General features: G+C 47.8%; 2 protein-coding genes across 2 annotated transcripts; one reads left to right on the top strand and one right to left on the bottom strand.

The window, feature by feature from the left end:
- The first annotated feature begins 3,477 nt into the window (after nucleotides 1-3,477).
- On the top strand, nucleotides 3,478-80,306 carry LOC125944745 (uncharacterized). The gene is made up of 2 exons (XM_049665880.1): nucleotides 3,478-3,526; nucleotides 79,005-80,306. The coding sequence occupies exon 2, from the start codon at nucleotides 79,347-79,349 to the stop codon at nucleotides 79,947-79,949; it is 603 nt and encodes a 200-aa protein (XP_049521837.1). The 5' UTR covers nucleotides 3,478-3,526; nucleotides 79,005-79,346; the 3' UTR covers nucleotides 79,950-80,306.
- A 38,659-nt stretch (nucleotides 80,307-118,965) lies between these two features.
- Nucleotides 118,966-123,713, bottom strand: LOC119448209 (uncharacterized). Its single transcript, XM_037711636.2, has 4 exons — nucleotides 123,585-123,713; nucleotides 121,485-121,595; nucleotides 120,840-121,016; nucleotides 118,966-119,172 (listed from the first exon to the last, which is right to left on the bottom strand). The coding sequence occupies exons 2-4, from the start codon at nucleotides 121,584-121,586 to the stop codon at nucleotides 119,053-119,055; spliced, it is 399 nt and encodes a 132-aa protein (XP_037567564.1). The 5' UTR covers nucleotides 121,587-121,595; nucleotides 123,585-123,713; the 3' UTR covers nucleotides 118,966-119,052.
- Between the last annotated feature and the right edge of the window lie 837 nt (nucleotides 123,714-124,550).

Below are 124,550 nucleotides of genomic sequence, written 5' to 3'. Positions count from 1 at the left end.
TGTCCGCCATATTCGCCACCCCCTCTCCCCTAGAGTCTCAGGTACGAGGCGAAGAAAAGTCAACGTCGAAGATGTAGAGTTTCAGTTGGCTAGCATGGGCGATGAAAAAACGGTTTCGTGTTCGGGAATAGCCTCCAGACGGAAGGTATAAGGGCCTATAGCCTTTCCTAGTTCGTCCCTTTCCAAGCGCACCACTTGACCCGCTACAATATGTTTATAACCACTTTGAATCATTGCATGTAAATTGAAGCGCACCCGGAGAAAGCGCATGTATATCGACACCCAGTGCGCTGTATTTGTTAAGGAACCATGGTAGAATTCTCACAAGCATTTGTAGTCCGTAATTTGTTCTCGCGATGGTACTTTCCACCGTTCGGGGTGACGAGTAACACGGCAAGGTACATGTTCGATTAAGTTAGCCACATCCTTGAGGATCGTGCCATTCTGTTTATTTTCAAAGTATACTTTACGCAGGTCTAGTTTTGTATATCTAATTGCATTGGTAATATTGAATTCAACAAGTTTAGTCTCATTTGTTGTACCCCACACTAAATAGCAATCATTAAGGTGAGAAGCAAACAAACCGTTATATATAGGCAGATTTACAGCTGTGCCGAGCGTGTGTCTATTACCATTTAGGGCGATAGTCACTTGGCACAATTTCCGAAGCACATTCGCCCTATGACTGCATGCGCCTTACGCATGGGCCTCTTGATTTTTTGTACTGTTGCGTATTGCTTGAATCGTGGCTTGAGCCAACGACCAAGAGGGTCCAGTCAGTACGTGTGGAAGAGTTTGGTGGTTTTCTCCACGACAGGTCACATGTTCGAGTGTGTGGATTGATTTTTGGCACTTCACAAATTACTTTTCTGGGTTCCTAGTTCGATAATGGCAACTAATTCTAAATACATAGGGAAAGTTCGGAAGGGCGCGAGGTAGAGACAAAAGCGCTATTATGAGTCAGGATAGATAACTACACTTTGTTTTACAATACTTAAACCATTTAGATATAATTAAATATTTAAATGTTATTATAGACAGTACTTATCCAACTTCAGCTACAACAATGAAATCTATTGAGTGTAACGTTGTATTTACACTGTTGGCGTTCGTGCGTGTATTATCGTTTTCCTCACACTTCCCAAGATTTACCGCTATTACGCAGGTTAGCTTTATTAGCTAGATGGCCTAAGATTTAGTTCTTATAATGGGGTTATCCAGCACGACAACCAATATATTCGGTACTTCTCAACAGGTATATAACAGAGTATTCATTCAGACCTTGGCGCAACCGCGAAACAAGTGTGAGCTGCTCCCCCCCCCCCCAACCCCCCTCCCAACTCGCCGCTTCCTGCCCTTGCAATGTTAACTTCGATTTTTGATCTATTTCTTATCATTCGCCTTGACAACAACCTGACCCCAGCAGTCTTGGAGACGCCACTTGCGGTCTGGCGATGATGAAACTGAAACGAACGCAGTGACAAAAAAAAAAATTACGTATAACCTCCTCAGAGAGTTATCTGAATGATGCCTAAGCATTCCGTAAAAACGACGTGGTGTTGAGTGCTCACACTCAACACTGCTGGTAATCCTAGCACTACTCAGCGGCTGCAGTCGTCTTGGCGCCATTACGTTAAATGCGACAGCACTGCGGCGACACGAACTGCAGCGGAAGGCGGCGCAACGTGAACTGATAAGGCAAGCAAACTACGGCGGGTGGCGGCGCCAGGTGCGCTGAAAGACGGTCCGATCCGAAGCTACGGCTGCTCCACAGTTGTGGCTTACTAAAGGTTTGCCTAGTGCGTGCCTGATTGCACACGTCACGTGGTCACAGAGACGTGCTTGTGCTACTGCTCGCGCGCTCGTCGTCCGTCTTCTTCCACATTTGGTGAAAACATTGGTGCTGGCTCTATCTTGAAAGTGATCGTCTTACGCGGCGGACGGATGGACGCACGGACAGTTTTCTCGTTGGGGAACCATATAAATGCTTACGCATTTAAAACAAGTAATAAGAAGTAACAACGCATTCAAATGAGAATGTCAAGTAATTTAATGAGTGTGTCTTGAGCACGCAGGCCTTCGGCCTTCACCCTCTTTAGCGTATGCTCAAGTGATTCTCCCTTTTTTTTTTCGCACTTTTAATATTTAGTTTGAGAAGATTTAACATAAAAGGCATGCGCTGCCGGTGTTTTGTTTCACGACATTTGTTTGTGTGCTGTCATACTAAGCAATCTGAGGAATAAGTTTGTAAATAATGCAAGACAAAGTGTGATCATTTTGTGGTAAAACATTGCTGCTAGCTCTATCTTGAAAGCTTGAAACCGATCTTCTTACGTGAACGACGGATGGATAGAATTCTCGTTGGGTAACCATAGAAATACTGACGGATTTAAACATGACTCATTGTGCACTGCATGCTCTCCCTGCTTACCAGCTGATGCGCTGATCGGAAAATATTATTTCTCAATTCCTGTCATTTCTGCAGGATTCCTAATTTTCAAAAATGTTATTTTTTCTATCTCCCATTCACATAAACAGACTTGGCCGAACACTGAACTCATCGTCGGCTTACTCTCTTGCGTCCTGCTGACGTTCCTACTGGCCGTCGGTATCGTCAAGATCGCGTTGTCCCCGTCACCCTCAGCCTCGAAGCTCTGCATGACGCACGCCTGCCGGGCCTACTCCGACCGACTCCTCGCGTCCATCAATCGGTCAGTGGACCCGTGCGTCCACTTCACGCGCTTCGTCTGCGACGGCTGGCAAGAACACCATAACCTGGACGTCTGGGAAAGGCGCTTTCAGCGGTCACAAACCAGCTGGACGCCACGCTCAAAAGCATCGACATCCCAGCAGCAGGACAGAACGACGAACAGCGGGCGGCCGCCGTCTACCGCAGCTGCGACGACGTGTTCCAGGGCAAGAGCGACGAGTTGGCCGCAGTCAAAGCGGGCACTGGCTCGTGCGGGCATCGTCTGGCCGCAGCCGTCCCGAGGAGCGGACGCTCTGTTCGCGTTGCTCTACAGTTCGCTCAAGCTGGGCTGGGACGCCGTCGCAGACTTCCGCGTCGCCCCACGCTCCGGCGAGACGGCGGACGAGCTGGTCGTCAGTCAAGGCAGATCTTTTGGCCTGTTGAGCGAATGGTTCGCGCTGGAAAGGGCGACGGACGTACAACGGGCCTACTTCGACTATATTAGGAACCAGTTTACCGGTGGCAGCGACACGCCAATCGACACCGCAGTGTCGTACGAGTTAATGTGGGAGATCGCAGCACCGGCGACAGACGCCCTCGTGCCTTTCCTCGGCTTTTCAGAAGTTGCGCCGCAACCCGCCGACTGGTTCGCGAATTCGTCCGGCGCGAATCTACGGAAGCTCGCTGGATAGAAGCCCTGCGCAGAGTCGACATCAGTCTGCCCGATGGCTTGCGAATATCGGCTGATAATCTTCATTTCCTCGCAACGCTACTCGACATGTGGAGTACTACGGTGAAGACAATTTCCACCTGTTCGTCTCGTGGTGCACAGTACAGGTAGCCGCCCTTTACGCGAACAGAGGCCTCATCATCACTACTACGGCGAGATTCCCGACAGGACAACACTCTACTACAGAGCCTTCTGCGTCAGCAGAGCCCTGTTTTTTTCACAAGCACTGATCGCGAGATACAATGGCGACGTCCTCCAGAGTAGCGCAACCGTGGCCGCAAAGAAATAGTGCAGTCCGTCCGTCTCGCCTTTTCGCATCGCCTTTCCAACTGGCCTTACTACAACGAAAACATAACGGTGGTCACAAACTGGAGGTCGTTGGAGTCTGCCTTCCGCAACATCGAATATGACAACCAAGGAAGAACTGACGGCGGAATGAGTGACGACATGCCAGACATGACCGACTCCTTTGTGGCCAACTGGCAGCACTCGGTGCGGTTGAATAAGACTCGGCAAGTTGTGCGACTGGCACACGCGATCAGACGTCTGTGGTTGCACTTATGGTCTTGGGGAGATAAGGATTTTCAATTGATGCCGTACACTCTGTCCTTCCCGTTTTTTGACCCGAATCTACCCACTCCCATCAACTTGGGAGGCTTCGGCAGCGAAGTAGTCGCAGTCCTGGGATCCATCGTTATTGGATCCTACCAGGCATACAGCAATGCGACCGATTATCTCGTAAGCTGCTTGAGGCGGGGAATCTCGGGAAGGGAAGAATTCCCCGAAGCCTCCGTGAACGGCGTATTCGGCTACAGGGCCCTCGTGGACGCTTACAGGCAAGCTCCTCCCACTACTTGGAACCTTGGGCAACTCGAGCAGTACAGCGACTTGCAGCTTCTCTTCATGTCGTCGTGTTTCGTCACGTGTCCGGGACATGGCAGAGGACAGCAAAACGAATGTGATATGCTCGCACTACACGTTCCCGAGTTTGCAGAAGCTTTTAAGTGCAGGCAGCGGACCATAGTAAACACGTCTGAGCACTGTCAACTGCTCTAGAGGACCTTTCGCACCATCATGTTTGATGTGCATGTTTTATTGCCATTATACTCTCGTGATGATTATTTAGTGTCGAACACTTTAGTCTTGTTAATTCTCCCTTCGTAACATGACCTCTATGTGAGCGCTTGGCACCAGAACCCCGTGCACTTTGTTAACAAGCATTCAGTGCGAAGTTGCAGTCTGGCCTGTTCGTGCTCTTGAGAAAATCGTATTTTTGTTTTTCCGTTCCGGTTCTTCAGGGAAACAGGAGTGATAATTGGAGATTGGGGACCTTTTTTTTGTTTTTCAGTGACATCAACAGCCAGCTTCGTTGAGAACAGCGGATTAACATTTGCAATTGCCATCATTTTTTGCTTAGCAATGCCTGCTTTATCTGTGTTTGTCTTAGTAGATTATTTCACCGTGCTGAAAGTACTTTTATGTTGGTGTTATGTAACTTAATCAGTAATATTCGTTTCTTTTTATGTTCCTAAGCGGGCTTCTTGTTCTTCGCCCGCAATGAGGCGCGGAGAGAAAATTAAAATAGGGTGAATCTATTTGGGGAGCACATTTCTTGAAGGCACTGTTAGTGCACGCACAACAGTAGAGTTAATGTCGATAAAGATAGAGCTCTTTGGGCTACTACTGCACAGCTACCATGATACTTCGTAGGGTATTTATGCGACTATAGCATTCTTCGGGAACTTATGGTTGTTCGCGTCACCGAGTAGTCCATGATACATTGGGTAGAGCATCGGGCGGCTATGCTGAGAGAACCTGTTTACAAACCATCCGTGAGACGACCAACTTGGGTAACTTATGGCATATTCTGGTGGTCGTTTGAGAGCGCTCTGGTTGTGCTACAAAAGCAGTGAAAAACAGCTTCATTGCTTTAGTACTAGAATAACCAGGTATGTGAGTGATGCTTGTGCATTATTTTCATCCGCAGACGCCTCTTATGGTAGTAGTAACGTTTATTAGCTTGTTTCCATGACCTTTGCAACACTTCCCTAGCGCTCCGGCACGACCACCCGAATATGTCATTAGTACGTGCCGCTCTTCGATTAGCCGCTTTGACGCAAACATGGGGCACTGGGTATGTATCACTTGGTGTGTGCCACTGATTTGTGTGCCTTTCTTGAATGACGAAAAAAGTTACAATGACGTTTCACGTCATGGACGCGCGGGTTACTCGCAAGCGTATGGACGCCGCCGACATGCACATGTGGCACCGCGGCGTCGAAGCACTTAAGGCCTCTTCACGCTCGAGCCGTCCATCGCCGCAAGCCGCACCGCACGCGGGCGGCCCGAGAGGCGGTCGTGAACGTTTGCCTGTGTCCGGCCGCTCAACCAAGGCGCTGGTTCGAAGCGAAGGGCGGGGCCTGGGCCCATAGGCTCCAGTGGCAGTTTGTGATCATCACAGGAATTATCCTGCACCCACAAATATATTTGTCGAACGGAGACAGCCACTGTGCCCTTCCCGACCTCTTCAGCGCATGCAGACGGATGTGTGTTGCGTTTACACGAGGGTGGGAAGGAATGAAATCGCCGATTTCATGTGGTTTGGGCCGTTTTTCGCGTGTGCATTACAAAGGCGAAGGCCATCCCATACACGTGCATTCTAAACATGACACATGTTCAGTAAGCGCTTAAATGAAAATAGTGTGATCGCCTACCTCCGCGTATCGTGTTCGTAGGTGTTATGTGTGCGCGCTTCATCGCTGCGAAGATAGTACGTGTATGAGCATTGTGCAGTGCTGGTTGGCGCTTAAGAAGGGATGATACGATCTGAAGCGGTGCGCTTTATTGTCGTGCCATCGCAGTCGCTCGTAATGTGCTGTTAAGGTCTTTCCTCATGTGGGCTGTTTTGCGGGTTGCGATACACCTTGGTGACCGCGAGAACTTGCAGAACGTTTGAGGGTTCTTACTGTTACGAAGTGTAAGTGTAGTGTGATGTATACGTGCAATGTTTCGCATTGATGCTAGGCGAATAAGTGTTCGTTTTATGCATTGTGCGTATGCTCTGAAGGGAACCGTGCACAAGCGTTGCTGGTCGAGTTTTGGTTCCGGCCCTTTCTGCCTCATTGACGTACTTTTTTTTTCAGAAGTTATTTCAGTACAATGAACCTATTTGTAATCTGTAAGGGGAACATGGGAAACAGCTTGAAAATCACATGCGTACATAAGAGCTGTCGTGAAATGTGGACACGCGTATAGCACTGTTGTCATTAACGCAACTTTGAGGCACTCCTCAGTTTTGTCGTGTGGACATAGGTGCGAAGAGCAGAAATCCGGAGGTTGATTTCTAGATTATGCGAAATATAATGTTTTTTACTAAGGGATGTGTGCGCCTTGCATAAGCGAGGACTTACACTGCTTGTTTCAGTGATGGTGTCCGACTACACACTCTGTTCGTGCCGGCACAAGTGGCACGGCATGATGAACACATGTGTGAGAACTAGGTGCTTTCTTTTGTTTCTTGACAAATTTGCTTTTAGCAGTGCAGCTCTTATAGCTAACCATAAAAGGTGGCGCCTGCTGTCGCAAAAACCTCCCGGAGCTATGACGTCACTGCGCTGCCTAGCAACCACCTCGCGGAGCGGCGTGTGCCTCGACTACTCTCCGTGCGCTGCACATGTTGCCTTGACATGGGACGTTAAGGAGAGGGAAGTAGTAGTAGTAAACGTTTATTCCATGAAGGGGATTGAAGGTTGAGTGGGTGGGGCCCTCAGTCCAGGGCTCCACTGGCCTTAGCGGCTCGCTGGGCTTGGTCGAGGAGAGCCAGTTGGCTCTCCCGTTCCGTGCTAGCAAGCCAGGTCTCCCACTGCCTGTTTCTGGGTATTTGCCCTAATTTGGGGGAATTGATATTTAGGGGCCGCGAATTGCACTCCCATGTAATGTGGGCAAGAGTGGGCCGCTCTCCGCACCATGGACAGATGTCCGCGTATTGTGTGGGACTTATATGGTGTTGTCGGTATAGATTTGTGTACGTGTTCGTTTGTAGTCGGCGCCAGTCACGAGCCTGTTCCCCGGTAAGGTCCGGGTGCGGATTACTAAATTTTTGGCGGTCACGTCGCTGGTTTTCCAAGATGTCACGTGAGCTTGTTAGAGGTTCGTCGATAGGACTCGTCGGCGCTCGGATGTGAAATACGCGAGCTAGCCGATCCGCCCTTTCGTTTCCCTCCAGTCCCGTGTGTGCTGGGCACCACACAATGGTATGATATTCTTGTAAGCCATGTCCCAAAATGTTTAAGGCCGCCTTGGGGATGTTTCCAGTTAAATAGAGGCGGCAGGCTACTTGGGAGTCTGTGAGTACCGAGGCTGACTCTCCTCTCCGGTCTTTATCCTTGATGGCTAGGGCGATTGCTACCGCCTCTGCCGTACTGGCTGAGTTTGCTTTGGTAGAGGCTGCTACGGTCGATCGTTGGCTTACAGCCGCTAGGCAGTATCTGTTATTTTGTATTTTAGCTACGTCCGTGTAGATCGTTCCGGGGTGCGAGCCGAAGCGCTTTTGTAGATTCTTAGCCCTTGCCTGCCTTCTAGGTTGATGATATTTAGGATTCATGTTTTTGGGTATTGGAGAAACTGTTATTCGATTCCGTATTTCTCGGGGCATTGGGGTGGTTTCCTCGTTTAGGTACTGGGGTCGTAGGGGATACCCTAAGCGCTCGAGCAGGGCCCTGCCTGTTGCGGTGATATTGAGCCTTTCCCTTTGAGATATTATTACCGCGGATGCGTGCTCTTCGTACGTGTTGTGCAAACCTAGGGCCTCCAGTCTATCTGTGGCGGTATTTTTAGGTAGCCCCAGGGCGGTTTTGTACGCCGTGCGTATCAGAATGTTGATGGCTCGTATTTCAGTGTTTGTAGGGTGCTGGTAAGGTAGGCTGTACGTCACCCTGCTGATTATGAAAGCTTGTATCAATCTGATTGTTTCGTCTTCTTTAAAGCCCTTCCTGTGGAAAGTTACCCTGTGTATCATTCGGGCCACCTGTTGTACTGTAGATTTAAGCAAGAGTAGGGTGTGATCTACTCTGCTGTTACTTTGTAACCAGAGGCCCAGAATTCGCAGTTTTTGCACTTGCCGTATTGGTTGGCCTTGGAGTGTTAGCCGGATCTCTGGTTCTGTGCGCGTGTATTTTGCTTTAATTCGAATAAATTCCGATTTCTCCGGCGCGCAGCACATGTCCGCCATGTCTGTGAAGGATTCTACTTTGTTTATTGCCTCCTGTAGGGTGTTTTCCTTATGCCCACTTGAGCCTGTCGAGGCCCATAAGGTAATATCGTCCGCGTACAGTGCGTGACCTAGATCTGGTATTGTCTCCAGGGACAGAGCGAGTCTGCGCATTCCGATGTTAAATAGCAGTGGTGACAAGATGGAACCCTGCGGTGTGCCTCTGCCTGGTACCTGTATTTCTTCCGATCGGAGTGAGTCGACACCTATGGTGGCCGTGCGATCTTGCAGAAAAGAGCGTATGTAGGCGTATGTTTTCGAGCCACAAGCTAATTCTTTCAGCTCTTCCAGTATGAGCTGGTGCGATATGGTATCGAACGCTTTCTTAAGGTCTAGCGCTACCACTATTCTATCGGAGCTGCCGGCTGAAGGGTTTAGGACTTCGTCTTTTAGCATGAGGAAAATGTCTTGGGCGGATAGATGGGGCCGAAATCCAAACATTGAAGTTGGGAAGAGTTGGTTGCTTTCTATGTGAGCGGTTAAGCGCGTTAGCACGACTTTCTCAAATAGTTTCCCTAGGCAGGATGTGAGGGAGATTGGTCGTAGGTTTTGAAAGTTTTTGGCCTTCGCGCGTTTGGGTATGAGAATTATTTTAGCCTCTTTCCACTCTCTCGGCACCAAGCCGGTGTCCCAAACCTCTGTGTTAAAGAAGTCTGTGATTTGATGAAGGGTTTCGTGACTAAGATTTCTTATCATAGCATTAGTGATTTGATCACTGCCTGGGGCTGTGTTTTTCTTTAGGGATTGCGCTGCTGCATGTACCTCCGCTACTGTTATTGGGGCATCGAGCTCATCGTTAGCTGCGCCGTCGTAGGCAGGGTAGTGCTGCTTTTGGGGAGGGTTTCCTATATAGGTTTCTCTAAGTTTCCGCAAAAGTTCCTCATCCGTACCTTCGAATTCGCTAGCTATTTGCCTTAGCGTTCTGGATGTGGCTGTTTTAGTGCCTGATGGGTCCATCATACTGCGGAGTATGGCCCAAGTTTTTTTTTGTGTGCAGGGTGCCCTGCATGGACGCACACAATTGTATCCAATTGTCATCATCCAAATGTTGGGCGTATTCATTCGCCTCTTGGGACAGTTTCGCTATTCTAAGTTTTAGTTTTCGATTATGCCTCTGTCGTTTCCATCGTTTTATGAGGCTACGCTTGGCTTCCCAGAGATGCAGTAGATGTGAGTCTACTGCCGGGACGTCGTCTGTTAGCGCCACCTTCTTGGTGGTCCGTCTATAGGCCGTCCGTATTTGTTCTGCCCAGGTCGCCGCATTGTTTAGCTGAGTGTTTGGTTGATTCTGCCGATACGCTTTCCAGTCAGTGATCGTTGCTTGGCCTCGTGGTCGTCTAATCTTGGGCGAGTTTACCGAAATGCTTATGATGCTGTGGTCGCTACCTAGGTTTTCCTCGAGGTTAGTCCAGCTGATTCGGTCTAAAGTATTTGCAAACGTGAGGTCTGGAAAAGTATCTCTCGTGACGCTATTTCCTGTTCGCGTAGGAGAGTCCAGGATGGTGACTAGCCTCATATTGTGGTCCTCCATCGCCTCCACGAGGTTGCGACCTTTAGGAGAGTCCCTCGGATACCCCCAGTCTGTGTGTGGCGAGTTGAAGTCCCCAAGTATTAATATTTTATCCTGATTTCGTGCTAGGGATTTTGCATGCCAAAACAGATCTTTGAAATTGGCGGATCGTTCCCTTGGGGGGCTATAGATGTTGATTATGATGGTTTTGGATTTGCTGCGTTTACAGGGCCAGATAGTTAGAATTTGGTGCTGAATATTTGTTTGGGACATGTAGCTTACACTCACTGCGATGTCTTTTCGAACCAGCGTTGCGATTTTTGGGTGGTCGGGGTGGGTGTAGTAAACATAGCCCAGTAGGGTGTGTATTTTATTTCCTAGTTCCTGAATACATATTATGTCTGGCTGGATTGGCGCCGTTTGCATGAAGTGGGATAATGCGGCTATCTTATTGTGGAGAGTGCGACAATTCCATTGCCAAATTTCCAGGGTTTCGTTTGAATTTGGACGTCGATTAGCCATGATTAGTACCTTCGCTGTCCGTCGTCTCTATAGCCTTCAGGCGCCGCGTTGGGGCTCCCGGGCTAACATTTGCTCGCTTGCGCATGGCGCCGCGTACGCTGTTGACGGATTCATCTACATAGGTTTTTAATTTTTGTAGCTCGCTGCACATTTGTTGTTGGAAATTCTGCATTTGCTGCGCTAAAATTGCGATCTGATTGGACAGCGTGTCCTGATTGATGGGTTTTGGCTTCGCAGATTCCTTAGCTATCACCAATTCCGTATTTTTGGGTATGGTTTGAGTTTGGGTGGAGCGGAGTGCGGCCAGCTCTTGTTTGATTTCGGCTAAGCTAGCTTTAAGGAGTTTGTTTTCGGCAAGAATGCGTTGGTATTCGGGACTTTCAGTTATGGCTTTGGCAGTGGATGACGCAACTTGCGCCCAGCTTACCTGTGGGTTGGTTTGTTGCTGGCCTTTCTGTACGGCAGCCCTGGACTTTGTAGAGGGTGTTTGGGAGAGATTTGTGGGTTTTGAGAAAGGGAAAGTTTCATGGCGGCTCGTGCTGCGATGTCTGGATCCCGATCGAGATCTTGAGCTGGATCTTGATTGGTGTCTCGCTCGCGGAGTGCGGCTGCCAGATCCGTGTCCGAGTCTCGGGAATTCTTGGTCTCTGTAGGCTGCTTCTTCCTCTTCCGAGCTGAACCATCGGGATGGATGTTTATGTTGCAGCTTGCTACTGGTATGTGGTACAGTTTTCGAGGATGGTTTGTTGCGCCGAGATGCGTTGGTGTGCTGCAGGCGACGGTTTGGCTTCAGTCTTTTTTTGCAGCTACGGTCTCCTGTGAGGTGTGGCTCCCCGCACATGGCACAGCGTGGGGTGCATTGGTGCCCTTCCGTGGGGTCCGATGTGCCACACGTGCGGCACACTTGGAGTTCTGGTTGTGGGCACACGTCTGTGCGGTGTCCCACTTGTTGGCACAGTTTGCAGACTTGCACCGTATTTTTGTAAGGGTAGCACGCTAGCTCTCCTCCTTGGTAGTAGACGTAGCGTGGTACAAACGTACCGTAGAATGTGATCACTGCAGTCTTTGAGTCTCCGAGCATGCGGGCTTGAATTATTTCCACACCTTGGGATCGGATACGTAAGTTGACCTTGAGGGTGTCAGATGGGGCGGTATGCCATGCACTACGCCGCGCACAGCCTCGTCTCCGGTGGCCACGTACGCGTTCACTGCATGCGGCCTGCCGTTGATGACGATGGAGGTAAGTTTGCGTACTCGTTCCGCCACTTCTTGCAAAGGGGTCGATACGATAAAAATATTTGAGCCCGGTTTAATACGGAGCATGAAGTGCTCACCTTGTACGTGGCCGTTGCATGCTTCGATGACCGCTTCGGCGAGCAACGGGCTGGTGAGGGATCGGATTGGAAGTCCTTGGTGGGGTCTTATGACGACCTTGAAATCGTCGCGTGGCAGTGGTGGAAGCTTGCGGTATTTTGGCCGTCGTCGGTTATTCCCGGAGGCGTTCTGGCCTTGAGCAATTTCGGAGCTGGGTCCGTTTCTCGATGCTTGTTGTTGGCGTTCCTTTGCTTGCGCTTTACGCTGTCGCAGGGTGAGTACCGTTTGCCAGTCCTCTTCTCCAGCGTTTAGTGTTCTCGTCGGACCGCCGCCGCTGTAGCTGCTGCTTGGTCCTGTGGTCATGGGCTTGGATGCTTGGGGTTCGGTGTCACGGCAATCCATGCCTTCAGTGTCTTCTTCGTGGCCTCCGCGGCTCCGATCTGGGGGATTCTTCGCGTCCTCTGCGCCAGACGCAGGTGTTTGCGCCGCCATCTAGGGCCGCGTTCCTCGGCGTTCCGCCGGGCGCTGCCGCTACCACCTACGCTCCGGTAGGCTTGGCGTGGCGCTCACGAGGTTGGTGACTTCTGAGGTCCGTGGTGGGATGAAAAACGGTCCCTGGTCCAGAAATTTGGTATCCACAGGTTCCGCTTGCATTCATGGATCGAATGGTGTCGGTCAATCCGGTGTTTTGAAGAAAAGTTAGCTGAAACGCATAGGTATTCCAAGAACGATGTGAGCGCGTCTGCCTCATGCGGGGCGCTGCGCGCGTCTCAAGGAGAGGGAAGGAGAGGACGCGCGCGGTGCGCGCAATGCTTTGGAGGGGAAAGAGAAAATTTTTGGAAGAAGCTTAAGCTTCGCTTTAAGAGTGGAACACGATGGGCCCCGTTTGCATCGCATTTTTCTTGCAGTGGGCTTCAATGCAACACAGAATGTGGGAACGCCAGCTTACAAAGACTAAGCTTCCACCGATCCCCTTAAAGTCGACTTCACCTTTAAACAGAAATGCATTCCTCTGAAGACGTTTTTCGAGGGCCAATATAAGTGGTCTTGTATTAAAATCTGAAGGCCCTAGCACCTTTTTTATTATTTTGTTAATTGTGCGCTGTTGTCCCGACGCGCGCGCGTGTCCAAAACGCATTAGGCAGGCCATGTCCCAATTTGACCTGCCGAGGATGCGAGCGCCATCTGGATAAGATTTTCGCAAGTAGCCTCCTACCCGAGCTCGCCTGTTGGTATGGTAGAAATGCTGGAAAAGGGGTTTGTGTTTGAGTTTCCTGGTAATAGAATTATGTTTTCTCGTAGATTCAAATTACAATCCGACGCCACCTTTTCTGTAGGTTGTGCTTAAGTCGTAGTTTACCATTTTTCTGGTGGATTTCACTGTGAGCAATTCTATTTTTGTTCACAATATCTTTGCACCACGTGGAGGGCCTGCGCGGTCGGGGTGGTTGGGGATGATTTTCTCCGCCACGGACGCCGACATCGCACGCCAACGCCGACACCGGATTTTCTGCGACACGGATTTTCTGCGACACAAATGAGACGGAGATAGAGAGAGGAAGAAATTGTAGAAGCACCAACGAGGCAACGCGCGCAGCTGCTGCCGACGCCGCCCGCGTTCCCCGTTTCCCGCGTTCGCGCCGGGGAGACGCGGGCTGCGTCGGCAGCAGCTCGGCAGCTTTCGACCAGCCACTCCCCGGCAAGTGTGGAGGCACATCTTGGCCGTGACGCCAATGGGTAGATAAAGCTCGGAGCCGCCGCGACTGCGGCACAACTCTTGTTGACTCTGTGGCGAGTACATGTAGCCTTGACATGGGACGACCAAACAAGATCCGGACACCCGAAGAAGAAGCCGCTCATCTTGAAGCAGGACCGAGTCCTGAGGTGGGCTGAGGAGGTAGCGGAGGCCTACCACGACTGGTAGGCGGACGTCTGGCAGCACAAGGTGCTAAGACTGGAGCACACAGGCCTCCCTCTCTCCCACCCGGCCCCTCCCCTTTCTTAAAAAGGGAAATAAAAGTTCATTCATTCATTCATCTTGAAGCGCGCCGCGCGGCCAAGCGAGAATCAGCGCGTCGGCGGCGAGCTGATTCGGAATACCGTGCCAAAGAGCACTTGGCATTTCCTAGCAAAACTTAGCCAAACCTAAGCTGGTCGATCACCAGCTCCGCTGTTTACTCCAGCCTTGCACCACTAGTGCAAGCTGCCCACTTTTTTTTTGATAAAAAGCCATATGCACGTAACAAAGTAGAAATGCTCACCAAAAACTGTTTTGGTCAATATATGATATTCCGTTTGCAGCCGGAGCACGTTGTGTGTAGGCAGGCGTTGAAACCAACATTTGAAGCTATCAATATTGTTACATAGGGAGGTGCGAATACTCAAGACTTTTGAATAATGAATCAAAAAGTGCCCTATTGGATTAGATCGTCAATATTTGTAAATGCGAATATTCTCTTAATACCTTTCGAATATTTCAAAACGTCCACTGTGCCCCCGTAAACGTAACAGTGCCGCAAAGGTACGGTTAGTTTTCATTACGCTGGGCATATTATAGACATAAGACATGAGAACTTGCGTAGCGGAGCAGGCTACGTCACTTAGGTTGCCATACTTTACAGACTGTACAGCGAGGATTTGCACTCTCTGAAGAGCTCTGTACATGCGAAGAAACTACTTGTTTGCTCCGAATGCTCCGTTCGTGATTTTAATACATAACGCTTCATAACGGACTACAATATGACATAAACTCGTCAACTTTCAGAATCCTGGGATGTGAATATAAATTTAAATTAATTGTGATAACGGCTATTCATTATTAGTAAACTATTCGCAAAGTGTTCAACTCAATTCCCTTCTGGCACTATTCGATTCGTCTTCAATTCGGTCTCAAAAATCACTATTCGCGCATTTCAAATATTTCATCTTTTTCATGCTGGCTTTCGCGTGTGCATTACTAACAAGAAGACCGACACGTAAACGTACACGCTAAGCATATTACATGTATATAGCTTCCTGACTTTGTGGTTCGTACAATTCCTAGAAATATGTATTACCTTAATTAAATTATTATTTAAAATTATTAGAAAATTAGGTTTGGGCCAATTCTTGAACACAAAGGAACGAACTCCACATTTTGGCTATGCTATGGACACGGTCTATCAGAAAACAATCCTAGAAATTTGCTTTACAGAATGGCACTAAGTGGTGCAATGCGGCGTCACTTAGGGATACCGCAACCTACGCCGACGCCGGATTTTCTGCGACACTATCGCGTTAAAAAGCAACACCAGACCCATGGGCCACGAAACGCTGAGCCACACGTTTTAGATACTGTTTTGGACCCAGGAATAAACACATCTTCATTCTTTTAACGCAATAGTGATAAGGGCCCCGTGTCGCAGAAAATCAGGCGTTGGTGTCGGTGTCGGCGTGGGTGCGCCGGCATCTTTGGCGAAAACAATCTTCCTGAACCACCCCGACCGCGGAGGCCCTCCGCATGGCGCACGATATTAGTGAACAAAATTGAATTTCTCATAGTAACAGCCGTCAGAAAAAGCGTAACGTACGACTTAACCACAACCTACAGACGTGATAACGTCGGATTGTAATTTGTATATACGAGAAAATATATTTCAGTTGCCGGGATGCCTGATAAGCAGCCAGGGATATTTGAATGCTATCGCGCTCCACTATTAGAGGCGAAGCTTAAGTGTGCTCCAAATTTTCCAACCAACTTTCTGTAGTAGCAATAATTCGTTCGTGGAACACACGAACAATATCGTTCGTGTGTTCCTGTTGAGTGACAAGAGAGAGAAGTAAATTCAGGTATTTATTTATACTACGTACGTTGCTGTAATATACAGCTAAATTGCCGACTGGTTTTGACGTACTATCGTTGGCGATGATGATATACGTCATACGTCAGTCATGCGTCAGAAACAGTAACATCATACTATTTTGGCTGGGTCTTCCTCACCGGGCACATGCTTTCCCCTCGCGTTTTCACTCTTCCGCATGAGTATATTGCCGTCAAATCCAGGCGAAACTCCATGTGTTTTCCTTCTCGTATAGCTTTCTTAAGTAGTATCTTATTTTCTCTGCAAAGGTGCTCGTTTACGAAAATGGGCGTGTTTTCCACAAAACCAAGCATGAAAGCGTTAAGCAGATTTTTTTTTTCGCTACCTGCAAAAACCTGTCACGTGAGGATCTGGACACAACTTTACTACAATATTTGCAAGTCCTCTTCCTTTCGTCGGTACGCGATGGACAACATCAATATCACTACTGGTGTGTTCTATTTGTAAGCACATGGCTATCGTTTGAATTGTTTTTTAACGGAGGTCCACTTTCTCTGCTGCAGGTTCACCTTTCAATTCAATGTTATTATTTCATCCATACTGCTTTAGTTCTATCAATTCCTTATTAAGTTCGGTCAGTTCTCTGTTCAGTTTCTGGTTTTCCTGTTGAAGGTACTGGTTGTGGATTTTTACTTGATTTACTTACGAGCGAACTGCCTTGATCTCCGACTTACACTCCTCAAAGCTGTCGTTTATCAATCTCATAGACTACCTCACAGATGTCAGCTCTGCTTTTACATCAAGTTCGACGAGCGAAGTGCCTTTATTTCACTCTTTACATCATGTACTACTGTTACGAACTTCGTAGTCATTTCAGTGAATACCTTTAGAACTTCCTTGGTGCTACTTGGCGCCTTTTTCTCCCAGTATTCTTTCGAAATCCAAGAGCGTTAGTGTTATGGTGCTCCATGCTATAACAGCAGTACCACAAACAATATTACAATGCAAGAAGGAAGACAGTGCGCAGTTGAGCAGACCAGAACCAGAGTTGCCCACCTGCAGCAATACAAGGGAGCGTTAACGCATGTAGAGTGCATGGCTGCTGGCTCTGCTCTGTGAACTTGGCCTGGTCGACCTTCTTCTTATACGACCGACGGGGGCGTTTCTCATGCGAAGAAACAGAACACGTGGTGAACTGCCCCGGGTTGTAAGGAACCACGATGTCATGTCAGATCCGAAAGCTGGCGGCCAACGATGGTATCTGCCTGATGATTACAGCATGGTTTTTGCCTGCAGCAATACAAGGGAGTGTGAGCACATGCAGAGTGCACGACTGCTGGCACTGCTCTGTGAACTTGGCCTGCTCGACCTTCTTCTTATACGACCGACGGGGGCGTTTCTCATGCGAAGAAACAGAACACGTGGTGAACTGCCCCGGGTTGTAAGGAACCACGATGTCATGTCAGATCCGATAGCTGGCGGCCAACGATGGTATCTGCCTGATGATTACAGCATGGTTTTTTCCTGCAACAATACAAGGGAGTGTGAGCACATGCAGAGTGCACGACTGCTGGCACTGCTCTGTGAACTTGGCCTGCTCGACCTTCTTCTTATACGACCGACGGGGGCGTTTCTCATGCTGAAGAAACAGAACACGTGGTGAACTGCCCCGGGTTGTAAGGAACCACGATGTCATGTCAGATCCGATAGCTGGCGGTCAACGATGTCATCTGCCTGATGATTACAGCATGGTTTTTTCCTGCAACAATACAAGGGAGTGTGAGCACATGCAGAGTGCACGACTGCTGGCACTGCTCTGTGAACTTGGCCTGCTCGACCTTCTTCTTATACGACCGACGGGGGCGTTTCTCATGCGAAGAAACAGAACACGTGGTGAACTGCCCCGGGTTGTAAGGAACCACGATGTCATGTCAGATCCGATAGCTGGCGGTCAACGATGTCATCTGCCTGATGATTACAGCATGGTTTTTTCCTGCAACAATACAAGGGAGTGTGAGCACATGCAGAGTGCACGACTGCTGGCACTGCTCTGTGAACTTGGCCCTGCTCGACCTTCTTCTTATACGACCGATGGGGGCGTTTCTCATGTGAAGAAACAGAACACGTGGTGAACTGCCCCGGGTTGTAAGGAACCACGATGTCATGTCAGATCCGATAGCTGGCGGTCAACGATGGTATCTGCCTGATGATTACAGCATGGTTTTTGCCTGCAGCAATACAAGGGAGTGTGACCACATGCAGAGTGCACGGCTGCTGGCACTGCTCTGTGAACTTGGCCCTGCTCGACCTTCTTCTTATACGACCGACGGGGGCGTTTCTCATGTGAAGAAACAGAACACGTGGTGAACTGCCCCGGGTTGTAAGGAACCACGATGTCATGTCAGATCCGATAGCTGGCTGTCAACGACGTCATCTGCCTGATGATTACAGCATGGTTTTTTCCTGCAACAATACAAGGGAGTGTGACCACATGCAGAGTGCACGACTGCTGGCACTGCTCTGTGAACTTGGCCCGGTCGACCTTCTTCTTATACGACCGACGGGGGCGTTTCTCATGTGAAGAAACAGAACACGTGGTGAACTGCCCCGGGTTGTAAGGAACCACGATGTCATGTCAGATCCGATAGCTGGCGGTCAACGATGTCATCTGCCTGATGATTACAGCATGGTTTTTTCCTGCAACAATACAAGGGAGTGTGAGCACATGCAGAGTGCACGACTGCTGGCACTGCTCTGTGAACTTGGCCTGCTCGACCTTCTTCTTATACGACCGACGGGGGCGTTTCTCATGCGAAGAAACAGAACACGTGGTGAACTGCCCCGGGTTGTAAGGAACCACGATGTCATGTCAGATCCGATAGCTGGCGGTCAACGATGTCATCTGCCTGATGATTACAGCATGGTTTTTTCCTGCAACAATACAAGGGAGTGTGAGCACATGCAGAGTGCACGACTGCTGGCACTGCTCTGTGAACTTGGCCTGCTCGACCTTCTTCTTATACGACCGACGGGGGCGTTTCTCATGCGAAGAAACAGAACACGTGGTGAACTGCCCCGGGTTGTAAGGAACCACGATGTCATGTCAGATCCGATAGCTGGCGGTCCAACGATGTCATCTGCCTGATGATTACAGCATGGTTTTTTCCTGCAACAATACAAGGGAGTGTGAGCACATGCAGAGTGCACGACTGCTGGCACTGCTCTGTGAACTTGGCCTGCTCGACCTTCTTCTTATACGACCGACGGGGGCGTTTCTCATGCGAAGAAACAGAACACGTGGTGAACTGCCCCGGGTTGTAAGGAACCACGATGTCATGTCAGATCCGATAGCTGGCGGTCAACGATGTCATCTGCCTGATGATTACAGCATGGTTTTTTCCTGCAACAATACAAGGGAGTGTGAGCACATGCAGAGTGCACGACTGCTGGCACTGCTCTGTGAACTTGGCCTGCTCGACCTTCTTCTTATACGACCGACGGGGGCGTTTCTCATGCGAAGAAACAGAACACGTGGTGAACTGCCCCGGGTTGTAAGGAACCACGATGTCATGTCAGATCCGATAGCTGGCGGTCAACGATGTCATCTGCCTGATGATTACAGCATGGTTTTTTCCTGCAACAATACAAGGGAGTGTGAGCACATGCAGAGTGCACGACTGCTGGCACTGCTCTGTGAACTTGGCCTGCTCGACCTTCTTCTTATACGACCGACGGGGGCGTTTCTCATGCGAAGAAACAGAACACGTGGTGAACTGCCCCGGGTTGTAAGGAACCACGATGTCATGTCAGATCCGATAGCTGGCGGTCAACGATGTCATCTGCCTGATGATTACAGCATGGTTTTTTCCTGCAACAATACAAGGGAGTGTGAGCACATGCAGAGTGCACGACTGCTGGCACTGCTCTGTGAACTTGGCCTGCTCGACCTTCTTCTTATACGACCGACGGGGGCGTTTCTCATGCGAAGAAACAGAACACGTGGTGAACTGCCCCGGGTTGTAAGGAACCACGATGTCATGTCAGATCCGATAGCTGGCGGTCAACGATGTCATCTGCCTGATGATTACAGCATGGTTTTTTCCTGCAACAATACAAGGGAGTGTGAGCACATGCAGAGTGCACGACTGCTGGCACTGCTCTGTGAACTTGGCCTGCTCGACCTTCTTCTTATACGACCGATGGGGGCGTTTCTCATGTGAAGAAACAGAACACGTGGTGAACTGCCCCGGGTTGTAAGGAACCACGATGTCATGTCAGATCCGATAGCTGGCGGTCAACGATGTCATCTGCCTGATGATTACAGCATGGTTTTTTCCTGCAACAATACAAGGGAGTGTGACCACATGCAGAGTGCACGGCTGCTGGCACTGCTCTGTGAACTTGGCCCGGTCGACCTTCTTCTTATACGACCGACGGGGGCGTTTCTCATGTGAAGAAACAGAACACGTGGTGAACTGCCCCGGGTTGTAAGGAACCACGATGTCATGTCAGATCCGATAGCTGGCGGTCAACGATGTCATCTGCCTGATGATTACAGCATGGTTTTTTCCTGCAACAATACAAGGGAGTGTGAGCACATGCAGAGTGCACGACTGCTGGCACTGCTCTGTGAACTTGGCCTGCTCGACCTTCTTCTTATACGACCGACGGGGGCGTTTCTCATGCGAAGAAACAGAACACGTGGTGAACTGCCCCGGGTTGTAAGGAACCACGATGTCATGTCAGATCCGATAGCTGGCGGTCAACGATGTCATCTGCCTGATGATTACAGCATGGTTTTTTCCTGCAACAATACAAGGGAGTGTGAGCACATGCAGAGTGCACGACTGCTGGCACTGCTCTGTGAACTTGGCCTGCTCGACCTTCTTCTTATACGACCGACTGGGGGCGTTTCTCATGCGAAGAAACAGAACACGTGGTGAACTGCCCCGGGTTGTAAGGAACCACGATGTCATGTCAGATCCGATAGCTGGCGGTCAACGACGTCATCTGCCTGATGATTACAGCATGGTTTTTTCCTGCAACAATACAAGGGAGTGTGAGCACATGCAGAGTGCACGACTGCTGGCACTGCTCTGTGAACTTGGCCTGGTCGACCTTCTTCTTATACGACCGACGGGGGCGTTTCTCATGCGAAGAAACAGAACACGTGGTGAACTGCCCCGGGTTGTAAGGAACCACGATGTCATGTCAGATCCGAAAGCTGGCGGCCAACGATGGAATCTGCCTGGTGATTACAGGATGATTTTTGGCTGCAGCAATACAAGGACCTAATAAAGAAACGGCAAAACATGAAAGTGTCAAACTCGAGAGATCAGATAGAATTCGCTGAACTCTCGAAACTGATCAATAAAAATAAAATCATTGATATCCGAAATTATAACGTGGAAAAGATTTAAGAAGCAGTAAAATATGGACGCAGCATGAAATCATAGAAAAGAAAACTTGGCATAGGGCAAGGCAAAATGTAAGCTCTGAAAGATAAGCAGGGTAATATTATCAGCAATTTCTATGGCATAGTAAAAACAGCGGCAGAATTCTATACCGACCTATACCGTACCCAGACCAGCCAAGGTACTTTCATTCGACGTAGTAGTGAACAGAATACCGAGGCTCCTTCTATAACTAGCGATGAAGTTAAAAGGGCCTTGTAAGACATGACCAGGGAAAAAGTTGTTGGAGAAGATGGAATAACAGTCGATTTAATAAAATATGAAGGAGATATCATGCTTGAAAAGCTTGCGGCCCTTTCTACGCAATGCCTTACGACTTCAAATGTACCAGAAAGCTGGAAGGACGCCAAAACTATTCTCATTCATAAGAAGGAAGACGTTAAAGAAGTGAATAATTATAGGCCCGTTAGCTTGCTTTCAGTATTGTATAAAATATTCACCAAGATAATTTCGAATACAATCAGGGCAACAGCTGACTTCATCCAAGCAAGAGAATAGGCTGGCTTCAGGAAAAGATATTCTACGATGGATCATATTCATGTCATCAATGAGGCAATCAAGAAATCTGCGCAGTACAATCAACCTCTCTATATGGCTTTCATAGATTATGAAAAAGCATTTGATTCAGTAAAGATACCAGCAGTCATGGAGGCATTGCGTAATCAAGGAGTACAGGAGGCATACGTGAATATCTTGGCAAATATCTACAAGGATTACACAGCAGCTTTGGTTCTCCACAAGAAAAGTAGACAGATACCTATCAAGAAAGGGGTCAGACAAGGAGACACAATCTCTTCAATGCTATTCACTGCATGCTTAGAAGTATTCAAGCTCTTAAGCTGGGAAGGCTTAGGAGTGAGGATCAATGGCGAATACCTCAGCAACCTCCGATTTGCAGGTGACATTGTCTATTCAGCAATAACGGGGACGAATTACAGCAAATGATTGAGGACCCTAACCGAGAAAGTGGAAGAGTGGGGTTGAAGATTAATATGCAGAAGACAAAAATAATGTTCAATAGCCTCGCAAGGGAACGAGAATTCAGGATCGCCAGTCAGGATCTATCGTCTGTAAAGGAGCACGTTTATCTAGGTCAATTACTCACAGGGGACCCTGATCATGGGAAATAAATTTACAGAAGAATAAAGTTGGGTTGGAGTGCATACGGCAGGCATTACCAAATCCTGACTGGGAGCTTACCACTGTCGTTGAAAAGAAAAGTGTACAATCATTGCATTGTACCGGTGCTAACATATGGGGCAGAAACTTGGAGGTTAACAAAGAAGCTCGAGAACAAGTGAAGGACCCCACAAAGAACGATGGAACGAAAACTCTTAGGACTAACGTTAAGAGACAGGAAGAGGGCAGTGTGGATCAGAGAACAAACGGGGATAGTCGATATTCTAGTTAACATTAAGCGGAAGAAATGGAGCTGGGCAGGCCATGTAATGCGTAGGATGGATAACCGGTGGACCATTAGAATCACAAAATAGATACCAAGAGAAGGGACGCGCAGTGGAGGACGGCAGAAAACTAGGGGAGGTGATGAAGTTAGGAAATTTGCAGGTGCTACTTGGAATCATCTAGCGCAAGTCAGAGGTAAGTGGTGATCACAGGGAGAGGCCTTCGTCCTGCAGTGGATATGAATAGGCTGGTGATGATGATGATGATGATGATGATGATGATGATGATGATGAATACAAGGAAGTTGAAGAGTTCATGGCTGCTGGTCTGCTCTGTGAAGTTCGCCGGGTCGATCTTTTAGCCAGCTGTGAAAGCAGACGACGAATGCGCGAGCTGTGCCACGAGCGCGACGGAAGCGCGAGGCGCGAGGTGAGCTCGCTCACTTTTTTGTACCTCACAGCGACCTGGAAACGAGTATATGAGTTTTCGCATTTAAACGTTTCAAGTTCCAAAGGCCCATAAAGGGTATGGTAAACTGAAAATCTAAAGTGTTGGAGTAGCGGAGCGGAAAGCTCTGCCCACGGAAGTTAAACACGCAGCTAATCTTAAGAAATAATTAAAACTGTATTTTCAACATCTCCTTTGTTATGTTTATTACATTCACCGCTTTCTTTGTTTTTCTTTTTCTCCGGTGCATTTTCCTTTACGTCTAAATGTTCAGTTATACCGCTTGCATTTTCAAGATTTTTTGAAGATTCCTTAGTTTGTTAAGTACATGTGTCTATGCTATCTTAATTGTTTGACTTCCTCTACATAGCTTTGTTATGCATTCCAAGTATCCTCGTGCTTGGCATCCAAATGCATTTGTTCACATGTTTTACTATGTATTGTACGCGAGAAATTAATTTCAAGGAAACATTCTTCTCATAGGGCCCTCTGGCACTCAGGGTCCTGGAGCTGCAGCCCCTTAGCCCACAGGTTGTCGCCCCCTGACCTCCGATAGTAACTAGTATCACGACTGGAAGTTTTGGCTCACCGTCCCTTTTATCATGTTGAGATTGATCTAAATAGCACAAATCCTAAAATTCAGTGCATGCAGAAAACAGTATTAAATCAGAGGATGCAAGTAAACTGTCTTCTCAAGACCCTAAACCTTGCTTGGGCTTTGCTGGAATGAAAGCAGTTTAGGTACCTTAGTCTCAAACTCTATTTTGCTGACTGAAGCATTTATCATCGACGTGAAGTGTGTGTTGTGACAGAACTCTGGTGCACACGTACAAGGAAAAGTACTACGATTCCGATCAGAAGTCTGTATCCACAAATCCACAATCATGTACAGGAATGGCATGAAACTGTTCATGCCAGACGGGGACGCACCCTCGAATCGAACGCGCTGGGAGACTACGATACTCAGCGCCGCCTTGGAAGAGCAACTCTGGGACGCCCAGCTGGCCGACGAAGCCGCCAGAGCTCAACGGCTCGTGGCCGAGGCCTAGGCAGGGATATTCGCCCAAATCCCCGAATTACTCGCGGGACTTTCAATAAAGTTACTGTTCTTCTTCTTCATCTCCAAGATACGGCAAACAACATTACCTTGGTTTTGTTCAGCTATGTATCATTTGCATATTTTTAAAGTTTGGCCCAAGTTAAGTGAAACACCGTGTAGATACCAACGGCGCGCGCAAGCCCAAATAAACGTCTTCCAAACCTGACTATGAAAAGGAGGTTGGACGGTACGTTGGGGGAGGATGAGCGCAAAGCTCATTCAGCCACAAGAGAGGTACATTAACTTCTTCTCTATCAGATGCACTGACCAAGGTAAGTACACCTAGTAACGAAGCTTCCATAGAAATCCATACGTAACATGGCGGTTCATCGGCGGTTCATGGGGCTTAGCGCCATCTGTGTGAGGATGGAACACTTCCGGCGGAATAAAAAATAATGTGACGCCATATCCGTTAAAAACAGAAGTGACGTCATTTTGTTCTCAAAGGCGCGAAATATGTTTTCACGCGCACGCCTTTAGAGCTGTATATTCAAATGCCCCGCCATTCGACGTGATGGGCGTTTGGAGCTTTCAGCGCGGAAACCGATGCAGGAAAAGTTCAGCTATACGGGTGTCGAAACCGCACCCTTGCGCAGAACATACTTTGTTTGGAGGCCGACGAACGCGTTGGGCGTAGTGTGCTCGTCCTTTCGTCGGACGCCAAGCCCGTCTGCCAGCGCTATCCCACAAAAACAACTTAAGTGAACAATTATCTGGCGGTCGCAACTCACTACTTTTGACTGAACAGGTTAAGAAACAATGAAACTACACGCGTCACCAAATTCAGACAAACGTCGACAAGCAAAGCAACACAACATGTGAGGGGGGCGTATTGTAACAGGTAAACTTTACGAGTGCCCCTTTCTGCCCACTTCAAGAGCTGCATTGCATTGCAAGTGATAGCGGCGTCAACGCCCGCCGCTATCGGTGGGCGCTCTTACGGTGGGCACTGAAAAAAGGTATTTATTGATAATTATCAAGTAAAATAGATTTGTTCTTTTCTCCCCATGGGCATATAAAATTGATTAGGAATGTTATTTTCGTTGAATGAGTCTAACTGTGTCTCGCTTTATTTTTAAAAAATTACTCCATCTCCCGCTAAAGGTAACCGTGTGTCAATGCGAAGCAGCGGGGAGATGGTTAGCTTGAGCGGGAGATGGTTTCGCGGCAGCGGCCCGAGCGCTCATCGCGGCGCTGCGCAGGAGAGAGAATTAAAACCCCTTGATGTTAGAAAGTAGCGACACGCTTTGATCTACAGCCGCAACACCCTCGCCGGCGCGGTCAACCACCTCTTTTTCTCCCCCTCTTTCGCGGAGGCAGCGCATCCGCCACGCTGAGCCGTGCTCCCTCAAGGGCTGCAGAAGATAGCGCCAACCTTTCCCTTTCCCTCAAGAACCACTTATCACGCTGAATGGCTGCGGCGCTCGAGACTACCCCGTCAGGTGACCCTGACGTCACGAAAACGGCGCGAAACTTGCTTTCGCGCGCCTTTAGTTTCTCCCGCTCGCCATGAGCAGTCCAAGTGGTGGTCGCCCTGCCGCTCCGAACGTGTGTTTCCCAAGTTTTTCCATCCTTTCGTGGGAATGTGAAACTCGTTCTCCGTGAAAATGCCTTGCCGCTGCGCGTTTCAATGCAGCAGCAGGCCAGAAAAAGGGCAAGCCTTATTTTATATCCCCCGAGATGAACGGAATGTCGTGCGTCGGAAGCAGTGGCTCCATAACATTGGGAGAAGGGATTTCGCCCCTTCCAAGCACGCCGTTCTTTGTGAGGTGAATGTTGCAGCTTTCCTCATATTTGTGGATGAAGTTGCATGGAGATTTTAATGCTCTTCGCATAGCCGGACTCTTCGTTCAGTTTAATACAGAGCACCGATAACTGTGCATATACTTTTTTTTAAGTCAGTCGGCTGAAATTTTCGTTGACTCTTCGAGCCGTGACAAAGCTTTTTGTGTTTTCGCGCGTGCATTAGTTTTCAAATGTATGTAATTTGTGAGTTAATGCCTGTAACTCATATTTTGTAGTTGTGTGCGTGTGTGTGTGTGCGTGTTTGTGTATGTGCGTGCGTGTGTGCGTGTATGTGTGTGCATATATGTGTGTGCGCGTGTGTGTGTGCGTGTGATCCTTGCGCCTGATACTTGTGAAGCCAAGGAACTATTTTACTCTTATTGCGTGCTTACTGTATCTTTGCAAAGTTTCAATACTGCGAGCATTTTTTTTCTTTATGTACTTTATGTTGCGAAGGCATGAACCGCAATATATAGGTAGATAAGTGGTATTATGTATTATGTATTATTCGCGCATGCTCATTAAGTACAAGCCACGCGCTTCTGATAATCTCCCTCAATTCTGATAAACCTGACATCCTGAAGTCTGTAAGTTAATTATCAAGTGCCAGTCTTAGCAGTTTCCGTGTAAGCAATCAGCATTTTTTTTAGAGAGAGACTTAGGTTACTCCCAGAGGTGATGGAATGTAATTTCTCGTCGTTTCATAGTGACGGAATACACGCGCGTGTGTAAAGTTCTATGTTGGCTGTTTCGCAAACACAGCACGTATTTCGCACAGGGGAATTGGTACAAAGGCTTTTGGCCCACTCATTTTGGCGAATTCACTTTAAGTAAACTATCACATTTCTTCTTGGTCACCTTCTCTGAGCCTTTTAAGAGCGAAGATTGTGAACCAAATTCTCGTTTATACTATACGCTGCTTATATTGTATGCACCCAATACACCTCCGCGTTACGGACAACCCAAGTGGCAACGTAGAGGTAAACAGCTCAGCCACTGCTTGGTACTCATTTTTTTCGGAGCGCATCCGCTAGTATTTATCGAAGCGTCCTAAAAAAATGGCACGACGTTCTATCGGAAGCGTACTTTCGTCATGACAGTTTCACAAGGGATAAATTCCCATACAACGCTTCAAAGGGCCGAATAAACAAGCGCATTTAAAAACACTTTTTTCTTTCGCAATGTTTGTTCCCTCCAAACATAGTCTCGCTTCAATCGCTGCTCCCATAACCACCCTTGCTGATGTCGGTGACCATTCGTTCTGAACCGCTTTTCGCCCGAAGCTTCGCGACCATTTGGATCGACCGTGCACTGACTGCGCATTCGTACCTGTCCTACCTATACGATCTACTGCTTGGGCATATTGGCTCGTATTTGCAAAGAGCTCTTATGCTAGAAATTGTTCACGAGTGCAAATACCAACCAATCCTGATGTTGCACATATTATTCGCGCAAGCGGCCGGCCGACAGCAACGAACACTTAGGAATGAAAAACATTTGTGAATGCGGCCTCTTCTTTCTGCGTGGTTTTTACGTTTATTTTCTATGTAAATTGTGAGAACCTATTTAGTATTTCTTAATAATACCCCACACTTTTCGAGATATCCTCCTCATAAGTCCTTCAAAGGTGGGGAGGCCGCAGACCTCCGAAAAAATTCAAACAAACGATTATCCAAATTTATTAGGACTAAACAAAATTTATCCGGCGCTCTACCAGGATACTTGTTCGTGGCGTGGCGCTAGACCGACATTATACCACATCTCATGGAGGTGCACTAAAACATTCAGAGCCCTTCTCCTGTCGAGGAAAGGGGGGTAAGTGAAGCTTGTGGCAAGACGACGCTGTCACAGGCGTTCCGCTTCGTTAGCCATAAACTCAGGGTAGGCTGCTCTTCGCGGACGTTTGGCCTCGACATCGCATTCCCGCAACTCGGGGTCCGCAGCTCTTCGCTGACCTTTCGCCTGGGCTTTGGAAGCCCTCACGATAGAATCGGTAAGTTGACAACGAGCCCTTTCCCGAGCGAGTTTGCGGCGCCGTTACTGAAACGCAGCCTGCTCATCGGCGAAACGCGCCACGCGGTGCCTTCCCATCCGGGCGCTCAAACTGATATGAGGCGAGGTAATTCCGGAGGAGCACGCGTAAACCCCTTTCCTTCCCTTCCCCTCCCCGCGACACAGAAAACGACCCTGATTGGTCGCGCACGTCACGTGATCCGGCGCTGGCACACTTTCTCCTCACCTGCTCTTTATTTATTTCTTCCTTTCTTTGCCTTTCGTTCCTTCTTTGTGTCTTTCTTTCCTTCCTTCTGCCTTTCTTTATTTCTTGTCCCTGGCTCACACCCGCATTGCATAGTAGTTTTAGCATTACATCGCCGGCGCAGGCTACCGTATACAAGCTTCGCTTGAAAAACAGAAAATCTAGCGTACTTCCTTGGAATAAGATAAATTGTAACACCGAGCAGTTGGAGGCACAACTTACAAGCTCGGACCCAGAGGATCAGCTAGCACTCCTCGATCAAGTTCGGCAGGCGGTGAAGGCCAGTGAGGCCTAGGACATACTGCCTCACCCATTTTGTTCCACGCCCCGTTCACCACCTCCCAATCCTTTTTATTAAAGTTTTGTTCTTCTTCTTTTCCTTATTTGATAAATGCCAGTTCTAGAGGACGGCATCAGTGGCGCCAGCAGCAGCTCCCTTTTCTCGCGCTTGGCCCGCACGCACCCGAAAGGCACGTTCATAGCGCGTTCCAAGAAGGATGTGACATTCGCCACTGAAGGCCATTTCTGGATCGCTCTGCTCCTGAAGACGCGTATATCTGTCGCTTTTACTGCCTTCCCCGGTGTCGAGTTGGCATGGAGCAACTGAACGACCCTCTTGCCTCGCCACCGTCACCCACAGCAGCGCAGCAGCTGGAGACGGCTGGAGGACCTCTCGGCAAAGCGAAAAGCGGGAGGACCGCTGGTCAGCATTCGCCGCTCTCGCCGGAGCACAGGCTCGAACGCGGACCCCGAAGCCCTTCCGCAGGCGCTTCGCCTGCCAGATCCCGAAAGCGTTCATCTCGCCACAGAAGTCCCAGCAGGAGTGCCTGTGGCAGTCCCAACCAAGCGTCACCGTTGCCCAGTCCCAAGTTCAATGAGGCCCGGACCGGGCAGGAACGCACGGCAAGGCCTTCGCTTGGCAGGACCCGCAGCCGCACGGCGACAGTTGGCCAAAGCAGCGGGTCTCCTTCTTCCACCGAGAAGATGCCCCACACGCTGCAGCCGTTGCCTCACCATATTACGACAGGTATTAAATGACACATTTCCGTGGAATGTATGCGGATCGCGTTATTGAGCATCTAAGCATCCTTTATTCGAATTTCTTTCCGACTCTAAATTCTAATGTTCCGCATTAAAAAAAAGAAAACACACTACTGTGTCGCAAAAGCTATTTTCTAAAGGGGTAATGGAAAGTGGCCTTCGTTTCTTCTATAGTCGGTGACAACCTAAGAATTGTAAGGTTACATGTTCAGCGTCCATCTTAAACACAATTTGCATAAGTGCGCCACTTAATTAGGTTTGTTCATTTACCTGACTTCAAGCGGTTTAACTTATCAGAAAAAGCTGTTGTCTCCGTACAGACCGGTCTTTCCGTCACTGATTTCAGAAATAAACCTAAAGGTCGTTCGAAATGTTATGGATGATTCTGATATCACTGCTCATCCAAAGTTAACATGCTAGCTTGAAACACACAACTTTTATTTTCCAATCAGCCTAACATTCACATTAGTGAATAAAGCTATTAAGCTTTGGGTGGACTCTAGCTGGCTCGGCTTGAGGTGTAGACAATCTGCTGTACGTTTTTGTGGCTGCAGCATGTAATTTTTACGGGCATGTGTGGATCTGTCAAATGGCTGAAATTGTTTGTCTTCGCACCGGGAAGTCGCGAAGAGAATCGCCGCCTTCGTGCCGTTTCCGTTTGTGCTTCGACGCCACGGTGCTCGCTTTGTATGCTCGCGGCCGCCATACGCTTGCGCGCAACTCGCGTTCACGAAGCGAAACGTCACTAACTTTTTTGTGGTTATCCCCGACTATACTTTCGTTGTTTTAAGATCTCTAGCATCGGGTTCACTGCTCATAAATGCGTCCCAATATCGGCGCCACTCGTGGTCTCCACAAGCTTTCTTGTAGAAGCAAGACTGCAATACAGTAATAGACCATCTGCCATGGCGATTTCGTTCATCACGACGGATCTTGTCTAATTCTCGTTTCAGTAAGTGTTTCTCTACTCGACACACAACTTCAACTCCAGAAAATAGACGATAGCGTCAATCCAGGAGTCAGTGTCACTGATTCTCGGTAAGGCTAGTCAGTGCATTTTACAGCGACATTTAAACTTGAAATTTTCGGATAATTCTTTGAAGCGCTCCTGAGTAGTGGCGCGTTTGCCAAGCAACATCTCACAACGAATCACCGCCAACCGTTCCAGAAACCAGTATATCTACGTCGCCTGAGAAACGGCTTATGTCCTATCTCGATAGGTTCGTAGAATAGCGTTGAGTCTAAGCCACTCTTATGAATGCAGGTGTGGCTGGTCAAGCATTGTCACAGTTCGTTTTGCTTTTTCTTTCTTTTAATTCCGCGATGTTAACGTTTTGAACCAATCAGAGAGGGCGTACGTGCCCGACGAACGACTAGAATTTGACAGTAATGCATGTCGTCAAGCGTTGCTCGTGTTTCACTATGACTAGCAGATATTCGCGCAAAAACACATTTTCTGAACGTGGCACCGCCATCTGCGTTCACTGTCATCAGGCGCCAGTGGCCACCTCATGAGTGCGCCGACCGACCGCAACGCGGCACCCACAGCCGAAGACGCGGACCACGGAGGCGTCCTGCCAACGGGCACATTGGGATCTCCGGCTGCCGGGACAACAGCAGTAGCAGTCGTTGGACACGACCAAGCTGCCCAAGGAAGGGACGCGGCAAACATTCTCCCTGTCCTCCAAACGGGATTCTCTACTCCGACCGGGCCGCTCAGCTTAGGATTGGTTACCGGGAAAGAGTCTGCAGCCCCAGTTCGGAGTCAAAGCACTGGGATTTCTCCCTTTCAATCTGACCAGCCTAGAAGCCCATCCATAAAGGCACTGGCTAGCATGGTCACCAACAGAAACCACGTAAGCGCCAACTACTCCATTTCCCGCGTAATTTCTTATAATGATACCTATACCTAAACTAATACTTATACATTTCCGGTAAACGTGCTTATAACGAATCTCCATATAACGAATTCCTGGATATAAGTGAAGTTTTTTTTCTATTCCCCGCCGTTACTCCATAGAAGCACATGTATTTGAGACCTCTACGTAACGAAGTGGCAGCGGGAGACCCCCTCGAAATAACGAATTTTCCCCGCCGACAACCTAGACATTGCGCCCAAAATTTTGTCATTTTTACGCGAGCAGCAACCGGAAGCACCTTCTCCGCCGCGACGGAATACGAAGCGAGCGCAAGTGTGCGTGCGTGCGAGCGTGTGCGAGGTGGGCCTGAATCCTTCGACCCGGCGATCTTGCCGCCGCGGGCGTGACCTTTCCCCCTCCCTTCATTCAAACCTGATCCTGCCGCTTGCTGCAGCTGGCCTAGCCCGCCAAGCCGGCACTCTCCTTTTCCTGTTGATGTTGCCGACGCGCTGGCAGACAATGTGACACATCACACTCGATGAGCGCGGACACGCGCTGTCAAACGCTGAGGGCGTGTGGAAGCGCCGCTGCAGAAGCGAGTGAAGTCACCTTCGTGCTGTTGTCTATCGCTTCAATGCAAACTGAGCGCCGAGAATACACAGCATACCCAAAGCTACGAGCCGCCGACGCACCTACACTGCCTAGACTCCCAACACAGATCACTTGCAAGATACGACCCGCGCCACCGCGCGCCGCCGCGCAGTACGCAGTTGATGCCAGAGTACAGTACAACGCCGCCCGCTATCCCTCCCCTCTCGCTCCCTCGCCGGTGCCTCGAGCGCAACGGAAGAAGGCACGCTTCCTCCCTGCTTTTCCTTCTTGCGTGCGCGATTTAGAAGCGGTCGTCGGCTCCCCTCGCACGTTTTCACTCACACATACAGTAATATGGCGCGCGGCTGACTGCGTTATCGCCCTTGGACTTTATACGGAACATCTATGAGCCAAAACCAATTTTAAGGCCACAACGGAGCATAGACACCATCTTTAGATAGCAAATACGGATATCAAGGCCCATACTTTTGCTTGCGGAAACCGAAAATACGTCATAGTTATCACCCCCGGGAATTTGGGCGGCCAATGCCATCGTCAAGCCACCAAGCCAAGCGTCAAAATGGCCGCTTGGGCGGGTGCGGGTGGCAGTTCACAACGTATGATGCGGGAACAGTCCCACAGTTGCGACGCAACAGCGGGGTTACCAATGCATTCGGTTCTAAGGGAGCTGTGCCGGGACCAGCCGAAAACGACGTAACAGCCGGGAAAACGCAGCACCCGGGAACGTAACAGCGGGGTTCTACTGTAACACTATACGACGCTACGACGCCATCGTGACGCTCGCTCTTCCTTTCCGATGCCTGGCGCTTGTGCGAAACGACACGCGTCCACACATCCAGTACCTGGTGTGACATTCCAAGGATGAGTGCTTCGTAGAAAACGGAAAAATGGGTGCGCGTTACAATCGAGGGGGCGTTACAATCGAGTAAATACTGTAAGGGTTTCTTTTTCGAATTTTTGTGCCGAACCAGCATATAACTAAATCCTCTTTATAACGAAGTTTTTCGGGAATTTGTCAATTTTGTTAGATCCAGGTTTAACTGTAGTAATCTTTATAATAAGGGTTGATACACTGGGGGTATTTCTTCGTTTGCCTATTGCGAATCAACACAAGTCTCCACTTTCCAGTGAGTCATTTGTCTTGCAAGCGTATAGGTTTCAGGGAGATCTTCTCAGAGAAAATCAGCAATGAACGTCGCTGAACACAATGGAGAAAAAAAATTACGTTCCCGCTTTTCCATCTGTACACATCCTAAACTTAGCTGCCCGTTGTAAGATTTAGCTTTACACATAAAGGAACCATAACAGTTCATTGCAAAAATTGTCAATCTATCATTACTAAGCTTAAATATGATTGTCAGGATTCAACATATCAAAGCTGTGCACTCTTTGAGAGACTACTTTAATTTTCGTGAAATACCGCTTGATAAAAAACCTTGGTTCCATATTTAAACGAGTTCGCTTCAGAATATCTTCAGCAGAAAGTTGAAAACACTTTCCTACTTGACGACTGGCGACAGTGTTCGCCGCAGTCGAGTTCAAAGGAACCATTTCGCCGGGTCAGGAGTTTTCCTCGTATATCGATGCGATTATTCGCGTCTACTCGCCTGCTTGCACTGACTTGAATGCGGCCGTCTGTTGCAATGAACTTATTGCTATGGGAGGCCTCCCGTAAACTTCATAGCACAGCACTTGGTTCTGCGTTTAATTTAACGCAGTGATTCATCTTAAACTCCCCCCCCCCCCAAAAAAAAAGAAAAAAGCTTTCAATCGAAAACTATCTGTTAACATACTGAGCTTCTTAGTACCAAATTGGAATCCTTGCATTACCTCCTTTTTAAGGTTAACTCAGCAGCAAACGGGTCTCATATTCATCCCGTATATAAAGCAAATAAAGTAGTGTGCCTTCGACACCGTATGGAAGTGGTTTAAGGTCAATATTGCCGTCAGCTTTTGTCGAAACTACCACCAATTTGGGTCCTGACCGCCGTATTGTCAAAGACGAAGAGCCGCCATCAAATATCTTTTGTATACAGCGAGTTGCCACGATTATCCAAGATTTATCCGCAACATGCGAACCTACCTCGCAATGTTGCATCTTCATCTTGTTGCAGTCAATAAAAACTTTTTTTTTCGGCAGCTAGGGATCCTGACGAGATGGTTGCTTATTTCGTTTACATTGGTGCCATCAGTATCTAACCGGATAATGTTTGTAATACCTTTTTTCGCTTTTGTAACATAGCAGCCAATAATAAAAACCGACTTGAAGAGCAATTATGTCTTCCAGAGGGTTCTGGGTCTGCACGTATGTCATGACATTCACATCTTGAGTCCTCAGAAGTCCCTTTAGCACCGCCTAGGAGACCTTAAGGCGAAGGCCTTAGTCATGCTCATGACTATGGCTTCAACCATTGACCGTTAGCCTTTTCCTTCACTTAGTACCACATCCGAACCCATTCGATTAGTTTTTGAGTCTTTTTTCGGTAAGTCATTGTCATTTTCGCTGAGTGATGCTCATGACTAAGACTTCTACCACCATCCTTTAGTGTTTCTTTCACTTAGTACCGACGTCAGAACACATTTCAGCGGTTTCTGAGTGTTAATACTTTTTCACTGAGTCATTTTCATTTTTGCCGAGTCATGCACATGACTATTATTTCTACCAGCATCCTTTATTGTTTCCTTCACTTTGTACCCACGTCCGAACTCATTTCAGTGATTTTTGTGTTAATCTTTTTTGCTGGGTCATTGTCATGACATTTATGTCATGACCTATCACTTATGTTCGTCATACACTCTTGTCATACTATGCCAATTTTGGTATCTACCAAGTTAACGAAACGACCATGAGAGCACCAAGACGTAGGCAGCTGTTTCATGACCTACATGACACACATGTCATGATATTCATGTCATCACCTATCATTTATGTTCGTCATACACTCTTGTCATAGTATACCAATTTTGGTAAATATCAAGTTAACGATACGACCACGAGAGCACCAAGACGTAGGCGGTAGATAGATAGATAGATAGATAGATAGATAGATAGATAGATAGATAGATAGATAGATAGATAGATAGATAGATAGATAGATAGATAGATAGATAGATAGATAGATAGATAGATAGATAGATAGATAGATAGATAGATAGATAGATAGATAGATAGATAGATAGATAGATAGATAGATATAGATAATGTCAAAGTGGCACACGTTCGCCAAGAAATGCTTCGCATTTAAAACCGACAGGAGTGGCTTGAAGGAACTCTAACCACGGACAATATGGAGTTGACAACAATGAAGCCAGTCGGACTCTTGGTACAGAAAAACTTCGCCACTAAGGTGTCACATTATCAGATACAAGCAAAACCAAGGCATTATTTGCAGCATTTTTTTTTTATATTTGCTTGACAGAAATACATCGTAAACATGGAATCAACAAAGAATAAAGGAACACACTCGGGAATCTTTGTACACAAGTCAACACACTTCTCTAGGACGCGCGAACCACGTTCTCAGGACAGCGCCTGCGATATTTGAAGATGACATGTGGTACAAAATCGGCTGTAGCTGAGGTTGCGTGACTACCTTTACAGTTTCCATTGATTTCTCTGGAACTGGTGGTCAGCTTGAGCTATCGTAGATGATTTGGCTATGTTCTGGACAAATGTGTTCAACTCTTCGCAATGTGCAACAAATTAGAACTACATGAAACTGCAAAACTACCATCCAAGTAGGGACAACAACTATACATAATATCAAACTCAACTGGAACAAAACAAATAAAGCAATAAGTATATCAAAGCAACACATGCAATATGTATACAATGAACTTAAATCACTGCATATAGATTTAAGCTCACGCGGAGAAAGCCGATGTATATCGATACCTGGTGCGCTGTATTTGTTAAGAAACCTTAGTAGAGTGCTCTCAATCATTTGTAGACCGTAATTCGTTCTCGACAAGATACCATCTAACTTTCGGGGTGACGGGTAACACGGGAAGGTACAGTGGTCGCAGCAATGATTAAGGTGAGAAGCAAACAAACCGTTTTATATAATCAAATTTACAGCTGTGGGTAGCGTATGTCTATTATGGTTTAACGCGCCAGAAACCTAGCACAAATTAGGAAGAAGCACGCTCACCCTATGACTGCATGCGCCTTACCCTTCGACTATTGCGTTTTGCTACTGTTGCGTTATGCTTGAGCTGTGGCTCGAACCAATCGAGAGGGTCCAGTCAGTACATGTAAGGGTTCAGTGGCTTTTTGCACGACAAGGCACAAGTGCGTGTCGGTGGCTAAATTTTTCGTGCTTCACACGTTACTTCTTTCTTGCACTTCCTAGTTCGATAGCGGCAACTAATTTCAAGCATATAGGGAAAGTTTGGAAGGGCGTGGTGTAGAGACTAAAGTGCTCTTATGAAGCATGTCAAATTACTAGACTTTTTTATACGATAATTAAACCATTTCGGAATAATTCAATATTTTAATATATTATTTACAGTAATTAACCAACTGCAACTACAACAATCAAATCTATTGAGTGCAACGTTTTATTTACACTTGATGGTGTGCCTGCGTGAATTGTAGCTTTTCTCACAGTTCTAAGATTTACAGTTGTTAAGCAGGCTAGCATTATTAGCTAGATGGTCGAAGAGTTAGTTCTTTATAATGGGGTTTTCCTGCACGAGAACAGCAGTATTCCTACTTGTCAAAAGGAGTATGCCGGTGTTTTAATCCACACCTTGGCAAAACCACCGAAACAAGTGCGAGCAGCCCCCCCCCCCCTCCGCCTCCCCCCCCCCCCCCCCCCGCCGCCTTCGCCACCTCCATCGCTTACAATGGCAACTTCATTTTTATACATTTCGTATCATTCAGTCTCGTCAACAACCTGGTCCCAGCAATTTCGGAGGCGCCGCTTGAGGTCCGGCGATGACGCAGGGTACAAGGAATGTTAGATGAAACGAACGCAATAAACAAATTTACGACTCTTTGAGCACTGAAAACTGTCCCAGCTTACTAGCTGACGCGCACGAGTAGATATGAAATATTTATTTCACAATTCCTGTCATTTTTTCAGGGTTTCTAATCATCAAAAATTGTATTTTTTTCTTCCTCCCACTCATCTACACAGACAAGGCCAAAGACTAAACTCATCGGCTTACTGTGTTGCGTCCTGCTTGCATTCGTGCTGGCCGTCGCTATCATCAAGATCGCGTTGTCAGAGTCGCCCGCAGTCTCGAAGCTCTGCATGACGCACGCCTGCCGGGCCTACTCCGACCGACTCCTCGCGTCCATCAACCGGTCAGTGGACCCGTGCGTCCACTTCACGCGCTTCGTCTGCGACGGCTGGCAGGAGCACCATAACCTGGACGTCTGGGAAAAGCGCTTTCAGCGGTTCACAAACCGGCTGGACGCCACGCTAAAAAGCGTCGATATCCCAGCAGCAGGACAGAACGACGAACAGCGGGCGGCCGCCGTGTACCGCAGTTGCGACGACGTGTTCCAGGGCAAGAGCGACGAGTTGGCCGCAGTCAAAGCGGCACTGGCTCGTGCGGGCATCGTCTGGCCGCAGCCGTCCCGAGGAGCGGACGCTCTGTTCGCGTTGCTCTACAGTTCGCTCAAGCTGGGCTGGGACGCCATCGCAGACTTCCGCGTCGCCCCACGTTACGGCGAGACGGCGGACGAGCTGGTCGTCAGTCAAGGCAGATCTTTTGTCTTGTTGCTCGAATGGTTCCGGCAAAAAAGGCTGACGGTCGTACAAAGGGCCTACTTCGAATACATTAGAAACGCGTTTACCGGTGGCAGCGGCACAACAGTCGACGCCGCAGTGTCGTACGAGTTAATGTGGGAGATTGCAGCACCGGCGACGGAAGCCCTCGTGTCTTTCTTTGGCTTGTCAGAAGTTCCGCCACAACCTGCCGACTGGTTCGCGAATTCACCCAGCGCGAATCTCACGGAAGCTCGCTGGATAGAAGCCCTGCGCAGAGTCGACATCAGTCTGCCCGACGGCTTGCGAATATCGGCTAGTAATCGTCGTTTCCTCGAAACGCTACTCCGCATGTGGGAGTACTACGGCGAAGACAATTTCCACCTGTTCGTCTCCTGGTGCACGGTACAGGTGGCCGCCCTTTATGCTAACAGAGGCCTTATCCTCAATTACTACGGCCAGATTCCCGACAGGACATCCCTCTACTACAGAGCCTTCTGCGTCAGCAGAGCCGTGTTGTTTTCGCAAGCACTCATCGCGAGATACAATGGCGACGTCCTCAAGAGTAGCGCAGCTGTCGTCGCAAAAGAAATAGTGCTGTCCGTACGTCTCGCCTTTTTGCATCGTCTTTCCAACTGGCCTTACTACAACGAAAACATAACGCTGGTCGCAAACTGGAGCTCCTTGGAGCCTGCCTTCCGCAACATCGAATATGACAACCAAGGAAGAACTTACGGCGGAGCAACTGACGACATGCCGGACATGACCGAATCTTTTGTGGCCAACTGGCAGCATTCGGTGCGCTTGAATAAGACTCAGGAAGTGATGCAACTGACACACGCGATCAGGAACCTGTGGTTGTACTTATGGTCTTGGAGAGACAGGGATTTTCAAGTGATGCCGTACGCTCTGTCCTTCCCATTTTTTGACCCGAATCTACCCACCGCCATCAATTTCGGAGGCTTCGGAAGCGAAGTGGTCACCGTCCTGGGAATGGTCTTAATCGGATCCTACCAGGCATATAGCAACGCGACTGATTACCTATTCAGCTGCTTGATGCGGAGACAGTCGGGCACGGAAGAATTCCTCGAAGCATCTATGAAGCGCGTATTTGGCTACAGGGCCCTCGTGGACGCTTACAGACAAGCTCCTCCCACTACTTGGGACCTTGGACAACTCGAGCAGTACAGCGACATGCAGCTTCTGTTCATTTCGTCATGTTTTGTTTTGTGTACGGGACGTGGCAGAGGACATCAATACGACTGTGACATGCTCGCACAGCACGTTCCCGAGTTTGCAGAGGCTTTTAAGTGCGGGCAGGGGACCATAGTAAACACGTCTGAGCACTGTCAACTCCTCTAGAGGACCATTCGCAACAATATAAGTTTGATGGACGTGTTTTATTGCTTTCCTAGTCTCATGACGATACATTTTGCGTGTACAACTTTAGTCTTGTCAATTCTTCCTTTTTAACATGACCTCTGTATGAGCGCTTGGCACCACAACCACGTGCACGTTGCGAACATGCATTCAGTACGAAGCTGCAGTCTTTCCTGTTCGCGTTCCTGGGAAAGTTTATTTTGGTTCTGCAAGTTCTCTTTCTTCTGTGAAGCAGGAGGGAAAATGGGAGATCGAGGGCCACTAACTTTTTCATTTTTCAGTGACATCAATAGCCAGCTTCGTTGAGAACAGCGGATTAACACATCTCATCGTGCGGTTTACTTAGCAATGCCTCCTTTCTCTTTATTTCTTTTAGTAGATTATTTCAGCGGCGTGCTTGAGCTTGCTCTCGTCCCGGTGTTGTCCAACATCATTGGTAATATTCGCTGAATTTTTTTTATGTGTGCCTAAGCATATTTCTTGTTCTTCGCCCACTATGAGACGCTGCGAGAAAACTAAAATAGGGTCCACTGTTTAGTGAGCATATTTATACAAGCCACTGTTACGGGCATGCACAATAATATGGTCAATGTCTATTAAGTTCGAGCTCCTTGTGGTACTACAGCACAGCTACCATGTTATTTCGTAGGTTTTTATTGCGACAAGCATTCTTCGGAAACTTCATGCACTTGATGGTATATGTTTGTCGTTATATGTCCCTTGAATCGCTGAGTAGTCCATGATACATTATGTAGAGCAAATGCTATGCTGAGAGAACCTGTTTAGAAACCAACCGTGGGACCAACTTGGGTCACTTAGTATGTGCCGCTCTTCGATTAGCCGCGTTGACGCAAACTTGTGGTACTGGGTATGTGTGACTTGGTGCGTGCGACTGGATGTGTGCCTCTGTTGAATGACCAAAAAGTTACAATGGCGTTTCACTTCGTGAACGCGGTTACGCGCAACCGTATGAACGCCGCGAACATGTACATCGAGCACCGCGGCGTCGAAGCCCTTAAGGCCTCTTCACGCTCAAGCCGCCCATCGGCGCAAGCAGCACCGCGCGCAGGCAGCGCACCATTCATGGCCGTGGTGACGTCACGAGAGGCGGACGTGAACGTTTGCGTTTGTCCGGCCGCACAAACATGGCGCTGGTTCGAAGCGAAGCGTGAGGCCTAGGGACCTAGGCTGCTGCAGCGGCAGTGTTTTTTTGTGGCTTTTAGGTTCATTACAAGCATTATCCAGCACCCGCAAAGATATTTGTCGAACGCGGACAGCCGCTGTACCCTTCCTGACCTCTTCAGCGCATGCGATCGCCAACGGAAACAGACGAATGTGTGTTGCGTTTACGCCAGGGTCGCAAGGAATGAAACCGCCGATTTTTGTGGTTTAGGCCGTTTCCCGCGTGTGCATTACAAAGGTGAATGCTATCCCACACACTTGCATTCTAAACATGACACATGTTCAGTAAGCGCCAAAATAAAAAAAAGTTCGATCGCATACTTCAGCGTATCGTGTGTTCCTAGGTGTTGTGTGTGCGCGCTTCATCGCTGCGAATATCGTACGTGTATGTGCATTGTGCGATGCTGGTTGGTGCTTAAGAAGTGATGATACGATATGTAGCGGTTAGCTTTATTTTAGTGTCATCGCAGTCATTCGTAATGTGCTGTTTGTGCCTTGCGGGTTACGATGCGCCTTGGTGACCGCGAACACGTACAGTACCTTTGAGAGCTCTTACTCTTACGAAGTGTAAGCGTACTGTGATGGATACGTGAAATGCGAGCCAGAAGGCGCTGGTCGACCGAGCACGATCCCCGGCGGTCGCCAATGGGCTCCTGTATTGAGGAGCACACCCAGGAGTGTGAGAAGTGGCCCCCTCCGGATTCCTCAAACTTCCTTCGTATACTCGAAAAAAAAGGCGAAAGCTTGCACTCGGCCGCGCAAGGCTTAAGACACAGCGAAGCTGGCTTATTTGATGAACTTTTCTTTGCTCTAGCAAGGTTGAACTTGGCGGAACTTGGCGAAAACTTAGTTGTTTTTCCTTTCCCTGGCCGCGTATTCTGGATCTACTCGTCGCTGTCGTTGCCGCTCTCGTACAGCGGCAAGCCTTGCTTCTCCAATCGCCGCTTCTTTTCCAGGACTACTGTTGCGTCGTTAGTTTTGGTTTCGGTATCCCGTCTGGAAACCCTGTGAACGTCTGGGGTGCTGTTGTTCCTATGTATATATTTGGGTGTCAAAAAATAAATGTACGTCATTCGTTGGGTTATGGCTGGTTGGATTTCTTCTTGGTCGGCCCGTAGGCCGCAACCCCACATTGGCGACGAGAGTTCTAGATTGTTCTAATTTTTTTTTCCTGAAGCCGTTACCTCCCCTCTAGCGCCGCCAGCCACGTCATGAGTTTCTCCGGCCTCGCTCCATCGCCACCATTTTTGCCTGCGCCGGGCCGCCCACCGTTTCCGTGGCTGCAATGATTTTGCATGTTTGAGACCTTTCTTTTGGCATCCGGAGCAGCTGACTTCCCGCCAGAACGACGCAAAGCCCTCCTGTTACACACCCTGGCAATTGAAGGTCAGCGTATATTTTCTTCGCTCTGCCATCCCGCGTCTCCGAACCCACCTCGTCGGCTGCCACCGCGACAACTTCCGATGAGGCCAAACAGTCACCCACTGCCCCATCGTCATACGATCAAGCCGTCGCTGCGTTAACGCAGCATTTTGCCTCGGCAAGCAATGTTGTCGTGGAATGCCATCGCTTCCGCCGCCGCACCCAGCAACCAGGCGAGTCCATACAAGAGTACGTCGGCGCTTTACGAGAGCTTGCTGCTTCGTGTTCTTTCGTCGCCCTTGACGACTCCCTCCGCGACCAGTTCTTACAAGGCATCAAGTCACAAAACGTTCGTGAACGGCTGCTTCTAGAAGGTTCATCGCTTCCCTTTTCGCGCGCCGTGCTTCTAAGAGCACAGCAACTGGAACAGGCCGCTCAGCCAGTTCGCGAGCTTGCTCCCGGGCACGTCCAGCAGGTAACTTCACGAGGCGTTTGGCGTTCATGGGATACAACGTGGCCGCGCTCGTCTCCCCGTCGGTCTGCTTCCTCCCGGCTCTCCCACGACTCGAACAAGGCGTCATCGCAATGTTTTAGGGGCGAAGCTCCTTAGGGTGTGGGTCTGTCCCTCCTCTGTAGTATGTAGTAGTAGTCGTCGTAGTAGGTAGCCACGTCTACTTTTATGAGAAAAAAAATTTCGAAAGTTGTGTCCGTAGCGCGGAATCGAACCAGGGACCCCTCGCTTCCGAACGCGCGGCGCTAACCACTACGCCACGAAGTGCACATGGACACACGCACCACGATGACAATAAATACCCAACATTAACGAAATACTGCGCGTTTCTAACGTGTTTGTGCTAGCGCGTTACGGCCCGTGTAAGAAGCTGGTGTAAGACGCTGTGGCCTCTCCGCCTTACCCCCGTATTCATAAACGCTCCTCGACTTGAACTTGACTTGCCACCGCCTTCAACGCGTTTCGAACGCGCTGCCCAAGGCGGTGGCAAGTCAAGTTCAAGTCGAGGAGCGTTTATGAATACGGGGGTTATACTCTCTCAGCAGTCATGTGATGGCGTCGGCAAACGCGGTGCACATACCGGCATGTGTAAACGGCTGCGTAAGATGCTGTGGCCTCTCCCCCTTACTAGAGAGTACTGCACGTTTCTAACGCGTTTGTGCTAGCGTCCCCTTAAGCGGGAGATGGTGCAATTATAATGAAGGGCGCTGTTATAAAATAGGAATGACGTCACATATGGCGCGTGTCATTGGTGGAAGTCAATCGTTCGATTTAGTGCGGCGAGACTGGGCGAATTACACGGAAGATTCACGGTTTACCGATGATTCCCTCCGGAGCTTCGCCCACTCATCATCATTCACCCCGTGGATATGCGGTGTTTTTTTTTCCCTTGGTGCTCCCTTACTGAAGAAGGATTCTCCACGTTCCTCCAACATTTGATCCGACCTATTCGAAAAGCAATTGGTTACCTTGTCTGGCAGGCTCGCCGAAATTGTCACCGCCGTACACACTTGGCCTAAAGGGCCTTCCGTTTCTGAAGCAGGAAAAGCGCCGTTATCTTCACTTTGTGTGCGCGTCACTTGCATCACGCCGTTTTGAAAGCTGTTTAAACTAGCCATTTCAATGCTAGCATTACCTTCGACAGGGTCGGATTTTTCTCGCTGATTTTGGCCTTCGAAGTCGGCCTGCAATGCCGCACCAAATTGTCTGAATAAAGCCCTCTTAGGCCTGTCGTAGTCTCGCACTTTCTCATCAGACGAGCAAGTCATGCAACACGTAGCTACACTAAACAGGAGCAGCGCTCCTGATCGCTCGGTTCACGACAACCGGCTGACACCCTCTTTCTCACACCCTCGTTCAAAACCGGCGAGGAAATTAACTATGCACTCGTCTGTTTTGAAAGTGCTGGCGTCGTGCTGACCGCCATCTAAGCATGTGCCATTCCGGTTCAAGCTCTTGCTTCCTAAGAGCGTGCTGTCGAGCTGCCTCCTGCTTGTGCATTTGTTTCACGCTCGCGCCTCTTACGCATTCCTGCTTCTTGCTTCCTCTCAATAATGAATTCCCAAGCCTTATCAGCTTCCTCCACCGTCACATCCTCCTTAATGATGTCGAGAACTGCTTCTTTCGTTTTTGCGGAACCGGCGGAAACGTCCAACTCATCACAAATTAGGAGGTCCTGCACTTTGAATTTCTCCACAGCGGTTTCGTTTGCCTTCACAATTCACCCTTCCTTAAAGCTGAAATGTGCTGTTTAAAGCAGGTAAATTTCCAAAGCAGCGCTTGCCATAGAACACAGAATTACTCTCCTAGCAACTTCGTATACTTGTACTGGATTGTTCTGGCGACATGAAGAGCAAACTCAGGCACTACCTAGCCCGTCCTTATCGCTACTATCACGAGATTGCAGAATTCCTCTCTTCGCTCCTTTCTTAGGAAACAATTTTCCTGGCCTCACCGGCCTTTTCCCAACTCACCTTCTCATTCTGTAAAAGCTCTAATTGTTTCCTATCGCGGGCCGACCGAATGCCCATCTGCTCCCAACCTTCAATGAGTTCTTGGATTTAACGTTATCCATGTTTACAATGCATCCCGTGTTACTTCCCCACTAGTTATTCAGCCCACGAGACACTAAATTCTTGGTCTGCCAGACCAAATCACTAACACCAAACACCATTACCGACTGGCTCCGCTAATATTCTGGCGAAAAGAGAAGCAAACACGTAGCACTCACAACACCGATGTAGCCAACGCCTACCGACCCCATAAGCTGCCAGCCACAGCTGTGAAGTCGAGGTGCGAGCGATCACGAAGGTTCCATGGATGTTGCCGTGCCAGGTACCGGGAGAAGAGGAGGTCCAGAGAGATCAGAAAAGGGTTTTATGTACAAATGTGCGAGGTATTTTACAAGACTGGCTCCATCATACTCGGACCCGTCCACATGCTAACATCATTGCATGTCCGAGCGTTTACATCTCCGAGCATCCACACAACACTCAGGCCCCGCTATGCATCCCCCTTTCACTCATCGATGACTGAGTTCTTCTCGACCAATCACAGCCGACAACCGTTAGAAAAATCCCGCCTATGATGTGGCACCGTTCCGCCGGGCTCCGCCTCCAATGTTGCTCGATCGCCCCCGTTAACCAGGCAACGGGTGGTAAATTGGGAACCTATGTTCGATGCAGTTGACACGTAAATCCTTGATGTTGACCCCTTGCAAGAATTTATAGGCTCTCCATGACGGTCAGCTTGTCAGGTGGTCAAGAGACTGGAGGACGGGGGTGGTTGTCTCGCCCGTCAGCTCTAGGTGATCGAACAGTCGAAGATAGAAACATAATTGCTTCACCTTTAGTCCCAGGTGACGCTGAATTAGTCACCAGCTCCTCGGCATCGAGAGAATGACATAGCGTGAACCGCACTCCACAGCTGCACGTGTGCCCGTGAAGAATCCTTTGTCCCGAGGGATCGCCAGGCACAACAATGTATACTTCTATTTGACAAGACCACTCTGTGTCATATCTGTGCAATGTGCAATTTACAATGTTAATCGTTGGTTATTTGCGGCTAGTATTCGTGTATAGTAAGAGCCAAAGTGGTGGTGGTTAAGAGACGGTAAAGATATACGCCACGACTAACAAATTTAGCTGCGCTTTCTAAGATTTAGCTTTAAACATAAAGTAACTGTAACAGTTAATTCCTAAGTTCTTAATCTATAATTAATAAGCCTAATTATGATTTTCACGATTGAACACATCAACGCTGTCAACTCTTAGAGAGACCTCTTTAGTCTTTAGTTTTCGTGAAATAGCCTTTGATAAAAAATTGCTTGCTTTTATACTTGAACAAGTTCGCTTCAGAATATCTTCCACAAAAAATTCGAAATCACTACCCTACTTGGCGACTGTCGGTCGTTCTAGCCGCAGTCACCGCATTCAAAAGAGCCATTTCACCAAGTAAGGAGTTTACCGCCTATATCGTATGCGATTATTCGTGTATACTCACCTGCATGCACTGATTGCAATGTGGCAGCATGTTTCAATGAATTTATTGCTATTCGAGGCCTCCCGTAAATTTCAAGAACATAGCATTCAGTTCCGCGTTCAATCTAACGTACTTTTAAATTTTAGCCTCCACCTCCCCTCCCCCCCCTCCAAAAAAAAAAAAAAGCTTGACCTACGCATTCAATCGAAAAACATCTGTTAACCTACCGAGCTCCTTGGTACCAAATTGCACACCTTGCCTTTATACCTGTTTAAGGTTAACTCAGAAGCAAGTGCATAGCATATTCATCCCGGATAAAAAGCAAATAAAGTAGCGTGCCTTCGACACTGTGGAAGTGGTTTAAACTCAATAATACCGTCAGCTTTCGTCGAAATTGCCACCAGTTTGGGTCTACACCGCTCTGTTGTCAAACACGACGAAGCGGACACGTGAAATACCTTTCGAATACAGCGAGTTGGCACGATTATCTAAGATTTACCCTCAACATGTCAACGTACTCATGATGTTGCATCTTCCCATCTTGTTTAAGTTAATAAACACTTTTTTAGGAAAGGATCATGGAGAGATGGTTACTTTTTGCGCTTACAAAAATGCCATCGATATCTAACAGGATAATGTTTTAATAGTTTTTTTTTGTGTTTGTAACATAGATGCCCGCAATAAGAACCGACTTGAAGAGCAATTATGTCTTCCAGAGGTCTTCGGGTCAGAGGAGGTTAATGTTCTCCCAAACCATGCAGCCATGAAAGCGACAGAGAACAGCCGGCAGATCCCACGCCATGTGGGAATCGATGTTATGCGAAACAGTGTGCGGGGAACCTACCAAGTTAACGAAACCACCATGAGAGCACCAACACGTAGGTGCCTGTTACAGGACCTACATGACACGCATGTCATGGCATTCATGTCATTAGTCCTGAGGAGTCCCTTTAGCTAGAAACAGGCGCCTGTTTCGGTGTTAATCTTTTTTCGCAAAGTCATCGTCCTTTTAAGCGCCTGTTTCATGACCTCCATGACACGCATGTCATTACATTCATGTCATGACCTATACGTCTAAGAGACCTTAAGGCGAAAGCCTTAGTCATATTCATGACTATGACTTCGACCATCAACATTTAGCCTTTTCCTTCACTTAGTATCAAATCCGAACCCATTCTGTTGGTTGTTGAGTGATTCTTTTTTCACTGAGCTATTGTCATTTTTGCTGACTCATGCCCATGATTATAACTTATACCATCATACTTTAGTGTTTCCTTCACTTAGTTCTCATGACCGAACGCATTCGATTGGTTTTTCGGTGTTAATCTTTTTTCGCAAAGTCATCGTCCTTTTAAGCGCCTGTTTCATGACCTCCATGACACGCATGTCATTACATTCATGTCATGACCTATAATTCACGCTTATTATTTACGTTTAGTATTTACTTGATGCACTCTTCTCATACTATGCCAATTTTGCTACATACCAGGTTAACGAAACGACCATGACAGCACCAATACGTAGTCGGCTAGATAGATAGAAAATTTGCCTCAAAGTAGCGAATGTTCGCCAAGAAATGCTTCGCACTTAAAATATAAACGACAATCGTCGAGTGTACCTTTCAGGTAAGAGGTGTGTTTTGTAAGCACTGCCTTCTTTCTCGTAAAGCAATTTATTGCTCGAAAAACTTTCGTTCGGTCTTTCTTTCTTTACGTATTTATTTATTTATTTTATTTATTTATTTATTTATTTATTCATTCCCTTCTTTCTTTCTTTCATTTTCTTCCCTTTTTTTTCTTCCTTCCTTTCTTTCTTCCTTTCTTTCTTTCTTTCTTTCTTTCTTACATGAGAAATGCGGGAGGTTTAAGGGGTGAAAACCCACAAGAGCGGCGTGAGGGAACCCTAACCACAGACAATATGCAGTTGACAGCAATACAGTGAATCGCACTCTTGTTACACACAAAATTTACAACTTAGGTGTCACATTACGAGATAAAAGCAATACCAAAGGCAGTACTTTCAGCATCTTTAAGTGTACCTAACAGAAATGCACCGTAAACATAGAATAAACAAAGAATAAAGGAAAACACTTGTGATTCTTTGTACATTGTGCAACAAATTGGAGCCAAAAACAAGAAACTCTGCAAAACTACCATCCAAGTGGGTATATACCATCCAAGTGGGTATCCAAATGAGTATACCAAAGCAATAAATACATGTACAATTACTGTGTGTAGATTTAAGCTTGCCCGGAGAAAGCCCTGGTATGTCAGAAGTGGTTTTATTTGGGCATTTAATGAATTACAAAATTTGTGTATACAAAAGTTAATGTAGCAAAATTAAATAAAGCAGCAAACAGCAGTAGCGAAAACAAAAATAATATAGATCGCAGACAAAACAAAGAATTTGAGAAAGAAAAAGAACCAAAAAAGAACAGCAAAAAAAGAAAACAGCAATAATTAGACAGGATAAGAAACAAAACGTAATTCAACACATCTAAGCAGTTCTCGGAAGATTACTGGGTGAAAAGTAGTGAAAATAAAAAAAGAAAACAAAAAAGCTGCATCTATTATCAACAATGTAAAACAACCCCTGATGAGATGTTTCATGGACAAAAGTTTGTTAACAGCTTGGTATGATAGGGAGCGGGACAACAAAAGGAAGTAAAAAGAAGTAACCACAATTACGCAGAATATGACATGGATGTGAGGAAAGTTGTCAGTTCTTTTTTTGAATTTGCCAATTGATTGTGAGGTTTTGATTGCCGGTGGTATGGTATTCCAGAGACGTATTCCGGTGAAATAGGGCGTTTTTTTGCCATAGTTGGTATGAACTGAAGGTAAAATAAAATTCTGATTACGTGCAAGCCTAGTCAAGTTAGTATTCGCTAGGCTGGATCGAGGGATGATGAACAGAGGAAGCTGATTGTTAATTTGCTTGAACAACAATATACCTAGCTTGTGTTTGAAAGTGTTATCGACCGTTAGGATGTTTTTGGCATGTAGGAGTGCTTTCGCGTTACTGCGATAAGGACTGCGGGTAAGTATTCTAATGAATTGATTTTGTATAGTTTGAAGGGAGACAAGGTGGCTGCTGTAGGTATTGCCCCAAGAAGTGATACAGTAATTAATATGAGAATGAATAAAAGCGTAATATAACGAAAGTAATGTGGCCTGGCAAAATATACCACGGGATTGAATTAAAACACGTATGCCGTAAGCCATTTTTTTCGCAGGTAAGCAACATGCGAGTGAAATTTCAAGTGACGATCCAGTTTAATTCCCAAAAAAGTACCCTCTTCATCTGCTTCAATCTCAAATTGATCTAGAAATACTGGCGGGATATAATTATGTACACGTTGGTGAGAATGAAAGACAACAAACTTCGTTTTAGTAGGATTAATTTCCAATTTATTATGGAAGCACCAAGCTGCCAAGCTTGTCAGGTCATTGTTTAGTTTATATGTCAAAGATTGGAGGCATTTATCAGTGTTAACAATTGTTGTGTCATCAGCATATAGCAAGCATTCTGAAGTAGTAAGACAAGATGGCAGATCATTTATATAAATTATGAAGAGAAGTGGGCCGAGAATAGAACCTTGGGGTACTCCTACATTAGTTACTTTAGGTCTAGATTTATAAGCTAACAGACTAACAACCTGACTTCCGTTGAGTAAGTAATTCTTTAATAATGAAAGTGCGAGACCAGTCATGCCTATTGCGTCAAGCTTCATAAAACGAATGTGGTGGTTGATAGTGTCGAATGCTTTGGTGAAATCTATAAATACAGAACCTGCGTAGTAGCCCCCATCGATTGCTTTCTTCAGCTTTTCGGTTAAAGATAACAAAGCGAGGTCAGTGGAATATGCTTCACGAAAACCAAATTGGGAAGGTGGTAGAACCTGGAATTAATTGAGGTATTTCGTAATGCGAATTTCAAGTAGTTTTTCAAATATTTTACTGAAAAAAGGTAGTATGCAAATGGGTCGATAATTGGCTATTAGCATGCGGTCACCTTTTTTAAGAACGGGAACGCATTTCCCACTTTTCAGTTCTACAGGGAAGACGCCAGATTTGAAAGCTAGGTTAATAGTTGACAGAATATCAGAAACAGCAAGCGCAATCATTTTTATGTGGGTGGGGTGAATACCATCAAGACCAGCACTTGTGGTTTTCAGGTTTCGAATGACATCATGAACTTCATGAGACGTGGTCGGAAATAAGAAGAAAGATTGTGGCACACGAGAAAGGGGAAGATGATAGTCAACACATGGGGAGGACATCAGTGTGAAAAAAGTAATTACTGAAGGCCTCAGCAATCTCTAACGGGCTGTCATACGTATCGTTGTTATACTTAATAGTAGTTATGCTAGACTGCCTTTCATTCCTATTCAGGAATGAGTTAACGATATCCCATTTTTTCTTAACATTTGAGCCAGCATCTTCAATTATTCGTTCATAATAAATTCTTTTTGCATTTTTCAGTCGTAAGGTTAAAGCGTTACAATCTTTTTTTTTTTTTGTAACGCGCCAGTAGCTTTAAAATAAAAGGCTTCCGTTTTGTTTTTCTATAAAGGTTCTCTTTGGCTCTCAGCTCTTTCAATAATTTTCCAGTGATCCAAGGGTTGTGAGGATTAGCGTATACTTTTTTACATTTACGAACCTGCGTATGACATTGAATGTGAGACATCAAAATGGATGAAAACTCCGAAAAGGCAGTTTGGGGATCATCTAATGGTATTGTCGAGGACCAATCAGTGCGCATAACAGCATCAATGAATGATTCCTTGTCTAAAACATGCCTGGTGAAGGATTTACAGGTTGGAGTAGCGTTACAGTTGAAGCGCAGAAAAATCGGGTAATGATCAGTGATCTCGACATTAAGAACCCCAGCATCCGGTGCTGGTGATAGATTATAAAGTGCATGATCAATTAGGGTGCTTCCACCATTAATGCAGCGAGTGGGAAGGGTGATTAAACATTCGTATCCAAAACTTTGAAAAACACTGGAGTAATTCAAAGAATTAGGGGAAGAGAGGTCAAGCAAATTTATGTTGAAATCACCCATAATCACTACATTTGCGGGATCAAGAGCTAATGTATGTAATACTTTGTGGTCGATACCCATGTGCGCTGTATTTGTTAAGAAACATTGCTAGAGTGTTGTCAAACAGCACTCCGTAATTTCTTCTCTAGAGTGTTGTCAAACAGTAGTCCGTAATTTCTTCTCTAGAAACGTACCTTGCAGCTTTCGGGATGACTGGTAACAAGGGAAGGAACATTTTATTGCGATAGCAATTATATGGACACTTCCACCGGATTTCTGGCGTCGCCGTCGCCGTTGTCGTCGCCGTCGCCGTGAGGTTCCGTATAGATAAAAAATGTCACAGTTTCGCCTTAAGGGCGAAGCAATGAATGCGATAGCAACACAGCGATGTCATACGATGTAAGGTGAGCGGCTTTGGTAGCAATATAAATTGTAGTAAACATGAGCTGATTAAGTAAGCAGGTGTGCTGCGGCGTAAGTAGACCGACATGAAGAGAGACTCGATGACCACGAGAAGGCGCGTGTGAAACGGTGGTGTTGATGAGAAGCGCTTCCCGGGGGCAGTGCGTGCGAAGGGGCACACCTGTAGCGCTGCACTGCCGATCCGGGCAGCATTGCATGTGTAGCGTGCGTTGGAAAATGTGGCCCGACTATTACTAACTGTGGTGTGAGCGCGCACAAACAAACATGAATAGATCACACTGAACGACTGCAGACAACGACTGTCAAAACGCTGGCAGCAAGCGCATATACGCCGCAGCGGGCGAAGGTACGTGCGGTCTATCGCTTCAATGGAAACTGAGCGGCGAATGCACAGTGCATAAAGGTCAGAGCCATGTGGAGGTAAGAGACTGTGCGGACGAGCGACGAGCGCGGTTGTTGGCAGAGAAGTGCCCCCCCCCCCCCCTGCTCCCTCCGGCGGGCTTTCCGCTTCCTTGCTTGCGCGTGGGAGATTGAGTGCGTTCTCTCTCCGTGATAGCGCGCGTCCCCGCACGCTTCCGCTGGGGCATACGGCGCGCGGCGAAGATTTTATCTATACGGAACCTCACAGCGACGGCGACGGCGACGCCGACGGCAGAAATCTGGTTGAAGTGTCCATATAATTGCTATCGCAATAAAATCTTCGCCGCACGCCGTATACCCGAGCGGAAGCGTGCGGGGTCGCACGCTGTCACGGAGAGCGAACGCACTCAATCTTCCACGCGCAAGCAAGGAAGCGGGAAGCGAGCGCCGGAGGGAGCGGGGGGGGGGGGGGGGGGGGGGCATTTCTACTCTGCCAACAACCGCGCTCGTCGCTCGCTCGCACCGTCTCTTATCTCCCCACGGCTCTCACCTTTATGCACTGTGCATTCGCCGCTCAGTTTCCGTTGAAGCGATAGACCGCACGTACCTTCGCCCGCTGCGGCGTATATGCGCTTGCTGCCAGCGTTTTGACAGTCGTTGTCTGCAGTCATTCAGTGTGATCTATTCATGTTTATTTGTGCGCGCTCACACCACAGTTAGTAATAGTCGGGCGACATTTTCCAACGCACGCTACACATGCAATGCTGCCCGGATCGGCAGTGCAGCGCTACAGGTGTGTCCCTTCGCACGCGCTGCCCACGGGCAGCGCTTCTCATCAACACCACCGTTTCACACGTGCCTTCTCGTGGTCATCGAGTCTCTCTTCATGTCGGTCTACTTACGCCGCAGCACACCTGCTTACTTAATCAGCTCATGTTTACTACAATTCATATTGCTACCAAAGCCGCTCACCTTACTTCATATGACATTGCTGTGTTGCTATCGCATTCATTGCTTCGCCCTTAGGGCGAAACTGTGACATTTTTTATTACGTTAGCCATATCCTTGTGTATCGTACAATTCTGTTTATTTTCGAAGAATACTTTACAAATGTCAAGTTTTGTATATCTAAATTTTAGGAACATAGAATTTAACAAATACCCTGTCAGTATGCACAGTGCACGAGAGATAAGCGATTGCGCGTAACATTCTTTTCTGTATGAATAACAATTTCTTTAAGTTTGTCTAATTTGTTAAACACCATGCTAAATAGCAATATTTAAGGTGAGCAGCAAACAAACCCTTATATATAGTCAACGTTACAGCTGTAGGGAGCATGTGTCTCTTTTGATTTAAGGCGCCAGTCACCTGGCACAATTTACGAAGCACATTCGCCCTATGACTGCATGCGCACTCCGCATGCACCTCTTGCTTTGCGATACTGTTGCGTAATCCTTGTACCAACAAACAAGAGGGTCCTGCAGTCAGTAGGTCTGTGAAGGTTTAGTCGTTTTCTCCAGGACACGGTGCATGTGCGTGGGTGTGGATCGAGTTTTGGTGCTTCACAAGTTACTTGTTTTTTCTTCCGGTTCCTAGTTCGATAGTGGCAACTAATTCAAAGTATATAGGGAAAGTTTGGAAGGCCGCGGGGCAGAGAAAAAAGCGCTATTATGGAGCACGTTAATTTACTACAGTTAGGATACTTAAACCATTTCGGAATAATTCAATATTTCAATAATATTAGAGTAATTAACCAACTTCAACTACAACAATGAAATCTATTGAGTGTAACATTTTATTTACACTTATTGGCGTTCCTGCGTGCACTCTCGCTCACAGTTCATAAGATTTGCAGCTGTTAAAGAGGCTAATGTTATTAGCTCGATAGCCTGAGAGTTCTTTATATTGGAGTTTTCCAGCATGAATACAGGAATCCTCCGTACTTCTCAAGCGGCATATTCCAGAGTATTCATTCAGACCTTGGCAAATCGACTAAAACAAGTGCGACCTGCACCCCCGCCCCCTTCCTCGCTTACGGCCCTCGCAATTTTACACATTTCCTATCATTCGTCTTGCCTGATCCCAGCAATCTTGCAAGCGCGCATGCAGTCCGGCGATGACACAAAGTAAAAGGAATGAAAAATGAAACAAACGCAATAAAAAAATGTTGCAGTGGCTTAGCTCGGCTATGCCAGGATATACGTAGCGTTAGCAAAGGTTCAGCTGATTATTCTTAGCTTTCCTGGTTGTCTAGATTGTCAAGGATTAGCTTGATTGTCATGCTTACTGCTGCTCCAATGACACACACAAACGCCAGTCAGAAGCGCAGCGGCTCCAGCGCAGTGTCAGACGGCGACTGCACAGCGAGCGCGCGCCGGCGCCAGTGCGTCTACCACGGCTACGACGTCACTCCTCTGGAATGCGCAGACCGGCGGCGGTGAGTCGCGCGTGGCGGCGGCGGAGTGCGCGAGAGGTGCCGGCTCCGGTGGCTCCGGTGCGCAAGCCGTGTGACATCACTGATCATTGCGCATGCGCAGCACGGCTCTTGATGTGCCGCGCGAAACGGGCTTGGCTAGGCCAGTGTAGCTAACGCTACAAAATATATTACTCTTTGTACACTGCAGGCTGCCCCTGCTTACCAGCTGATGCGTTGATCCGAAATATTTATTACTCAATTCCTGTCATTTTTGCAGGGTTTCCAATTTCAAGAAATGTTATTTTTTTCTTCCTCCCACTCATTTACAGGCAAGGCCGAAGACAAAACTCATTGGCTTAATCTCTTGCGTCCTGCTGGTGTTCGTGCTGGCCATCGCGATCGTCAAGATCGCGTTCTCCCCGTCGCCCTCAGCCTCGAAGCTCTGCACGACGCACGCCTGCCGCGCCTACTCCGACCGACTCATCGCGTCCATCAACCGGTCAGTGGATCCGTGCGTCCACTTCACGCGCTTCGTCTGCGACGGCTGGCAGGAGCACCATAACCTGGACGTCTGGGAAAAGCGCTTTCAGCGGTTCACAAACCAGCTGGACACCACGCTGAAAAGCGTCGATATCCCAGCAGCAGGACAGAACGACGAACAGTGGGTGGCCGCCGTGTACCGCAGCTGCGACGACGTGTTCCAGGGCAAGAGCGACGAGTTGGCCGCAGTCAAAGCGGCACTGGCTCGTGCGGGCATCGTCTGGCCGCAGCCGTCCCGAGGAGCGGACGCTTTGTTCGCGTTGCTCTACAGTTCGCTCAAGCTGGGCTGGGACGCCGTCGCAGACTTCCGTGTCGCCCCACGTTCCGGCGAGACGGTGGACGAGCTGGTCGTCAGTCAAGGCAGATCTTTTGGCTTGTTGCGCGAATGGTACCGGCCAAAAAAGGTCGACGGTCGTACAAAAGGACTATACTTCTAATATATCAGGAAGAAGTTTGCCGGCGGCAGCGGTACGACTATCGACGCGGCTGTGTCGTTCGAGTTAATGTGGGACATCGCAGTACCGGTGATGGACGCCCTCGTGCCTTTCTTTGGCTTGTCAGAAGTTGAGCCGCAACCTGCCGACTGGTTCGCGAATTCATCCGGCGCGAATCTCACGGAAGCTCGCTGGATAGAAGTCCTGCGCAGAGTCGACATCAGTCTGCCCGACGGCTTGCGAATATCAGCTGATAACCATCGTTTCCTCGAAACGCTACACGGCATGTGGGAAAAATACAAGGAAGACTATTTCCCTCTGTTCGTCTCCTGGTGCACGGTACAAGTGGCCGCCCTTTATGCGAACAGAGGCCTCATCGTCAACTACTACGGCCAGATTCCCTACAGGACAACACTCTACTACAGAGCCTTCTGCATCAGCAGAGCCGTGTTGTTTTCGCAAGTACTCCTCGCGAGATACAATGGCGACGTCCTCAAGAGTAACGCAGCCGTCGTCGCAAAAGAAATAGTGCTGTCCGTTCGTCTCGCCTTTTCGCATCGTCTTTCCAACTGGCCTTACTACAACGAAAACATAACGCTGGTCGCAAACTGGAGCTCGTTGGAGCCTGCCTTCCGCAACATTGAATATGACGATGAAGGAAGAACTGACGGCGGAGCCAGGGACGACATGCCGGGCATGACCGAATCTTTTGTGGCCAACTGGCAGCATTCGGTGCGCTTGAATAAGACTAGGGAATTGGCGCAACTGGCATACGCGATCAGGCGCCTGTGGTTGTACTTATGGTCTTGGAAAGATAGGGATTTTCAAGTGATGCCGTGCACTCTGTCCTTCCCCTTTTTCGACGCGAATCTACCCACCGCGATCAATTTCGGAGGCTTCGGAAGCGAAGTGGTCACCGTCCTGGGAACCATTTTTATCGGATCCTACCACGCATACAGCAACGCGACTGATTATCTGTTCAGCTGTTTGAGGCAGTCGGGCAAGGGAAAATACTCCGAATTATCCAGGAACCGTGTATTCGGCTACAGGGCCCTCGTGGACGCTTACAGACAAGCTCCTCCCACTACTTGGGCTCTCGGGCCACTGGAGCAATACAGCGACATGCAGCTTCTCTTCATCTCGTCGTGTTTCGTTTTGTGTACGGGACGTGGCAGAGGACATCGAAACGACTGTGATATGCTCGCACAGCACGTTCCCGAGCTTGCTGAGGCTTTTAAGTGCAGGCAGGCGACCATATTGAACACATCTGAGCGCTGTCAACTGCTCTAGAGGACCGTTCCCAACAATATATGCTTGATGGACGTGTTTTATCGCTTTGATACTGTCGGGACGATAAATTTTGCGTCGGACACTGAAGTCTTGTCAATTCTCCCTCTGTAACATGACCTCTATGTGAGCGCTTGGCACCAGAACCACGTGCACTTTGTGAACATGCATTCAGTGCGAAGTTGCCTGTTCGCGCTCCTGAAATTTGTATTTTTGTTCTTTCAGTTCCCGGGCTTCTTTGAAGCAGCAGTGAAAATTGGACAATTAGAACCCTTACTTTTTCCGTTTTCTGTGACATCAAAAGCCAGCTTCGTTGCTTTGCTTTGCTGTCGTGCTTTTCGGTTAGCAATCGCTGATTTCTCCAGCCATTAAAGCGATTCAAGCAGCTTCCTCAAGAGCATGCTATCGTCTTGGTGTTGAGTAACGTAATCGGTAATATTCCTTTAATTTGTTGATGTGCGTAAGCGTATTTCTTGTTAGTGGGCGAAGAACAAGAAATAAGCTTACGCACATCAACAAATTAAAGGAATATTACCGATTACTTTACTCAACACAAAGACGATAGCACGCTCTTCGGGAACTTTTTCAGGAACTTTATCCACCTGCCGGTACATGTTTGTCGGTATATGTCCCTTGAATCGCTGAGTAGTCCATGATACATTATGTAGAGCATCGAGCACCGCACGCGGGCGGCGCAGCATTCATGGCTGTGCTGACGTCACGAGAGGCAGTCGTGAACGTTTGCCGGTGTTCGGACGCACGAACACGATGCTGGTTCGAAGCGAAACGATGCGCGATGCCTAGGCCCCTACCCCTAAGATGCAACGGTAGTTTGTTTTTGTGAGTTTTGTGATCATTACAAGAATTGTCTAGCACCCGCAAATATATTTTTCGAACACAGGCAGCCACTGTACCCTTCCTGACCGCTTCAGTGCATGCGATCACCAACGGAAACACAAAGTTGTCTGTTGCGTTTACGCGAACGTCGGAAGAAATGAAGCCGCCGATTTCCTGTAACTTGGGCCGTTTTTCGCGAGTGCATTACAAAGGTGAAGGCCATCACAACCTGGCCATCACATACACGTACATTCTAAACATGACAATTTCAGTACACGGTAAAACGAAAAGAGTGCGATCGCCTACCTCAGCGTATTGTGTTCGAAGGTGTTGTGTGTGCACTCTTCTTCGCTGTGATCGTACTTGTCTGTGCATTGTGCAGTGATGGTTTGTGTTTAAAAAGTGATAATGCGATCTGTAGCTATGAGCTTTATTGTCGTGTCATCGCAGTCATTCATAATGTGGTGTTTGTGCCTTGCTTTGTGGGAGCTGTTTTGAGGGCTGCGATTGCGCGTTGGTGACCGCGAACACGTACAGAACGTTGGAGTGTTCTTCCTTTTACGAAATGTAAGCGTACTGTGATGTACACGTGCAATGTGTTCCAGTGGTGCCGGGCGTATAAGTTTTTGTTTTCTGCAATAGTATGCTCGGAAGTGAATCGTGCATAAGTTGCCGGTCGAGTTTTGGTTCCGGCCCTTTCAGCCTCATTCACGTATTTTTTTTTCAGAAGTTATTTCTGTACTGCCAAGATATTTCTAATCGATGAGGGGAATATAGGAAACAGCGTAAAAGTCGCATGCGTAAATAAGCGTTGTCGTGAAATGTGGACACGCGTATAGCACTGTTGTCATGAACGCAAATTTCGCTCACTCTTCATTTTTGTCATGTAATCATTCATGTAAAGAGCAGAATTCCTGGGGCGCTATAACGTAAAATGATTCCAAACTGTTTTGATTCCAAACTCCTGACGTCAAATTTACGCAACCACCGAGGCAAGCATCGGGCGGTGACCCGCAGTGTTTTCTGAACAACCCAATCAAGCACTCTCCTCGTTTATAGGAGGTCACCTTTGTTCGCTTTCAAAACCAATAACATTGTCTTCACTCAGCGGTTTTTCTTATCTAATTGGCTGACAAGAGGTAAGGAGCAGGCTCTAGTGGAGATGGTTTTGATGGGGCCCAGCCAGCGCAGTGAAAATAGATAACCGCATGAAGAGGGTGCATGGTGCCGGCTTCTCCGATTGGTCCGCTTCGCCTTACTTAGCTTGCGGTGGGTGGTTGAAAATCGCGGCGGCGTGCAACGGAAGGATAAGAATGCCGCTAAAACGAATCTTCAGCAAGGAAGAGTTGGCAGAGCGATGTCGTTTGCATGCCGAAAGGGCTCGATAACGTTTTACTGCCACGCAAAAATGTTTATCATGCGCAAATAAATACATGCTCACCGGCAGGTGCGAGTAGCGAGGGCCTGAGCGATCGGCGGGCAGCCATCTTCTATTCCTTTCATAACGGGGTTCATGCGGCTGTTCGGAAAAATTTTCAGTTTTGTTCGGCATATTTATGCATTTTTTTTTTTGCGTTCACGTCACTTTTACGTGGTGAGTTTTCGCAGTTTTGTGAGGTCGCGTGACAGACAGGTGAAGTAGGCGCAGCCCGAAAACATTGGACCAATAGCAGATAGCTAATGGTGAAAAGGCGTCGAATCAGGAATGATTATTTTTCTTTTGTGCGGTTTAATCATGCATAATCAGTGTGTTCACGTTATATCTGATGGGGATCTATCGCGGTTTTCGTGACCTCGCGTGACAGACAGGCGAAGTTGGGAGTGGCCCAAAAATGTTTTGACCAATCGTGGAGGCTGATTGCAGAAATTGGAATCAAAGCAGATTGGAATCATTTTACGTTAGAGCACCCCTGACGTGGGTTTCTAGATTACGCAAAGTATACAGTTTTATACTAGGGGATGTGTGCGCCTTGCATGCGCAAGGACTTGCGCATGCAAGGCGCTTGTTTCTTGCTTGTGTCCGGTGCACACGGACACAAGCAAGAAACTGCTTGTTTCTTGCTGGTGTCCGTGTGCACACACTCTTCGTGCCGGCACGAGTGGCATGGCATGATGAAGACATGTGTGAGAACTAGATGCTTCCTTTTGGTGCTTGACAAATTTGCCTTTTCTGATAAAAATCCATTTGCACATAAGTATACAGACTCGCCAAAAACTTTTATGGGCAATATATGATATTAGGTTGGCAGCCGGAGCATGTTGTGCGTATACAAGCGTCGAAACCAACATTTGAAGCTGCTAATATTGCATAGAGATATGCGAATATTCTAAACTTTCGAATAATGAATTGAAAAGTGCCCTAATAGATTTGGTCGCCACTGTTTGGAAATCCGAATGTATTTCGAATATTTTAAAACGTAGACTGCACCCACCAAACGTATCATTGTAGCAAAGGTACGGTAAATTTTCACCACGGCGGGTAATATAGAGACATAAAACATAAGAACTTGCGTAGTGGAGCAGGCTACATCACTTAGGTTTCCATAGGATAGGATAGGAATAAACTTTATATGTCCAACGATTATGGCGGTTGGACATATATGTTGGGCTTAGGTTTCCATACTTTACTGGCTATACAGCGATCATTTACATACATTGAAGAGCGCGGCGCATGCGAATAAACTACTTGTTTGCTCCTAATGCGCCGTTTGTGCTTTTAATACACAACGCTTCATAACGCACTATATTACGACAGAAACTCGCTAAGTTTACGAATTCTCGTCTGTGAACATCAATTAATAATAATTGTGACAACGGCTATTCACTATTAGTTAACTATTCGAAAAGTATTCGACTCAATTTGCGTCTGCCACTATTCGATTCATATTCCATTCGGTCTGAAAATTCACACTTCGCACACCTCCAATATGCATGGCAGCTTTATCGTGCAGGCTTTCGCATGTGCATTGCTAACACGAAAAACGCCACATAAGAGAGAGAGAGAGCAAGTAGAGCAACGGCAGGGAGGCCAACCAGACGAGCGTTAGGTTTCGAGCGTCATGTCAATGTAAGCATGAGGCCACATTACAATTGTTCTACAATGATATCCTGTCTCATAAAATGGTGACAATCAAATCACATGTTGATCGGCGATTCGGACCTTAATATAATGTCGGAAGCAACCTATCAACACACACAAAAAAATGATGAAAGTGTCTTGCCTATGCTCCTTCATTTCATTTGTATTGGGTATTTCTTATTTTTCATTTTACGTGATCCCGAGCCTTCGCCAATATGATGGCGCCATCTAGTTAAGGCGCCTGCAAACATAGAGCTACGTGCGCGGCTACAACAAGGCATCATCGAGCTCAGCAGATTACTTTGCAGAGGGCAATACAAGCTGTAGCTCGCCGTCGACGCCGAGCGAACAGCTCGTTCTCGTCAAAACGAGGTGAAGAGACTTTGCCGCGGAGACCCTGTTGTGCATGGTGCCGTAATTGGAGCTACTCTTGAGCCGCTCCACCAGCTTATGCAGTGACTGTGCTGCGTGTGCCGCGCAGGCCTGTGACTTTTTTTTTTCTTTATGAGTAGGCTTCACTGCAAAATACAATGTGGGAAAGCCAGCTTACAAAGACCAAGCTTACACTGATCCCCTTAACGTCGGCTTCACTTTTAAATACAAATGCATTGCTGGGAAGACAATTATACAGGAGCAATTTAAGCCGTCTTATATGAAAATGTGAAGGCCCTAGGACCTTTTTTTATTATTTTAATAATTGTTTGCTGTTGCCCCGATGCGCGCGCGTGTCCACAATATAGAAAGGCTCGGTTGTCAACATTCCCCTCAATGTTGCCTAGAAACAAAGTACAGCAAAACACCATCAGAATTGGAGGACGCTTAAGCTTCGCCTTCAAGAGTGGAACGCGATAGCATTCAAAGATCCCTGGCTGCTTATCAGGCTTTTTTCTCGTATATACAAATTACAGACCGATGCTTTCACATCTATAGGTTGTGGTTAAGTCGTATTTTACGATTTTTACGACGAATATTTACTCTGCAAAATTCAATTCTTGTTCACGCGGAGGGCCTGTGTTGTCGGGATGATGTGTTTCGGCATGATTATTTGCGCCACATGCAGATGCTCAACGCCGATGCCGAAGCCGGATTTTCTGCGACATGGGGCCCTTAAGTATAAGTCACGTGCGCAGTAATCTAAATCAGTAGTGCAGAATTGCGCCACAAGTGCGTTCTTCTTTTGCGAACTGTTTCGTTAGATATATCCAAAGTACTTCGCGTCACATAGACAACGTACTGTGATCAGCTTTTACAGCGTAAGCTGTTATGGCCTCATTCTAATAGCCGTTACTGGTCGCGATGAGGCCGCCGCCCCGTAGCCGCTATCGCGGGAAATGCGAGAAAAAGTACCCGCTCTCCGCCGGGATCGAGCCCACGCCCGCTGCGTGGGAGTCGGATACTTTACCACTGATCCACGCAAGCGCTTGCTATCAGGAAGAATAAATATTCCCTTTATACGCGCCCTGCGCCTCTGCGCCTACGCGCAGGCGCAGACGACCCGAGCCTCCGACAGTGTGGTGGCGCCATCTAGTTAACGTGCCTCCAACCGCCGCGTGCGACGAGGTGCGATTCAGACGCGATGCGATTCAGACGAGGTGCGCAATCAACGCTATCCCGATGTTAGATGTGCGCCACGTATTCTGGGTACCTCTTCGGTACACGTTATGGCGTCTCCTCGCAAGGTTCGAACCGCTGCTCAAGAAGCGAATCGTAGAGCTACGTGCGCGGCTACAACCAGGCATCATCGGGCTCAGCAGACTCCTGTGCAAAGCGCATTACAATCGCAGCTCGCCGTCGCCGGGCGGACAGTTCAGATCGTTCTCGTCAAAACAAGGCGAAGACACTTTGCCGAGAAGACCTTGTTGTGCGTGGTGCCGAAATTGGAGCTACTCTTGCACCGCTCAACCAGCTTACGCTGTGACTGTGCTGTGTGTGCCGCGCAGGCCTGTAACTTTTTTGTGTCCATTCGAAACACCATGGCACTCGTCTCGTGTCATCACGTAGCTTATGTCTCCCTCAGTATGTGCACTCTGTCCCACGATTATGTGCTGTTGCTGTAAGCTTTTTCTTATCAAGCTGTTTATGCACCTGTTTTTATAATGCTGTTCTCGTCAAATTTGTTTTCCCCATAACAATTGTTCTAGATTTTTTTACATATTTCAACCTTTCCCGTATTTTTGTTTATTGGTGCACCTGTACTCAGACCTCAGTAATGTTCCTGAGCACATGAAATTAATTATTGGTTATTATTCTTGCAAAGGGGAACACACAAGAGCTGCGGAAAAAAAGACCATACAGGTGAGACGCTAACTCGCAAAAGAATTTATTGCAAAACTCTTCCCGCGCGAGCACCAATGCGCATGTGCACACATTGGTACGCCTCACCAAAGCAAAATAGGCTATCACGTAATACACGAGGCAGTGGCACCAGGCACCTGCCACCTTTAATAATGAGGAGGAGGAGGAGGAGGAGGGGCGCAAAGTTCATTCAGCCACAAGAGAGTTGCATTAACTCCTTGGATGCACTAACGGTGCACTGATACCTGCCCTACCTAGGCTCGGCTACTTGGGCTTTTTGGCTCGTATTTACGGAGAGATCTTACATTTTTCGTGAGTGCAAATACCAACCAATCCCGATGTTGCACATATTATTCGCGCAGGCGGCCGGCCGGCGGTAAAGGACATTTATGAAAGAAAAAGCTTTGGAACTCTACTCCTTTCTCCGTGGTTATTACATTTATTATCTACGTACATTTTAAGAGCACTTGTTTGGTATTCCTCTATAATACCCAGCACTTTTCGAGATATCTTCCTTGTCTGGCTAATGCCATTTTCAGAGGACGGCAGCAGTGGCACCAGCAGCTCCCTTTTCTCGCGCTTGGGCTGCGCGCGCCCGGAGGGCACGTTCATCGCGCGTTCCAAGAAGGATTTGACGTGCGCCACTGAAGGCCATTTCTGGATCGTTCTGCTCCTGAAGACGCGTATAGCTGTCGCTTTTACTGCCTTCCCCGGTGTCGAGTTGGCATGGAGCAACAGAACGACGCTCTTGCCTCGCCACCGTCACCCACAGCAGCGCAGCAGCCGGAGACGGCTGGAGGACCACTCGGCAAGGCGAAAAGCGGGACGACCGCTGGTCAGCATTCGCCGCTCCCGCCGGAGCGCAGGCTCGAGCGCGGACCCCGAAGCCCTGCCGCAGGCGCTTCGCCAGCCAGATCCCGAAAGCGTTCATCTCGCCGCAGAAGTCCCAGCAGGAGTGCCCGCGGCAGTCCCAGCCAAGCTTCACCGCTTTCCAGTCCCAAGTTCAATGACGCCCGGGCCAGGCAGGAACGCATGGCAAGGCCTTCGCCTGGCAGGACCCACAGCCGCACGGCGACAGTTGGCCAAAGCAGCGGGTCTCCTTCTTCCACCGAGAAGATGCCCCGAACGCTGCAGCCATCTCCACGCCCTATTACAACAGGTATTGAATGAAACATTCCAGTGGGATGTATGCGGATCACGTTATTGATCATCTAGGCAACCGTTATTTGAATTTCTTTCCGAATTTTTTTTTCTAACGTCTGCATGAAAAAAAAGAAAACATAATACTGTGGCGCAAAAATTTTTCGTAAAGGGGTAATGGAAAGTTACCTTTTCGTTTATATAGTCTGTGAAAACCTAAGAACTATAAGGTTATATGTTCTCTGCCAAACTTAAACACAATTTGCATAAGTGCGCCACTTAAGCTTGCTCATTTACCTAAAGTGAAGTGGTTTCTCCTGTTAGAAACAACTGTTTTCTCCCTACTGGCTGGTCTTTGTCCCTGATTTCAGGATTAAACCTAAAGTCTAGGCAAATTTCATGGGTGATCCTGATATCACTGCTCATGCAAAGACAGAATTATAGCTTTAAACACCCAGCTTTTATTTTCCAATTACCCTAACATTTCCATTAGTGAGTAAAGCTATTAAGCTGCAGGCGGAGCCTAGCTGCCTGGGCTTGAGGTGTTGAGAATATACAGTACGTTTTTGTTGGTGGAGCATGTAATTTTTACGCGCAAGCGTAGACGTCTGTCAAATCGGCGACACTACGTTTGTCGCCGCGAGGGAAGCGAGCACCGGAGGAGGAAGACGCCGGGAAGTCGCGAAGAGAATCAGCCGCGTTCGCGCCCTTTCCGTTCGTGCTTCGACGCCGCGGCGCTCGCTGTGCATGTTCGCGGCGTCCGTACACTTGCGCGTAACTCGCGATCACGAAGCGAACCTTCAGTGTCTTTTTTTAGGGGCGAAGCACCTTAGGAGCCGAGCCTTGTCCCTCGTAGTCCGTAACTCTGGTTGGCATGGAGACCGCTATGTGTGTATTTATATGCATATATACATATATATACATGTGTATATGTATAGTATATGTACGCTTCCGGAAGCCGGAACCGGAAGCGGACTTCCGCTTCCGGTTCAGCTTCCACTTCCGATTTCGCTTCCGGTTCCGGAAGCCAGCTTCCGGATTCCGGAGAACGCTTCCGGCGTTTTGCCCGAATGATCCCCCGGTGCTTCGCCCACTCATCATTCACTTCGTGGATATGCGGTGTGTTTTTTTTTTGTTTTTTTTTTTCTGTTTTCACTGACTATACTTTCGTTTTAAGCTCTCTAGCATTCGGTTCCCTGCTCATAAATGCGTTCCAATAACGGCGCCGCTCGTGGTCTCCACAAGCTTTCTTGTAGAAGCAAGCCTGCAATGCAGAAATAGACGATCTGCCATGATCCTTTCATTCATCATGACGGAACTTGTCTAGTTCTCGTTTCAGTAAGCGTTTCTCCTCTTAACACACAACTTGAACTCCAGAGAATAAACGGCAACGTCAATTCAGGCGTCATTGCCACTGATTTTCAGTAACGCTAGTCAGTGCATTTTACAGCGAAATTTAACTTTGAAATTTTCAGGTAGTTCTTTGAAGCTCTCCCGAGTAGTGACTGCATTTCCTAAGAAACTTCTCGCTATAAATAACCGCCAACCGTTACAGAAACACAGTATATTACTCAATCTGAAAAGCGGCTCTGCCCTCTCTCGAAAGGTTCGGAGAATGGCGTTGAGTCTAAGCCACTTTATGAATGCAGGTGTGCCTGGTCAAGCACTGTTTTTCTTTCTTTTCTTTCTTTTAATTTCGTGATGTTTACGTTTTGAACCAATCAGTGGGCGTGCATGCCCGACGAACGAATAAGATTTGACAGGAAGGCAGAATTTGCTGAGCACCACTGTGGCGATGGGCTACAGCACATCGTCCTGCCCATATATGTGCACATCGTCAAGCGTTGCTCATGTTTCTTCACGACTAGCAGATGTTGGCGCAAGAACACATTTTCTGAAAGTGGCACCACTATCTGCGTTCACTGGCAGCAGGCACCACCGGCCGCCTTATGAGTGCACCGACTGACCGCAACGCGGCGCTCACAGCCTCAGGCTCCTTCCTATTAGGCAGCAGAGGTACACCGCAAATTTCGGTTCTCTCTCCCTTACTGTTTAAGATTACTCTAATACCGATGGCTAAGGCACTGGCACAGATACCGAACTTGTCCCACGCAATCTATGGCGCTGACATTACTCTGTGGACCACCATAGCTAATGCAGGGGAAATGGAGGAAACTTTCTTGCAGGAGCTAATATAGTGGCGGAACAAGCTGAAGCGGTAGGCCTAGCTTGCTCTCCAACCGAATCTGAACTTCTAGTTCTACATCCTCACAAATGTCGCACACACACGAGTCGTCTCCCCTTCCCCCCCCCCCCCCCTCCGAAAAATCAAGTCTTCCTCTACAACCACTTCATCTCGGAACTGGACAAGGGGGGCATTCTGGGACTCGTAATCCAAAACAATGGTAAGAACGCGTCCACCATAATGAAGCTCTGCAACAAGTTACATCAAACCATGTTCTTGATCAGACGCATCACCAATCGGCGCAGAGGCATGCGAGAACATGACCTTCCCAGGCTGGTTCAGGCGTTCGTCATTAGTCGCTTGGTGTCCTCGCTTCCCTACCTCTAGCTCACGAATACAGAGGAGGAAATGGTTAACGCCTTAATCAGGCAAGCATACAAGACAGCACTCAACCTACCGCGCCATACGTCCAATGCACGCTTACTCGTCATATGAGAGTGCCCGATACACTGGACGAACTTGTGGAAACTGCCAAGGGTCACAGGTTGAACGCCTCTCCTCCACTGGCACAGGCCGGCACATTCTCACAACCTTGGGGCTCAACACCTCGACATCAGTACGCCACACGGATCCCACCCCCAGAGAAGTGCAGCATCATCTACTCACGATTCATCCGCTACCTAAGAATGTTCACCTGCTCCATCACCAAGCTTGGAGAGAAGCCCGAGCAAAAGCCCTACACAAGCACTATTTGCACAATACCGGAGCGGTATATTTAGATGCCGCCCAATACACTCAGCACACAGCCTTCGCGCTAAGTGTTGTCTCTAGCATGCGAACTTCAATAGCAGCAGGCACAACGCAAGCTCACTCCTCATTGGAAGCAGAAGCTGCCATCGCCCTCACTATCTCCTCAACAACTGCCACACTAACCTTTAGTGATTCGAAAACAGCGATTCGGAACTTCTCAAAGGGCAGGCTACATAAGCCACCTCCCTGAATTCTCAATTCTTCCGAGGCAAGATCTTCCTACAACAATTCAACTCCTCTGAGTGCCAGCGCACGTGGGCAACCCTGCAGGAACGAAGCGGCCTATAACTATGATCGCGCGCACGTCAACCAGGCAGGGCCAGCTACAGACCCAGATAGCACGGGAGACCACCTGGCCACATATAATGAAATTACCCTACACTATCGGCAGCAGAGCCTCCAATATCCTTCTCCCCATAAGTCGCTCACACATTCCTACCCCCAGCTCACTAAGCTCTGATACACCCAGGCCTATATTCACCTGAATGCACGCTATGCGGTGCCCCCAGAGCAGACTTCCATCATATTCTCTACATTTGCTCTGAGTTCCAAGCACCATCCGATTGGCACTTAACAGGCCTAGAGAGAAGGGAGATGGCGGCGTCCAGCTCTGTCCCGGCTGCGCAAAATCAGATGGTGGGCTGGGCTTTAAGAGTCGCCGAGGGTCACAAGCTCTACGGCCTCCCTACCAGATCTAGAGCCGACCCTTTCGTAGGTTGTATATAAAGCTCAAGTATTCAATAAATGTTTCCACCCCCCCCCCCCCTTCCACAGCCGAAGACGCCGACCACGGAGGTGTCCTGCCGACGGGCACTTTGGAATCTCCGGCTGCCGGCACAGCAGTAGCTGGGCACGACCAAGCTGCACAAGGAAGGGGCGCGGCAAACATTCTCCCTCTCCTCCAAAAGAGATTCTCCACCGCGACCGTTCCGTTCCGCTTAGGCTCGGCTACCACGAAAGAGTCTGCAGCGCCAGGTCACAGTCCAAGCACCGGGCATTCTCCCTTTCAGCCTTATGACACTAGAAGCCGATCCCCAACGGCACTGGCTAGCACGGTCACCGGCAGAAACCATGTAAGCACCAACTACTCTGTTTCCCGCGTAATTTCTTATAGTAATACCTATGCCTAAAGTAATACTTATAATTTTAGTAATTTCTCATAGTAGGGGTTGATGCACTGTGGGTTTATCTTCGTTTGCCTGCTGTTGATGAACACAAGTCTCCATCTTCAAGTGATTCATTTATCTTGTAAACATTTAGGTTTCAGGGAGATCTTGTCATAGAAATTCAGCAAAGCAAGTCCCTGAATGCAATGGAGAAAAATAAAATATGTTCCCGCTTTTGCATCTGTACACATCCTAGACATTATTTTACTAGCATAGTGTCCAAAATGGTAACTTACGGGCCTTAATGTATACGTCGATCTGACAAGGCCACGTTATGTCATATCTGCGTAATGTAAAATTTAAAATGTTAATCACTGGTTTTCTACGGCTAGTATTGGTGTATAGCAAGAGCCAAAGTGTCGGCAGTTTATGCGGCGTGAACGATATATGCCACTATTAACAAATTTAGCTGACCTTTCTAAGATTTAGCTTTAAACATAAAGTAACTTTAACGGTTCATTGCAAACGTGGCCACTCTATAATTATTAAGCTTAATCATGATTGTCCGTATTCAACATATTAAAGCAGTCAACTCTTTCGTGACATAGGGTTTGATAAGAAAAAGCTTGCTTCCATTTTTGAATGAGCTCGCTTCAGAATATCTTCGGTAAAAAATTCGAAAACATTGTCCTGCTTGGCGACTGGCGACCGTTCTCATGCTGTTACGCCGAGAACCATTATGCCGAGTCAGCAGTTTACCTCCTATATCGTATGCTATTATTCGTGTATACCCACCTGCGTGCACTTATTTCAATGTGACAGTTTGGTGCAATGAAGTTATTTCTATGCGAGGCCTCCAGTAAACTTCAAGAACACCGCATTCGATTCCAACGCAGTGAGACTTCTAAGCCTCCCCCCCCCCTCATTCCCCCCCCCCCCCCCAAAAAAAAGAAGCTTGACCCACACATTTAATCGAACAATATCTGTTAACCTACTGAGATCCTTATTGCGAAATTGGATTCCTTGCCTTTAATCCTTTTCAAAGTTAACTCAGAAGCAAGTACGTAACATATTCATCCCGGATATAAAGCAAACAATGTAACGTGCCTTCGACACAGTGGGGAAGTGGTTTAAGCTCAATACCACCGTCAGCTTTTGTCGAAATTACCACCAATTAAGGTCTAGACCGCTATGTCGTCAAAGACGACGAAGGCACCCGTCAAATATTGTCACGGTACTATTCTCCGAGAGGAGCGTCGATGAAGACGCTGATGATCTGGCGCGCGCTCTCGGCCATATGGTTAAACGCTTGATCGCCTTGTAAATATACTGTAAATACGTTTTCCTGTTGTGTTTGCCTCCCCGTAATATCTTGGTGGAAGTGCTGCGGGTATAACGCAAGACGGAGCTCCGCAGTGGCTGCCAAGTCCCCACTCTAGGCATGTCTACCAGCGGTGAAACTGCGTCAGCGGCGGTGGCTATGCCAACCGTCATCCTGGCCCCCGTGACCCTGGGACCTATTCCGGCACTGCTGGCGACGACGTCGACAACTGGATTCGACTCTATGAATGCATAAGCGCACATTACAGGTGGGACCCGACCATGATGCTGGCGAATGTGATATTTTGTCTAAAGGTAGCGGCGAAGACCTGGTTCGACAACAATGAAGAGGAGCTCACAAGCTGCAGCGTATGTAAGACTACACTTCGTGAGTTGTTTGGCCAACCTGCAGGCTGCCAGCGTGCCGCCAAGCAAGAACTTCCCTCGCGTGTGCAGACGTCCACCGAGTCGTACTTGATGTACATTCAGGTTGTGCTGGCCCTTTGCCGGAAGCTTGACGCAAAGATGACAGAAGCCTGATAAGGTCGCGCATGTACTGAAAGGGATCGCGACGATGCGTTTAACCTGATAGTGTTTAAAAACTCTTCGACAGTCAACGAGATTATTACTGAATGCCGACGCTTCGAAGGTGCTAAAAGCCGACGTATCGCCCACCAATCCGCCCGCCTTCCGAACACGGCAGCGACATCAATGTGTGAGGATGTTCGTATGCCGACTCAGCCTTCAACATGGGAGAGTATAACCCGAATCGTTCGACACGAAATAGAAGCCGCATCGCCCGCACATTTAATGCGGGGAGAGCCCATTGATGCCCAACCTACAATATCTCTTATACAATCCATTGTTCGTCAAGAACTGGCAAACGAGGGCCTTCAAAGCATCTGCTCTGTGAACCACCCTGACATTTACCTTTCGGCCACCTTCAACCCTCTCCAACGCCACTATCTCACTCCGAATTATCGCGATCCGAATGCGTGGCGGATGCCTGACGACAAGCCAATTTGCTTTCGATGTGGACGTGTTGGACACATTTCACGATATTGCCGAAGTCCTTGGCCCTCGTCTTCTCGACCCAGCTTCTCCAGCTTTCGCTATCCACCCCGATGTCAGCACCAGTTACCAAACCAACCTGACCAAGAAACATCTGCCGAGACCACTACTAACACCGCCCATTACAGCCGCTCGCCCTCATCATGACGCCGACCTTCTCGGTCACCTCCACCGCGCCGTTCCCCGTCCCCGTCTTACTCCCGACGTTTTCCTTCGGGAAACTGACGGCTGCAGCTCCTGGAGGTGACGCTGCTATTCCGACCTGTCCCTCCAATTCCTCTGTTGACGCTCCCTATCAATCAAAACCTGATCGACGTTGAAGTGTATGACCTACCTGTTACAGGTTTGATTGACACCGGCGCCCATATTTCTGTTATCTTCTCTCACCTCCGCCAGCAGTTGAAGAAAGTTATGAACCCTGCCCCATCACGTGTTGTACGTGTGGCCGACGGTGGTACGTCTCCCGTATATATAGCTGGCTTTTGTACCGCACGTGTCAGTGTTTCCGGCCGTCAAACTTCTGTTTTATTCACCGTCCTCGTCTGCTGTTCCATTGATGTCAACCTCGGTCTTGACTTTTTGTACGCCCACTCCGCGCTCTCGATTGTTCCGCTGGTACTGTACAGCTTGACCTACCAAGTGTAATTGATCAAACCAGACCAATCAAAAGTCGGCTCTGTTCTGCTGAGCAGCGTCCGTTTGCCGCCCCAGGCTGTGACTTGTGTTGCTGTGACGCCCTCTCCACCAGTACCCGACGGTGACTATGTGCTAGCTCCCATCACCGCCGCTCTGTTGACGCACAGTGTTGGTTTGCCTCACACTGTTATAACTATACGGGACAATCTTACTTGTCTTCCTGTGATCAATTTCGGACTGTGTTCACAAGTGCTCCCACAGGGCATTTTACTCGCTATGCTGACCCCCTCCTACGACTACGTTATCTCGACCTTGTCTCCTCCTGATGCTGGTCGCTCCCACACCACCGATATCCCGTCTTCTTCACCAGATCTGCCTCCTTCCGACCTGAACAAAATAATCGCTCCAGACCTTTCGCCCCATCATGCTGACGATCTCCTTCGCCCCCTCTTCTCTTACAGGGACGTAATTGACCTTTGTGACCGTCCTCTGGATAAACCTGTGCGGCCAAGCATCGCATAAACACTGGTGATGCCCATCCGATCCACCGACGGCCATACCGCGTCTCTCCAGCTGAGCGCCGCATGATTCAAAAGGAGGTCGACAAGATGCTCGTCAAAGATATAATCGAGCCGTCCTGTATCCCTTGGGTTCTTGTTAAAAAAAAGATGACAGTTGGAGATTCTGCATGGACTGCCGGCATCTCAACAAGATCACAAAACAGACGTGTACCCGCTCCCACGCATAGACGACGCCCTGGATTGCCTTCACGGCGCCAAGTATTTTTCTTCAAACGACCTTCCGGTCAGGGTACTGGCAGATCGCCGTTGATGACATTTACCGTGAGAAGACCGCTTTTGTTACCCCTGACGGTCTTTATCAGTTTAAAGGCATGCCTTTCGGCTTATGCAACGCCCCGGCCACTTCCGAACGCACGATGGACACGCTCTTGCACGGTTTTAAATGATCCATTTCCTTGCGTTATCCTGATGACCTCATTGTATTTTCATCGACATTTGAAACGCATCTCGACCGACTTTCTTCGATCCTTACTGTTTTTCGCGAAGCCGGCCTGCAACTTCATTCATCTAAGTGCCACTTCGGACATCAGCAACTTATCATGCTCGGTCATCTCGTCGACTCAACCGGTGTTCGCCCCGACCGTCACAAAGTTCGAGCTGTGCAGCAGTTCCCCGTCCCGACTTGCACAAAGGAAGTTCGTAGCTTTCTGGGACTGTGATCCTACATCCGTCGTTTTGTGAAGAATTTCACGGAAATCGCACGCCCTCTCACAAACTTACTGAAGAAAGGCTGCACAGGCCTTCGCTACCCTGCCTTCGCTACTCTAATCACGTTGCTCACTACACCACCTGTTCTGGCTCATTTCGACAGCTCCGCTCCAACAGAACTCCGCACTGATGCCAGCGGCTACGGAATCGGCGCTGTTTTAGTCCAGCATTAGAATGGGCATGCCCATGTTATCGCCTATGCCAGCCGTCTCCTTTCCCTAGCCGAACAGAACTACTCTATTACGGAATGGGAGTGTCTTGCTCTCGTTTGGGCGGTGGGCAAAGTCCGCCCCTACTTGCATGGCCAGCATTTCACCGTCACTACCGATCACCACGCACTTTGCTGGCTTGGTCGCTGGGCGCTCCTGCTCCAAGAATACACTTGCTCTGTGTCTTATGAATCTGGCCGATTGCACCGGGACGCTGACTGTTTGTCCCGCCATCCCGTGGATCCGCCTGAAGCCTCCGATGACGCGCCTGCATGTGTATCCTCGCTCTCCGCTTTAAGCCACATCCGTGATGAACAGCGCCAGTGATCTCATTTTAAGTGAGCTTATTCAGAAGCTGGACTCCGCAGCGCCCGATCCTTCCCTTCGCCTCTTCGTGCTTAAAGATGGCACATATATCGCTACAACGTCCACCCGGACGGACGCGAACTGTTGCTCGTCGTTCCTACGCATCTGCGCTTGAGCGTTCTCGGCCAGCTACATGACGCTCCGACCGCTGGTAACCTTGGAGTTCCCCGGACCTACGATCGCGTTCGGCGTCGCTTCTTGTGGCCCGGTCTTCACCACTCCGTTCGAAGCTACGTAGCTGCTTATGAACCCTGCCAACGCCTAAAGAAACCACCTAAGCCTCCTGCTGGCCTCCTTCAGCCCCTTGACGTCCCATCTGACTCCTTCTTTCGAGTTGGCCTTGACCTCCTTGGTTTATTCCCAGCATATACTTCTGGAAACAAATGGATTGTAGTTGTATACGGACCACACCACCCAATACGCCATTACGCACGCTCTCCCTACCAGTTGTGCTACGGACGTCGCTGATTTCCCGCTACATTATGTCATCTTACATCACGGAGCCCCTTTTCAACTCCTCACTGACCGCGGCCGCCACTTCCTCTCCAGAGTTATCGATGACCTGCTTCGATCCTGCGCGACAAAACACAAATTTACGACGGCTTACCACTCGCAAACCAACGGCTTGACTGAGCGCTTCAACCGGACGCTAACTAACATGCTTTCTATGTATGTCTCCTCTGACCATCAAGACAGGGATGTTGCATTGCCCTTCGTTACATTCGCCTACAATTCCTCCCGTCATGATACTGCTGGTTTTTCACCCTTTTATCTTCTCTTTGGCCGCGACCCAACGTTACCTTTTGACACTATCATCCCCGATGCCGTCCATTTGCCAACTGAGTACGCTCGCGATGCTATTTCCCGAGCTGATGAGGCACGCCAAATTGCTCGCCATCGCCTTACTACATCGCAAGGCCACCAGAAGCTCCCCTGTGACTCCCGTCATCGCGACGGTATTTATACTCCGGGTAGCCCTTGTGCTTCTATGGACTTCGACTCGGCGCGTTGGACTCTCCGAAAAATTGCTTTCGCGCTACTCCGGACCTTACCGTGTCTTACGCCGTGTAACAGACGTCACGTATGAGATTGGCCCACTCGAGTCTTCTTCTCCAACCGTTTCACTCCCTACTGACGTTGTTCACGTATCCCGCCTTAAACCTTACCACTCGCCCGCGTCATAGCAAGCACCGTGACGGTGCTTGAGCAGCCGGGGGTCATGTCACGGTACTATTCTCCAAGAGGAGCGTCGATGAAGACGCTGATGATCTGGCGCGCGCTCTCGGCCATATGGCTGAACGCTTGATCGCCTTGTAAATATACTGTAAATACGTTTCTGTTGTTTGCCTCGCCATAACAATATGTTTTGAATACAGCGAGGTGACACGATTACCTGAAATTTAACCTCAACATGCCAACCTACCTCGCGATGTTGTATCTTCATCTTGGTTAAGCCACTTAAAACTGGTTTTGTTTTTCTACGGCAAGGATCATGGCGAGATAGTTACTTTTTCTGCTTGCATAGATGCCATCAGTATCTAACCGGACAATGTTAATAGTTTTTTCACGTTTGTAACATAGCAGCCTGTAATACGAACAGACATGAAGAGCAATTATGCCTTCCAGAGGTCTTTAAGTCTGAGGAGGTTGATCTTCTTCCAAATTATGCTGCCATGATAGCGACAGAGAAACATAGGGGGCAATTGTCAAGTGTTGCTTTTCAGGTCAGAGGTGTGTTTCGTAAACACTGCCTTCTGTGTCGTAAACCCCTTTATTCGTCGGAAAACTTTCTTTCTTCCTTTCTTTCTTTCTTGCTTCCATAAGAAATGCAGTAGGCTTAAGGGGGGGGGGGGGGGGGGGGGAGAGAACACAGGAGCGGCTTGAAGGAACCCTAACTATGGACAATATGGAGTTGAAAACGATGCAGCGAGTCGCACTCTTGTTAGAGACTAAATTTACAACTTAAGTGTCAGGGTATCAGATAAAAGCAATGCCAAATGCAGTACTTTTAGTAGCTTTAAATTTACCTAACAGAAATGCACCGTAAACATACAATCAGCAAAGAATAAAGGAAACAAACTGTGGCTCCAATCCACGTTGCGAATGTGGACAGCGAAGCTGTAAACGACAACTACAACGATTACCCATTGGGACGTCACTTGAGCTCACACAGGTAGCTCTACAAAGAGTGAAACCAGAGACAAGTGAAATGTACTTAACCACACCCTTTATTACTTCACAACGACATTATATACGTGCTGTTCTTCGGGTGTTTTTACTTTCCGTGGTCTATCCATGGTAGCCTTGAATGAACTGAACGAGATGCTAGACTGTGGTGACGTCACTACGTGATTTCTATGCTGTTGGGTACCTTTGCACTCGGAGTAACTTGCGCAACTATAATCTTTACCGGGAAACACACGCAGCAGAAGGCACGTGCTTCGAATTATTCTCACACGTCATTAGCATACATAATACGGTTTGCACTTAACACATGGGTTTTGAATGGCGTCAGCCCCTTTCGAAGCAGCTGCAAACCTAATTTTTACCGGAGCGCGTCGGAGGGTGTTCCCATTGTTCACACGCGCCTTATCATCCATTATGTGGTTTTGATGCTCGTTTTGTGGTTTTTCTTTTGAAAACGAGTGCTGGGCTGTATGCTATATGCCTAATTTCTAAATCAGGCATACAGGAAAACGAGTGATATGCTGTATGCTTGAATAGGAAGAGTACCCCTGGAGCAGATGGAATAACGTACGCTATGTTGAGAAAGTTACCCGGTATTTATCAAGAGGATATGCTGTAATATATAAACGAAGCATGGGAAAAAGGAGTAATTCCAAAACAATGGAAGGAGGCAGTAGTAATACCAATTCCTAAGCCAGGAAAACGATTTGACAAACTATCCCATTTCAGGCCCATATCATTACCCTCCTGTGTAGGAAATTTAATGGAAAAGATGGTTTTAGAATGTCTAGAGTGGCACTTCGAAGGCCTTTATCTTTTACCCGATGCAATGATAGGCGTCAGAAAGCATGTTAGTACTCAGGACGCTATCCTGAGGATCACAAACTCACCAGCCCTTCCCCTGTCGAGAAAATGGGCGTTTGCGAAGCTTGTCGTGTGTGTACTTTCCCGTAGTTACGAGGCGTGCACCACCGTTGTCGGGTTCCTGGAGGGAAAGACAACGCTGTCGCAGGCGTTCCGCTTCGTTTGCCCTAAACTCAGGGTCGGCGGCTCCTCGCTGACGTTCGGCCTCAAACATCGCGCTCCCGCAACTCGTGGTCCGCGGCTCTTAGCTGACGTTTCGCCTGGGCTTCGGAAGCCCTCGTGCTAGAATCGGCACGTCAGCGACGAGCCCTTTCCCGAGAGAGATTGCGGTGCCATTGCTCAAACGCAGCCAGCTCCTCGGCGGAACGCACCACCCGCGGCCTGCCCATCTGGTCGCCGAAACTGATCTGAGGCGAGGGAAGCCCGGCGGAGCACGCGCCAGCCCCCTTTCCGTCCCTTTCCCTCCCCGCGACACACCAAACGACCCTAATTGGTCCCGCGCGTCACGTGATCCGGCGCCGGCGCAGCGTTTCCCACACCTGCTCTATACTCTGGGAGCAGCCGAGTTTTTTAGCGTGAAACCACCACTACCACCGACACTTGTGAGGCAATACAAGCTTCGCTTGAAAACCAGTTGTTTGGTTTACCAAGTACAGTTCAGCCAAGAACAGTCGTAGGGGTCGATATGCAACTAGCTTTTGAAAGTGTCACCAACCGCGCAATTTTAGGTAGCCTCAAGACAACTAAACCGGGGCCTAGAGTATACAACTATGTTGAAGACTACCTAAGTGAACAGACGGTTAAAGTGAAACTTGCGGAATATGTGTCACCTAGCCCAGCAATCACGCGTGGAACACCTGATGGTTCTATTATCTCACCGACTTTATTTAACATTGCGATGATGAAGCTACCCACATTACTAGAACAAATACCAGACCTGTAACATAATCTGTACGCCGATGACATAACTATTTGGTGCAGTCGAGGATCACCAGGATGGCAAGAACGCATTATTCAAAGTGGACAAGATACCATACGTGAATACGCGGAAACGCAAGGGCCAAAATGTTTCCCTGAGAAATCCGAATATGTTGTCATTAGTGAAGACGTTAGCAAGTCAGCCGAAGAATATAAGAACTTAATAAAACTTCGAATGAAAGACGTAGTCTTACCCCGCAAGAATACCATAAGAACACAACCTACGCAAGGTTATAGAAGCCCTGATTTTTTCCTGGATAATGTACTATCTACCATACCATAAGATAACCAACACGCAACGCAAAAAGATAGACATTACAGTTAGAAAGTATGCTAGACTTGCCCTGGGAGTTCCTAAGTTCGCATCCAACCATAAAATTGAAGCAATCGGGCTCTCTGACTAGAAGCTAGATTAGGCATCCATAATCAGGCGCAAAGACTTAAATCATCTTTTCAGGATCGACGAATACTGAACACACTGACATACGAAACCGCTAACTTACCCCCAATTCCGCCGAAATTACCACCATGGGATGATTTGCCAAGGATAACAGTAGACTCCATTCCAAAAAAAAAAAATATGCACCCAGAAAGGAATCGAAAACGGCGGTCAACAAGAAAAATATAATACAGACGATTTAAGCACATACTATAAAGATGCCAGTCATGAATGCGAAAGCAGCAAAGAAGTGGTCATGGACCATGACTCGACGCTTGTGGAAAGTTACTTGAGAGTCCCAGCGCCTGAAGACGCGAAATTTCTGGGGATAAAATGCTTACCATAAATAAATGACATACATCTGAGACCATTACAACACGAACGGACAGTCAAGGCGCTTGCAGATAAAATCAAAATCATGACCTTCCTTTTCACATACGCACACAGCTCCACATGTACGTGCATGCTCACCCCCTTGTACACGTACGTATACAATGGGTTGCAGGCCGTCAAGGATTGCGAGGAAACTTAAAATGTACATCAGCTCTCCCTCGCAAAACATCCGGGATCTCCTATCCTTTGGCCTGTCGAAGACACTTACAACCACAGAAAAGAGAGGAAGATGCAGTGTAACGAAAGGCTACATATTTTGAAGTCTCGCAGAGAAGCACCAACACTTCTCAGCACACCATCCTACACGCATTCGAGAGAGGACGCCTCAATCATACGAAAAGCAGAAACACACACATTACTCACACCACACTATACGCATTATATTAACAGGAACCCAGGCTCGCCCATTTGCAAACACTGCGGGGTCCATCCATCAAATAAACACATCTTGTGGGAGTGCCCTGCAAACGCCATCTTCAAAACAACAATACTTTCTAAATTACAGCACAACCAGCCTCCGGGCAGCTGGGAGGAGTGAACCACTCCCGACGAAAAATTGACGAACTATGGTGGCTGCTTCTCGTGAAGCACGTCAAGAACGCGCTGGGCCAGGAGGCATGAGCCTGCCAGGAGGCCCGGACGAGTTTTAGTTCCTTTGGTACTAATAAATGTTATTTCTCTCTCTTGCTTATGGCTACTGTAGCGTAATGCTTGAACCAACGCGCAAGAGAGTTAGGAATAGAAAATTAACAAAGCTGATGCGTGGATCGAAAATATTTATTTCTCAATTCCTGTCATTTTTCTACGTTTTCTAATTTTCAATAATGTTATTTTTTTCTTCCTCCCACTCATCTACACAGACACGGCCGAAGGTTGAACTCATCGTCGGCTTGCTCTCTTGCGTCCTGCTGGCGTTCGTGCTGGCCGTCGGTATCGTCAAGATCGCGTTCTCCCCGCCGCCCTCAGCCTCGAAGCTCTGCACGACGCACGCCTGCCTCGCCTACTCCGCACAACTCACCGCGTCCATCAACCGATCAGTGGACCCGTGCGTCCACTTCACGCGCTTCGTCTGCGACGGCTGGCAGGAGCAGCAGAACCTGGACGTCTGGGAAAGCCGCTTTCTGGGCTTCACGAACCGGCTGGACGCCACGCTGAAAAGCGTCAATATCCCAGCAGCAGGACAGAACGACGAACAGCGGGCGGCCGCCGTCTACCGCAGCTGCGACGACGTGTTCCAGGGCAAGAGGGACGAGTTGGCCGCAGTCAAAGCGGCACTGGCTCGTGCGGGCATCGTCTGGCCGCAGCCGTCCCGAGGAGCGGACGCTCTGTTCGCGTTGCTCTACAGTTCGCTCAAGCTGGGCTGGGACGCCATCGCAGACTTCCGCGTCGCCCCACGTTACGGCGAGACGGCGAACGAGCTGGTCGTCAGTCAAGGCAGATCTTTTGGGCTGTTGAGCGAATGGTTGACGCTGGAAAGGGCGACCGACGTACAACGGGTCTACTTTGAATATATTAGGAGCCAGTTTATCGGCGGCAGCGGCAAGACAATCGACGCGGCTGTGTCGTTCGAGTTAATGTGGGACATCGCAGTACCGGCAACGGACGCCCTCGTGCCTTTCTTTGGTTTGTCAGAAGTTGAGCCGCAACCCGCCGACTGGTTCGCGAATTCGTCCGCACCGAATCTCACGAAAGCTCGTTGGATAAAAGCCCTGCGCAGAGTCGACATCAGTCTGCCTGACGGCTTGCGAATATTGGCTGATAATCGTCCTTTTCTCGAAACGTTACTCGGCTTGTGGGAGTACTACGGCGAAGACTATTTCCACCTGTTCGTCTCCTGGTGCACGGTACAGGTGGCCGCCCTTTATGCGAACAGAGGCCTCATCATCAACTACTACGGCGAGATTCCCGACAGGACAACACTCTACTACAGAGCCTTCTGCGTCAGCAGAGCCCTGTTGTTTTCGCAAGCACTCATCGCGAGATACAATGGCGACGTCCTCAAGAGTAGCGCAGCCGTCGTCGCAAAAGAAATAGTGCTGTCCGTGCGTCTCGCCTTTTCGCATCGTCTATCCAACTGGCCTTACTACAACGAAAACATAACGGTGGTCGCAAACTGGAGTTCATTGGAGTCTGCCTTCCGCAACATCGAATATGGCAACCAAGGAAGAACTGACGGCGGAGCGATTCACGACATGCCGGACATGACAGAATCTTTTGTGGCGAACTGGCAGCACTCGGTGCGGTTGAATAAGACACGGGAACTGGGGCAACTGGCGTACGCGATCCGGCGCCTGTGGTTCTTCTTATGGCTTTGGGGAGAGAAAGATTTTCAGATGATGCCGTACACTCTGTCCTTCCCGTTTTTCGACCCGAATCTACCCAACCCCATCAACTTCGGAGGCTTCGGAAGCGAAGTGGTCGCCGCCCTGGGATCCACCTTTATCGGATCCTACCAGGCATACAGCAGCGCGACCGATTATCTGATCAGCTGCTTGAAGCGTGGGCAGTCGGGCAGGGAAGAATACTCCGAAACATCCGTGAACCGCGTATTGGGCTACAGGGCCCTCGTGGACGCTTACAGGCAAGCTCCTAACACTACTTGGGCCCTTCGGCAACTCGAGCAGTACAGTGACTTGCAGCTTCTCTTCATGTCGTCGTGTTTCGTTATGTGTTCGGGACGTTATAGAGGACAGCAAAACGAATGCGATATGCTCGCGCAGTATGTTCCCGAGTTTGCAGAGGTTTTTAAGTGCAGCCAGGGATTAAACACATCTGAGCACTGTCAACTGCTATAGAGGGCCATTCGCACCATCGTATGTTTAATGTGTATGTTTTATTGCTATAACGCTATTGCTATGTGCATGTTTTATTGTCGTGATGATAAATTTAGTGTCGAACGCTGTAGTATTGTCAATTATCCTTTTATAAAACGACCTCTTTGTGAGCGCTTGGCACCAGTACCTCGTGCACTTTGTGAACATGCATTCAGTGCCAAGTTGTACTCTTGCCTGTTCGCACTCCTGGGAAAATTATATTTTTGTTCTCTCAGTTCCTGCTGTTCTTTTGGGAAGCAAGAGTGAAAGTGGGAGATTGAGAACCCTTACTTTCTCCGTTTTCAGTGACATCAGCGTCGTTGAGAATAATGGAGTGACACGTGCATTGCCGTCTTGCTTTTTGGTTAGCAATCCCTGCTTCCTCTGTATTCGTTTGAGTAGATTATGTCACCTTGCGTGAGCGTGCTATCGTCTTAGTGTTAACTTAATCGGTAAGTGTTCGTTTTTTTTTTCTTTTTTTTTGTATCTGCGTAAGTGTATTTCTTGTTCTCCACCCACTGTGTGGCGCGGTGAGAAAATTAAAATGAGCTGGATCGATTTGGTGAGCACATTTATCGAAGGCACTGTTCCGGGTATGCACAACAATATGCTCAATGTCGATTAGGATAGAGCTCTTTGTCGTACTACCACACAGCTACCATAATATTTCGTAGGGTATTAAGCTTTCTTCGGGAACTTGATTCCATTGTCGGTATTTGTTTGGTCGTGTCTAGCCTCCTTATCTCTAACTTGAATCTCTGAGTAGTCCATGATATATTGCTTAGAACATCGCGCTGCTATGCTGAGAAAACTGGTTTCGAAACCAACCGTTGGACCAACATGGGTTACTGGGTATGTACCACCCCAAATGACCCTGAAAAAAACGCGTCGTCCCACCCAGTGATACAAAAAGATAGAAAATTGTTGTGTGAGTGTTGCTTGCTTGAGCCGCGCACCATCAGAATTGGAGTACGCTTAAGCTTCGCCTTTAAGAGTGGAAAGCGATAGCATTCAAATATCCCTGGCTGCTCGAGGCTTTTTTCTCGTATATCCAAATTACAATCCGACGGTATCATGTCTGTAGGTTGTAGTTAAGTCGTGCTTTACGATTTTTCTGACGGATCTTCCTTTGAAAAATTCAATTTTTATTCACTAACTCCTTGCGCCATGCGGAGGGCCTGTGTGGTTGGGGTGGTTCGGCATGAATTTCTCCGCCACGGTTGCCACGGACGCCGACGCTTACACCGAAGCCGACGGCGACGCCGATGCCGGATTTACTGCGACATGGGGCCCTTAACGCTACCGCGTTAAAAAAACGCATCCCGCTGTCCAGTGGTACAGAAATTATCACCATCAGCAATGGTTCATCCCTCTCGTAACACAAAGGGCACAAGCACTCGGCAAAGTGAAGCGAACAATGCATACATTCATTAAAATCGTGCATAAAACGTACAGAAACGTGGCGTCTAGTCGAATGGTACAAAACGTCACAGGCATGCGTTGCGCACGCAGCACAATCACAACGTAAGCTGGTGGAGCGGCGGCTCAAGAGTAGCTCCAATTTCGGCACCACGAACAACAGGGTCTTCGCGGCAAAGTCTCTTCGCCTTGTTTTGACGAGAACGATCTGAACTGTCCGCCCGGTGTCGACGACGAGCTGCGGCTTGTAATGCTCTCATCACAGCAGTCTGCTGAGCCCGATGCTGCCTGGTTGTAGCCGCGCACGTAGCTCTACGATTCGCTTCTTCAGCAGCGGTTCGTACCTTGCGAGGAGACGCCATGACGTGTACCTAAGAGGTGTCCAGAATACATGGCGCACATTTCATATTCCTTGACCCGTGGCACGGCACGTTGTTGTTGATGATGATGAAGATCATGATTGTTTATTGGAATCTTCAAACAGGCTGGTGACAATAGGCACCTAGCCTGCTTGAGTTAACCAGGTCCAGTTACATGCAGCATGCAACTGCTATATGTAACTTACATGTCGGGCACGCTGTGTTTGCAGGCACCTTAACTAGATGGCGCCACCATACTGGCGGAGGCTAGGGTAGGTCACTCTAGCTCGGAATCGCGTTGATTGCGCGTCCTCTTCTGAGTCGTATCTCGACCATGAGAGCGTGTTGACAACCTGGGACAATTTCGTCGACGAATTTAAGAAGTGCTTTGGTGACTCGATGTCTAAAAGAAGAAGGCTGAGCAGTCGCTTTCACGCAGGGCTCAATTACCTGGCGAGACATGCACAACTTACATTGAGGCTGTTTTAACATTATGCGGAATAGTGAGTGCGACAATGTCTGATGAGGATAAAGTGGGGCATCTCCTGAAAGGAATCGTAGATGTTTATAATTTTCTGATAACGAAAGAAGACCTCAGAACCCCTTCCGACCTAAGGCAGCACTGTCGGACGTTTGAAGCCCTTAAAATACGGAGAACTTTACCAAAATTTGGGCGCTTAGGCAATGTCACCACCGTTGCAAGTTTGACAGTCCCATCTGATGACGACATCTCCTCGGTAATGCGGCAAGTAGTCAAAGAAGAGCTTGCTCTGCTTCGAGTTGCCGACCCAGCTCATGAGTGTCATCAATGCGCCTTTGACCAGCGCTCTCATGCACCACAGACATCTTGGTCTCCCCAGAGTTATCCGGAACCTCGTGTGACCTATACCGAGCGGTTTGAAAGCAGGAGCATGTGCCCTCTCGGAAATCAGGGACGTAGGCCACTTCCACCCTAAAGATTTCCTACTCGGGCTCCTTCTCCCGTCTACAACCAACCAGCCAGCCCGTTCTCACCGGGAACGACAAATCGCTGACTCCCGCACTTGCTACCTGTCGTCTGCCTGGACACATCGCTAGGTAGTGCCCTCACCACCAGCAGCGAGCTCCGCTATTTAATGCCTACACCCCTCCTACGTCCGCAGTCAAGCTGTGGTCGTTCTCCAGTTCCTTTCAACGACAGCAACAGGAACGGTCGACACGAGCTGACTCCCCGATGTCCGACCGCAGCCTTACCCCGCCACCGATGCGACAATGGTGATCCCTGTCACCGCGTCATTGCTCTCGGTCACCGCCACCGCTGGGAAACTAGCTGGTGCGACCGATGGGGGCGAGGCCGCAGTACGATCACCTTCATCAAGACCCCCTTGTGCAGTGATGTTAAAGAACAAAGTGTGTTTTTATTTAGACAATGTGAGTACGGTAGCATTAGTTGATACCGGGGCTGCAGTCTCGATAATAAATCTGGCTTACAAAGAACGTCTTGGACAAACAGTATTGTTTGCTTGGGACCGGAACGCTACCTTTCGCGGTGCTAGTGGAGAACTGTTGCGCCCAATTGGTGTTTGTTGTGTGTCGATCACCATAGGTAGTCAAAAATTTAGGGCGGAACTTACGGTGCTCGCACGCGCTACCCATGACGTTATCTTAGGTATTCATTTCTTGCGTGAATGTGGGGCGACTTTGGATTGTGGTAGTGGTGCCATTTCTCTGCGCAGCGCCTTGCGTACTCCCGTGACCGAATTCATTAATGATACCTCGGACGTTTTCTCGGTGTCGCAAGATGTTTGTGTGCCCCCACGGACAGAATGTTCGTACCCGTACACTCTTCTCGCCCTCGTAAGGAATCCTGCTATGGTTTAGTCGAGCCTAATTTCAACAACGCGCTCAAGAAAAATGTGATAGTGCCTCGTTGCCTCGTGCTCGCCGATCGACGGCTCTACCCACTTGTGGATAGTAAATGTCTCAACCGATATCTCTGCCTGCAGGACTTATACTGGCAAGCTTTGACGAAGAAACTACGATGACTGTCCAAACCGTGGAACTGTCATCTGCCGGAGCGAAATCCCATCCTGATTCCTACCCTGATTATTCCCTTGACGTTGAGCGCATGATCAACAAGTTGCTGCCTTCTGCTGAGCGGAGTCTCCTTCAAGAGGTGCTGGCAAGTTACGCTTCAGTGTTTGATTTTGCGCAAGACCAAAAATCAACCAATACGCTGCCGCCGTCTCGTACACAACATCGAATCAATACCGGGCAAGCGTCGCCAAGTCGTCAGAAGCCTTACCGCGTTTCGCCTTCTGAGAGGAAAATCATCGCCGAGCAGGTGCAAGAAATGTTATGAAAAGGAGTCATACAAGAATCATGCAGTCCGTGGGCAGCTCCGGTGATTCCCGTCAAAAAGAAGGACAACTCGTGGTGGTTTTGCGTGGACTACCGCCGTCTCAACGCAGTCACAAAAAAAGACGTGTACCCACTGCCACGTATAGATGACGCCGTCGACTGTCTGCACTCCGCGTCATATTTTTCTTCCGTTGACTTGCGGTCAGGATACTGGCAAATTCCTATGCACCCCTTGGACAATGAGAAGACAGCCTTCGTAATACCCGATGGCCTCTTTGAGTTCAACATTATGCCTTTCGGCTTATGCAACGCTCCGGCGACATTCGAGAGGTTTATGCATACAGTGCTCCGCGGACTCAAATGGTAAATTTGTATGTGCTATCTAGATGACGTGATTATTTATGGCACGACGTTTCAAAAGCATAAGCACCGCTTATCGATCGTGCTTGACTGCATACGGCGAGCCGGCCTTATTTTAAATTCCAAAAAGTGTCACTTCGGTGAGCGTGAAGCTCTTGTACTAGGCTTTCTGGTCGACAACCAGGGAATACGACCAGATCCACAAGAGATTGCGGTGGTTCGTAACTTTCAGCAACCAAAGACGGTGAAAGACCTCCGAAGTTTTTTGGGCCTTTACTCATATTTCCGCCGATTTATCAAGAATTTCGCACAGCTTGCGTCTCCTCTGACGTCCCTTCTTCACAAGGACACGCCATACGTGTGGACGGATTCCTGTGAGGCTGCATTTCAGCAACTGAAGTTTTTACTGACTTCCGGACCGGTCCTGATGCACTTCGGTCCCGCTGCCTTCACTGAACTGCATACCGATGCTATAGTGGTGTTGGTGTTGGTGCTGTGCTCGTTCAGGTCTGCAACAGTTGGCAGCATGTCGTCGCTTATGCTAGTCGGACACTTACCAAAGCGAAGAACTACGCCGTCACCGAACTGGAGTGCCTAGCAGTTGTATTCGCCATTCAGAAGTTCCGGCCGTATTTTCACGGCCGCGAGTTCACTATGGTGACTGACCACCATTCACTGTGCTGGCTTGCTGGGCTCCGCGACCCGTGTGGCCGATTAGCCCGTTGGGCGTGGCGCCTTCAAGAGTACAACTTTTAAATTACCTACAAGAGCGGACGATGCCACACGGATGCCGACTGCCTCTCGCGCCTCCCGTCACCGTACGCAAACACTGAGGACGATGACTTCGACGACTATTTAGTTTCTATTTCATCCGACTTCCCAGACCTCAGTAGCTTCAAGAGCGAGCAACATCGTGGCCCTGCCTTGAAACATTTATTGGAATCTGCGCATGATTCACCAGGGCAGCCATTTACTATTGCTAATGATTTGCTGTACAAGAAGAATTACTCAGCTGACGGCCCTCCATTGCTCTTATAGTAGTGCCAGAAAACCTGCGCCCTGCGGTTCTTCGTTCGATGCACGATGACATTACGTCCGGCCACCTTGGCTTCGCACGCACACTACACCGGCTCCGCCAGAGGTTTCACTGGCCGAAACTCTGGAAAACAACGAACCAGTACGTCACCAGCTGTGCTGTTTGTCAGTGCCACAAGCAAACAACGACTGGCCTTGCAGGTTATTTGCAACTTGTCACGCCACCGACGTCGCCTTTTCAAAAAGTTGGCACTGAATTGCTCGGACCGCTCCCGAAGACATCATCTGGCCACCGGTGGATAATAGTGTGCGTGGATTGCTTAACTCGTTACACGGAGACAGCGGCACTTACATCTGCAGAGGATGTATCTTCCTACTGCACCGCGTCAGCTTACGTCACTGCACTCCACGGGTTATCAGTGATCGTGGACGGCAATTTACTGCCGACGTTGTTGAAGGACTTCTGCGGCTTTGGGGTTCTTCTTATCGGCATTCCTCTCCTTACCACCCGCAAACTAATGGTCTCACTGAGCGGACGAATCGCACCCTTACCAACATGCTGGCCATGTATGTCGACGCTGACCACAGAAACTAGGACGCCGTCTTGCCTTTCGTTACGTACGCGTACAACACTGCCAAGCATGAAGTTACTGGATATGCGCCGTTCTTTTTGCTTTACGTACGCAATCCACGGAGCTTTCTGGACACTCTCCTACCCTTCCAGCATCACGAAGACCTGTCCATCGCTCAGACTTTGTGTCGTGCAGAAGAAGCACGGCGACTCGCACGTCTGCGGACATTGTCCTCACAAGGCCGCAGCAAGAGCCTCTACGATGCCCGGCATATTCCCGTGAGCTTTTCACCCGGTGACTATGTTTGGCTGTGGACACCAGTTCGCAAAAAAAAAGAGCTGTACCGCAAGTTTCTCGCCACCTACTCTGGACCCTTCGTCATTCTCGCTCGTCTAAGTGACGTAAGCTACGTTGTTTTTCTGGTCGTTTCTTTACTTGTTCTCGCCTCTTTCCCGCCGCGTATTTTGTTTGTGTAGTGTTAGTTTATCTTGACATCCCATTTAACATATTTCTGTGGCTTGTGTCATTTCTGCGCTCACTGCAACTCATTACGTCCCACGATTTCGACGTGCATGATTCGACACGTGCCGAACCACAGGCATGACGTCATGATGGTGGCCTTCACCCAAAGACAAAATCGATTAGCTTAGCATATTTCTTTCTCTTCTTCGATCAGTGTTGAGTCTGAAATGTGCGTTCAGGTTTGTTAGTTTGTTGGTTGGTTTTTCTTTCTTTTTTTTTTCCATGTAGTCATCGATAATATACGCGCGCTAATGGAAGCCTGTCTTTTGTGTGCCTTCCCAGTGTCACCATACGCCATATGCACGGCGCGCAAAGTGAGAGATCAGGCTAGACATGGGCGGAGTTGAGACTTAAGCAATCAATGGCGTATTGAAATTGCCTGTCTATATCGAAAAGGCGCTGAAGGAAAAAGAACGTAATTTGTTGAGAACTGATACTCACGCTTGTGTTCGATAAAATTAAGCAAACAACTACGCACTTAGTAAACTGCTGTTCTATTAAAACGGTGCCGAACCTGAGAACGAATTAATGGCTCCAAGGTGTCGACACAGGCGTCGCTGCGGACTAAAGCGCAGTCAAAGCATCATTTGTGACTCAGTAGATTTCTTGGGGCTCTACTAGAACGCACGCTGAATATGTGAGTGTAGTCATTTTTATTTTCTTTACAAAATTAAGACGAAGCCTCTTTTTACTAATATCTGAGTGTCAGAGATGATCAGGTGCGTGTATATGTGCTACCAGCATTGAACTTAAAATTGGCAAATGGGAGAAGAAGATGCTACACTGGTGCATGATTTGCGTGCACTTTCTGCACGGGGCAGTGTGCAAGTTTTCATCGAAACTTCTCTTTCTGTCCCTCTATTCGGCAGCTTCTTAAAAAACTAAAAACTTTTCTCTTCCTAAAAGCAGTGACTATCAGGTTGGCAGTTCTGACTAAACACTTAACTTGGACTGTAAAAGTGGCAACCTTTTATAGATTGGTACAATCTCCATCGAGTCGCCGCTTTATATGGTCTCTCACCGCACACCACGCAAGGCCCAAATTGCATAAAATTCAAGAATGTTCTTATCACTCATCTCAAACTCTTGATGTCACTTCGTAATATATTGACAATAACGGCCGCTTACTTCTTCACTTTCCTTCGAAAACTATGTGTATAGTCGTATACCGCACCACACTATTAGCAGAAAAAAATTAAGAGTTTTCTAAAATTTGTGGGGAAGTTTTAAACTATTACGACACACCGTTTTCTTTCTCACGTAATTGCAAGCTCAGCTCACACACGAATTGCGTTTGTAATGGTCGTCGGTAGGAGGCTCGAAACCTAATAACAAACACTTGTATAATTGTTTGCTGTTTTCGTTCTGTTACTTTTGCCGCATCGAGGACTATCGCCAGACTGCGCGACTTTGTCGCCGTGTCCGGTGTGCCGGGCTGCGATGTGCTCTGTGGTAGGCGAGGTGGCGGTTTCCGTAGGACTGTCTGGGCCATAGTTCTCACGACGCTGTTGTCGCTCACACTTCACGAGTGCATCCAGGTACGTAAACACAATGTTCCATATGCTGCTTCTAAGCGAAAAGCTTGTACCCCCGTTCAAGTAAGTCGCGGTAAAGTTTAGAAAGGACTGACGTGGTTATGATCACTGTAGTATCGGCGACTGGTACACATTCTCCCGTAGCACTTGCTCTCTTTTCTATAGCGCGCTTCTTTTGACAAAATAGCTGCGGGTGTGAAACTTGGCAAGTGTTTCGCCGTCGTTTTATGGGTGTGACGCAGACAGTCAAGCATGTGGCCCACGTTAAACATTAAAAAATGAATAATTGCCTTCACGACCACAGGACTCGATCCGAGTTTCGTGGGCTAGGAAAACCAATTACAATTTCGTGATCCTTGAAGCTGCTGCTACTACACATTTAGATATTCGCTGTTTCACGGTGTCATTTACAGGGACTGGCAAACAAAGTCTCTCTACGCGCCGTGTGATTCTTCTTCGATCCCCCACAGTGTCACCGTTTGTAGGACGTTTGGTCGCCGTTTTTTTCTTGGGATCACTTTCATAGAATGTCTATTTTGCTGTTTTACATGGCTATGACATTGCAAGCGTACGCGTAACTGGACCTCCACCGGACCCATGAAATGCCTCACTATGTGGTCGCGTCGACGACTATAGCCTGTCAGCAGTCGAGATAAGCAAGATACGTTTAGAGTCCAGGGCGGGTATTTTGTAGCGTTGCCTTTCCGATGCTAATGCCGTTTCGTGCTTTTCGCGCTTGGTCAGTGGTCAGAGCGATGGTCCGCTCACGTTGTCAACGGGATCAACCAGTCGTGAGCGATGGATGATAAGAATAGTATAGAATAAAGCATAACGCATCGCTACAAAATACCGGTCCTGGTGAAAAAAAAGCAGGGAAGAAACTGGTGGGACTGAATCTGTTACAGACTTAAGTAATTATACGAGGTAAATATAGAGCCTTTAAGAAAGAGAGAAAAGATTAAGTAGCGGAAGGCAAAATGCTAGATTGACAAGTATGTATAGATTACCTGATTAGCTCGAGGAGGCTTGATGGCTATTTTCCACCGCTCCGTTTCAAAGTAAATGGCAATAAATCATCGCCATCATCATCATCATCACTATCATCCGCCACATTCCGAAGCAATATTCGCTCAATGTTGTGCGCAGGTCTTCTTGGAGTACGGCAGATTTCCGGTCTCGTTCGACTACAGCTACGAGGAAGAGAGTTCCCTGCATTTCCCCGGCGTCACTGTATGCAACGTAAACCCTGTGAAGAAGGCTGCGCTCTGCCACTCGCGGCTGCCTTCTTCGCAAGCCATGCCGGAGCAACTGCGCAAAAGGCTGTGCGAGAACGAGACAGCCTTCTACGAAGTGAGATCAGCGCTGATTGTCCGTAGTCTATTCATTGTCCCCTGGAGCTAGCTTCCCTTGAATATCACGTGCTGTGAGCTAGAACTTAACTATCTATAACTTCTGGTGGGCTAGTTGATGCGCATTTGATAGCATAATTATCTACGCACAAAATCACAACCACACAAGGATACATTGACAGGACGCGCAGGAGTACTGTTAGCGTTGGTTGGTTAAGGAAATGCAAGCTGGGAAGGTGGGAAGCATACTTACCATTACCATTATATTGCTACACGCGTGTGATATTTGATTGTTTGAACGAGGCGCGCGGGCGCCATCACTCGAGAAAGAAGAGGGAGAACGAGCTGGGCTCGCGCTGTGCATCTAACCGGTCGGCGCTGCAACCGCTGTTGTAAATATAACCTGTAAATAGTGGCTCGTCTTACTGACTCGTCCTTCGCGCTAACAATATTCACGTAGTGTACTTTCCGAGTATATTGGCAGGATTCCCTTGGCTATGTGGACTTGTGGCATTAGAAGTTATAGAACTGAGAGTGACATTATCCGGTGAAGTTATTGATCGACAATCCAGCGCCTCTTTCGGCTACAAACAACACTCAACAAGTAGGCCACAAATGCGGCATAAACATCAGTCTATTCTACAGTTTATTCTCAGGTATCTTACTTTCTAAAGCGAAGCTTTTTAAATCGAAGCTTTCTTCCCCTCTACCTTTGACTTTTCCACTGCTGCTGCTGCTACTGCTCACTTTCGCGCCGCGTCGGGAGGTGATTCAGAACATGTATAATGTACATAACAGGGTCGCGGGAGAGGGGTCTATGAGACCTTTCCAAGGAGAATATCCCGTGGCCGTCGCCACAATGCCCTCTGGAACTCCCTGTCAATATGCCCTGGCCGTCCACGCAATGCCCTCTGGATAGGTGCAATTACGCATGAGCCTTCCGCAGAAGCACTGCAGAAGATGAAGCGCTTGCCTTTGTACTCACGCTCAACAGCCCAGAGGGGAGATAGAATGGTAGAAAGGGGAGCCAGAGAATGCGTAAACTCAATGCCGGCACGAAATGGGTGCATAACAGCCTTGTCACTATTCGCGGGAGTATGGAAAGGCGATTGCAGAAAGCATGCCTCTTGTGCGGTCTCTTCAATAATAGAAACGCTACTGCTAGACATTGCAACAGTTGAGAACAACCCCCCCCCCCCCCCCCCCACACACACACACACAAAAATCCTTCGAAGTGCGGTACGGCACGTTTCCGCTATTTCTGAAAAATAAACGCCGTGCAAGTTTGCCTATGCGGACAACGGACGCGTAGCGTGTACACGCAAAGCCACATTAAAGCACCGCAGCGTCAAGACGACAATGCTCAAGCGGCCGTCCAGCGCAGTCACGATGCGATGCCCTGTGCGAGGTAATGACAGTGCAATCGTCCTCGCAGGCTACGAACAATGGCGCGCAACAAAGCATCGAGCAAACACGTCTCGCTGTATGTTCTATGTATACGGCGGAAATTAGCCCTTGTTGGTGCATAGTCTCCTGTACTGTGCAGTTCAGAATAACCATGCGAAACGCAATACGAAGAGCTGTGTACTACATACACAAACAAAAGGGGTGCACGCAAGTTAACGTTTAACATCAAATCACGACTGCCGTATGCCGTCCACATCGCCACCAAATGTCGTCAGTGAATGCAAACAGCACAGAAAGCTTCGCTTACGTCGATTCCCGCAGTGCGTGGAATCTGCGTAATTTTCTTCTTTGTACTAAATGCACAATTTGCGAAGGCGCTCAGTGCAGTTCCATTAAATTTACCTTAAGTAAAAGGTCTACAATATATTCAAACCTTTATCATTTTTAGTGGCATTAGCATTAATTTAGCCAATTTGTTCGTTTGTACCTAACCTCTTTCACCCAGTCACCCAAGTTGTCTACTAGTTTAGGCGACTATAGGTATGCGCTGGCTGCTGCCTTGCCGAGTAGACGACATGGGCCACTGATAGATTGTGTTGCCTAATAGGCCACTTGCTGCTGATTGGCCTAGCAGACAACATGGGTCACTGGGCATAGGGCCCAGCGACTTCGGCGCAGCGTCTGTGACATCTGTACGCGCCAATATTTGGTCACTCCCGCAGAAGAGATTTGCCTAGGTGACGCAAGTGGTATGTAGCCTTAAATATCTTAAAGCAATAGCACTCCATCTGCAAGTGACACCTCCGTGTCGAGCACGGCCGATTGATGCGTAGCCATTGCAGTGATGCTGAAGCCAGGATACTAGGGATATAGCGGGGGTCGAAGTTTAAACTAAGGTGCAACGATGGCAACAAGATTTACTCTGTCGTGGTATCATTCGGCATTATAGTTGGCAGCGAGATTGCCACTGCGTGTTTCAGCTGATCAGCCCAGAAGGTTTCGTGATTCGTGGATGGCATGGGAATACAATAATCATCATGACAATCATCTTAACTTATAAATATTATTCATTTCTAATTACGCAACCATCATAAGAAATATTGCTAATCGTATTGAGGTCGCCAATCATCTGCAAATAATAAATGCGCCGCCATTTTTTTTTCTTACTTCACGTGCACAAAGACTGTCTCGATTTATCTGATTCGCAGTAACAATACCCGCACATGAGCCAATATTAAAATTCATTCAGAGCTGGCACGAAAGCAGAAAATACATTCACCGTTATGTTGGAAAATTTAGATAACATAACGCCTCTTGATATCCCGAAACGTCCCCTACAGCCTAACTCAGAGGACAAAGCGTCACAAGAGCGGCTGACCACGTGGATGGCGCAGTTGAGCAGTTCCCGCTACCATGGACTGGAAGCGCTAACCACCAAATTTGAAGATATGGTCGTCAGTTGCTCGTACGGTCGCAGGAACTGCACTAATAGCAGGTAACTAATATACGTCATTATACGCCATTTCAACGGCTGTATGTACAGCGAGTGTGCCGCTCGTGTATTCGCGCAGATCATTTCGCTACTGAAACACTGTGTGCCTTCTGTCAATTTATTCTTTTTCTGTGATGGCACCATTCTCTCATCTTGTTGCAATGACGAGAAACCTCTAGCTAAAGCAAGTGTTTCCTTTCGCGTAACCCGTACGTCCTTACCGAGAATACAGTTATAGATTAAAACATAAGGTGAAGAACTCCAAGAAGGTCCTATAAAAGTTCTCGGGCGGCTCTCAAAGTAGCACATACAGAATTGTAAGAAACAAATGTTGCCCCCATTGTTCTTTTCTTCTCTCTCTCTCTCTCTCTCTCTCTATATATATATATATATATATATATATATATATATTATTTGGTGGACTTGCCACGAGACATACGTACAACAAAAAAAGCAATATGCGTCAAATGCCTGCAGTCCTGTTTCATGTAGGTAGTGTAGCAACGAATTCCCGCATGTGTTTGTTGTGCAACAGATAAGGTCATCTGCAGTTTGGCCTCCCTAAGCATCTTGTGCCTAATGTCCTTAGCGACAGGGCGCAACCACAAATGATGATGGCTCTCCGTCGCGGACACAGGTGCCGGGCACTTAGGACACGTTGCAGGGTTGTCACTTGCAGATCCCCAGGTGCATGTGCGGACAATCTTCCGCCACCCGGGAAAGGTAGCGGGGAAGGAAGCAGACACATGGTGGTATGAATAGACAGACATAACGTGAGTTATTAAAAAAAATACTCACGAACACATGATGACGAGCATTTGACGTTGACGCTCTTAAATCGGCGACGCGACAAAGCTTTGTACAGTTCCCGGCCACGGCGGCCGCATTTCGATGGGGGCGAAATGCAAAACCACCAATGTACTTAAATTTAGGTGCACGCTAAAGAACCCCAGGTGGTCAACATTAATCCGGAATCACCCCACTATGGCGTGCGTCATAATCAGATCGTGCTTTTGGCACGTAAGACTCCCATAATTTAAAGATATATACTACGATGAGCAAACTTCGGGTGAACACGCGAGCGCGTGACCGCGCTATCGGGAGCGCCAGTGCAGCCAGCACGGTCGCGCATCGAAGCAAACCTGCGCATGCGCAGTAAGTTGTGGCTCCGTGTCGTCTGCTAGATTGTCCAGGCAAGGTCTTGGTTCAGGCGCGCTCAAGTTGCAAGCGCTGAATCGAACGGGGCTCGCAGCAGTGTCGCACGAGCAGAGTCGTAGCTGCGTAGATCGCGAGTCGCAGGTAACGGCTGGCGGATGCCCCACCCTAAGGCGAATGAACTGCACCGACCCCAGCAAACTGCCATCTCTTGACGGAAAGAGATTTTACTCCTTTCGTGAACTGCTGGAGGTAACGAAGTTCATTAAGGCTCAAGTTGGTGAAACCGCTTCTTGCACGTTGTACCCAAACTCAAGGTTGGCTTCCAGCGACAACTATTTACTTGAAGGTAACACAGGCTTGGCGAGGCCAAAACATATAGCAGACGACACGAGGCCACGCCTTCATGCATGACTGCGCATGCATAGGCTTGCTTTGATGCACGGCCACGTGCTCGCGTGTTCACCCTAGCTGTGCCCGTCGCTGTACGACAGTACTTGTGGCGTAGACCGAGAGATCGATATGATGTTTGCAGTGTACATTTCAAACTACCGCCACCTCTGGTTTGCTTGATCGCCAATGGGGTGCTTCGCCGCGAGTACTGAGTATTAACTTAGCACTAACTTATGCCGTTGTCCTTTGGCGCTTTCACCCATGCGCGCAGGTTCTTCACTCCAATTTTCATGAACCGCTACGGCAATTGCCTGTGCTTCCACTGCAACGGCAGCCGCGAAGACGACGATTTCTACGCGTACGACAGCACATCCAGCCCCGAGAATGGTGAGTGAAATTTGACAAAATACGCATGGCCTTGTCGCTGAGAATGTGTACATTGTGCGACGTAGGACAGTGTGATGGTGAACACGGGCGACAGGTGATGTATATCTGGGTTATATGCTGCCATGGAGTTACTGTATATGGCTCCCTTTAGGGAGTCCGAGTTGCGCCATTGTTTTCCGCTCACCGCTCGCGCCGTCTCCAGTGGTTCTGGCGCCGCAATTCGCCGGGCACCATCAGGTGGTCAAAACAGGCTCCACTGCGTTGCGGGAAAGCCAATACTTCGCAGGCGATGCCAACACTCCGCAGGCCCCGGTCGATCAATGGCAGTTCACATCGGCACTGTTATTATTCTTGCTGCTTCTTTCTCAATGCTACTGGGCGAAAGAAGTGTTCAAAGCAAATGTTCCCACATTTAAATTGCGTAAGAAATGTCATACAACGCAATGACAGCTCTTGCAGTATGACGTAGTGTAGCGTGCCGAACAGTGCAACCACAGCGAAAATTGTAAACCCTTCTTCGCGGTGCCGCGAGCCAAGTCTGCTATAGGCCGCCGACTCCAGTGGCTGCTGCCTATGGGCAGTGACAGCGTAAACTTCAGGCTCGTAAACATGAGGTTAGCGATTCACTTCTAATCGCAACATAATAAAGAATGTAAAAAAGCGGGGAGAAAAGTGCTGCAGACAGTACCGCGTGTATCGCGGCTCCTACGCGTGCGGGCATTGGCCTTACCGCTTAACATAGAAGCCCAATATGGTGGACCCTGGTGCACCATTGTACCTCTGGCTCCCTAAAGGCATAGAGCTTCCTACAATTACTAGAGGGAACTCTGGCGCTGTGATCGTTCAGCCACCATGGGAATGATGGGTAGAACGTGGATTTGTCTGATCTTCGTGCTTAGGGCTTGAGACATTCTTGTGGCTTTGTTTATTACGCTTTATCTGTGCCTAAATTGGGCTAAATATCGAAGCAATTTATACTTTTTTTATTGCAGGAGGTAATAAGCCTCTGCAAACACGTATAATCGCTGCTAATTGCAGTGGGTCCGCTTGTCCATGCGTCCGTGCCATATTGGTTTCAATACCGGGCTTCGGTTGTAGAGGTGTTGCGTTCGAATCCTGCCGTCGGAAAATTTAACTAATGTTCGTGTAACTATTTAAAACGCAGAAATTTCTTTAAAAGGTAACTTTGTAAAGTCACAAAGCCATTTAAAGCCAGAAGGACGAACTTTAGGCAAATCCATGCATGCACTTCCCATCATTCCCATGCTGGCTGAACTGCCCGGCTTGCCACTCCAGTAGACACTAGCGCCTCAGTTCCCTCTATTAATTGTATGAAACTCTAAGCCTAAAGGGAACCGTTACAGTAACTCTATGCTGCCAACAAAAGATGGAGCCACCGACGAATGCATGTATGCGGGGTGATCATTTTCAAGTTGTGAGGAATCTTAAAACATCACCTGTTGCAGACAACATAAGTGTACTCATTAAGTTGGATTGAGATAAATATTCAGAGAGGCGGACATATTCGCAGGAGAAATTAACACACATATCGAACTAATTAACACAAGATCACTAACTTCTTAGTTAATTATTTTACGGTACACATTGCAATTTACGAATTGTAGTCGGTGAGTTTGGAAAGCTTATCAACTTGGGATTAATTTTCAGAATGACAACACTTTGGAGATATGCACCATCAAACTTGCCGTAAAAATGTACTGTTGTTCTACTTACATCTCTAGCAAAGCGCTCTTTTTATGCCTTGAAGCACAAAAGTAACTGGAACGCCGAAGTATTTCGTCACACGCTTTGCGAAATGATACCTCAAAACTCGTGTTATCCTGGAGATTGATTTCAAGTGGATATGTCTTGCAAGCTCACCGGCTACAATTCGCAAATGCAATATGTACCGTAAAGTAAATAATTAAGAAATTGATTAGTGATTTTTGTTAATTGGTTGAATATTTATTTCGGTTTCTCGTGCTAGTAATGTCCGCTTGCTTTGAAAAATCTAGCTCAAGGACAAGAATTGTGCCATCTGCCCCAGGTTACTTTTAAAAATTCCTTAAAACATACAACTGATCACCCCGTGTACACGGGTGGCTGGAAATAAAGGCGTCTTTTGGTTTGTGACTGGGAGAAAATGTGCAACGCGTGACACAACGGACAGCTTAATAGTCAAGGAAATTGTGCATCTGCCCCAGGTTACTTTTAAAATTCCTTAAAACATACAACTGATCACCCCGTGTACACGGGTGGCTGGAAATAAAGGCGTCTTTTGGTTTGTGACTGGGAGAAAATGTGCAACGCGTGACACAACGGACAGCTTTCACTGAAGAAACTAAGCACCTGACGATGGCTTTACAAATTTTCCACGACGTCCGATTCGTTATCGCATTGCGTAGTTTTTATCATCAGTTTTAGTAGAAATTAACTAAGGAGACTAACTTATGTTGTTCGAATTTAACTGTATCTGTGATTACCAAACAAAATTTCTTAAATTTTCTGCCAGTTCCTTCATCTTCTTGAAGGAGACTTCGCAATTCTCAACCATGCATCATTACTGTCATTTAGCGTCGTTACTGTCATTTATGTCATGGCAACGTCACGACAGTCTGTCATTGACTGCAAGAATCATTCACGTTTTTTTTTTGTCGAATTTCTCCAGCGTTACCACGAAATAAGCCTTATTATCAACTTTTTCCGATGGTCTCAAGTGGCTTTGACTTTGGCCGACACTATTTCGCCCCGGTGAGCCAATATAGATCCTTACGCTAGTATATAACTGGTCTTAGTTGTGCCCCGCCAATGTGTTACTTTCAATTAAAATTTGACCTTGACTCTGTCTCTCCCAGCCACGCCATTCTAAACCTCGCATTTTTTTTTCATCCTTTAGTGTGCGAGATGGCTGACAAACGCTTTATCGGGCCCATGTCACTGCTTGCCTTCATGCCAATCTGTGTCACTAAAGTACATAATGGTCAACCAGTTGTGTAGCGGGTTCTAGCTCACGCTACGCTAAGTGACCGAGACGTAATGTGGAAATAAACACTTTGTATAGGAAGCGCATTTGATTTGAGTGGTAGCTGCCCAAACGCACATGGAACTACAGCCCCCTCTCCTCGCGACAGTTGATAGAACATGTAATACGTCACGCTTATGTGGCACATTTACGACGCAAATATAGCGGCCACGAATCGCCGAACAGATGTACCGCAAGGGCGCGACTCCTGATTATATGGTTTTGTGGTGACACGTCACGTAAGTCCAGAAACCAAACCGCTTATATTTCATTGTTAGCACGTGTGTTCTTTGCTTTTATTATTATTCATTTATTTCGGGCGAAGTCAAGCTTCGTCGCTCGTGACCGAGCAGGCCCCAATTCCCGGTGCAGGCCTCGTGTTGGTGCTTGACGTGCAGCCGGACCAGTATCTCCCCACGTCCACCGAGATGGGCTTCTTCGTCATGGTACATGGTCACGAGTACAGCCCAGATCCCTGCAGCGACGGAGACTTTGTCGAGCCCGGCTATGCCACATACATCGGCATTCACTTGGTACTACTATCTCTTTCTTTCTCTTTCTATCTATCTATATAGTATCTATATATCTATCTATCTAATTTTAGCAGTGTCAGTGTGAAGGGTTCATCCACCCTTCGCCTTGTCCATCTTTCGTTGTTTCGATTTTGCGTGCACGCAAAGCGCCTTTCAAAAGAGCCTCGCAGACAATGTAGAGAGGTAACGAGGCACGGTTTTACAGGTAGTGAGTAGACCCAGTGTATGTACTTGTCAATAGTGTGTTTGCAAAATCTACGAGCGTGTGCTTAACGAGGTTGCAAGGAATCTTGGATTGCATAGGAGAATACTTGCAGGCATCTATACGAGTCTAAATTCCTGCTAAAACCTGCTATTTTTCCAACTTTCATCCGTTACACTTGAAGTGGGTGACTTCCTTATGTTATTTGGGAGCAGATGTTTATTTCTTTCGTTTGTATCTCTTGTCCCTGAAACCAAATAGAGTACTGTAAGTTTAACACCCTCCTCCAACCCCCATGGTATGAAGATGCTTTTTGCTTAATATTTTCGTTACTGAAGCACCACATCATTCTAGAATGGCCAGAGTCTGAACGCAGGTTCTGTGGGAATGCCTTCGAGGTAATTAGAACGCAAGATCAAGAAACGCCCCCGTATTCAGAAATGCTACTTAACTTGTACCCGTGGTCATGTCCGGCACAATATAACACCTGACGAGAATATGCCGAAGGGAACGCAATGACCATCTTAGGCACGTTCCCGTCAGCTGTGGCTGACTTGACCAAGTCAAGTAGTTGCTTCAAGCTAAGGCGTATTTCTGAATATAGCGGTAAGTGAATACCTGTAATAAATAATCCGCCAAATACAGCAAATTATTAGTTATACCGAACATGAATAAACATGTTGAGTGTGGAGCCGCCGCAGGAAGCGGCAAAACCTGACTAACCTTATTTCTCTCGGCGTTCGTCTTGTCGCAACACAATAGGACAGAGCCGCGAGCGTCGGCGACGCGACTGCTCAAATAGAAACAAAAAAAATAATTTAAAGACCTCCTTGGAATTTACCGCTGCCGTACTTCTGTACAGGTCTTGTTTCCCAATGCACATTAAAAGAGAGAAACTGTTGAAAATGGTGCAAAATAGGTTCGAATAGTTCGGAATAGTTCGAAACTGAAAGGAATATACGTATGTAAGAGCCACTGAGATCAAAATTGGTGAAAATGGGAGGAGCATTATTGCTGATCTGCTTGCGGTGTTAAAAGTGTGTGGCTGAAGTACGGCCTTCACTGAAATTTCGATAGGTGCTCGGAAGAGTTATATACGGGCAATATTCCAATGGGTGAATAATATAGAACAAAGTTTTAATGCGTGTGTTTGATTTACAGACAACTGAAATTTTTAATGCAGCAGCTTGAAAAGCAAAAATCACCGCATATCCACGTAGTGAATGATGATGAGTGGGCGAAGCACCGGGGGATCATTCGGTTAACCGTGAATCCCCCGACCCCGGCAAGCGGACCCAGAGGCGGCTAGAGCGCGGGAAGCGGCGGCAAAACGCCGGAAGCGTTCTCTACCTGAAGTTGGTGGCGCCGAGGCTCCGTTCAAGCGCGAGCTTCGCGACCCCTCAGCTCCGGGTCCGCTTGCCGGCGTTGCCGTTTTGCGGCAGCTACCCGCGGCCTAGACTCCGGGTCCGCTTGTTGTCTGCGTCACCATGCTGCAGCAGCTTTGCGAGCCCTCTACTCCGCTTGCAGTTGAGCCGTCACTCTCGCCTTTTCATCCATAGCGGGCGCGCCGTTATCTGAAGCGACCGTTATCATCCATGGCTGAAGAGAGAAAGAGAGCGCGCGTCGGGAACGAACGCCCTTGTGCACCGCACCGCCCCTAGCGGACTCCATGCAAACCAGAGCTACGGACGAGACAGAAAGAGAGCGCGCGTCGGGAACGAACGCCATAGTGCACCGCAGCGCCCTCAGCGGTCTCCATGCAAACCAGAGCTACGGACGACGGACGACGAGGGAGGGACAAGGCTCGGCCCTAAGGTGCTTCGCCCCTAAAAAGCAGCTTTGTTGGAAATAGGGTTGTGATACTGCAAGGTCACACTAGCCTACTCTCTTTTTATGGCGTGCGTCTGTTTACTTTATATTAAAGAGGCTTCAATTCAAAGTATTTCTGACAGCATCTTGCCATTTGGTGGAGGTAAGGAGTGCCAAATTAATTCGCAGAAAGAATGATGAAGCATCCTTTGATGGTGCTCATGGAACACGCTTGCTGGTTGTTGTTGTTTTTTTTTTGCCTCAGACCAAACGATTGGCGCTTCCCGAGCCTTACGAGCACCCCTGCCAAAGTGACTGGCCACCACACCTGGAAAAGCTGATCTTGAACGGCTCCACCTATACGAAAGAGGTTTGCCACGCACATTATACCAGCATTATGAAACAGCCCTGAAAGAAGCAAGATACTTGCTAATGAAGAGCCACTATTTCTCCCCCAACCTCTGCCACTGCCTTTTCATTTTCAGTGCACGTTAGAGACAAAAAAAGGGACGGAATTCAGAGTTTTTCTCTGGTTAGTGCGTTTGCGATTGACCGCCCGTTTTCATTAATAATACATCCGACATAATGATTGCTGGCATGGGTCCTTACGAGCAATTCTACCACATGAACACTTTCCTGAATACTAGCCAAAGACATTAGGCGTGTAATTAGAAGAAAAATTCTAGCTATTACAGCCCTGGCTTGTAAACACATAACCACGTCTCTATAAGCATCGTTATTTACGAAATTTAAAGCCTTTCTTGTATTTAAAAACTAATGTCTCGGGTACTCAGCCAGGGAGCGCGCGCGCGTGTGTGTGTGCGTGCGTGCGTGCGTGCGTGCGTGCGTGCGTGCGTGCGTGCGTGCGTGCGTGCGTGCGTGCGTGCCAACTGCAACAATTACGTTTTCTGAGTCTAAGCTCACCAAAACCTGTTTTACAGCAGCTCAAGAACGATAGGCCTAACAAAGTCTGGTCGAGCGATCACACGACTGTAAGCAAAATAACTAGTATGACAAAAGCTTATCTACCAAAGACAGCTCACAAAATCGCTATATAATTTCATATTTCTGAATTTCTTGTTGCCAATTTCAGGACTGCCTCAGTATATGCCTGCAAAACATGCTCCGGGAACGTTGCAAGTGCGAGTCAAGCGACACAACAAACATTTATCAGTCGCCAGACGAATATGCATATCCAATTTGCGAATGTAAGAACGCATTTGTATCCTTCTTGTGTTTGGCCTTTCTATGCATGCGCACCATAGTGTATTTTTCTTTCTTCCTTCCTTTCTTCTTTCTTTCTTTCTTTCTGCCTTTCTCTCTTTTTATCCTTTCTTCCTTTCTTTTCATTTTTTTCCTTTTTTTTCTATATACTGCTAACAGCGTAAATTCATAGCGCGCACGTACTACGGCGACGTGAAATTTATTCGCAATCAGAGGCACTTCGTTCTTGTTTCGTCATTACACTTTTAATGGCGAACATACCAGATAAGCTGTAGCACGCAAGTAGCTTGCGAGGATAAATCACTTGGTGAAGTGTAGAATTTAACTTGCATTCTGCACCTAATCTAACAGGCTGTTTCTTCATATTGTTTATTTCTCCCTATTTACAAGCTGACTATGAGAACGACGCTTGCGTGGCGAGCACACGGGCCATCATGGACCTTTCAACGACTGAAACGTCATGCAAATGTCATCCGACTTGCACGTACGACTCTCGTATTCGCATCTTCTCTGCTTCCTGCTATATGACTTGTGTTCTTGCAAATCAAGCTAAAAAGCAACGATAATCAAATGCACCAAGCTGGATATGGCACCTTATCCGTGTGCTAGTTGCAAAGCACGTGTCAATACTTCAGGTTTGCGGGAGAGGCAGTAAAAGCTACTCACTTGCTAATTGTCTTAGTCAATAAGTGCACAAAATAATGCACCCATCTCCGTAGCACCGGCGTTAATTCTCTTGGGCAACGCCATATTGTCTGTGGTGCGTGCAGGCGGCGACATATACAGGTGCCTAATCTTTGTGCTGCACATAAAACTACATCAATGTAGATTCGCTTCAGGCCATTGGTTCTTCGGTACAATGTCTTTAGCACTAGAAATGTGTACCGGGTATTTTTACCACACTGTCATTTAAAGAGCACAATAAACAAGGAATTGTGACTCACAGAAGCACTTTTTTTTTTGCACTCACGCATTCACCACGCTGCAATGACCATTGTCATCTCCAGATTGGCGTAGATGGTGATTGTTGCTTTTTGTACAGTTATACGTGGTCTTATGGCAGTGACACAGTTACACAGTCAATTACTCACAGGGGACACTGATCATGAGAAAGAAATTTACATAAGAGTAAAATTAGGTTGGAGTGCATGCGGCAGGCATTACCAAATCCTGACTGGGAGCTTACCCCTGTCGTTGAAAAGAAAAGTGTACCATCATTGCATTCTACCGGTGCTAACATATGGGGCAGAAACTTGGAGGTCAACAAAGAAGCTCGAGAACAAGTTAAGGACCGCACAAAGAGCGATGGAACGAAAAATCTTAGGAGTATACGTTAAGAGACAGGAAGAGAGCGGTGTGGATCAGAGAACAAACGGGGATAGCCGATATTCTAGTTGACATTAAGCGGAAGAAATGGAGCTGGGCAGGCCATGTAATGCGTAGGATGGATAACCGGTGGACCATTAGGGTTACAGAATGGATACCAAGAGAAGGTAAGTGCATGTCGAGGACGGCAGAAAACTAGGTGGGGTGATGAAGTTAGGAAATTTGTTGACGCTAATTGGAATCCGCTAGCGCAAAACCGGGGTAATTGGAGATCGCAGGGAGAGGCCTTCGTCCTGCAGTGGAGATAAATATAGGATGATGATGATGATGATGATGATGATGATGATGATGATGATGATGATGATGATGATGATGATAGCAGTAACATGACTTTCATGATCAAACAGCAGGCTGTGTTATTATGCGGCTCCAGCACGTTGACCTGCCGCTGCCACCCTGATCAACGAAGAGTCTTGTGAGCACGTCTTGCGCCAAGGTACAAAACTGATATCATAGCCCCTCTACTGCAGTAAGTTAATCAATGTTTTTGCATATGAACCGTACAACTCCTTGACGAGTTGTGAGAGTGGTTCGCGTAATTAATGCAGTAGCCAGAGCATGTGATCAATTTCCAAGCAAGCGCAATAAAATACAGCAGCGATGCCATAGCAATCTCGATACCTAGACGCTGCAGTAAGTAACGCGGCCGTACAAACACAGCGTTTATGAAACAAATGGTGATCACTTAATTTTCACTTAGGACGTCGAAAAAGGTGTCTTTTTGATGCCATCTAAAAGATCCACAACTTTTTTATGCTCATTGCGTTTAGATTTGGTGAGCACGAGAGTTTATTGAAAGTGTAAATTTATTTGAAAGAGCTCATCGTGATTCGTTATCCTAGCATGAATTCTAATTCGTGCATACGACCAACAAGCGTTTGGGGGCAAGTTGCGATACTGCAATTTTATGGCTGAACAGCGCATGAGCTTGTGGAGCAATTCGAACACCAGTAAGTTTTATATGAGTGCTGGACGGCCTGTTTTGCTGGTGAAACATTTGGAAATAAATATGTAAATCGATCGGACGTCTTTGAAAGGAAAGAGTGATGTGATGCGAAATGTTTTAGGCGACTTGTATTACAGGAAGTACGGCTGGAGCATAAGTTCGTTTGTAGAAACCGATAGCGTGAATTCGCTGGAAATGAACACAGCCATGATGTAGCGTAGAGAGGCAAAACACGGCATAGTTCCCGGGCTATTATTGACATGACCTCCAATATACTTGTGAAGGTTAGATCTGTGCGCTGATATCACACTCGATTACTGTCTAACGTTAGATTAATATCTCCAGCGGCATAGACGCAGTGTAACGCTCAGTCGCTTTGGCTAAAGATTTGTGCTTGAAATGAAGGAGCGTGTTACTGAAGAATGTCATGTGATCGCTTTCGTATATGTTTGGAGCTAATGTGCACCTGCTCGCTCCCTTATTTCACTCTGGGTTCATTGTATATATATTTTCATATCAACTAATGATCAATCAGTCAGTCAGTCAATCAATCATTTATCGTGCCCAGGAACAACCACGATGATAAAGTGCTGGCGCACGCATACATTAAAAATACGGCAAGGGAATATAAGTAAAAAGAAACAATGAATAAAAGAACAATCTTAAAAAGAAAATACATACAACACGGTGCAAGGTGAATACAAAAGAAAAAGGACGAGAAGGGCAGTTGAAGAATATGTGTAACTATGACACAACAACGCAAAGCTCGGACAAGAACAACGACAGTGAGTTATGAAAAATATCAAGATCATGAAAACAAACCTTATAAAGCATCTGTGTTCTGTGGTTGAGTTTTGGTGATGACAGGATGGAACATGGAAAGGTCTATGTTCTCTCGTGATCTTGCATGGAATACGAAACATGATACAACTGAGAAGTTCGAGGCAGGTGACGGCACCGTGAAGGAGTTTGAAAAGAAACAGGTCAGCGCGATCATGTCGGCAATCAGATAAGGGTACATTAAGGGCAATGACAATAATCCAACAGTGCTAGAACAAGGTCCCGTGTCCGTGTTAGCAAAGCGGTGATGATATGTGCTATATGTGATGATATGTGCATTATAGATCGGGACCCGATCTATAATGTTGGATCTAGAAATGCCATTCCAGATGACCGACGCGTATTCGAGTTGGGGAAGACATATTTTTGAGTACAGCTTGCGGAATGGTGTAGGAGAATTGAATTCTCTCGATAGTCTGCAAACAGAGCCAAGAGAGCGCCTACTCCGCATTGCAACGCGTTTGGTGTGAGCTGAAAAGTGTAAGGTTGTATCAAAAAGTACACCGAGACCATTGATATGACAGATCTTGCACAATGTTACAGAATCTAGAAAATAAGAAAAAGAAATGCTTGCTGTTTTGCAGGTCTTAGCAGCATTCAAGGTGAGGTTATTATCTGTACACCATTTAGAAAAAGAAAACAAGTCAGTATGCAGGATGCGACAGTCATCAACAGTATAAATAGCCTTTAAATGTTGAAGTAATCGGCATATAGAAGTAATGAAAACTTCCGAATAGCGGAAAGAACGCCGTTAATCAAATTTCTTTAAATTGTGGTTCTAATACTGATCCTTGAGGGACGCCGCTAGTTGATATAATAATAATAATAATAATAATAATAATAATAATAATAATAATAATAATAATAATAATAATAATAATAATAATAATAATAATAATAATAATCTGTATTTAGAAGACCAAAAGGAAAGCCGTATTATTATTCTCTTCGCTATTTCATGCAAATTTGGTTTTTGCAGTATTTATAGAAATCCTTTACTTTTAAAAAACATCTTTTAATACTCATGACATGTGTTAAAGCATTAAACGTTGCATTCGTTAGGGTTATTCTCCGGTTGAAAATTCCTCGCGAGTTGGGCATTATTGTGATTTGCCGCAAATTATTGGTGTTTTGTGCATTTGTTTTCTGTTTTACCCGTCACTAACGACGTCCAAACAATGACTTGAATAATATTTGAACTTTTATTCAATTACAATAAGATTGAATCCAATTTAATCCGATAGTTACAAATAAACTAAAAGCTATGATCTCTTCTAAAATGATAAAGTCTGTTACTGTCACTTTTTTTTTCTTTTTTTTTCAATATAAGTTTTTTTATATATAATGCCAATATCTCTGCAGACAATTTCGTTTCTATAAATATTCCCCATCTCATTTCTCTCTAGGGACAGAGAATACTACAAAGAGATATCGAAGGACACACTTGCAAACGTAAGTAGCTCCCAGACGTGCTCTCCAGCGCTGCTTTTGGGCTCTGAATTCAGATTTTCATCATGCACTAGCCGTGGTGTCTGCCTTGTGATGCCTTATAATCGACGATCCTCTAGGACCTCCTGTTTTCTTCGGGCCCATGGGCACTTCACAATTAGATTTCCAGGCCCTTGTTGCCTTCCTGGAGAGTGCACGGACCTTTCCGTCCGAGTGTAGGTCTACATGGGCCTTAGACCCACTCTGAAAGGCGATGCTGGATAAATATTCACTCACTTCGTCCATGTTCTCACTTAACCATCGAACTAGTCATGCACTGTAATCTCCCTTTCAATTCTCCATCTTGAGTCCCTCCCCGCCCCCTCGCCCTTTTCAGCACTGTCCTATGGAGGCTGTGAACGAGTCCCAAAAAAAACCAGGGGCCAAATTCAGCAACATTTTCTTTCGTTAGTGCTATCTGTCATGTGCCGGCCGCCTTCTATAACATTACGTCCAACATCAGGATTGGCTGATATTTTCGGTGATGAACATTTCTTAGCCGTTTAGGTTCGCGATGGTGTCCCCGCCGCCGTTGGTGACCGTAACCGCTATCGTCATAAATGCGAAAAAAGTACCCGGTTCCCGCCGAGATCAAACCCGCGCCCGCTCCGTGGGAGCCAGATACTCTACCACTGGGCTTCTTCGATTTTCGGAGTTCTGGCAGCCCGCTGGCAGCCAGACGGCAGCCAGCTAGTTCCGGTTCTGATAGGAAGTCACATGGTCTGGTATCGAAAGTCAACCCGAAGTTGCACGAAGTTTGTAAAATCGAATGCCGGGACAGCGCTAGCCGCGGAATAAACGTAAACATGCTATATACTAGCATGGCAGCGGCCGGCGTGGGCGGCGCGCGCTCGACGTAGTCGGCCCATTTCTGTGTTGCCAGCTTGAAAATATATAGTTGCATTCGGGGATAAGATCACTTTTCCAAGACTTCGCGCGACTCACCACAGGACGCGAACCGGGCACCTCACTTTGCACAGCGCAACAAACGGCGTGCGACGCTTCCGATGCCAAACGCGAAATCACGCTTAAGTGATAGCGAAAGCGATCGCTCGAGGATGCCAGCTCGCAGCGATCACGTCGGCCACCGGCGACATTTGAAAACATTTGACAAGACACAAAAAATCAGTATATCGGGTACGTCTTATACGCATAAAATTTCGATGACGACATGCTTGAATTCCATTTCAGAATGTTTGTTTTGACTGGAGCTGCGGCTGGCGCTTCAAAGTGCACGCCGCTTGTGACCAGCGAAAAGCTTCACACGAAAAATAGTATTGGTCGATCATGAGAACAATAATAAAGGTAATGTACGTGTGGCCATTACTCATCTCAGCCAGTGCATTCCTTTAACATCAACGGCCTATATAAAGTTAGAACGCATCGGTTTCGAGCTACCACCCAAGCAGAGACGGGGGAACACGGGCTATCTGCGACGCCTTCGCTAACTGCAGAAAAAAGAGATATCGCCGCATATACGCGGGCGATGTGAAAAGAGATACCACCAGAGAAAGATGAACCGAAGAGGCACCGCAATGTGTGGGAATGCGCGTCTACAACTTCACAGACAACTTGCGTGAAACACGATGAAGATACCATGCAAGCACGATCGAGAGCGCAGCGCGTTGTTCACGACCGGGAAGAAGCATTCATGGTACAAGCACACGCACAAAAGAAAGATTAAAATGCTTAGCTGGCGCACCACCTCGCAAGGCGGAAAGGTGCGTTCAGAACCCTAGTAAGATAACGCCAGAAGTAATGCAATCAGCGATCCATACACCGCGCCGACCCGTACGCGAGCGCTCACTGAGGCCAAATCCAAAACCACGTCAGCCGGGCAGGCACGCGCTAGCGTTCGACCCTAGCCAGTAGGGAGGTAAAAGTCCTCAAGCGCCCACGTTGCAATCCGTAAAGTCCCCACAAAGATGGCGGCAAGCGCTCAGCGCCACTTTTTGTCGTCTGCTAGGCCGAGAACTTCTAGAGAGCAGCCGCTCCTGGCTGGTTCTGGCAGCCCGCGGGTAGCCAGAAGCGTCCAGCCCGAGTAAAACGAACGCGCGGCGGAAGTGCGTACGCGGTGGGCGGAGCAACCCGAGAAAAACGAAGGCGCTCTGGCTGGCCCGGGCAGCCCGCGGGTAGCCAGAAGTGGAAAATCGAGGAGGCCCACTGAACTGCCCTATAAACGCTCCCTAGGCAGGCACGCAGGCACACACGATTCGAGCCTCCGCCAGTATGGTGGCGCCATCTAGGTAGGGCGCCTGCTAACGCAGCGTGCGCAGGAGCAGTCGACGAGATGCGATTCAGACGAGGGGCGCAATCAACGCGATCCCGAGCTGCCCGAGCCTCCGCCAGTATGGTGTCGCCATCTAGTAAAGGTGCCTGCAAACGCAGTGTGCCCGACATGTAAGTTGCAGTTGTAAGGCTTGATCGGACTCAGCAGACTGCTGTGCAGAGAGCATTACAAGCCGCAGCTCGCCGTCGACGCCGGGCAGACAGTTCAGATCGTTCTCGTCAATCGTTCAGATCGTTCCCACCCTGCTAAAATCACCAGTGGGGATTGCAGTAGTGATAAATAAATAAAATAAAACGAGGTGAAGAGACTTTGCCGCGAAGGCCCTGTTGTGCGTGGTGCCGAAATTGGAGCTACTCTTGAGCCACTCCACCAGCTTACGCTGTGACTGTGCTGCATGTGCCGCGCAGGCCTGTGACCTTTATTTTTGTGAGGTCTGGCTCAGAAACGCATCTTTGGCGGATTGCCGCGTGTTGTTGTTTGTGGTAGTGGTTGTGGTGGTGGTGGTGGCGGCGGCGGCGGTGCCGCCACAGCCACCACCACAACCACCGACAACAACAACGACAAAGTTGTCGTCGTCGTCGTCGTCGTCGTCGTCGTCGTTGTTGTTGTTGTTGTTGTTGTTGTTGTTGTTGTTGTTGTTGTTGTTGTTGTTGTTGTTGTTGTTGTTGTTGTTGTTGTTGTTGTTGTTGTTGTTGTTGTTGTTGTATGAAATATAGCTCAGCAACCATAGGGTGTGAAAGCCTTGATATTTCGTCTATTGAAGCGAGAGCTTCATTACGCTACCTCGGGCAACCGTCGGCAACTCAACAGTTTTCACCTTGAGAGCAAGATGTCAAACCACAAGAGAGCATTAAGGCCCGTTTATAGTCCGATGTTATCGGCACGCGGGCGAGCGTCATTCGACGCCGGGTGCGTCGGAGCACATTGGTCGCGCGTTCGGTTACGTTGGCTGCGCCAGTACGTCGAACCATCGGTCGAACTATAGCCGCTGTTGTTATCGCCGACGTGACATAACGTGGGTGCGCGTTCACGCTACGTCGGACTATATTTAGGCCTTTACGGAGCCCTGGAAGGAGACATTGCCGCCGTTGCCCGAGTAGAGTTGGGCCGGCTGCGAGTTGCAACCAAGTCTCACTACTTTACTGATCACCGCACTCTCTTCATAGACATAAAAATTATGAATAAACACTGTATTCATTGCAAACATGTCTGCATATCACTACGAAACCACACCTAGGCCACAGCTCGACAATGGGCCTAGCCAAGGCAGTGAAGCTTTCGCTATCAACCAGGGTTAACAAAAGCTAAACCACACCAATTTTATTGGTTAAAAGCTGCCACTTTCGCGTTTGTAATAATAGCCTCATAACTTTTGCCTCACACTTTTCTTTTTCTTTTTATTATTAATTTCAGTTCATGGGCAGGCACGAAGACTTGCGCAAGAGGTGAGATATTCTATTTCATTGCGGCATGTTTTTAATATACGCATTCTTAAGGCCGCGACGACGGTGGATCAACAGTGAATATTTCAGCAACCTTCGTCTTGCAGGTGACAATGTCCTATTCAGCAACAATGGGGACGAATTACAGCAAATTATTGAGAACCTTAACCGAGAAAGTGTAAGAGTAGGGTTGAAGATTAATATGCAGAAGACAAACATAACGTTCAATAGCCTGGCAAGGGAACAAGAATTCAGGATCGCCAGTCAGCCTCTAGAGTCTGTAAAGGAGTCCGTTTATCTATAGGTCAATTACTCACGGGGGACCCTTATCATGAGAAATAAATTTACAGAATAATAAAATTGGATTGGAGTGCATACAGCAGGCATTGCCAAATCCTGACTGGGAGCTATACTACTGTCGTTGAAAAGAAAAGTGTACAATCATTACATTCTACCGGTTCTAACATATGGGGCAGAAACTTTGAGGTTAACAAAGAAGCTCGAGAACAAGTTAAGGACCGCACAAAGAGCGATGGAACGAAAAATGGTAAGCCTAACGCTAAGAGACAGGAGGAGAGCGATGTGGATCAGAGAGCAAACGCGGATAACCGAAATTCTTGTTGATATAAAGAGGAAAAAATGGAGCTGGGCTGGCTATGTAATGCATAGGATGGATAATCGATGGAGCGAGTTATAGAATGGATACCAAGAGAAGGGAAGTGCAGTCGAGGACGGCAGAAAACTAGGTGGGGTGATGAAGTTAGGAAATTTGCATGCACAAGTTGGAATCAGGCAGCGCGAGACAGGGGTAATTGGAGATCACAGGGAGACGCCTTCGTCCTACAGTGGACATAAATATAGGCTGATGATGATGACAATGAAGACAGCGACAGTGCATCTGCTGTTCCATTAGCAATATCTACAATACTCTTTATATTTAGTTTTTTTTTAATAACTGGTAAATTGGATAGCACAAATAACATACAGTGAGCATGTTTCTATGGTGCTTCTCTCGGAAGCGTCGATCCTCGCCGTGTCGTCACGCCGTTATCGCCACGGAATTACGTATCCATCTCTGCTCCTACTCACAGCATCGTACTTTCCGTTTCAGGCTCCTGACCAAGGTTACTGTGTACTACCACACCTTAACGTCTGAGAACGCTTTCGCGGTTCCCCTATATGACGTACGTATACCTTTGACGCACTCACGAAAGTCACATCTAAAGTTGAGTCGGTATACAAAGATAGATAAATGATAATTTTAGCCCACTCACTCTGTTTACCATAACAACCACCAATATACACAGTATACTATCACTGCACAACACCAAACTTGCGCCTAAAGGCACCGCGTTTTCAAAGAACCGCCGCCATTTCTGGTCAGGTTCCCAGCAGCCGACTTGCGTTGTCCATGCTGTTACTAGCCAGCCTGACAAGAAACTTCTTTTTCTTTTTCCGGTGTGCGCTCTAATGCTCCTATATACTTCAACGTTCGTAAATGGTTTTCAGTGAGCAACAGTAACGGGTTACTTTCAACTACGGCATTTTGGCGTATAAAATTCATTTGGACCAAAAAGTCTACGTGACAGCATTCCCCGCGTGCAAGCAACACTTAGGAAGGATGCGCAAGGCATTCACAATCACAGCCTCGGGTGAAGCCAACATTTTGTGCCGCTGTGTGAACACAATTTACGTGGCGACTTTATGTAGCGTATTTAGTGAATATTTTCGGCTGGCGTCGCCCAGCGCAGGTACGTTCATTTTACGCTGCGCGATCATCCCGCTGTGATACACGCCGAAATTTGTTCCGCGCGATAGCCGTGTGTTATTAGCGGAAACCCCACTGTAGTCGTTTCGAACGGACAACAGTGTGGTTACAGCGCAGCGTAAGGTGAACGCGCCCACGTGTGAAGTATTTTTCCATGTGTCTGCTGCTTTGCGTTGATGGTTTTATGGCTTGTTCTAAGCACAGCCTGCAGAAAAAAGTGGTGGCTGTGGTGGCTTCTTTTGAATAACCTTCTCCCCTACACAGGGAAACAGCGTGCTCAACAATTTTGGACGCATCAACGGAATCTACCTCGGCGTGTCTTTTCTCGTGCTGTTGCGCTTGCTGGACACTGTGGTCAGGGGGATCCACTTCCACAGGGACGGGACTTTCACCTGCTACGACGACCCCAACGATGACGACTAGGTCACCGCAATACATGGTGGCTAGAATCAAGCGGGTTGAGAGCATGGAGGTCAGAGTAACGTCACTTAAGGCAAATGTTTGTTACGTTTGGCAAAGATTTGTGTGCTTCATATCTTTACGGATATGGAGCTGGAGTTCAATTGTTAAGGCAGATTGAAAGTGTCTTCGGCAGTCGCTCCGACCCGATCCCGAGCTTTTCTTAGTGTAAGGCTCGGTCAAACTACAATCACACATTGCCACTTTAATGACGAGCAACTCCACGTCGAAGCGGAGTCGAGACCAATTGTTGCAAAGGTTCATTTCTCTCTATTGTCGAGGACCGCAGTGTCATACATAGTCGTAGTTTCATTGTGCTTCAGGTTGGTGCTTTATTGTGTCTGTTGTTTTTGTTTTTGTTTTCACAAATGTATAACATTACGCCATCTAATAAAACCTTCAATTGCCAAATGGCGCTTGTACGATTTATTTCATTAGAACGTTTTGGCACAGACTTTAAAGAGTGTTAGCGGAGGCGTACACCGGAATACCAGAAAGCGCTGGCCCTACAGCACCACTGCGATGATGTCATGTGACGCCGTATTGAACAAAAGCGAGCAAAATTTATGCTGACAGGGACAAATGCGCATTCTTTTCATTTATCTGCTGCCGTAATTGCGTGTCGGAAAAGATATAATAACCGTGAAGCTATTTTTCAGCTTGCTTGCTTGTTGGTTTTTCTCTTTTCAGAATTCAATGGGTACCTGGACCTGGTCATTCTGGAATCAGTGGCAATGATTCCGCAGATAACGATGCCACTTCTTTTCAGAAAGAAGAGTCATACGCAGGAAGACATTTTTCAAAACATTATGGTTGACGACAGCTTCTCAAAATCCTGCCACGAGCGCTACAGTCCCCGGATGATACGTCCCCCGCTTTCCCGGTGTGCGCGTTGGGGGGTTACAGCGCAGGACTGAAAACACAACAAAGAAGGCGCTCATTGCTCTTTATGTGCAGCAATGTCAGCTGGCTGAATCGTTTTTTATCTAATTCTAATACCTAGAAAAACGCGAAGGCAGACTACATTTTAGAGCCAGCTCTCCCAAGACACATTTGAGGAATTCATGCTGTTCATTTCCGTGTATAACATGTACACAAATCAGTACAGTCGACACACCACACAACAGACACACAAGAATACAAAGGCTACAAAAAAGCGTAAATGTAAAAAAAATAAAAAAATTAAGTAATCCAGTAGCGCGGCGTCTCATACGCACACCGTAGCTGTACTTGCGCGCTGTTTCAAGGATTACTTCCTCCAAGTATCTATGCCACGGAATCGAAGACAGTCGACTCACCACGTAAGGGTAATCAGGAACTGTTCGCCAATGCCGGGCTCGCGGGCCTAAAATATTGACGATTGCGGTCCCGCAAAATAAAACGCCTCAGTACACATGCGCACTCTGTAGTAAATGAATGTTATGCTAAAGTTATCCCAGTAACACAGACGTTTAACCTGGAAGCATGTTGACGTTACCATCAATTATTTCCATTGCAATGTAAAGAAAACAGAAAAATACTGACAAATCAGTGCCGCACTCAGCTGCCAGGCTATACAGAGCTGCAAGTATTGCTTGTTCGAAGTGTCTTATGCACTGTGAACATTGATGGATGGAAGGAAAAAAGAGCGCGGAAGATAGAGGGTGTATTGACTGTTGGAGATTTTAAAAACGCAAAAACTATTTTGTTAGATGGTGAGTACCTCAACCACCCCGGTGCATCTCGCGTTCACCACGGCAGGGCTGTACATCATCTTTTCCTATTCATCAGTAAGCAGGATGGACCTCGTGAAAGCTATACGGAACTGGAGATCCTGGGCTCTATAACAGCCCGGGCGGCTGCATTTCAATGGAGGTGGAATGCAAAAACGCTCGCGTAGCAGGCTTTGAGCGCACTTTAGGGAACCCGACGTGGTTAACATTATTCTGGAGCCCCCCAATACGGTATGTCTCGCAGCCTTATGCACCTTCGGGACGTTGAAGCCCATACTTTTCTTTTACGACCACGCGACCCGTAGCCATAGTGCAATACTATTTCTTTCGCTTTCCTTTTATCACCTAATTGTTGGTTTAAGATTGTACCCTGTTCCATGGCCCGTACCCCCTCCCTCTCCCTGACATTTTTGCGTACAGGGGATACCTGGCATAAAACAATGTGCCCAACAACAGCCACCAGCCTCGTCCCCCTCCCCCGGTCAAGTGCGTGCCCACCCGGTAAACATTCCTGGTTATGCCACTATTCGCAAGGGCTAGATGTTCCTAATTATTTTGACGCGGTCATCGTATATACTGTGTGCCCCACGCAACTTGTGCCAAAATTATGCGAGGGCCACGTAGCTGGACAGAGCCAAGGTAATCTTGCTTGCCGTCGCTTGGAGCAAGTAACACTAATCTTTTTGTATTTCGCCTAATTGCATAATCAAAGCAGAGTGCCGTGCAAATACTCGCACGGCACTTTTTTGTATTTCGCAGGATTTCTTTCGGGCTTGTCAAAACCTTTTATGTAGCACGTACTGAGCAACTGAAAGCTGGATCGGGAGTTTTTCAGGATGTTCTACAATTTTCTCATTGACACTTTTGCGGGGAATATTATATTTAATGAAATTGATTAATTAATAACTTATTATGCAATTAGCCGAAATAAAATAAATGGTCTGACTTACTCCAAGCAACGGCTAACAACATTACCTTGGTTCTGCCCAGCTACGTACGTGGCACTTGCATATTCTTAAATTTTGGCACAAGTTACTTGGGACACGTGGTATACTGAGGCCACATGGACAGACCAAAGTGGCGCAGCATAGCCAAAGAAATGCTCTCGTATTTAAGAAGGGTGGTTAACGACATTTAACTCAAATAAAGCGCTCCCCATATGCGCTAAACGGTCTTTTGTTGCACGGAACTTCAAAGTCACGCACAAAAGAGAGCTGACGCTTATGTAATACCGTAGGACGTTCTGTAAACTTACATTTTGAATAAATTAGTACCGCAAATGCACTTTCGGTTCTGCAGTAGGTCATCGCACTCTTCAAAATGTCATCATCATCATCATCATCACCATCAGCCTATATTTATGTCCACTGCAGGACGAAGGCATCTCCCTGCGATCTCCAATTACCCCTGTCTTGCGCTGCGTATTCCAACTTGCGCCTGCGAATTTCCTAACTTCATCATCCCACCTGGTTTTCTGCCGTCCTCGACTGCGCTTCCCTTCTCTTGGTATCCATTCTTTAACTCTAATGGTCCACCGGTAATCCATCCTACGTATTAAATGGCCTGCCCAGCTCCATTTCTTCCACTTAATGTCAACTAGAATATCGTCTATCCCCGTTTGTTCTCTAATCCACACCGCTCTCTTCCTATCTCTTAACGTTACTCCTAAGATTTTTCGTTCTATTGCTCTTTGTGCGGTCCTTAACTTGTACTCGAGCTTCTTTGTTAACCTCCAGGTTTCTGCCCCATATGTTATCACCGGTAGAATGCAATGATTGTACACTTTTCTTTTCAACGACAGTGGTAAGCTCCCAGTGAGGATTTGGCAATGCCTGCCGTATGCACTCCAACCCAATTTTATTCTTCTGTAAATTTCTTTCTCATGATCAGGGTCCCCTGTGAGTAATTGACCTAGATAAACGTACTCCTTTACAGACTCTAGAGGCTGACTGGCGATCCTGAATTCTTGTTCCTTTGCCAGGCTATTGAATATTCTTCAGAATATTTCATATTTCAGCGCCTTTTCTTTTCAACGTCGCCATGAAAAACCTCCCAGAGCACCTAGAGAAGATTGCGCACCTTTGTCACGCAATATATGCGGATGACATTACCATTTGGACAACTCGAGGCTCGGATGGAGAACAGGAAGCCCTGCAAGCGGCGGCAGACGCTGTCACCGAATACGCCAAAGAGTGCAACCTGGAATGCTCCCCAGAAAAATCCGAGCTCCTCGTTCTCAAAAAGAAATCAAGAAGAAAACTTGCCGCGTATCTGCGTGCTTCGCTGCAAATGTCGTCGAAAGACGATAGTCTTCTGCCGGCCGTACTACATGAGTGCTGGTCTGATCCGCGGCCACCCGTGATGCTGTTCTCGTACCATTTCCGTCCTGGCATGAACGTTTGTTTGAACAGATTTCATTTTACCGCATTATTTCATCAAGCGGCCATTTATGTTTCGCCCTGCCTCAGACAGCGCTTCCTTTATGTTGAATCGGCCGCATCTGGCTGGCATTGATAAAATTGAGGAGGCGCTGCGTGAGACATGGACGCCATCTGGCAATACATCGGGAAACATGAGCTTGTGCAGAGGGTTTCCTTCCTCCATGGCAGAGGGCACTCGTCGGCGCGCAGTCGGGGAACGTCGTTCGTCGGCGCGCATAGCATGGCATTTTCAGCGCAGCTTAAGAAACTAGGGTCTTTAGAGTTACGTATCTATGTATTTTCTATTAAAGGAACACACCTCCTAATACTTACCTAGTGATGTTGCGCCTCAGATATGCGTAATATTTACTTTGTGATCGATAACGTTCACAAGTATGAACAGCCGTACCAGTTTAAGTAGTGTGGGCGGTAAGCAAGTGGTCCAACTTTGGCCGGGTGGCTGAATCGGGTGACAGACAGACAGACAGACAGACAGACAGACCAAATTTTCAGCGTTTAAGTTCCCCAAGAAAGACTATCGTCTTTAAAAGCACAGAGAGAGAGGCCATAGAAATACACCTAAACCAAAAACCTATACCCAGAGTCCAAACACTCCGCATATTAGGTGTCTCCATGCAAAATAGTGGTCGCAATAACCACACTGTAAACGCACTGAAACAAACTGCCTACAGCGTAGCTCGCATGATTAATAGAGTTGCCAGTCGCAGATATGGCATGAAGGAAGAAGACGTTTACGCTTGACTCAGGCCCTTATCGTCAGTAGAGTCACGTATGCGACACCTTATTTGAACTTAACATCAACAGAAAAAGCCCAAATAAATGTGTTACTGCGGAAAGCGTACAAACAAGCCCTCGGCCTTCCTCCAGGCACCGGAACAACGAAACTTCTATCCCTGGGCATCCACAACACCTTAGAAGAACTAATTGAAGCACACCGACATGCGCAAATCACGCGCCTCAACCTCACTAGAACAGGCAGAGCAACACTTCGAAGGTTGCAATACCCCGTGGCGACAACCAACAATCAAGAAGTACTCCGCAAGTCCCTACACGAGCAAATAATGGTGGCGCCTGTTCCGCGTAACATGCACCCGGAATATCACTTGGGCAGGAGAAAAGCACGAGCGATAACAATAGAAAGGAGATACGGCACTCTCTCCACTGCTCGCTGGACTGATGCGGCCATGTACCCGAATGGAAAGGGCATGGTAATCAGCGTGGCTGGACACAGACAGCAAGAACTGGTATCCGCCTCCGTTCGTACGCAGAACGTCGCCGCAGCCGAAGAGGCCGCTATTGCCCTCGCCATCTCGGCATCGAGACAAAACGAAGAACTATATATTATTGCGATAGCAATTATATGGACACTCAAAAGCAGATTTCTGCCGTCGGCGTCGCCGTCGCCGTCGGCGTCGCCGTCGCCGTCGCCGTCGCCGTCGCCGTGAGGTTCCGTATGACGTCATTTGGAGAAGAAGTCGTCGCCGCGCGCCGAACGCTGTATGTGCGAGTGAAAGGGCGCGAGGGGCGCGTCTTTCACGGGGAGTGAACGCACGGCGGAGAACAAACGCGCGTTCTGCGCCGTGCTCGCTTAAGGGCTGAAGAAGTAGGCGTCTCTGTTCTCCTTCACAATCACCATGTATGTAGAGCAAACGCGCCTTCTTCCGACGAGCGAGAGGCCGTGGGGGAGGGGGAGGGAAGGGAGGCGACGTTTAGCTGCGGCACGCAGTGCCTATTTATATCAGAGGCTCCGGCAACAGTCACCAACGCCGCACGCATTTTGAGCGAACGCGGGCAAAACGCCGATGGCGTCGACAACATATCTGCGTGTTGCGATGCTGCTGCATGTCCAAGTTTATACAGCTGATAAAGCTAATATCATTACTCCGTATAGCTCTCTACAAGTTTGCTATCGCAATTGATGCTTCGCCTTTCAGGTGAAACTGCGACAACTTTTTCTTACAGACTGTCAATCAGCATGTCGAGCCTACGCGAACGGCCATCTACATAAAATCGCATGCGATATTCTACATCGCCTCAACGAAATACCCCGCACCACGATAATTTGGACACCGGGACATGAAGGCGTCAGCGGAAACCATCGTGCACACACGATAGCCCGAGGTCACTGCAACCGGGCACTGCAAGAGACGCCAGAAGACCCATGTCCAGACACACTACAAACTTTGTACGATATACTGCAGCACTACCGCCTGGGGAAGGGAAGGGAGGCGACGTTTAGCTGCGGCACCAAGTGCCTATTTATATCAGAGGCTCCGGCAACAGTCACCAACGCCGCACGCATTTTGAGCGAACGCGGGCAAAACGCCGACGGCGTCGACAACAGTTCTGCGTGTTGCCGGTGCTGCTGCATGTCCAAGTTTATACAGCTGATAAAGCTAATATCATTACTCCGTATAGCTCTCTACAAATTTGCTATCGCAATTGATGCTTCGCCTTTCAGGTGAAACTGCGACAACTTTTTTCGAATGGCCCGGAGTAATCAACAAAGGAGTTTACGTCTGTTGGTTGTCTTCTCTCGAAATACGGAGCTGAACCGTTGTTGCCGGCGTGTTAGATGTTACGGCGGAATAACTGGTCATACTGATCCCACCTGCTGCAACATCCACCACTGCTGCCACCATTCAGTATTCATTGCGATCTCTATATTTGTAACTCGCATTGGTTCAAAAAAGCGACGTTGCCCTCCGCTAAATGTATTTTCTCTCGCAGAATAAACTGTGCCGTGAATCATGGCCGGAAACCGTATTCAGCAGCCGCCGAACCGAATCATGCATGTTGTCGGGCAAAGAACCGGTTGGCAAAAGGAGGGGGCTTGTGTGGACATCATGAACGTAACGCTCAGTCGCTGGCGCAGACGCGAACCACACTTTTGCTCAGTGGGCGGGAAAGCAAAAGGGAACGAAGATCGCAGAGTCTTTCTTGGTGTCATGCGTGGAGCACAATTTGTTCTCATATACCGTATCCAGATCCATAAATCCAACGACCAGATGGATGGATGGATGCAAAACTTTAATGAAAGACCAGATCCATAAATTAATTAGTGCATGCAGTAAACAACAGTTGGTAGCATAAGAGTAGACTTATTGGGGGAACAGATACTTTATTTCATTCTCAGTTTGCGGTCACAACCAAGCGGAAACCACGTGAAGTATACAGCAGTCAGTGGCACCGGTGTGGTCAGGCGGCCATGTGCGCGCACTCGTGGTTGTTGACGGAGATCCGCTCTCCGTTCTTGCACACAGGGAAGCTCTTGCCCAACAGCGTCAGCGCGGAGCAGTGACCGCGGACACGCTCCGTCTAGGCGAAGAAATAAAGGCAAAATATGCAGACAGGGAAAAAGAAACGAATCACTGTTTTCCCGTTTCACGGCCTAAACTGCGCCACCCAAAGTCGCTGCAGCACTCTTGCGAAGCATGCTGTACTGTACTGTAGGTACTGAACTGTAGGTTAAGAAAAAAAAAGACGAAAAAAAGAAAGGATGAAGAAAGGAAGCCGCCTCTTTTTCTTTATTCTTCTATTTAAAAGAAGAAAAAAGTGGCTTTCTTTCTTTATTCTTTCTCTTCTTTTTCGCAGCTGACATAGAGCACGCAGTAAGGAGAGCGATGCATGAAAGAATACGTAGCTATTCGGTGACGCGAGTTGAGGAGACTAGCTTTAACCGTGTTGTGACGACGCGCGGTAACGACAGTGTAATAATACTGACGACGACTGTTTGTCACTGTGACGACTAAAAGCGTACCACACGCGCAATCAAAGTCGTTAGTTGGAAAGCTACGTGCGAATTCCGTGTTTGCTGTTTCTAGCAGCGCTGCTTTGTTTACGTGTTTCTCCGCTGCTGTTTCGACGTGTTTAGCATCCACTTCTCGACGCCCCCTTTCATAACTATATACAATCCGCATTTTTCCTTCAGTTTTTTCGCGACAACCCAATTACAGTAAATGCACAGTTGTCTCCAGGGCAACTATGGTTAGTATGCAAAGGAATTCCTAGCTTTCCGCCCACTCCGATAGCGCCGCTAAGGAACGAAAAATACCCTCAACTGGCTGGCGCCACTAAGACACACAGCACGAAATTAAAAATGAAAACACGCACCGTCGCAATGCAGGCAAAGTTTTAGAAGGGGTATCCTGTTGCGCTCTTCGCGCGTACATAGTGAGCGTACATGCTGGAAGTAAGCGGCTCCGGCTTGAACAGGTATGACCAATGCTTACAAATACGCGTAAGCCGTGCGACGAGTCCATGCGTTTTTCTACATGCGACACAAGTGTGCGAAACTCGAAATTTTCTCTTTGTTCAGGATAAATTACTGACACCGTGTTGCAGTGGAATTGTGCATAATTCAAACTGTGAATGAGTCTTTTTGTGTCAAGAGTGCGTAGAAATAATTTGGTGCATGAACAGAGCCGACCGCGAACCTGTGTACTAAGGTTTGTATTCTACTCCAACGTCCTGAAGTTCCGCAAGCTGAGAGATGGTTGTCGACTTCGTTTTACGCAGGTTTCGGTCACTACAGGTACTGCGCTCTCAAGCTTTCCATACTGAGAGCAGCGCCAGATCGCATAGCCTAGCCAGCGGAGCAATCAAATTTTGTAAGAGACATTACGTTTAGGAAGCCCTCAAGCCATCATTCATCTCAAGGCAAACGTTCGAACGCTGCCGTGGATCAGAATAAAAGGCTTCGCTTATCAAGTTCAAGCAAGCACCGAAACGAGTGCGCGTCTTTTGGTATTAATATGATTGCGTCTCATTTCCATAGTAGCTCACGCGGCTGACATTGTCAGCACTTGTAGGAAGCTGAAACAGTCGCAACGCCATCTAGACACTGCTCGGTGCCTTTATAGAAGGGCCGGTAATTTCCCCGCCATAGTGCAACTTTGGATAACGCAAGTATTGACTCGGAGATTTTGACAAAGATCTCCACCTTCTAATGTCTATAGTACCCATAGCCAATCCACTCTGCTCACCACTTGCACTTCAATGTGGCAGTCGTGTTGTGGAAGCGAGGCCTGCGCCGGAAGTTCCATTTCACCGCCGACGTTGGTGGCGCTGACACTGCCTGCACCCGGCTTGAACGAGTCGACTTTACCCAGCACCTGCGTCTCTCCTTCGCCGTGCAGCAGCGTCTGCAGCGAGTCTGGCATCTGCGCATGCGTGGACAAAGGCACGTAAGAGATCAGTGAGTAATGTATATGGAAACTGACTGGCCCTAACAGTTTTGCTAACGCAGGCATCATTCAAGGAGATTGAAGCTTCGATTACAGAAGCTGCCCCATGACCAAGCGTAATGCCAGAGTCCTTAAAAAGCTATTGAAAGACTGGCATTGCTTAGGCCAGTACAGCAGCTAACAACTATTATTTCCAAATGCTCCGTAGTTAGGAGCAGATGCTGATATGGTCTAGGGACAGCCTCCTACAAACTATTCACACTTCCTGATGGACACAGTTTATATGCCCAAATGTGTCCATCTTATAGTGCTGTCCCTCTCTCCGCTTGTGCCTCTTGAAGACGGTAGGGTGAAGGCCACTCACGTGGCTGGGGCCCTAACGCTTTTCCTGCAAGTCAGGTACAAGGCTCTCACCACTGGCGATTTGTGTGAGCGATGGCTTACCCGACCGCGATTTCTGAAGAAGCCTTCGTCGGCGCTTGACTCCCGCAAAAACGCTCCCAAGAGCAGCACCAAGGCGAAGGACGTAGCTGACAATGCCGTCATGGTTGAACCCTGCACGCAACAACGCAGGAGGACGGTGTTACGCACCTGTTTTACACGATGCCTGCTACGTACGCTATTGAGGTGATCACGTTCCCCATCTATGGATATGTGATATTGCAGCGAATTCGTGACACCGGAATGAACTGGGGACGCAACGTTTAGGAAGCAGAAGAGAACAAAAAGCTGTAGCTGGGAGTGTTTGCATTATTTACCTTGGCGAAATAATCCCCGCGGTACAGCGGCATATCGACTTGGTCGATGTGCGGACAAATACATAACATCATGTCTTTCAAAGGCATGATCATCAAACAGAGTCATTTACTATTCAACCCACGTAGCCGTTCACTTCGGCATAAAACGCACCACGAGACAGCGCCCATCGCTAGAGATGCTTAGTCCCCTACAAACCAGTGTCACTTCACGCCTAGCTATACGCTCCAAGCAATGTATTGAAACTCACTCGTACGCCAGCAGCGAATCGAGCCCGATCGCTTAATTTTGGTACACTGCCACTAATGATCATGCCCTTGACTTCGTAAGGAGTTGACCCGAAAGGAACTGAAAATGAATTTAAGCTTCTTGGCCCAAGAAATGCATTTTTTTTATTCGAGACAAAAATAATTGTATGCTAAAATTTTTCCATTTCCTTTTTTATATTGTGATATATATTTACTGTAATCTTTAATTACTATTGGTTCTATATCTGCCCCACTTGACATTCAATTCCACAATTTTCAATTACTAATCTTGTTTAAATATATCTTCCTCGAAGAGAGCGAATAAAACATTTATTAGTGAAAATTAATAGTCGTTTTGTGGTCTTTATTTTCTTGAAACCCCGTACCACACCCGGTTCGCGACCGATACCGCCGAGCGGGTTGCGCCAGTTCACTGAGGAACCACCAACCAACTAACTCGCTTGGTGTGACACAGTTCGGGTATACCATGAACACAGGTTAGCGGCTGTAAGCCGCAGTTCGAATCCCGCTATCATATTGTGAGCTTACCTACGGATGCTTTCCATCAAGGTGCCGAGTGCAAAAGAAAAAAAACGCATTGCCTCAAGAAATACCGCCAAGACGAACTTCTTGTTATAAAGCTGCAGTGGGTACCATCGTTCCACTACTTTAAGAGTCTTTCTTTCTAGGGAGTCCACGACTGTCGGTCACTAAGACTGAGGCTGCCTGCTCAAGACCACTGGTTCGAGGGGAACAGCCAAGCATTTGCGGTCGACACGCGGCATTTTAAACTGCATTACCTCAACACAACAGGCGTTCTCACTGTTTTTTTTTTCTACTTCTCCCTTAAATGACACACTACATGCTAAGGCCAAATAGTGAAACGAGCTCAACATTATGCAGCCAGCCTTCAGTTTTTTTTTTTTTTTTTTTTTTTTGGCACAGTCTCGCAGGAAGCTAGAAATATGTTGTTGGGTCTAATCACGTCGGTCTACGCCTAATCGCACGTTACGGAGATCAAGCTTGTAAACAGTGCCCTCGCCGTTTCTGCCGCATCCCTTGTCGCCGATCCAATCCATTAAGACTCCTGTAGAGTTGCCATATGATGGCTTTCTTCGAAAACGAGCTTATTTGTCTTAAGCTCAACGCATCCCATCCTATCCCTATCCTCGAAGGCGATCCTATCCTTGCTATCTTTATCCTTGGATCTTGTTATCTCCTATCCCTCGAAGGCGAGCGGGCCACTTCGCCCACGGCCGAAGCGTAGTCCAGTCGTAGTTGTCCAAACCCTTTCAGTGAAGTTATTCTCCCATCCCCCTAGGTTTTTTACACTCTGTGCACTCCTTCGGAAAATCATGCCTACAGCCGAACCGTCAGGAGGCTACTGTTGTGATAAGCGAAAGCATATGAAACGCTATTGTAAAAGTCTACCAAAAGGACAGTTATGCTATATTTAAACAACACTGACGACCTGTTCTGTACACGTATTTCTCGACGCTTCCATTTGCAAACGAGATTTGGCATGTATCGATGCGCTCACCTTACAGACGCGTTGATCGTGGACGCGAGTCCGCGGCGATTAGTGGGAGCTTTGCACGTGTGTCCCGTGGCGTGCAGACGAGGAATGGCTGGCTGATTCGCTTGTGCAGAGGTCTCTGTTCCTAGCGGGCACTGAACGGCGCGCTTATATGCCGACCGCGGCCGTAAGCGACGCCTTTCTAGTTATTCCCTCATTTCCTGCGGCCGCAGTCCTAGGCCGTGGCTCCCCGATGAAACCTGCCAAGTTGCACGCGGAGGATCGAATAGAGCAGCCACCCCTTTCTGTTCTTTCTTTTCTGGTCAACAGTGCGAGATCGAGATCCTTGTTCGAGTGCCGACAAGGATCCGCGTGCAATTCGCGAAGATTTAGAGAAGCCGTACTCAAGGAGAGTCGCGGTAGAGAAATTCTATATGTGCCGTTCATTGTGCTCTAGCGCGTTGTTATTGCGCGTATACGCGACGTGATTTTCGTTTCTTTAGTGAACGCTGAAGAACGTAATGTCTATACGGTGGCCCTCACCTTTTGCAAAGGTAGCGAATACCGAGGCACTTGTAGAGGCGGAACGTCGCTTCGCTGTAAGGCTATGTGATCCACAGGCTCTCGCAGTAGACATTCAGGCAGATTCGCCCTCGACTGTGTTTAAATGCGAGGCGATCGTGATTCACTTGAAAGTATAGGACACGTGTGAATGACGAATGTGCAAAGTTTGTTCGCGCGAGAACATTCTATGTGGACGCATGACTTGCTTGTGCGCGTATAGTGCGCGTACAGTGTCAGTACCTCGTAGTGGACAATGTTATAGTGCGCCGTACTAATGCATTGTCACATGCAATCCATATCTCTCTGTACCTGCCTATCCCATTTGCCCTTACCTTGTGAGGAGTAGCCCTTCCGGCCGACCTCTCCTAGTTTGTCTTAATAAAAATCCATATCTATCTATTTATTTATATATCAATATATATGTAT

Source organism: Dermacentor silvarum, chromosome 4 (assembly GCF_013339745.2).
Source record: "Dermacentor silvarum isolate Dsil-2018 chromosome 4, BIME_Dsil_1.4, whole genome shotgun sequence".
In the NCBI taxonomy this organism is placed as follows: Eukaryota; Metazoa; Arthropoda; class Arachnida; order Ixodida; family Ixodidae; genus Dermacentor; species Dermacentor silvarum.
The sequence above is the reverse complement of the archived record's forward strand: the minus strand, read 5'-3'. Positions and strand labels throughout refer to the sequence as shown.

What these genes read in the sequence shown, in the direction of transcription:
- LOC125944745 (XM_049665880.1), top strand. Translation starts at nt 79,347, where the DNA reads ATGCCGGACATGACAGAATCTTTTGTGGCGAACTGGCAGCACTCGGTG.
- LOC119448209 (XM_037711636.2), bottom strand. Translation starts at nt 121,586, where the DNA reads ATGACGGCATTGTCAGCTACGTCCTTCGCCTTGGTGCTGCTCTTGGGA. An exon ending in TCTTCAGAAATCGCGGTCGG is followed by an intron (nt 121,017 to 121,484) that starts GTAAGCCATCGC and finishes ACGCATGCGCAG; the next exon opens with ATGCCAGACTCGCTGCAGAC. An exon ending in GCCACATTGAAGTGCAAGTG is followed by an intron (nt 119,173 to 120,839) that starts GTGAGCAGAGTG and finishes TTCTTCGCCTAG; the next exon opens with ACGGAGCGTGTCCGCGGTCA.